The 123066-nt window shown below is 43.4% G+C and overlaps 2 protein-coding genes and 1 long non-coding RNA gene across 7 annotated transcripts; 2 read left to right on the plus strand and 1 right to left on the minus strand.

Annotated features, from left to right (window-relative positions):
* Positions 1-7429: 7429 nt before the first annotated feature.
* Tmem170a (transmembrane protein 170A) lies at positions 7430-22640 on the plus strand. Of its 3 annotated transcripts, XM_085681708.2 has the most exons (4): positions 7498-7626; positions 12269-12399; positions 16411-16512; positions 19326-22640. In XM_085681708.2, exons 3-4 carry the CDS (start codon positions 16413-16415, stop codon positions 19454-19456), a joined length of 231 nt encoding a protein of 76 aa, XP_085537834.1. In that variant the 5' UTR covers positions 7498-7626; positions 12269-12399; positions 16411-16412; the 3' UTR covers positions 19457-22640. The 3 variants fall into 3 exon arrangements, with proteins under 3 accessions (XP_048293167.2, XP_048293168.2, XP_085537834.1); XM_048437210.3 differs by lacking the exon at positions 12269-12399 and having other exon boundaries at positions 7430-7626; positions 16411-16581; XM_048437211.3 differs by lacking the exon at positions 12269-12399 and having other exon boundaries at positions 7430-7626.
* A 5949-nt stretch (positions 22641-28589) lies between these two features.
* Cfdp1 (chromatin remodeling protein CFDP1) lies at positions 28590-111915 on the plus strand. Its single transcript, XM_048437212.3, is given in 8 exon segments — positions 28590-28795; positions 36917-36996; positions 36998-37035; positions 40271-40481; positions 42435-42562; positions 50988-51107; positions 103961-104119; positions 111414-111915. Coding segments are annotated over 8 exon segments (891 nt in total). The 5' UTR covers positions 28590-28731; the 3' UTR covers positions 111505-111915.
* On the minus strand, positions 69572-109210 carry LOC125402444 (uncharacterized). Of its 3 annotated transcripts, XR_014999025.2 has the most exons (6): positions 106012-109210; positions 105074-105134; positions 100784-101040; positions 93390-93492; positions 72717-72898; positions 69572-70015 (listed from the first exon to the last, which is right to left on the minus strand). It is a non-coding gene; the product is annotated as an uncharacterized LOC125402444 (long non-coding RNA). The 3 variants fall into 3 exon arrangements; XR_014999023.2 differs by lacking the exons at positions 69572-70015; positions 72717-72898 and adding an exon at positions 91363-92097 and having other exon boundaries at positions 93386-93492; XR_014999024.2 differs by lacking the exons at positions 69572-70015; positions 72717-72898; positions 105074-105134 and adding an exon at positions 91363-92097 and having other exon boundaries at positions 93386-93492.
* Positions 111916-123066: the final 11151 nt, after the last annotated feature.

Here is a 123066-nt window from a genome sequence, read left to right on the forward strand (position 1 = left end):
TAGCCTGGTGGCCAGGATGAACAAGCAGCCTCTCCCTGTAACACCCAGCTAGTAAACCACACTAGGGATAAAAGTAGACCACAGCAAAGGACCACACCACAGACTCAGAAAGCGATATAATTTGACCTTGACTATGACATGGTCCCTTGAAGTTAGAAAGTTACCCAAGTATTTTTCTAAAAATATCTCATAAAAACCAAAACTACTGAGCAGTATGGTGGGCAATTGCTTGATCTCTTTCCAGCCTGCATATTCTTCCCCAACCTGCCTTCCAGCTTTATGCTGGTCTCTGCGGATGAAATAACCAGCTGCAAACTTTCCTAAAGAAGTCCACTGTCGGCTGGGCGGTGGTGGCGCATGCCTTTAATCCCAGCACTCAGAAGGCAGAGGCAGGTGTCTCTCTGTGAGTTCAGCCTGCTCTACAAGAGCTAGTTCCAGGACAGCTAGGACTGTTACACAGGGAAACCCTATCTTGAAAAAACAAAAGAAGAAGAAGAAGAAGAAGAAGAAGAAGAAGAAGAAGAAGAAGAAGAAGAAGAAGAAGTCCAAAGTCAAATGAGAGTCAGCCTAGGAATAGCCCAGCCCAGTTATTATGGCATGTGCAGGCATAGTAAGATGAAGCATCTGCTTAGGATGCCAGAGCTAAGAACTAAAAGATTCTGGTGTACGGGTTCAGCACTGAAGCGGCAATGCTATGCCTCAAGTCACAGGTTCTGGTGTTGGCATGATGAATAGCATCTACATTCCATGCTTTGCTTCTGGAGGTGTCGGGGCATCCTGCCACACATGCCCAACAATGGCTTAGCCTTCTGTACATAGAACACCACAGGAAGCCTTGGGGTGAATCCTAGACTTCTTGCACACTGGGCACTCAGAGGGAGTCTCTTGGCACAGCGGGTTCCAAACAAGCCTCAGAATCAACCCAGATGGGGTTCAGGACAAAAGCAGGAGGTGGCCTGGCAGACGGGGGACAGAAAAGACAAGTCTGGGGACCCAGAAGAGAGATTTGTGTTGCTGGGTACATATGTCTTGTCCCTCTGCCAAAGTACAGTCATCACTGAAGACTGCCCAGCCTTGATTGGCAGTGCCCTGTGGGATGGTTAAGGATACCACAAGCAAGAATTGTCATTGACTCTAGTCACACTGCAGCACAACTATAGCTCTTGCTACAAAGCAGACATGGCTTTCTCCCTCTACCCCACCCTGCCACTCACACCCCAAATCTGGGCTATTGCTTCAACTTGCTTTGGCTGATATAGTATAGCATAGCATAAGGGCAAGCACACCAGTTCCCAGGCTAGACCTTGTAGAGAAAGTATCCCCGGTTTTCAGTTGGGGACTCTGTAGTAAAAGGATAGATTAAGCTGAGTATGGTGACGCATGCTTGCAACACCAGCACTTGGGAGGCGAGATAAGAGGGTTGTCTCAAGTTTGATGCCAGTCTGGACTGATGCCAGGCTAGAGTTTAAATCTAGCCTGGGCTACATAGCAAGACCTGTCTAGCAAATAAACAAAAAGACAGATTAACCTGAAGGAAAACGTTTGTTAACAATTGCCCGGAAAAGCCACACAGGAGAAAAGGAGTAACCGCCTTACGACACTTAAGAACTTAGCCAGTTCGTTTAGAAAGAATAGCTAGGGGCCTGGAGAGACCACTCAGCGGTTAAGAGCTTTGCCTGCTCTTCCAAAGGTACTGAGTTCAATTCCCAGCAATCACATGGTGGCTCACAAACATCTGTAATGAGGTCTGGTGCCCTCTTCTGGCCTTCAGGCATACACACAGACAGAATATTGTATACATAATAAATAAATATTTTTTTAAAAAAGGGATATCTAGGGCTGGGCGGTGGCTTAGTGATGAAACACTTTCATAGTCTGCACAAAGCCCTAGGATCTCTGCCCAGCATCTCCTCCCCACTTCCCTACAAAAGAATACATTTATAGGGCCAGCAAGATGGGCTCAGCAGGTAAGAGGACGTGCCACCAAAGCCTGATGACCTAAGTCCCATCTCTGGATCCTACAGTGGAAGGTGAAAACCAACTCTGGAAGGTTGTCCTCTGACCTCCACATGCTCCCTGTGGAATGCGGACCCCTTCACGCATACACACTGCCACTAGTGATAAATCAAATAGAAATTAGAAACAACAAAGACATTTGAAGAGAAAGGACAGAACTAAGAAAAAACAGTTGCGGCTTACAAGGGTGAGGATCTGTGGAAGACAAATTTGAGAGGAAATTCATGGGGTAGGACTTGCCTGCAGAGTCCCATGGTTCCCCTGTGGCTTGTGCCTGTCATCCCAGGATGCTCAAAGCTGAGGTTGGAGGATTCCTACAAGTTCAAGACCTAATGAGGTGCAGGCCAGCCTGAGCTCTGGAGTGAGACCTTGTCTAGAGGCAGAAAAGGGAGAGGGTAAGGAAAGTTTTTCTGGCATTTACTAATTTGTTTTATTACCACATGTGTGTGTGTGTGTGTATACATATGTGTATATATGTATATATATGTGTGTGTATATATATGTATGTATATATGTGTGTGTGTGTGTGTGTGTATGTATTTCTGGGGCAGAGAGTGTTGAGTAGACAGTTCGTGAGGTCCGTTCTCTCCTTTCACGGTGCGGATCCCAGGCCCAGGATTGAACTCAGGTTGTCAGACTTGCACGAACGAGCATCTTTATCCACTGAACCATCTCACTGGCCCAGTGGTAATTACCATTTCTTTTCATTGTTGATTCATTTATTTGGTTGAAGCAGGGTCTTGCCATGTAGCCCTGGATATCCTGGAACTCCCTAAGCAGACCAAGGTGGCATTGAACCCACAGAGATTCATCTGCCTTTACCTCCCAAATACCAAATTAAAGACCTATGCCACACACCTGGTGGTATCAGCGATTTCTTATTTGCTTTCAGCTCAAACTTAATTTTTACATAAGAAATGTGTTTATTTTATTTTATGTGCATGTTTGTGTACCACCTGTGTGCCTGGTGTGGAAAATCCATTTATTCAAACCACACTTTACGGTAGACCAATTTGCAGATGGGTTACGATTGCTGATGTCCCCAAGTCAACAAGCGGCGCTCTGCTCCCAGAGTCCCATGTCCAAAGGTTGCCTTGCTTCAGCTGAGGCCATGCTAATCTGGTACTTATTCAGTAGCATGTGTCTAAGAGTTTGACCAGTGGAAGGCTTTAAATTACTGAATAGGAGGCTAGAGAGAGCACTGGTTGCTGTAGCCGAGGACCTGGGTTTTGTTCCCAGCACCCACACGGCAGCTCACAACCATCTGTCACTCCAGTTTCAGGGGATCCGATGCCCTCTGATCTCCACAGGGACTGCATACACACGGTACACACTTATGCAAGCAAAACACACACAGGTAGAGTAAAAATAAGCACATCTTCAGAAGAAAAAAAAAACACAGGTCAGATGGCTCAGTGAATAAAATTACTTGCTGTCAGGCTAGGTTACCTGAGTTTACTTTTCACCCCTCACCTTGTGGAAGGAGAAAATTATTCACTGAAAGTGGTCCTCTGACCTTCGCCCTAATGCTTGTAGCAGGTGCGTGTGCGTGAGTGTTTGTGTGTGTGGTGTGTGCATACATACATGCTACAAACAGTAAATAAGTAAATTGCCAGGAGCTGGTGATGGACACCTTTAATCCCAGCACTCTGGAGGAAGAGGCAGGTGGATCTCTGTGAGTTCGAGGCCAGCCTGGTTTATAGCGTGAGTTCCAGGACAGCCAGAGCTGTTACAAGTGAATTCGTTCCTTATGGTTTCTGGATTTTGTGTTTTTCTCTGAAATCTTTGTCCTGTTCAAGATTGCAAGCATGCCTTTATACTTTCTTCCAGTGGTTTTGAATTTAGCATTTTCCGTCAGCAGCAATCACAGTTATAAGGAATCATATTTCTGGCCAGAATGAAGCCTGAGGCAGGGTGATTTACATTAACTTTGTCACACTGCCCTCTACTGACCAATCTGTTCCTTACACTTGGCTTGAACTGGGATTCTCCTAGCGGGCACATTTACTCCATTGAAGTGGATTAACAGGACAAATTGAGGGCAAAAATAAATAAATAAATAAATAAAATAAATTAAAAAAATAAAAAATTAATACAGGGTCTCACCATATTATCACTGGCTATTCTGGAGCTCACCATGTAGACTAAGTTGATTTTGAACTTACAAAGATCTTCCTTCCTTGGCCTCCCAAGTGCTAGGATTAAAGGCAAGTGCTACCAAGCCCCACAAAATGTATAGCACAGGCTGGCATAGAACTTGTGGTCCTCCTGCTTCTGTTTCTTCAGCGTATCCTAAGAGTGTGTATCACCGCAACCGGCCTGGAGAGATGGCTCAGCAGTTAAGAGCATTTGTTGCTCTTCCAGAGGACCCCAGTTCAGTTCCCAGCACCCAAGCCAAGCAGCTCACAGTCACTTGTAACTCTAGTTCCAGGGGATTTGACATAGTGGTAGACACTTAGGCAAACAGATATATAGACATATGCATACACATACACACGTGTGTGTGTGTGTGTGTGTGTGTGTGTGTGTGTGTTAATCCTAAAAGTAAGTTTCCAGTCATAGTTTGGTGATAGGATTCTAAATTCAAAATAGCTTTTTCTGATTTGATTCAGTTGACTGTCATATAACCACAAAATAATGGGTTCTTCCACTTGAAATGGACTCTGGCAATCTTGACAGTGCACTGAAAAGACGACTCTAGTAAATATTTCATAATTTTTAGCACATTTAGTATTTTTGCTTTGGATAAGATTTTTGATAGACAAAAAGAAATCAATCCAGCGGCATTGTTATGGAGCAGGCATTAGAAGCATTCTAAAATTCAGCTTCAGGAGGATGCGAATCAGCCATCTTTACTAACATCCCTGGCAGGACAATGCTGTGCATTTTGTAAATGACACGTTCTGATTTAAAGTAAGTTTGTCTTTCACCGCCTACTTACTGATCTGGTATATGATTTTACTATGTCATGAGGAACCACATATTGTTTTATTCTGTTTGTAGCCCTGGCTGACCTTGAACTCACAGAGATCACTGCCTTCCCAGTGCTGTGATTAAAGGCATGAGCTACCATGCCCAGCTAGGAACCAAGTATTTTCTACAGTGTAACTTCTAAAGTAATTTTACCTATTTGTTTAGGGGGGTTGGGTTTGTTGGTTTGTTTGTTTGTTTGTTTTTTGAGTCAGGGTTTCTCTGTGTAACAGTCCTGGAACGCTCTGGTCTTGAACTCACAGAGATCCATCTGCCTCTGCCTCTTGATTGCTGGGATTAAAGGCATGCGCCACCACTACCGGCTCATCTATTTCTTTTTCTGTCTACACTAAGCTCTTGTTTCTTAACTTGATTCATAGTTGATGCATCATTTCAAAAAATCTATTTGTGTGTGTGGCACATGTGTACAGGTACTCTCCGCGGCCAGGAGAGGGCGCTGGGTCTGCTGGAACAGGAGTTACAGGCTATTGTAAACTCCATGGCAGGTCTGCTGGAACAGGAGTTACAGGCTATTGTAAACTCCATGGCAGGTCTGCTGGAAGAGCAGGAAGCAGTCTTAATTGCCAAGTCGTCTCTCCAGGCCCCTGCACACTTCCCACCTCTTGAGGCAGAGTCTATGGAGACCAGGCTGGCTTTGCACTTACAGTAATCTTCTCGTCTCTTCCAAGACCTGGAATTAAGGCATGTGCCACCATACCTGACTCTCTTATGCTTTCAGAGAGCAGTTTGTTTTCCTTTAAACTCTTTTTCATGCTTATAAAAATATGACCAGGCAGTGGTGGCACACACCTTTAATCCCAGTACTCGGGAGGCAGAGGCAGGCGGATCTCTGTGAGTTCAAGGCCAGACTGGTCTACAAAGGGAATTTCAGGACAGGCTAAAGCTACAGAGAAACCCTGTCTTGAAAACAAAACAAAACAAAACAAAAAACAAAAAAAAGGAATAGCTAAGCATATTCTATACAGTGAATGAGTTCCAAGCCATCCAAGACAACAGAGTAAGACTTTATCTCAAAAACAAACAAACAAACAAAGAAAAAATGGTAATGGAAATGGAGGCAATTTATTAAGAATGAGAAATGAGATAATCAGATGGCTGGGAAAAGGCATACACTCTGTGCGAAACACCATGACCAAAACGCAAGCTGGGGAGGAGGAAAGGGTTCATTTGGCTTACACTTACAGATCATAATCCATCATTGGAGGAAGTCAGAACCAGGAACTGAAGCAGGGCTGAAACCTGGAGGCAGGAACTGATGCAGAAGCCATGGAGGGGAGGTGCTTACTGGCTCACTTCCTCAGGCTTGCTCTGTTCACCTTTATATAGAATCCAGGACTACTAGCTCAGGGATGGTACCAACCACCATGGGCTGGGTCCTTCCCCATCGATCACTAATTGAGAAAATTCCTTACAGCTGGATTTCACAGAGGCATTTCCTCAAATGAGACTCCTTCCTTTCTGGTGACTCTAACTTGTGTTGAGTTGACGCTCAAAGCCAGTACACACTCAAAATCCAAAACACATTTCTCTTTATTGGTATGGGAACTTCAAGGCAACGTTTCTTGTGTATTCCTTTCTGTCCTGGAACTTGCTCTGTAAACCACAGAGCCTTGAACTCACAGATATCTGACTGCCTCTGTCTCCTGAGTGCTGGGATTAAGGGCACGTGCCACCACTGCCCTGCTAACACCTTATTTTCCTTTATTGGTTGTTTGGGAATTGAACCTACAGCCTTCTACATGCTAAGCAAATGGGGTTGGAATCCAGGGAACTGTGTAGCTAGGCTGGTTCTCGGCCAGTACAGACCCAGCCCTACACAGAAATCTGAGGACACTATCGGTCATTTCATTTATTTTTATCTATGTATTTATTTTTGGTTCTGTATTTTTAAAAATGATTTATTTATTTTTATTTTATGTGCAATGGTGTTCTGCCTGCAGGTATCTGTGTGAAGGTGTGGGATCCCCTGGAGGTAGTTAGTTACAGGCAGTTAATGGAGGCTGCCATGTGGGTGCTGGGAATTGAACCCAGGTCCTCTGAAAGAACTGCCAGGGCGCTTAACCACGAATCACCCCTCCAGCCCAACATGGGAGCTGGTTCTCACCTTCCACCGTGTGGGTCCTAGGGATGGAACTGAAATCCTTCACGCTTGGAGGTAAGAGCTTTTACAGGCTGAGCAATCTCAGGGACTTGTCTTAGAGATGACACAAAGCCAAGGGCAGAACCCAACGCACATAAACAGAGTAGAAGAGACTTGACCGCTAGAGGGCGCAGCACGCCGGGGAGTGTGTCTTCAATTGAACGCGGTGCCAGGGGGCGGGGACAACTATAGTCCCGCCCCTCCGCCTGCGGCGCCCTGTGATTGGATGAGGAGACGATTATTTAGTAGCGCCGTTGGGGTGGGCGGGAGAAGAGGGCCGGCCGAAGGTGACGCGGTGTTGGCGGAGTTGCGGGACTCCGCGGCACTCCGGGTGGTGGATGGCGGTGGGATGGAGCCCGAGGGGAGCGGCGGCGGCGGGTCGGCCGGGCTCATGCAGCAGATCCTCAGCCTGAAGCTCGTGCCGCGAGTGGGCAATGGGACCCTGTGCCCCAACTCCACTTCTCTCTGCTCCTTCCCAGGTACGACCCGCCCCGCGCCTGCGCATTGCGCACCTGTCGCCGGCCGCCCTCAGGGCGAGGCCGAGGCAGCCTCGGAACCGCCACCCGGGTCCCTTGGGGCGACGCCTCTCCTGTCCTAGGGACTACCCCTAAACTGCCTTCGCAAGCCTGTCTGCTGACCCTGTCCTCTGACTCTGTCCTACCCCCATCTCCACTCCTGCTCGTCTTTGCAGGAATCACTTGCTCAAACCTGTTGCGGGTTCTCCCACCCACACCTTGAAGAACTTAGACACAACTTCTGAATTGCTCTAACCTCCCACTTCGCCGCCTCCTGTCAGGAGAGCTGTCAAAGTTACATTTACACAGTGGAACTGCCAGAGTTCAGAAAGTTGTGGGGAGGAGAATCACCTCCCCGGGGATCAGTAATAAAGGCCTTCAGGGGACGGTATGATTATTTGCTTTGGATTTTTTTCGGGGGTACGACAGAGGGGGGATTTGGGCGCCCCAGCAAAGCTGAAACTTGGACTTTGTAAACCGTGAGGCTGGGCCAGAGACATCGTAAAGGAAGAGGGGCGGGATTGCATGGTAAGCCAGACAGGCACCTGTGATTCTCATCCACTGGGCAGCGACTGCCAGGCGCCTCTGAGAAGACACCTGGGACCTGCCTGTGTAGTAACTGACAGAGTGGTTATCTGTTTTCGCGGCAGTTGAAGATGTTAGCTTGTGATCCTGCCTAAAATGAGAGTTCGGAAGCTCAGATTGTTTCTACAAGTATTAGTGTCACACCTGACAGTGATTAAAAATAAACAAAAATACACACGAATCCCTTTCTGGAGATGGTTTCCAAAAGATGTAGAGTTCATACTCCCTGAGGATTGAATCAGTCTGTTTTTTATTCATTTTCTTATTTCTCTTCAACTGTTTGGGAATTTTCCAAACCGGAGAAATTGGAATACAGTATAACAAATACCCATATGTTTATGTGCATTGGTAAAAGTCACACATTGCTTAAAAACTGGGGCTCATTAGGCAGTTGTGAGACTCATGTAGTTGGGCAGACCTACGTGGCAGACTACTTTAGATTATGGGGCCACAGTTCAATAGTTGGCTTATGTTGATGAAAATTTCATTATGCAAAGCATGACTATTTTGGTTCTTCCTCTTTGTCATGCCTATGTCCATGTATATGCACATCACATTTCAACTTCCTGAACTGCAGAAGTCATGACACTTGATTCGTCAGCTCAGAACTTCCGAAGCAATGTGTTCTTTCATAGCCCCCAAATCACACCGCTTCTAAAATACTTACCACTGATAAAGGGATATTAAACAGGCCTTATTTAAATTTCTCTTTGGGTGTGTGGGCATGAGTGCAGGTGCACACCGAAGTGAGAGGCGGGGTTACAGGTGAGCTGGTTGTGAGCTGTCTGACATGGGTCCTGGGAATTGAACTTGGGTCCTCTGGAAGAACCGCGATAACTCTGAACCCCTGAGCCATCTTTTCTTTGTTGTTGTTGTTCATTTTGTTTCTGTTTTCATTTGGTGAGAGAAAGAGACAATCCATTCAGAAAGAAAAAGATAATGGCCTACCTAGTGGGCTGAGCAAAGAGCTGTTAAAAAAGCTTTGCTAAGCCCGGGAGCTAATCTCTGCTGAGTGTGGTGGTTCAGTACTCTAACCCCAGCACTCAAGTCAGGAGCATCAGATGTTTGTGAGTTCAAAGTTAGCCTGGTCTACATAGCATGTTCTAGGCCAGCCAGGGCTATGTAGACTTTGTCTCAAAAATAAATAAAAAAGAATCCCACATTGTATTTGATTGTTCCAACTCTTTAGTATCGTTTACACAAGTGTTTATTTCAGCTTTTCGTTTGTTTTTCATTTTGATACTAACCTGGAATTCCCTGGAAACTAAACTTGGGTCTTCAGGAAAAGCAGCAACTTGCTTTTTTTTCTTTTTTCTTTTCTGTTTTTTTCTCGAGACAGGGTTTCTTTGTGTTGCCCTGGCCATTCTAGAACTCGCTCTGTACTGCTGAGCCATCCCTCTAGACTCCCTTCTGAAAATGTTAATCTGCAGTATGTATTTGAATTTACTTCTGTTCTTCAGTGGATATGACACTTGAGAGTAAGTCCACCAAGACTCATCCCTGCATCAGGTATCCATCTGGCCCAGTGTGGGCTCAGGTTGGAGGCAGAAATATGTGTGAGGGTAAAGTCCTCAGTGATCACCATGTGCTAAACACATGGGCTAATGCAGTACCTGCAGCCCTTGGCCTCGGGTTGACCAGAGCTCAGCAGTAAACGTATCCGCTCCTTGCGGTGTTTCATTTTTATTTGAAATTCTGGTTATAATGGGCACTTGAAGCTGAACCCTAGTTTGAGACTCTACTGACCTCACTAGGAATCCTACTCAGGGTCCCGAGGCTGCTTTCCTCCATTTTGGTCACACAGAAGAAAAGATCTCTCGTCATTTATGCCAACTCATGGCGGATCATGCCCTAAAATATTCTGTGGTTTCCCTGTACTAAAAAGCTTTGAATTGATTTTTTTCTTTTTTAAAAACCAGGCCTTTGCAACTTAGCCATTTAGGATTCTGCCAAATTCTCATCCTAACTTGCTCAAATTTCTTTTGTTGTCTCTTTGTGCTTGTTTGAGACAAGGTCTCATCATGCAGCTGGGGTTGCCAGAGAACCTGAGCCTTCCTAGAGCTGAGGTGAAGGCCTGCACCACATGTCTGGCTTTTAGTTGTCATTTGTCCCAATCAGGAATGACATTGGTTCTCTGAAGACAGGGAATTCACTAAAGTGATGTCAAATGGAGCAACACTGTTGTCGCAGCCAGTTATTCATTCCCTGAACAAATATTTACTAATTGTTGTGGACCTGTTTATTATTTTTATTTTTTTGTTTTTATTTTTTTAAAGATTTATTTATTTATTATGTATACAACATTCTGCCTCCATGTATGCTCCCACACCAGAGGACACTGCCAGATCTCATTACAGATGGTTGTGAACCACCTTGTGGGTGCTGGGAATTGAACTCAGGACCTCTGGAAGAGCAGCCAGTGCTCTTAACGACTGAGCCATCTCTCCAGCCCCCTTATTTTTACTTTTACTTATGTGATTGAACATATATGTATGGATGTCTGTGGGGGCCAGAAGAGGGCACCGAATCTCTGGGAGCTGGAGTTTCAGGTGGTTGGTTGCCCAATATGGGTTTTGGAATGTGAACTCTGGTTCTCTGCAAGAGTAGCAAAAGCTCATAACTGCTGAGTCGTCTTCAGTCTTCCTGTTGCATTGGGGTATCTGTAAGCAAAGTTCTTGACAGACAATGGCCCTCCCATATGGGTCATTGGTTCCAGTGGAGAGACATAGAGAAAAGTAAGGACACCATACCCGGTGATGAGGATGAGGCAGGAGAAGGGGCAGAGTAAGTGGCTGAAGTGTGTCAAGGGATGGAGTGCTTTTTACATAAGGTGACCAGGGCCTGGTATGGTAGCACACACCTCTAAACAGCTCTTGGATGGCACAGGCAGGACTGTTGTGCATTTGAGGCCAACTGTCCTGAGCTACATCCTGAATTCAAGGCCAGCCTTGGCGATTGCGGTGGTTTGGATAAGAATGCCCACTGTGGGCTCACGTGTTTGAATGCTCCCAATCCCAGCTGGTGGAACAGTTTTGGGAAGGATTAGCGGTGTGGCCTTGTTGGAGGAGGCGTGTCACTGGGGGAGGGCTTTGAGGTTTCAAAAACCCACACTAGGCCCTGTCTCTCTGTACTTGCAGTCAGAATGTAAGCTCTTAGCTGCTGTCCCAGTGCCATGCCTGTCTAATTGCCGCCTGGTGGTAATGGTCTCGCCTTTTGGAACTATAAGCAAGCTCCCAATTAAATGCTTTCTTTTATAAGAGCTGCCTTGCTTCTGGTGTCTCTTCACAGCAATAGACCACTGACTAAGACAGGTAGTAGGTGGGAGAGAGGTGCCAGGCCATAGTTGGTTGTCCTCAGATGTGGAGAGAGATGCCAGGCTACAGTTGGTTGTCCTCAGATGTGGAGAGAGATGCCAGGCCATAGTTGGTTGTCCTCAGATGTGGAGAGAGATGCCAGGCTACAGTTGGTTGTCCTCAGAGCAAGTCTTTGTTGGAGGGGAGGGGAGGGAAGCTATGCATGGATCTTCTGGCAGATAGGAGATAGTTGGCGAGCAAGGAGTAAACAAATAATTGAGTGATACAGGCTGATGGGCCACGAGCATCCAGGCAGCCTAGTTTCAACAGGGAGTCACAGCACTGGACAAGACTGTAGTCCAATCAGATGTGGTCGGCTTGCAGCCCCGGCGCTACAAAGGTTCACCCGGGAACTGTCAGAGTTTATTTAGCTGTTTGACCTGGAGCATAAGGTCCTAGTAGAGCCAGCTGAAAGGATGGCTGCCTGCTTGCCTGGCACTCATGTTCTTGTTCTTTTAGACTGGAGTTGATCTTGGGGTCGAGATGACTCAGGCAGAAAGCTGTTCATCAGCAAACCCTTTTGTTAGTTCAGTATCATCTGGGCCAGCTCCTCATGAGACTTTACTCTTCCGTTGTCTGAAAGCGCTGTGTGTGTGTGTATGTATGTTATGTATATATGAATGTATGTATCTTGCTCAAGACTGAACCCAGGGCTTTGATACCACCAGGAGCAGAGTTTGGATCTCCAGTACCAGCATAAATGTGGTGTGGGCATGGTGACCTACTTGTAACCTTGGCATCTGGGAAGTGAAGAATTGGATTCTCCAGAACAAGTTGGCTAACTAGACTATCTGAATTGGTGAGCTTTGCATTCAAGTGAAAGACTCTGCCTCAAAGTATAAGGAAGAGAGCAATCAAAGAAGACATCCAAATGACAATCTCTGCCTTCACACATGTGCCTGTACACATGTACACACACAGAGAGACACACACATGCCCCCCACGTCCACACAGACTGAGGAACAAATAAGGAGAAGGCCCTCCCCAATGTGACCTCTCAGTCTTGGAGTCCCCAGCTTACAGAACCTTGAGCCAAACAGCTTGAGTTCCAGCAGCAGAAAGCCAACAATAGAGCTGCCAAGGAAAACACAGCTGATAATGCGCTGGCCTTGAGGCGGTGAAGATGTTCTAAGACAGGGGGTCATTTCACAGCGTGTTGAGCCAGGGAATGAGAAGAACTCTGCATCGATCAATAAGTAGCTATTAAACAGTTAGTAAATTGAGGTGCAGTAGATTAAAAAGAAATCACTTAGTTTTTTTTTAAAGTGTTTTATAGATCTAAGTTTTCTGTAGCCTTTAAAATAATGTAATCATCCCATCTGAGAGTGTTTTTATAAGTTGTTTTTATAATTTTTATAAATTTATGACATTAAGTGACTCATTTAATGTCATAAAGCCTTCCTTCCCCCTCAAAGTGTTTTAAGTGGTAGTATACGTGAGTCCTGCAGCAGCTAACACATATGGCTCAGGCTGTGACAGTTCCACAAGTTAGACATTTAAACAGCCAGTTGTTTACTTGGTTCTGGAGGCCACAGGTCAGATCTGGGTGCTAACCAGCGTCAGGTAAAGGTGAGAACTTCCTTCTTGCCTTTCAGAGAGCTGCCTTGTAACTGTGTCTTGGGGCTGGGGGCAGGGGAGCTAATCTCTCACAAGACAGTTAAAGGTAATGAACACCTTTAATCCCAGAACTCAGTAGCTGGCAGATCTGTGGCATTCCATGCCAGCTTGGGCTACATAGTGGGACCCTGTCTCAAACAACAAACCGTAGTGCTGTCAGAGTTTAGTGTGAATTTGGGGTATTCTCACCTTCCTGGTGTTGGACTATCCCCGGGGTTCCTGCTGTGCGTTCCTGGAGGCACATCCATGTCCTTCCGTTTGTCCACCGTGGGGCAGCAGCCATCCCACAGCCACCGCAGAGCTCTCCTGCAGGCCCCGTGTTTCAGTGGCTATAGTTCAGAGTGATGGGAGTCTAGCAGGAAAAAAAGAGCTCAAAAATGGTTTGACCTTTTTTTTGTTTTGTTTTATTTTTCTCTGCTTTGTTTTGGGACAGTATCTGTGGCCCAGGCTGACCTCAAACTCATAGTGTTCCTTCTGCCTCAGCTGCCCAAGTGCTGGGGACTACAGGATGAGTTACTACAAAAACTCTGACACCCTTTGTAGCTGCCAGATAGTCCCCAGACCAAACACTGTCAGTTCTTAGGTATCGTCAACAGGCTCTGAATCCTAGATGGGGCATTTGTGAGGTTTTCTGAAGAACTATCCAGGGGGCTGGAGAGATGGCGCAGCTGTTAAAAACATTGACTGCTTTTCCAGAGAACACAAGTTCAATTCCCAACACCCACACGGCAGCTCACAACCGTCTGTAATTCCTTTTCCAAGGACTCCTGGCCATCTTGGTTACCAGGCATGTCACACACATACATGTAGGCAAAGCACCCAGACACATTAAAGAAATATTTTAAAAAATCACCTAGCCCCCAAAGTTGCAGGTTCAAGGTTTCAGAGACCACAGTCTGTGGTATGCTGGATGCACTGTTTTGGGGCCTGTGGTGAGGCACCGTGTCCTGATGGAGCAGAGCTGCTCACCCAGTGACAGCCAGGAAGCAGGACGAGGAAGGAGTCAACACACAGGATAGTCAAGGACCCACCCCTGGTGACCTACTTCCTCTACCTAGGCCCCACCCCCTGCTTTCCACCGGCTCTGGAACATTACCACTGACCAAGCCCTCAGTGTGTGAGCCTGAGAGGGGCACTTCATATGCAGGCCTCAGTTCCTCATGAGATAATCCTGCCCACCTGTGTGCTCTCACAGGTGTTCTATGTCAGTCAGCCAGTGGTGTCTGATCTCTGTGGAAGACGTTTGGGCCTGGTCTGGGAACTGAGTGCTATGGGCCAGTGTGTACTAAGTGTGTGTGAAACTCTGGTTCAATCTCTAGCATCAGAAACAGGGGGAGGTTAATATCTGAATTGGAGTCATCTTTAGGATAGAGGTTCAGGTCTGGAGCGATCGTTGCTACTGCAGAGAACCCAAGTTTGGTTCCCAGCACTTCAGGTGGGTGACAATCACCTGTGACTCCAGCTTCGGGGGAATCTGACACCTCTGGCCTCTGTGGGCACTGAGACACAAGTGCACATTACAACACGCATACATGTAATTAAAAATAACCCTTAAAAGAGTAGTTGTTTGCCGGGTGTTGGTGCACACGCCTTTAATCCCAGCACTCAGGAGGCAGAGGCAGGCGGATTTCAGTCAATTGAAGGCCAGCCTGGTCTACAGAGCAAGTTCCAGGACATTCAGAGCTGATACACAGAGAAACCCTGCCTTGAAAAACAAATAAACCAACAAAAAGTAGTGATTCTCCATAGGAACCAGCTCTGTTTTGTTTTGTTTTCCTGAGATGGGCTCATGAATAAATTGAAATTTAGTAGATGACTTTAAATTTCTAAGCCTCATGCCTGCACTTCCTGGGATTGCAGGTCTGCTCACTCCCAGGTCTTTTAGCCATCTTTCTCACCTACCTGTTTGTTTTCATTTCTTCTTCCTCCTCTTCCTCTTCTTTTCTGAGACAAGGTCTTGCTATATATCTTAGGTATATATCTTAGGTTCATCTTGAATTCATGAGCCTTCTGCTTCTCCCTCCCTAGTGCCAACACTACAGGCCTGCCCTGCCAGGCAAGGCTTTTATTTCACATTTTAAAGAGTTTTTGATACCCTAGTTGATAGGAGATGGTAAAATTGCTATTTATTTATTTATTTATTTATTTTAAAGCAGTTTCAGTTTGTAGATATTTATTGACTTGTGCTGACATAGTCAAAATATCTTTTAGGACCTAATGGACCTGATTGCCTTGCTCTCCCCCCGCCCCCAGCTTGTAGCTTGTTGGGTTGGTCACCTTTTTCTGTAAAAGGCCTACAGACTTCTATCTTCTAAGCTCTGTAAACTATCAATGTCTGCCACTGATAACAGCCTTTTTCATGTTGTTGGAGAACTTTCCTCAACTGTTCTTAGTGAGCAAGCCTGGGTTCAAAGCGGTCTATGTCTATTAGTCCTACAGATGAGTTTAAATTAGCCCTCAGTAGGAACAGGAGATGCTGTGAGTGGTAGCTTGTGAACCCTTTAAATCCCATCCGTGAAGCCTGGCCTATACTACCTACGCAAGGGAGGCAGGAGCTGCAGAGTTCAAGGCCAGCCTCAAATACACAGGAGTACAAGGTATTCTCGACCGCATGATGAAATCCTGTCTCACTAAAACAAGGGACTGGAGAGATGGCTCAGAGGTTAAGAGCAATTGTTGCTCTTGCACCCACATGGTGGCTCACAACCACTCCAGTCCTAGGAGATACAATGCTCTCTTGTGACCTCCATGGACACAAGCATGTTCATAAAGCACATACATACATACATACATACATACATACACACACATACATACATACATATTTATATACAATAAAAAATACTTATACAGTAAAATGAATCAATCTAATAAAAGTTTTCTCCCCCTACTTTAAAAAACAATACAAAGCCAGGCAGTGGTGGCACACATCTCTAATCCCAGCACTCAGGGGGCAGAGGCAGGAGGATCTCTGTGAGTTTGAGGCTAGCCTGGTTTATAAGAGCTAGTTCCAGGACAGACTCCAAAGCTACAGAGAAACCCTGTCTCGAAAAACAAAAACAAACAAACAAACAGCAACAGCAAAACCACCGGAGAACAACTAAGTGCTGATGAGAATGGGAACAGGGCATGGGGCTTGGCAGGGCCTCACTGGGACAGTCGGTGACTCAGCTTCTCTTTTCTCTACCCTCAGAGATGTGGTATGGTGTGTTCCTGTGGGCACTTGTGTCTTCTGTCTTCTTTCATGTCCCTGCTGGATTACTGGCCCTCTTCACCCTCAGACATCACAAATATGGTAGGTTCATGTCTGTAAGCATCCTGTTGATGGGCATCGTGGGACCAATTACTGCTGGAATCTTGACAAGTATGTTAGACATTAAAATACCAGTCGAAAACTTGTAGTGTGTTTGGTCACCTCATTTTAGAAATATGGAAGGGTGTGGGGTGGTGGTGAGAATTTAACTCAGTGGTAGAATGCTTGCCTACTGAGCGCAAAGCCCTGGGTTTGGTCTTTAGCACTGGGAGGGGAAAAAGTGTGTTATGTGTGTGTTGCATGTGTGCACGCACAGTGAATTCTAGAATTATGTTAGCTTATTCTGTTAATTAATTCTTATTCTAGAGAGTTAGTACACGGTTCTTTTTTTTTAAATTTATTCCTTTTTGGGTTTTGCTTTTTTTTATTTTTTTTACTTTTTTTGACTCTCAAGCCCCTTACCTGGCTCTACCAGCAAAATAGAAATATTTGACTGCAGAAGCTTCAGCATCTTTTTGTTTCAATTTGACTTGACTCTTGCAGAATGGTTCCCTAATTGCTATACTCTTTTGGGTGTGGTTCCTTTAGGGATGGAGAATAAGTCTGTTGATGAGAATTCTTGTTTAGAAAGATAAATTGAGGGCTAGGGATGCAAAGCTGAATGGCAGAGATGACCTAGTGTCTGAGACCCTGGGTTTGAGCCCAGCACCACACATAAAGGATGGTCTGATTTGTGGTTTTCAATCCTCCATGCTCCCCCATGTGGCAAACTTTTCTTGTTGGACTATCTTTGGATTTCCAGCCCCCAAATATCGACACATAGGCTTATTATTAATTATGAAAGCTTGACCATTAGCTTAGGCTTGTCCCACTAGCTCTTATAACTTAAATTGACCTGCTTTTATTAATCTACCACATGGCTTGGTTACTTCTGCTCTGAACCAAATGTCTGACCTCTTCAGTGTCTTCCTAGGTTCCGCCTCCTCTCTTTCCCTGGAAATCCCATCTGTCCTCTCCTGCCTAACTATTGGCCATTTAGCTCTTTATTAAACCAATCAGAAAGCACCTTGACAAAGACATATCTTCACAGTGAACAGAAGGATTATCCCACAACTTCCCCGCCCCAGACTTCCTAATTAGAGACTGGAGTAACATGGAAATCACAATTATTTTTAAACCTTCTTTTTTTGTCTTTGTTTTGTCTCATGTCACTAACACAGTTAGAGGGACCAAAATGATAAGCTTAAATCATTTTTAAATTCATACTTTCGTAGAAACATATGTATTTTCTAGACATATAAATTAAACATCATGAAAATAAAAATTATGTATTCATAGCCACAAATACATAGATTTCTAATTTGTCACCTTATTTTATTTTCCCTGTGAATTTAAACCCTGAGCTTTGAGAAGAAATACTCATTGGTCTTTTTTACTTCTTTCTTTCTTCCTTCCTTCCTTTCTTCCTTCCATTCATTTATCCAATCATCCATTCTTCCTTTTCTTTCAGGTACCATAGCCGACTTTCTCTGTGTTCCAACTGTTCACTTAATGCTGCAGTATCCACACCAAATTTCTGGTCCCTAGACTAGTCTCCTATCAGTAAAGCAGGGATGGCTTCCCCAACCCACATCCTTGAATGCTGATTAGATGAGATATCTCCATGCAAAGTAGATAGAGTACCTGGTACGGTAGTTGGCACACAGTAGCTGAATATGTGCTGATTCCCCTTTTTAGGATTTGGGGTAGTTTTTTTGGTTTTCCTTCCTATTCTCTGTAGTCTTTTCCTTTCTTCCCTCATCATCCCTGTCTCCCGTGAAGACCCAGATCAGGTTTCTCAGGCTTCTCTGTTCCTCTTCAAGGAAGCTCAGTGACAGAGGCACCATGAAAGTTGCGCTCTGAGACATTAGTGGCATTGATTGCCACTGGAGACAGAGTCAAATATCTAGGCCTGTTTGCTTGTTAAAACACATTTATATCTCATGTCACAGCCTAAGAATGTATAGTCTTCCTTTCTTTTTGGGATGTTGAGAACAGAAGCCATGGCCGTGTGCATGCTAAGCACATGCTTTATCATTGACCCATGCCCCCATTCTACCTGTAGACACTTGATTGAGTCAGCTGTGTCTGTGAGCTCCTGTGAGTCTCAGGTGGATAGCTGGGTCAACACCCCTGCTTGTGCAGAATGTTAGATGGTGGGGGAGTGTCTCGGTCTCCACAGGTGTTTCTGTGCTGTGCTCTCACTCTCCAGGAAGTTGTAGTGACTGTAATAAGAAAGACAGAGACCTGTGAGACAGAAGGGACCCTGAGGTCTCTGCCCTGGTGCCCTTTGAATAGCTTTATGGCTCAGAGTCCTATTGCTTTCTCTCTTCTTTCTTTCTTCATTGAATGGTGGAACCCTCACTATAATAGCAAGTGGAGCTGGAATTCCCCGTGGCCTGGAAACATTTCTTGATCTGTCTCAGTAGATTGCTATTCATTGCCAAGAACATAGTTGGTGCCCATTCAGTGATAGGCATGGGGTTAATTGGCACAGGAGTGAAGAGAGATGTTGGCCCACAAGGGAATTGCTGCCTTGTCTTTCCCTCTTGACTGTCACTTCTGGTCATTCAGTAAATATGAGAAACTCAGTCTTAGGGAGTACAAGTCTAAATGCTGACAACAAACCACATAAAGAAAGCTAGTGTGCTCACCAGAAAGGACAGGGAACACAAACTTCTTCCATAATTAAATGTAAAAAGTTTGTCTCCCAATAGTGAAATTTTTAAGTGTTATATTTTTGTGATGTCATTAATCTCAGGTTTTGTTTTACTAATTCATTTTTTTCTCTTTTAACACAATTCCATTTGAATCAGGTGCAGCGATTGCTGGGGTTTACCGAGCTGCGGGAAAGGAGATGATCCCCTTTGAAGCCCTCACCCTGGGCACTGGACAGACATTCTGTGTAGTGGTGGTCTCTTTTTTACGGATTTTAGCCACTCTGTAGCATACGGCCTTTCCCTGTGATGGCACAGCTGCCTTTTATAAACTTCTTCAGAGGCAGAGACAGTGTCGTGGTCTCTTCATTCCTCAAGTGGAAGCAACTTGGAGGTGTGAGAACGTAAAGAACACCGCGGCTGTTTCCTCAGTGTGAAGCGCCAGCCACTGAAGACCCTTGTGGACGGACTCCTCTTTCTCAGCCAAACCAAGCTCCTTGGCTTTCTCTTCTTGTGGCTGTTTAAGTTTTACATGCACATCTTCACCTAAGCCAACAATGCCTCAAGTTTGCATCTTTCAAACAGGAATTTGCGTCATTATTTGCAAATATGTGACATTGCTGTTTTGTAGAAACAATGGACAGTGTTTAGTTTTAAGGGAGTAGGCTGCACTGTACTAAAAGCTTACCTACCAACATGACAGTGGGCCAAGTTTCCTGGGCTGAGTGTCGCTCTGGGAACTAACTGGCTGAATGTAACAGGAAGAAGACCTGAAGTCCAATTCAAAGTAATGGCTTTGCTTCCACTGTCAAAAGTAGGTGACCACTGAGAATGTGACATTTTATGGGTAACTATTTTTGACCTCTGGTTATTTAATATATTTTAAGAGATGTGAATTTATCATTTGATCAAAATAAGCTAGCTAATTGAGAGTTCTTATTTTTTTTAAAGATACAAGGTCTTGCTTTCTTACCCAGGCTGGCCCAAACTCCTGGGCTCAAGTGATCCTTCTGAGTAGCTGGGACAATAGCATCACGGTCACATCTAATTGAGGCTCTTTTTCCAAAAAAATTCCATGATGCCTTTACCTGTCACCTTTAATGCTATCCATTTTATTTGCTTTCTCTGGAAACAGATGTTCTTAAGTGGCTTGAGTTGAACTTCAGAACCAGATAGGTTAAGATACTCTTTGGACATTCAGGCAAAATAAGACACAGGATTCTGTTACAGTTTTCTTCCTGACTTTAGTTTACTTGATGACTCCAAAACTTGCAGCTGAAATGAGTTTGTGGCCATTGGTTCCTTTCGTGTTTACCTAGCAGTGGTCCCTCAGCCCACTTTTGCAGTATTGGAGTATCAACTCCCAGAAAGTGCCTAAAACTTCCTCTTCATATACATCCCATCTGGTCTTTTTATTTTTATTAAAGAGAATTTTTATCCTTAAAGAGACATAGTTTTAAACCTAATTTTAGCTGTTTCACTTTTAACTCTACTGCCTACCTTTGTTTTTCATTAAAAAGCCTGTAAACTGTGACCTTCAGAAGGGAAAGGGGTGTAAAATGTGTGCACCTTCCATCATTTTAACGGTTTTGTATAAAGTACAATGTTCTTGTTGTTACCCGTTTTCAAAGTAGCACCTGTAATTAACTCTGACATTTTTAAAGGCAAATTTTCATTGAGAGATTAAGGCTGACAACCTATGAGGGCATAAATTTATCTTAAAGCAATATGCTTTTGGCTTCTGGTTAAAAATAACCAGGAGGAGGCCAGCAAGATGGTTCAGCAGGTCAAGGTACTTACCTCTAACCTAAGTTTGATTCTCAGGACCACACAGTGGAAGGAGAGAACTGACTCCTGCAAGTGGTCCTCTGACCTCTGTATGCTGTTCACACACATACATAAATTGATAAATGTAATTAAAAAAAATTTTTTTAATAACTAAGAGGACCTCTGTGGGTACCTGCACTTATGTACACATACTCCCTGTCCCTCACATGCACAAAATTTTTAAAATAAGATAAAATAGCCAAGAGGGTCAATTTTCCCAGGAATGGCAAGGGGAAAGATGCAGGGATGGCTGCAAAAATAACCGGTTCTTTCCACTTGTTAAAACTGTAGTAACAGATCAGCTTTGGCAGGCAATTAAAGTGCAGATAAATGGCTCTTAATATTCCATAGAAATAAGAGCAAATTTCTTCCAACAAAAGCTTTTTATTTTTGGTCTCGGGCTGTGAATTTGGAAAGCATTCTTTCAGTTGGAGAAACTGGAACGTGGTACCCTGCATTCTGGGGAATGACAGCATCGTCTACGGAAGGATGCCTTAGAGTCCTCACTAAACATTCTTTAGGATATAATTTCACACCCTAAACACATAGATGAATCAGTGCTGAGCTGTTTCCCCTAAATAATAACTTCTGAACATATTCACCCATGATTAAAATGTTAGGTTATTTGCATTTACAACCAAGACACAAAAGTTAGGGGTGCTTGAAAGGTGTTTTTGATTCCATCTGTTTCTTGTGTATATTTTATCTGCTCTCTAAAAAAGAAAGCCAAAAACTTGAACTGTAAGATATATCTTCAAATTACTGAGTGTTTCCTCTATCCCAGTGTGTATGAGGCACTCTCTGTGAATAAATGTATGTAAACTATAGACTGAGCTTTGTGAAGGCTTGAAATGTTTTCAGGAAGAAAGCGTTTGAATGAGAAACAAAGAATGCTTTCCACTTTGATCCCTTTTTGTCTTCTTCCTCTTGTCTCAGATGCAGATTTATTTGCATGGTTGTGTTAAACACATCTCCTTCTACAGTTTCTTCAGGTGTTGTCTCCCGGTAAGGGCTTTCTTCAACCCTGATTCCTGCATTTACGTTTCCACTTCTCACCTTCTCCTTTTCAGTTCTGAGACAGCGAGGCAACCCCCAGCCAAAAAACTGAGCTTTTTGGGACTAAAAATTAAGTTCATTAACAAAAGCGTATTGATTGTTATGTGAGCAAGAAGTATCTCTAAGCTGTTAACTTCCTTTGGTGCAGGATGCTCCTCAGGAAATGCCGGGACTAGTGAAAAGCAGTTCGTGCAGATAAAGGCATCCTTCCTGTGTCCTTTAGGTTTTTAAATTGTATGTTGGCTTTTGATTCCAGTGTCCTTCTGACTGCCCTGATTTTCGTTAAGTTCTTGTGACACCGCAGGACACGCTAACCTTCCCTAAGGAACTGACTGTTTCCTGGAATGTGAAGCCCTGGTGCCATTAGTGGTCCATGTGCAGAAGGTTTCGTGACCTCATACTTCTTTCTTGTACACTATGTAAGGCTGGTTATGACCAAAATCAGCCTAACTTTTTTATTAGGTGATTGCACTTAACTGCTATAGTCCAAGTGATCAAATCTTTGTATATTAGAAACTTATTTAAATTTTATTTTTCTACTGACATTTCTAATGCTAGTATAAATGTTTATCAATAAAGAATTACTTTAAATTCTTTGAGTTGGGATTGTATTTTTTGTTTGTTTTTAGATTTTATCTGAGGCAATGTCTTCCCACATCCAACTCTTCACACTAGGCTAGGCTGGCCTTGAACTGTGAACAGCTGCAACCACCACCTGGAGTTGCTTTTTTCTTTTCTTTTAACTTCTTCCCCCACCCCACTTATTTATTTCTATTTGGGCAGGGTCTCACTATGCAGCCATGACTGACCTGAAACTTGTTTAAGGCTATCCTTAAACTCAGATCTGTTGGCCTCAGCCTCCCAAATTCTGGAATTAAAGGCATGTGCCATTGTGACTGGATTCCATCCCCACCCCACCTCCCATTTTAATTTATTTATTAGTGGGAGCAAGGGCAGATGCTTGTCATGGCGGTGTTATTGTCAGTAGAGGTTGAGGACAGTGCTCAGAAATCAGGTCTCTCCTTCAACCACGTGGGTCCTTGGGCACAAACTCCAGTCAGACTTGGTCACGGACCATTTTTGCTAGCTCCTGCAATTACATTTCTATTGTAATCTTTTATAATAAAATTATGTATGTTTTAACTGTATTTTTCTTATGTTCAACTTTTTTTTTTTTTGGTTTTGTTTGTTTGTTTTGAGACAGGGTTTCTCTATGTAGCCCTTGCTGTCCTGGAATTTACTTTATAGACCAGGCTTGTCTCAAACTCACAGAGATCTGCCTGCCTCTGCTTCTCAAGTGGTGGGATTAAAAGTATATGCCACCACACTCGGCTACGATTTTTAAAGCATACAGTAAGTACACAGATCTTGACTGTACAGTGCATATGTATGTATGTGTGTATGTGCATTTGTGTGTACTTAGGTGACCATTAGTCAGATCAAGAGATATGTTTCTGCCATCCTGGAAGGATACAGAGTATCAGGTATGGACAGTCAGGGTTCAACCGAAAGTCCCCATGACTGTATGGACCTGAGACATAATGAAAGGAACTTGCAGGGGATCTGGAGTGATGGCTTAGAGGTTAAAAGCACTGACTGCTCTTCCAGAGGTCCTGAATTCAGTTCTTGGAAACCACACAGTGTCTCTCAACCATATGTAATGAGATCTGGTGCCCTCTTCTGGCAGGCAGGGATACATGCAGACTGAACACTATACATAATAAATAAATAACTTTTTTTTTTTTTTTTAAAGGAACTTTCAGTTTCCATCAAAGTGACAACCAAGCTTGAATGTGGAGACTGGAAGATGAAGAGCAAAAGGTGCTGAAATTGGCAGGGATGATCCCTTAAATCATTGCCAGTCCATCAGTGAACCAAGCACCAAACACCTTACAAAGAGGTTTAGCACTGGACTGACTGTATTGCCCTGAGTGCCTGACTGGAGGGACCCTTGTTGTCTGGCTCTATTTTTGATGATGATTTAGTGTTGCCATATTTGGTCTTTTTTTTTTTTTAAGAAATTGAGATTCTAGACTGTTTAAAATTCATCTATTTTTAAGTGCTGACAATTTTTCTTTTCTTTCTTTTTTTTAAATCTTTTTTGGTGCTGGAGATCAAACCTAGAACCTTAGACTCATTCTATTGCCCCAAGCAACAATTGTAATGTAAAATGTTCCTAGATCCACCAGTACATGTTTTAGCGCTATAGCTGACCTTTTTAAAAAGCATCTCCAAGCTAGAGAGCTGGCTTAGTTGGTAAAATGCTTGCTCTGCAAGTATGAGAACCTGGGCTCAAGACTCCAGCACCCATCCACAAAAATGCTGGCCAGGGGTGGAGGCAGGGGATTCCCAGGATAAAGTGGCTAGCTCTGGGTTCAGGAGAGGGAGAGGAGAGAGAGAGAGAGAGAAAGAGAGAGAGAGAGAGAGAGAGAGAGAGAGAGGTGGGGGGTGGGGAACCCTGTCTAAAATAAGGCAGAGTGTGATTGAGGAAGCCATCCAGTACCAACCTATAGTTTTCACATATGCATGAGCACAGTCACACGCACACACAAACACACATGCACTTACGTGCACATGTGAATATGCATATACCACATACAGGTATATCTCCTCAGGTATGGTGACTCAGGCCAGTGATTTCAGTGCTCAGATGTAAATGGAGACTGCCTCTTCGTTTCCTGGCCGCTAAGAACACAATAATCACACAGAAACTATTAATTACAACATTGTTTGGCCTATTAGCTCAAGCTTCTTATTAACTAACGCTTACATCTTAAATTAACCAATTTCTATTAATCTGTGTATCACCACAAGGTTGTGGCCTACTGGTAGGTTCCGGTGTTTTTTTTCTTTCGACAGCTGCACGGTGTCTCTCTGACTCCGCCTACTCTCTCTGTCTCTGTTCTGATTTCCCACCTGGCTTTGCTCTGCTAAGCCATTGGTCAAAACAGCTTTATTCATCAATCAATAAAAGTTAACACATACACAGAAAGATACACATCACTCAGAGTCTGAGGCAAGTTTGAGGGTGAGTTTAGGCCATTTTGGGCTACAGAGGCCCTTTCTTAAAAGAATGGAAAATGAGACTCTCAAAACTACTTGACATGATGCAATAGTCTCATACTGGTTGGGAATTTTAGGTGGGAATCAGACCTTCATTCAGTGTTAGGAGAAATGAGGGAGGATTGCTGGTGAACTTTTTTGGAGCCTCCCCTCCATGATGGGCTACACTACTGGTCACGGGATGTTTATAATATCCAAGGATAACAAGGCCAAGAATAGTGAAATTCAAAAGACCATGTTTAAGGTTTTCTATTATCCTATTATTTTCAGATAAGTCTGTTTTAGGGCCAGCAAGATGTCTCAGTGGAAGCCAGGCGGTGGTGGTGCATGACTTTAATCCCAGCACTCAAGAAGGCAGAGACATCAAAAAAATCAAAAAAAAAAAAAAAAAAAAAGAAAGAAAGCCGGGCGGTGGTGGCGCACGCCTTTAATCCCAGGACTCGGGAGGCAGAGGCAGGCGGATCTCTGTGAGTTCGAGGCCAGCCTGGTCTACAAGAGCTAGTTCCAGGACAGGCACCAAAAACTACAGAGAAACCCTGTCTCAAAAAAATCAAAAAAAAAAAAAAGGCAGAGACAGGTGGATCTCTGTGAGTTCAAGGCCAGCCTGGTCTACAAGAGCTAGTTCCAGGATGGGCTCCAAAGTTACAGAGAAACCCTGTCTCAAAAAAAAAAAAAAAAAAAAAAAAAAGCTGTCTCAGTGCATAAGGACATTGCCACCAAGCCTGACGACTTGAGTTCAATCCCTGGGACCCACAAAGTGAAAGGAAAGCAGAGCCCTGCAGATTGTCCTCTGATTCCTGCATGTTCATGATGCAAGCGCATGCAAGAGGGCACACACACCAAACAGAAAGTTTTAAAACAGAAAAGCCTGTTTCAAGGAATCATAGTCCTAAATGTAAGAACTAAAACTCTCCAGCCTTAGAAGGACACCGATGTAAGAGCCATGATCTTGGCTTAGGCAGTTTTCTTAGATAGAATACTCAGAACGTTCAAGGAAGACACAATAATAGACTAGACTTCATCAAAACAAAAAATTCATGTTCAAAAGGAATTACCTGTGGGTTTTTTGCTCCCTCTCATGAGCGGCTGGGCGGGGGAGGGGAGGTGGGAGACAATCGTGATGAACTTCCCAGGAAGCAGACTCCAGAGACCAGGTGGAGCTGCAGATCTGGTTCAATGTGTATATTCACTGGTATATATGCAAACATTATCAATCAGTTCAGGTCATATAAAATCGCTGTTCAATCAGTCCAAACAACATGCAATCCGTGGTGTTGGAGGGGCAGTAAGACTAGGCAGTGTGTCTGCAGACAAAGGGCAGGAAGCAGGCAACGCCCTGAGTCTTGGCGCCAAATTAGAGGGTCTGCAGTTAGCTGGGACTCCATGATGAGTCATCTGGTGTTCCAGAGACTCAGGTCCAGCTCAAACAGCCGCAGGAGGTGTTGGCGCAGCTCACACCAGCTGTCCCTTAATGACACCACCTGAAAAGAGACCGACCCCTCAATTACCAAGAAGTGCAAAGAGGCCTCGGGAGATTGGAGGGACTGTTCTCTAACCAGAGATAAGGGAGACATACCCAGAATACTAAAAGTACTTACGCTGTCAGTCAAACCAGTTGTAAAATGGGTGAAGATTCTGAGAAGACTTTGTGTGTGAGAGAAAAAGAGGGTTTCACTGTGTATCCTTGACTGGCCTGGAACTCACTGTGAAAACCAGGCTGGCTTTCAACTCACAGAATCTGTCTACCTCTGCTGGGGTTAAAGACATGTACTTCCACACCTGACTGAAAAGGCATTTTTTTTTTCAGAGAACATACACAATAACCAATAAGGACATGATATTTAGCATCTTTTGTCCTCTTTTGTCCACCTTTTGAAATCCAAATCAAGACTTTAACAAGATGCCATTTTATAGTCTATAAAAAAGACGACATAGGGTGTTGGCAAGGACGTAGACAGAGAAATGAGTTCTCATATGCTGCTGTTGCTGCTGCTAAGACAGGGCATCCCCTTGGAAAACAGCCTGGTAGTTCCCCCAAAGTTAAAACATTACATGAGGGCGCAGGGCGCAATTCTATTGAAAACACCCTGCTAAGGCAACCACAGATCATACACTGTATATATTCTGTTTACGTGAAATGTCCAGACAGGCAAATCCACAGATACTGGGGATTGGCTGGAAAATGAGTGTAAGCACCTGAGTTCAAGGACAGTCAGAGCTACTTAGTGAGACCCTGTCTCAAAAACAAACAAACAACAACAAAAAAGCTCCCTTGAATAGTGTGCCTTGAAAGCTTTAATTATACCTTGGCCAAGGGGCTGGTTGAGAAAGGTTGTGTTTGAGGCATGAAAATGAAGATATCTGTGGCTTTCAGGTTCACATTCTGGTTTTCTTTCTTTTCTTTCTTCCTTCCTTTCTTTTTGAGACAGGGTTTCTCTGTGTAGTCCTTGTTGTCCTGGAACTCACTCTGGCCTCCTGGTCTCAGAGATCCGCTTGCTTTTGTTTCCTCCGGAGTACAACATTACCGGGTACATTACGGGTTTTCTCACAGGCATCTCATGAATCCACGAATCTTTCAAATTTTTATTCTTATGCGTACATACCTGCATGTGTGTATGTGTGTCTACCATGTGCCTGGTGTCCCCTGAGATCAGAATTCCAGGGTGGTTGCGAACCATCAGTGTAGTACTGAGAACCGAGCCCAGGTCCTCTGCAAAAGCAGCAAATACTCTTAACCTTTGGACCATCTCTCTAGTCCCCACAAATCCACACATTTAGTTGCTTTTCCAACTTTCTCATTGCTTCATCATGTACTATAGGTGTCAATTTAGCACTTTGTGCAGTGGCTTCACTCGCAGATAAGCAGATTTCTTTTCTCTTTAGTTATTATCCGATTGTTGACTCGCGGCCAACAACACTTATAACTCAGGCCAGAACGCAACTAACTTAACAGGCAGATTTCCTCAGTAAGACACATTGCAGCCTTCTTGCGCTTAGAAAACTAGACAGCGTTTCAGGAGTATTCTTGGGAGCCATTTTAGGCTGCAAGCGAAATCATCCAGAAAAACCCAAAACGTAGGGTAGGTTGAGACGGCATTAAAACTACTAAAAGACTCTCGCGGGAGAGTTGAACCAAGAAGGCGGAGCCTCAGTCTTGCTCAAAAGTCGCTGGGAACTTAGCACATTGTCGACTCTTAGTTTTTACTTGCTGTGCATGTACAGGAGTAACATTTTAATCACTGATTTGAGAGTTACAAAAAACATTTACCGAGTAAGTGAATTTGAAAATAAACAGACACGTATAAAGAGAGACAACTGTATTTCCGCAAATAGGCCATGCTCCAGCAAGGATGCACGGTAGAGCTGAAGACTACAAGCCCCAGCATGCATCGCTTCCGGGAGGGTCCGGAATCCCACAAGGGCCCGTAGAGTTTAGGCCGACCGACCGCACCAGCCGGAAGTGTCGTATTTGACCACGTGGCACTGTCTGCGCCTGTGCGCACGCCTTTAGGGCTGCCCTAGCTGCTGGTCCAACGCCTCTATGATCTCGCCCTAGAGCTTTGCTATTTGGGGGCAGTGGCCGCAGTCGTGTGGATAGCAGGCCCCAAGTGACAGCAGCATGGAGGAATTCGACTCCGAAGACTTCTCCACGTCGGACGAGGATGAGGACTACGTGCCGTCGGGTGAGCGATTCGGCTTGAAGCATGAGGAGGGTTGTTCCCACGCTTCACGCCTCACTCGAGGCTCTCCAGGTTCCCCAGGGCGTGGGCCTTGTGTCCTCGAGCTCCGTGGGGCGTGTGGGTCCGGCGTCCCAGTCTTCAGGACCCTGGCCCACAGGCGACCTGGAACGCGCGTTGGTCGGTTCTGCACAGCTGCTCTCCTGGGCCGCCGCCCCCTCGAAGCGCGGGAACTGGCGCGTGAAGCTGGCAGGCTGAGCGCGTCGTCGCTCTGAAGCGTTCTGGAAGCCGACCCGGACATTGGAGGCTGTTTTTAGGGGGTTGCCAGCTCCCTCCTCGTCCGAGGTTGAGCTGTCTGCTTCTGGGCTCCCACGGGATCGGCTTGTCAGAAACTTCATGTGATAATGGATCTTATCTCTTTGCAGTGGCTAATCATTGCTCTCTTTTAAGAACTTTTCAAAAGTTTTCTTTTTAAAGATGAATCGTATATCATGTATACCAGTGTTTTTCGTGCATGTATGTCTGTGTACCATGTACATGCCTAGGGCTTTTAAAGGTCAGAAGAGGGCGTCCAAATCCTCTGGAAAGGGTCTGGAGTTACAGGTGGTTGTGAGCTGCCATGTGTGTGCTGGCAGCCGTGTATCCTGGTCCCTCTTAACCGTTGAGCCTTCTCGCCAGCACCTTATTATTATTTATGTCAGTGTATTCAGACGCCAGAGAGGCCAGAAGGCGATGTTGGCTTCTCTGGGGCTGGAGTCACACTCAGTTGTAAGCCACTCAACATGGATGCTAGGAACCAAAGTCAGGTCCTCTGGAAACACTTTTAATGGTTTAGCTATCTTCTTTTTGGGGGGTGGGGGTGGGGCACGTTAAGAGTCTCAACTCGTGCGAGGTCAAGACAAATCTTTTTAATTTTTTTATTCATTTATTTATGTAGATGAGCGTTTTGCCTACATGGACATTTATCTGTGCTCTATGTGCATACCTGGTGTCTTCAGAGGCTAGAAAAGGACATTGGATCCCCTGGAAGTAGGGTTATGGATGATTGTGATCCATTGAATGGGTGATAGGACTCGAACTTAGGTTCTTTGGAAAAGCAGCCTGAAATTTTAACCACTAAACCATCCTTCCAGTCCAAGGTATCTTAATATGAAAACATACCCCTTACTTATCTTGCACCTTGTCCTGGCTTAACCATTTCCTTTAAGGTATTTCTTCCAATGTAGGTGAAAAGCAGCTATAGGGGTTGTGGATAAGGAAGGCTTGCTCTACAACACGAGGCCCTGAGTTCAGATGTCCAGCGCCCGTGTAAAAGCTGGAGGTAGCTTGTTGGTGCCTCTAACTGTGGCATTTTGAGTATTGACAGGCACAATACACACACACACACACACACACACACACACACAGACACACACCTCCTAGTCATTCTTTGTTGTTTTGTTTTTCAAGACAGGGTCTCTCTGTGTAGCTTTGGAGCCTGTCCTGAAACTTGTTCTGTAGACCAGGCTGGCCTTGAACTCACAGAGATCTGCTTGCCTCTGCCTCCCAAGTGCTGGGATTAAAGGCAAGCGCCACCATCTTCCAGCCCTCCTAGTCATTCTTATTTATCCATGCAGTCAAGTTGTGCCAGGTATGGTAGTATAAGCACATAATCCAGAAAGTTGAAGGGCTCTGAGGCAGGAGGATTGCTATAAGTTTGAAAATAGCCTGGCCAACATAGTGAATTCCTGGCCAACCAAGATAATATAATAAGACCTTGTCCTGCAAGGAGGGAGGGAGTCTGGAAAGATGCCCCAGCTGGTAAAATGCTTGCCTTGCAAACATAAAGACCTGAATTCAGTTTCCAGAATCCATGTGGTGAAAATGTCTGGTGTAAATGCCCAACGCTTATGATACCACCAGTGCTGGGAAGGACAGGGGATGCCCTTCTGCAAGCCAATTAACCTACTTTGTGAACTTCAAAAGAAGTGGACGGCTTTGTTAGCGTGATGCTGATGGTTGGCGTCTGGAAGGTATTTGCATGAGTACCACAGGGAATGGGAGTATGCAGTAAAAATTCTAAGATTTCATTTTTAAATTTCATGTATATGTCTGCATATATATGTATGTGTGTGGGTTCTTGGGGAAGCCAGAAGAGAATATCAGATCTCCTGGACTGGAGTTAGAGGTGACTGTTACGGTTACTGGAAATGGAACTCCAGTCCTCTCTGTGAGAGCGCCAAGGGCTCCTAACTGCTGAGCTGTCTCTTCAGCGCCCTCCCTCTAGACAGTTTTTCAATTCATTTTTTAAAATTGTTTTTAGATTTTTGTTTTGAGACAGGATTTCTCTGTGCAGTCCTGGCTGTCCTGGAACTCGCTCTGTAAACCATGCTGGCCTCAAACTCACAGATACCTGCCTGCCTCTGCCTACTCCCAGTGCTGGGATTAAAGGCATGTGCCACCATTGCCCGGCCCATTTTTAGGTATTTAGATTGTATTTTATAAATGTGAGTTTTATGCTTGCATGATTGCTTGTGTACTGGGAGCTCATAGGGGTCAGGAGGAACTGGAGTTACAGATGGCGGTGAGCCACCTCGTGAGTACAAGAGTAAGAAGTGCTTTTAAGGCTAAGCCATCTCTCCAGACCCCTCCCCCAACTTTAAAATATAAAGCTTCTGTTCCTGGCCAATTTCATGGCTGTCTTTTTATTCTAAACTACCATTTTCTTTCACTAGGATTCTCCTTAATTTTCTGGCTGTTTTCCTCGTTCCATCTACCAACATTTTCTCTTTCCACCCTCAGAAGCTGAGGAATAAAACCCAGGGTCTCCAACATGCTAGCCAAATGCTATACCTCTGCTGACAGCCAGAGTGGTCATTTTTGGAACTTGTTTTCATCATTTTAATGAAAGTTATCTATACACATACTCAAACATAGTTGGATATTTCGGTCCATTTAAGAAAACTGCTTTCCCCTTTTCTGGCTTGGCTTTGCTGCTTTCCTTTGAATCATACATAGACTCTTTTTGGCACCTGGATCTCATTCTTCTGTCTCCAACATGCATTCTTCAACCTCTCTAATTCCCCCACCTGCCACTGTACTTGTTTTGATTAGATAAGTATTCCAGGTTTACCTTTTTGCTGATTGTATGGACGTGATGTTCACAGATGAGCCCTGTGGTGTGCTGTGGTTGCTGCAACTAGACAACCATTCTCTGGTATTAATGATTATCTGTTTTGTTTTTACATGTATTTAGAGTGTGTGTGTGTGTGTGTGTGAGAGAGAGAGAGACAGACAGACAGACAGACAGACAGACTACAGTATGCATGCAGGCAGCAGAGGACAACATGGAGGAGATGGTGCTCTCCTTCTGCCATGTGGCTCCCAGGTTGTCAGGTTTGGTGGCAAGTGCTTTTATCCACTGAGCCATCTTGCTCTTCCTCAGTGTTAATTTAGCTGTCCATGTTCTTACCATTAATTTGACTACAAGCTTTCAGAATTGCCAAAATAATCTCCCAAAATAGTGCTTAGATTCCTTGGGTTTTTATCTTCATCTCTTGGAGGTTTGTCTTTGTCTTGGCCTTGCTTCATTTTGGTGTGGTTTCTCTCTCTCTGCCTTCTGGAATTTTAAACCTTCAGTCTTTCACCATTATTACCACAGGTCTCCTTTATTCCTTTCTGTATTCCCGTGTTCGGTCTCTCTGTCTGCCTGTTTGCCTGCCTGTCTCTTTCTGTCTCTCTTGACAGGGTATCTTGTATCCCAGGCTGGCCTTGAGGTCTGTATGTAACTGGTTTAACTTTGAATTCCTGGTCCTCCTCTCTCCACCTGTGCCAACCTCAGAGTCACTCTTTCTTGGTGCCTCTGGTCTTCTTTTTTGACATGTTCCACCAAAATGAGAAGAGAACATTTAATGGCTTCCTGAAGAAGGCTGCATGGCAGAAACATTCTTCTGGGACCTGGAATGTTACCTCAGGCCTGTCTGATGGTTGGGTGATAACAGAAGCCTAGGTTGGAAGTAGTTTTCCATCAGAATTGTGAAAGTGTTGCTTGGCTTGTGGGGTTCCAGTGTTGCCAGCAAGTCTGTCTTGTGGGCTGGAGATGCAGCTCAGAGATAGAGGGCTTGGCTGGCTTGTACAGTATCTTGGGTTGATCCCCAGTGCTGCAGGGTTTAAGAAGCAATTGATTTTCGGCTTCCCATGTAGGCTCTGTTTGCTTCAGGAGGACTTTTGTCTTTACTGCCGTTTTTCTGACGCTGGACTGTCATTATTGTCATCAGACACGTTGGCATGATTTTGTTTGCAGTCAGTGAGCCTTCTAGAAACTCCAGCCCGGAAGTTTTTTCTATTTTGTTGTTCTGGAATCGTCATTGTTATGTTGACCCTGTGTAAGGCCTTCTGCGCTGTTGTAGTTACAATGCCCCCCCTCCATCTGTTTGCCTCTACCAGACAGGTTCTCATGGCTCATGTGGCTTCAGTCTCCACAGATACTGTGCCTGAATTTTGTTTGGAATTGCACTGACTCTGTAGGGAGGAATTGATAACAGTCTTCTCTACCAGTCTGTGAACATGGTGTCATCTCCATATATTAGTTCTGGAGGTTCTGTAGATTCCATGGTATTTTTCAGGTAGATAATTATGTCAAGGCTGAATAGGAAGCTTTAGTCATATTCAGATACTCTTATATTTCCTTTGCTTGACATTCTGCACTCGATACTTCCCCTGTGATGCTGAGTAGGAAAAATTATAAGGGTCGTTCTATTCTAACTCAGCTATTAGTCTTTAAGGAGACTGAGAGGACATCATTGTTTCACTGTTCAGAAAGAGGTTAACTATTCCCTGTTTGAGAATGCCTTTTGTGTGCACATACCTCTAAAATACTTTAATTATAACTCACACTAACTCAATCACACAATGCTTCCAGGTGTGTGCTTTTGTACTGTCCATTTTACAGATGAAAAGGCTGAGGATCAGAAAGCTTAAACAAATAGTCACATCACTAATCTGGATAGTAGCTGAGTGCTGGGCATTGGTGGCACACACTTCTGATCCTAACACTTTAGAGGCAGAAGCAGGCAGCCAAGCAGGCTCAGATGAATTTGAGGATAGCCTGGTCTACATAGTGAGTTCTGTAACCAGCTAAAGGTACATAGCTAGCTGAGTGGGATGTGAACCTAGACAGCCTCCCTGTATTGCTCCTCACAGGCACCTTTCAAAGACTTGTTCTCTGGGAAGAGAGCAGCAACTGAAGAAGGCCACAGCGTGTGCCCCAAGGCTTCTTTCACGCTGGGTGGTGGTGGTGCACGCCTTTAATCCCAGGTCTCAGGAGGCAGAGACAGGCAGGTCTCTGTGAGTTCGAGGCCAGACAGATCTACAGAGCAAGTTCTAGGACAGGCTCCAAAGCAACAGAGAAACCCTGTCTCGAAAAGCAAAAAACAAACAAAAAAAGTTCCTTTTACTCTTTGCCTCCTATTCCATACATAGCCTTGGTGTGGGAGACCCGGTTTGCCTGTGAGCCTGGAGAACTTGGAGCCGTCAGCCACCCCCATAGCAGTGTGTCCCACAGCAACAAGATGGAACAGGTGTTGAGAAAGAGCGTTTGCCAAAGATGAGCACAGAGGATCACAGAGGAGAGATACGAAGAATATATATGGGCTGTGCTTCTCTGAACATCATTCTGTTGTGGAAGGAGGAGATGAGGGAGCTAACCCATGGGGGAGAGAACCTGAGGACCCTCACATTATGGAGTAAAAATCTGACATCAGTTTTAAGTCTGGCAATACCCATGGACTTCTTGAGAAGAGTCTGTGGTGAAGAAGTTGGGGTATGCTGTCCGATAACACACTTCCTTAATCTTAGCACCCGGGAGGTAGAACTGGGAAGATCATGGCTGTCTCAACTGCGTTGTGAGTTTGAGGCCAGCCTGAGGTACACATGACTGTCTCAGAACAGAACAAAAAACTCAAAACAGAAATACTGTTTGAAAGAAGGCAAATGGGAAAAAAATGTGTAGCTAGAAATGTGCATTTTATTGTCATGGGCTTTTTGTTTCTGCTGCATTCAGTCATCATCCGAGTATTCCCAGACATTCATTTGTTCTCTGAGTGACAGCAGGCCATCCCAGCTCATCAGTGCTGCTTTGCGGCTGGTTTTGTGCCACCATGACACAAGCTAGAGTCACCTGGGAAATGGGACCTCAATTAGGAAATGCCCCCGCCAGATTGATCTGTTGATAAGTCTGTGGTGCATTTTCAGGATTGATGGTTGATGTGGGTAGTGCTACCCCCAGACTGGTGGTCCTGGGTGCTCTAAGAAAGCAGGTCGAGCAGGCTATAGGGAGCAAGTCAGTAAAAACCACTTTTCCATGACCTCTGCTCAGTTCTTGCCTCCAGGTTCCTGCCCTGACTTCCTTCTTGATGGACTGTAAGCTGTAAGGTGAAATAAACCTTTTCCTCTTCGAGGTGCTTTTAGTCATGCTGTTTTTGTTTGTTTGTTTTTTTTTTTTTTTGTGTTTTCGAGACAGGGTTTCTCTCTGTAGTTGGTCATGGTGTTTTATCACAGCAATAAAAACCATAGCTAAGATAGCTTCCGAAACGAATCAAAACATGTCTGTCAGAGCCGAAGAAGCCTCCTCTAGGGTCTGGAGGGATGGATGGCTCAGTGATTAAGAAAATGAGGTGCTCTTGCAGTAGACCCAAGTTTGGTTCCCAGTATCCACAGTAGGCAACTAAAATCTCCAGCTGTCCTCTACAAGTACTGTGCACATATACCTCTGCTTACACATAACTTTTTAAATTATTTTTTAAAAAGCCCCCCCCCCCCCCGCCAAGACAGGGTTTCTCTGTAGCTTTGGAGCCTGTCCTGGAACTAGTTCTTGTAGACCAGGCTGGTCTCGAACTCACAAAGATCCGCCTGCCTCTGCCACCCAAGTGCTGGGATTAAAGGTGCGCGCCACCACTGCCCGGCTTCTTTTCTGTTATGTTTTGTTTTTTGAGATAGGGGTTCTTAGTGTAGCCCTGGCTATCCTAGAACTCACTCTGTAGACCAGGCTGTCCTCCAACTCACAGAGATCCTCCTGCCTCTGCCTCCCAAGTGCTGGAATTAGAGGCGTGCCCCACCATGCCCAGCTCCTTGTATTTTTATATTAAATACTCACAGCCAGAATGAAAGTCCTGTCTGATCTCCTTGAGCTCCAGATCAGCTTCTTGTGCTGGACTCACAGGTATTGCCACCATGCTTTGGAGGTTCTGGATCTTTGAGCAAAGTCTGTTGCTTTTAAGCTTTGCTGTCTGTAGGTCTAGTGTTTGCCTTCCTGCCACCTGCCTTTTTTAATGGGCAGGTGCTGTAGCATTGAGCTACCTACCTAGCTCAGTTCATTAATATGACCTGTTCTTGTTTTGTTTTGAAGCAGGGTCTTACTACAAAGCCCTGGCTGGCCTGCATGCTGTGTAGATTGGGCTGACCTCAATTCAAGTGCATCACCCACCCTACTCAGCCCTTAATATGACCTATCAGCTAATGTCCTGACGTTCTGGTACAGCTGGTGCCCTGATTCCACCTTTTGTTTTACTTGCTTGAAATAAGCTAGTTTTTTAACCCCTCCAGGAAACCCTTTATATTAGAGTTATATAAAAAATACTACCTGAATTTCAGTGATGTTCACTGCTACTGTAGTGACATAGATCCTGCGTCTTTCTTTCTTTCCTTCTTTCCTTTCTTTCTCTATTTTTGCCCTTCCCCCACAAGATAGGGTTTCTTTGTGTAGTCCTGGCTTACTGGAACTTGCTCTATAGTCCAGGCTGGCTTGGAGCTATCTGCCTGCCTCTGCCTCCAGAGTTCTGAGATTAAAAGGTATGTGCCACCGTGCCCAGCTCAGAAATATTTATCTTAAAGCAGGAGGGCTAAAGCTTTTGATTTGTTTTACTGTTGCTGCTGTTTTAGAGATTTTGTTGCTTGTTTGTTTGTTTTTGAGACAAGGACTCATGTAGCTCAGACTGACTTCAACCCCATTGTGTAACTGAGAAAAAGTTTGAACTTCTGAGTCTCTTGCCTCCACCTTCCATGCATGCCTGGCTCAGACTTCATTCCTAATGTTTTGTGAAATCTTCGTTCTCGTTCCAGCTGTCTGACCGCCCTGTTGTATGGTTCCAGGTGGAGAGTACAGTGAAGATGATGTCAACGAGTTAGTGAGGGAGGACGAAGTGGATGGTGACGAGCAGGCTGAGAAAACCCAAAGGGAAAAGAAGGAAGGCGCAGAGCATTCCAGCCAGGTGATGAGCTGCCCTCAAGGCCCTGACAATAAGAGCTATCGTTGTTGCTGCGATTGCTCCCATGATAGATGTCTGTCTGTTTTCTTTTCACGTTTATTGTTTGTGTGTGTGTGCTGTGGCACAGGCTGTCCTGGGACTCATTGTGCAGCCTAGGCTGGCCTCTAGCTTCAGCTTCCTAGATTGTAGGGATTGTAGGCATGACCACCACACCTAGCTTTATTGCCAGTGTGTGTGTGTGTGTGTGTGTGTGTGTGTGTGTGTGTGTTTGTGTGGGGGGGGGGTTGTTTTTTTTGTTTGTTTGATCTTTCGAGACAGGGTTTCTCTGTGTAATACTCTGACTGTCTGACTGTTTTGGAATTTGCTTTGTAGACCAGGCTGGCCTCGAGCTCACAGAGATCCTGCTTCTGCCTCCCGAGCACTGAGATTAAAGGCATGTGCCACTGCTACCCATCAGTTGCCAGTGTTTCTAACACCTTTCTTTATGAGAGAAATATTTACTGATAGTCTAAAATTAAAATCTTGGCCTTCATTTGGGAGGTGGTGATGCACTCTTTTAATTCCAGCCCTCGCAGGGAGAGGCAGGTAGATCTTTGTGAGTTCAAGGCCAGCCTGGTCTACAGACCGAGAGTTCCAGGATAACACCAATGCTACACAGGTAAAGCCTGTCAACAAAAACAAAATGGGCTGGAGAAATGGCTCAGCAGTTAAGAGTGCTGGTGCTCTACTAGAGTACTGGAATTCAGTTCCCAGCACCCATATGGCAGCTCACAGCTGTCTATAACTCCACTTCCAAGGGATCTGACACACAGACATACCAGACAAAACACCAATGCACATAAAATAAAAATAAATAAAATCGTTTAAAAAAAAATCCTGACCTTCAAGTAGTTTAAAAATAATTTTTTAAAAATAGTTTAAAAAATAGCTAGGTAAAATGTGCATATGGTTAAAACAATCCTGTGCTACAGGATGTACCATCTGTTTCTACCCCGAGAAACTGTTACCTTAGATACTGTCACACTTGGCATGGGTCTATATTTCCTGCTCTCTTTATTTAAAAATTAGAATAAAAAGGGTAGCATACTGCATACCACGCCACCTTTCACTCACTCTCTTAGACAGATCTCACTATGTCGCTCAGGCTGGGACATTCTTGAGTCTCTTGTCTCAGCCGTCTGAACAGGAGTGTAGTTCCAGGCAGGCACCGCTTTGACGATTCTCACTGAGTCTGTTATGGTAAAGGGCACCATGGCAGTCCTAGACGTATTTCCTTTGAGTGACTTTATTAGTTCATGCTTTATGAATAGTCCTGATGTGACTTGAGCTTCCCCTTATTGAAGAACAATGAGATTGCATGGCCTTTGCTATAGCAAAAGGCTGCAGAAAACATTGGTAGAACATGTTGTACCGGCTCAAGGATTTTTGTCTTGGGCCCAGTTCTCTTTTTCTGTATTTGAACTTGTGTTATTTTTGAGGGTGGCATGAAACTGCAATATTTTTTAGTGTTTGGGAAAAAAACGATGCAAGTAAATTTGAGAGTGAGTAGACTTTGTTCTCCAAGTGGAGTGGCTTTCAGAACTAAAAAATTACTTCACATATGTTTATAGAACTTTTTTCTGAACAGATTAATCTTATGAGGTGATCTTAGGTATTTTTCTTTTTATCTCTTTTTAGTTGTTGGGCTTTTTGTTTCATTTTTTTGTCTGCCTGTTTGTTTTGTTTTTGAGATAGGCTCTCACTGTGTAGCTTGGCTGGTCTGGAACTCACTATGTAGATCAACCTGGCCTCCCATGCATAGAAATATTCAAGCCTGTGTTTCTTTGAGTGTTCAGATTGAAGGTGTGCACCACCAACCCTGCTTCAGGTGTTTTCTTAGTGAAAATAACAGTCTTGACATACTAACCTTACCAAATTTAAGGTTCTAGTGAGCTCAACAGCCCCCTTTATTAATCTTTCATTCATTCATTATGTATACAGTGTTCTGTCTGCTTGTATGTCTACTCGCCAGAGGAGGAGGCCAAATCTCCAGTCAACACCCCCTTTTATTAGATAGAAATGGGGAGTAATAAAAAGACAGTACTTGAGGCTGGAGAGATGGCTCAGTGGTTAAGAGCATTGCCTACTCTTCCAAAGGTCCTGAGTTCAATTCCCGGCAACCACATGGTGGCTCACAACCATCTGTAATGAGGTCTGGTGCCCTCTTCTGGCCTGCAGACATACACAAAACAGAATATTGTATACATAATAAATAAATAAATAAATATTTTTAAAAAATAAATAAAAAGACAGTACTTACTAAAGAGTTCTCACATACTGTATGCTTACAGTGTATGTCATGTAAATCCTTCAGGTACAACACATTTGCAGTGCAAATAAGTCCTTACATGGCAGTATCCACGTGCGATCCCATATTACTGGGAGGCCTGAATTTTAAATTTTCATTAACTATTCCTGCAGGATGAGGTTAAACTTTGTAAGCAATACTAGACTCAATGTATTTTATTCTTTAAATAAGAATTCCAGCTATTCAAATTATAGATTGTGAAGATAAATATGTTTAAAATATGATTTAAAAACCCTGAGAATACTGGGATATTGATTTATTGTTTCTGAATCTCAAAGAGTAACATGCCAAGAATTTGAAAGCATGGAGAAACTTGTGGGTATCTTTTCACTGTATGGTATAATTCTTAATTGTACTATTGTTGATGAATAAATATACTTAAAAAAAATTAGCCCTGCTGTGGTGGCACATGCCACTCCAGAGGCAGGTGGATCTCTATGAGTTTGAGGCCAGCCTAATCTACAGAGCAAGTTCCAGGACAGCCAGGGCTACACAGAGAAACCCTGTTTGGAAAACGAACAATGAAAAAAAAACTAAGTCAGAGCTGGAGAGTTGGTTCAGAGGAACTGGGTTCAGTTCTCAGCATCTACATGGAGGCTTGCAACTGCCGAAGTGATTTAACATCTTCTTTTGGCCTCCACAGGCTCTTGTGTGCATTTGGTGCACATACATACACTCAGGAACACACACATAAACATTAAGTAACTGAATAAATATTTTTAAATAAATAGTTTTAAATCTCTGTTTACCCACTCTGTCTTCTATTATGTTATTAGAAATTGCAGATTTAAACTCTCAAGTGTGTAAGGTGGTCTAAGGATTGAGGAAAGAGAATGAATAATGTTGCATTCTGTTTTGTCTTCCTTTTTCTGGGTGGCTACTGGTGATTAGAAAGAGAAAACAAAGTGGCCTCTTGTTAGAAGACGAAGAGGAGGACGGCAAGGAAGAATCTGGAGGTAGCAGCAGTGAAGAAGATGAAGAGGACCAAGAAGGAGGCCTTGGGTCTGAGAATGCAAGGAAGAAGAAGGAAGATGAATTATGGGCCAGCTTCCTTAATGATGTGGGACCAAAATCAAAAGCAGCTCCAAGTCCTCAAGTTAAGGTAAGTTGAGAGACTGACAGAATAAATACCTCTCTAGAAACACCCTCAGTTCCACAGTAGCTTCCTTTTTGTTTTTCGAGACAGCGTTTCTGTGTAGTCCTAGCTGTCCTGGAACTTTCTCTGTAGACCAGGGTGGTCTCAAACTCACAGAGATCCACCTGCCTCTGACTCCCGAGTGCGGGGATTAAAGGCATGTGTCACCAACACCCGACCTCCTATTTTTTTTCTTTAATTTACAAACTGACAGATTTGAATCTCAAACAAAAAGCCAGCTAGATGCCTTTTGATAGTGACCTTACTAAGTGAAAAAGCACTCCTTAACAATAGGAGAAATGAGCTGTTCTAATGAGATACATTTCTAGCAAACTTTTTTAAAGATTCATTTATTGGGCTGAAGAGATGGCTCAGTGGTTCAGAGCGCTTAATGCTCCTCCAGAGGCCCTTAGTTTAGTTCTCAGCACCCATATCAGGTAATTGACATGCTCTAGGGAATTTAATGCCCTCCTCTGGCCTCCAAAAGCATCTGTGTACATGTGGCTTATACATGTGTATATATACCTGAATACGTGTATATACCTAAATAGAAATAATATTTTAAAAAGATTTATTTGTTGTTGTTTTTAATTGTGAGTTTATGTTTGTGCCTATGTATGGGTATGTACATGTAAGTTCAGGTGCCCATGTTAGCCAAAGGCTGGAGCTGGGGTTATAGGTTATGTTGGACTCTGGTGTCCAAACCGAGAAGGAGTCGCCCCCAGAGACCACCTCATATACCACAGCCGATGCAAAAGCATGAGGATTTTATTAATTCTGTCATGACAGGGTCCCTCAGCATTCGGGAAGCCGAGAGACCTCAAATAACTGGTACATTCTGCTTTTAAAGGAGAAGGCCCCATAGAAACAAGAGGGGTTGTTCCTTGACCATTATGATTGGCTTATTCGAAAAGGACTAATACCAATAATTGACTGGAAAACTATTGTCAGATCAGATGAGGTAAGAGGTCATTTTGACCCCGTTTCCCAGGGGACTGAGTCAAAACATACGTGTATGGGTAATTGTTCAGGAACTGAGTACGTGTAGGTGTAGCTGTTAGGTCCTTAGTTCCCAGGGGAGGAGGGGAAGCACTGAGGCACAGAGCCTGAGAAGGTTTGGAATTGTCAGAAATGGTTTCAGAATTGTCTTAAAGTTATAGTTGCCTGACTTGGGTGCTAAGAACTGAGCTGGGGTCCTCTGCAAAAAGTTTTTTTTTTTTGAGACAGGGTTTCTGTGTAGCCCTGGTTGTTCTGGTACTCTTTACACCAGGCTGGCCTTGAACTCACAGATTCTACTGCCTCTTCCTCAAGAGTGCTGGGATTAAAGGTGTGCGCCACCACCACCCTACCTTTGCAAAAACTCTTAATTGCTGAGTCATCTTCCCAACCTCTTCAATAAGTCTATGTTATTTTATGTGTATAGGTGATTTACTTGCATGTATGTTTACGCGCTACATGCATGTAGTACCCATAGTTGCCAGAAGAGGGCATCGGGTGTTTTGTTGTTTTTTTTTTTTGGTTTTTTTTTTTTTTTTTGGAACTGGAGTTACAGGTGGTTGTGAGTTACCTTATGGCTTCTGAAAATCTAACCTGGTCCTTTGGAAGAGCAGTCAGTGCTCTCAACCACAGAGCCATCCCGCCAGACTCTCCAGTTATTTTTAACTGATTGAAAATTAAACAGGAGAATAACCCTAAACAGCATGTTCAGACAGTTCTTTTAGTCTTAAATCTTGGTAAACCTGATTTGCTTGTTTATTTTTGAGACAGGGTCTCACTGTGTAGCCCTAACTGACCTGGAGCTCACTATGTATTGAAGGATGGCTTCAAACTAGTAGTGATCTGAAGTCTCTGCCTCCTGCGTGCTAGGTTTAAAGGCATGCATCACCACAGGCCTGATTCCGTTTCTTACTCTTTATTTAGGCAGCAGAGGAGACTGGAGAGACTGGTTCAAATAAATTGTTGGTCAGAGCAGATGAGCTGGAGAAACCTAAAGAGTCAGAAAAAGTGAAGATCACCAAAGTGTTTGACTTTGCTGGTGAAGAAGTGAGGTAAGAGGCTTTCCACGGCTTTGAAACTGTGCGTTTTACAAGGGGGCATTTTTTTTTCTTTTCCTTTTTTTTCCTTCTTTTTGGTTTTTTGAGAGAGAGTTTCTCCGTATAGCCCTGGATGTCCTAGAACTCATTCTGTAGACCAGGCTAGCCTCATACTCTCAGAGATCCATTTGCTTTTGCTTCTCAAGTGCTGAGGTTAAAGGTGTGCGCCACCACCTGGCGACTCCTTAGATTCTTAAGTCCCATGTATTAAATTACATAGTGTCAGCTTATAACCTATGTGCAGCATTAAATATCTGCTATACATTAAAAATCTGATTTGTAATACTTGATACAATGTAAATGCCATGGAAATAGCGTAGGCACTAGAGACAGGAACAATATGTTTACATGTTCTTTACGGATGAATTTTTCCCCTAAATATTTTTTGTTCATATTTGGTTGGTCCATGGTATATAACCCACTAACACACAGCATTGCCTGTATTTATCCAGTGAAAATTACATTTTGAAAAATGAAGTTTTATATTTATAGGGTTTTTTTTCTTTTTGAGACAGGGTGTCTCTGTAGCTTTGGAGCCTGTCTGGAGCTAGCTCTTATAGACCAGGCTGGTCTTGATCTGGCCTAGAGATCTACCTGCCTCTGCCTCCCGAGTGCTGGGATTAAAGGCGTGTGCCAACACTGGTGTGGCCTGTATTTTCAGTTTTATAAATAGTACAGAGCATAACTTTTAAAATTTCTTTAGACTGGGTCTCACTGTAGTCCAGACTGCCCTGGAAGTCACTGTAGTCCAAGATGGCTGAAGTTACAATATTTCATCTTCCTCAGCCTTCTGAGTGCTGACACATAGCATAAGCTACTGTGCCCAGCAAAACTTACTTTATCTATTCCTTTTTAATGATTTTGTGTGTATGGGGGGGTCTTTTCCCTGTATGTGTGTCTGTGTACCATGTGCATGTACCATGTACCTGGTGCCTGCAGAGGTCAGAAGAGGGAGTCAGTTCCCTTAGAACTGAACTACAGATGGTTGTGAACCACCATGTAGGTGCTGGGAATAGAGCCCAGGTGCTCTGGAAGAGCAGTCAATGCTTTTAACTTCTGAGCCTTCTTTGCAGTACCAAGTTCACTCATTTAAAAACCTGTCTTGAAAACATTTTCTTTTGTGAAATGTACTTAGGGCAGTGTTGCGAGAATAGTGTTGCAGTGAGCACCACATAGTCACCTTCTGTCACTCAGATTCTCCACTTCAGTGTTCTGTCTGTCTCTGTGTGTGGGTGTGGGCCCTCATGTCACAGCATGCGTGTGGAAGCCAGAGGACACTTGTGGCAGCTGGTTTTCTTCCCACTGTGGGGTCCTGGGAATTGAACTCAGTTTGCCAGGCTTGGCTGACTTTGGCACAAGTGACTCAGTTTACTTCTAACTGGTCTCTGGTCTTCATAATGGATGATTCTACTGGCTAGGTATGAATAATGTGATACGTGCAACAGGCATCTCCGTGCTCACAGTGGCTTTTGGTTTTTAAGATTTTCTCATTTTTCACCAATAACAGGTAGTTTTGCAGTCCATATTTTGAGTAGATATGTGTATGGTGCTGTTAGGCTCCATTTATTCCATTGATACTCTTCCTAGTTGTTCTTACACAGACAAGGTTAAATAGTAGGTTTAGTCTTTTAGGAGTCTGGATGTAAGCCAGGTGATTGTGTCTTACACCCTTAATCCTACCACTTTTGAGGCAGAGGCAGGCGGATCTCTCTGAGTTTGAGGCCAGCCTGGTCTACAGAGTAAGTTCCAAGACAGAGAAACTCTGTCTTGAAAATTTAAAAAAAAAATGCAAACTATTTTTATTGGAGAATTTGGAATTTTGCTTTGCCTTATATGCTCAGTGGTTCTCAACCTTCCTCTGCTGTCACTTTAATACAGTTCTTCATGTTGTAGTAACCCCAATTATAAAATTATTTCCATTGCTACTTTATAACTAATTTTGCTACATAATGTAAATTCTGTGTAATATCTGTGTTTTTCAATGATCTTAAGTCATCTCCCCCCTTGTAAAAGGGTCATTTGACCCCCTACAGGGTGAGGACCCACAGGTTGAGAACTGCTCCTTTAGCCAGAACTCTGCTGCACTGGCAATACTGGCTGTCCTTCAGGAACCTCGTATTTTGGTGAGGTAAAGGACGTGGTCAGCGTCTGTCAGCATGCTCCATTGTAAGACACCTTTAATTAGTAATTAGTCACTTTGGGTCTGTCACATAACTACAGATGATGTAAATTTGTATGTATTTTGCTTTCAGAAATCATACTGCAGCTATCCAATAGGGAGTAGTAGAACACTGACAGTAAGCCGTCAGCATTTAGAAATCTGTAAAAATAAATAGAAACAAAGCTTTTTTGAACATAGCTGGGGCATTGCACATAAGAACTCACAGCAGTTGTGACAGCATGCCCATGACCTGTGTAAGACCAGACAAAATTCCAGCGTGTGGGGGCAGATCACAGAGTTGAACTAGCTCAGAAGCTGTTGCTGGCAGTTGATGCTGCTGAGAGAGGGAGTCAGTTTTCTTTAAGGATGTGGCCCCTCAGTGTGGAATACTATCTGTGTTCTCAGTGGGTTTTAAAAAAAGAAAAAATAACCACAGGAAGTTGGTACTAGACAATGGTAGGAGGGTAAGAAATGCATTAGAAGAGGGGAAATGGGGGATGAACTTAATCAGAACACATTAAACGCCTGTATGAAATTCTCAAACAATAAGAAGTTAGAGAGTGTATTAACAAACAAAACATTTAGAGGCAGAGTTGAGGGCCAGTCAGGTCTACAGAACAAGTTTCAGCTAAGACAACACAGTAAGAGTATGTTTTGGGGGCTGGAGAGATGGCTCAGAGGTTAAGAGCATTGCCAGCTCTTCCAAAGGTCCTGAGTTCAATTCCCAGCAACCATATGGTGGCTCACAACCATGAAATGAGATCTGGTGCCCTCTTCTGGTCTGCAGCACACAGACATAATTGTATACATAATAAATAAATAAATAAATAATTTAAAAAAAAAAAAAAAGAGTATGTTTTGGCCGGGCAGTGGTGGTGCACGCCTTCAATCCCAGCACTCGGGAGGCAGAGGCAGGCGGATCTCTGTGAGTTTGAGGCCAGCCTGGTCTACAAGAGCTAGTTCCAGGACAGGCTCCAAAGCAACAGAGAAACCCTGTCTCGAAAAAAACTTTAAAAAAAAAAAAGTGTGTCCCAAAGCCCGTGTTGTCTTGGAGCACTTCCCCCATGTAGTGTGGAATATCTACAGAAGGTCTGCATAGAGAACAAAACCAGCCGAATAACCGTTGCTTTGAGAAATCAGTACATTTCTGATCAAATTATGAATTTCATAAATTTGTTTATAAACGTTGTGTCACAGATTTTTCCCCCTTTTTTGAGATGTGAATCTAATTTAGCCCAGGCTGACCTTGAACTCCTGATTCTCCTCTGTTGCTTCCCAAGTGCTGGGAGTCCATGTGTGGGCCACTACTCTTTACTTTTCTTGTTTGTTGTTTTTGAGACAGGGTTCTCTGTGCAGCCCTGGCTGTCCTGGAACTCACTCTGTAGACCAGGCTGGCCTTGAACTCAGAGACCCCACTGTTTGCCTCCCAATGAAAGCACATCGATGGCAGTTGTAACTATTGGTGAGTACTCAGGGAGCCTGCCATTTGTACTCTTTGTCAGAAGAGGGCAGCACTATGTCTCTTGTCCAAAAACAGGATAAGTGCATGTTTTTTTATTAATTACACACACTCTCACATATAGGCATTTTATTTACACTTCACAGTAATAAATGCTAATTTTTTAAAAATCATATGTTATAGAAATATATAACGAAGCAAGTGAGTGTCCTCTCAAACTCCGTTCCCATAAGGATACAGAAGCCTGTTCGAGCCTGCTGTGGTGGTACACTCCTGTAATCCCAGCACTTGGGAACAGAAGCAGGAGGATCAGGGCCAGCATGGAATATGTATATATTGTTGTTTATATACAGATGTAATATGTATACATCATATATATTTATATGTTACATAACGTATTTATTTAAATCTGTTAATAGTTGCCATGTTGGCAAGACTTTGCCTGTTTGTTTTGGCTTTATTTTTTCAAAACAGTTTCTTTGTGTAGCCCTTGATGTCCTGGAATTCACTTTGTAGACCAGAGTGGTCTTGAACTCAGTGATCTGCCTGCCTCTACCTCCCGAGTGCTGTATTTAAAGGTGTACACCACCACTGCCAGGTGATTGGCAAGCCTGTTAAGAAAAATTATTTATTTATTATGTATACAGTGTTCTGTCTGCATATATGTCTGCAGACCAGAAGAAGGTACCAGATCTCATATATGTCTGCAGGCCAGAAGAAGGTACCAGATCTCATTATAGATGGTGGTTGTGAGCTACCATGTGGTTGCTAGGAATTGAACTCAGGACCTCTGGAAGAGTAGCCAATGCTCTTAACTGCTGAGCCATCTCTCCAGCCCCAGCCATACTTTTTTTAAAAAGACATACTGTTTATGGTACTTTAAGGAAGTCTCTTGAAGGATCTTAAGAGATTTGAGCACTAACTGACAACTCAGACACAAGCTTGGTGTTTGGGTTTAAGTACATCTTTTAATCTCTTGAAATTATTTTTTTTTCCTTATCTGTCTTTGTGTCAAATTGAAGGCATCACTGCATCTTTAAGATATGTGAAAGAGTAGCTGGACGGTGGTGGTGCACACCTTTAGTTTCAGCACTCAGGAGGCAGAAGCAGGCAGATCTGAGTTCGAGGCCAACCTGGTCTACAAAGTGAGTTCTAAGACAGCAAAGGCTACAGAGAAAAACCCTGTCTCAAAACACCCCCCTCCCCGCCAAAAAAGGAAGAAGAAAAGTAAGAAGCATGAAAGAGCTAGTGCAAGAATTCCTAAGTGTAAGAATGAGGTAGCGTTAGCATGTAGTCTTCTAGTTGGCTGTTCTGCTTGTTTTTCCTCCATGAAAACTGTGTAGTTTTTTAACCCTTGGGGAAGGAAGATGATCATCCTTGCCCTCCTCTGTGGCATAGCCAGCTGCCCTGTGAGCTCAGACTTTCCTAATGATTCACCTTTTGGAAAAGACCAGTCATGGAAAAATTATGTCCAAATAAAGACGTTTCAGGAAGATGAGTGAGTGAAAATGAAGTTAAAATGGAATTTCTGCTAAAAACAAATAAATTAATTATTGCTAATAATAGACCTTTTCCTGTCAGGAGTCCCTCTCATGTATGAGATGATTGCAAGTTAACCATTCTCCTACCTAAAAGTGATATGGTAGCTAAAGCCTTCACTGCTCTTAACAGTGAAGTGACTTCCTGGCACCTCCAGAGGCTGGGCACAAGTAGAGAGCCAACTTGGACCATATATGGAGACACTGCCTTGTAAGAGACAATGGCAGAGACAGTGGTGTTGCTTAGGATTGCTTTCAGGAGAGAGCAATCTGCTGTCACTTTGTGTCAGCTATCAAATTCCTTAGAAATACCTCAGTCTATATAATGTGTTTTCTGGTGGGTATGGGTATACTTTGGCACAAGAGATGAACACGGGCATTCCTGAGGGCTCTGTCTTCTCCACGCCTCCTCTGTGACTCTTGTTATATGGCAGGAGCTGTCATGTCACTTTTGTAGTTGGTTGGCTTGCGGACTGTGAGTTTTTGATGGAAGAAGCCATATTATATTTCTTAATGTGTCTAGTATTTAACAGTATCAGCATTTGGGTTGCTTTCCAGAAAATGTTTACTTAAGCGTGTACTAGAGTCTTGCTGTAGTGAAACAAGAACAACAAAACTAAACATAAGTCACGTGATTGCCGCTTTCCTCTCCTCGTTACTTGGGCTGCTTCACATCATAGCATTGTGAAGTTTTAGCTCTGTGCTTTGATGTTGATCCTTTAAAGTTTGCTTTGGCAATCCAGTATTCTGTGGCTCTTTGTTGAAACCCATCCTTCATTTCTAGACTTTGTTTTGTTGTATTTTCCCCTCTTTCTGAAATGTGATTGTTTGAATTCAGACAAGGCTCTATTAGGGTTGGGCAACAAGCTGTACTTCAGTAGCACAGCACAGTAAAGTGTCTATTTCTTAGTAGGACCACGAACGTTATGGTTTGCTTAGCACTTTGCTCTGTCACTCAGCCCTCTGTAATGTACAGCCTTTAAGGGTGACTTTTCATTCAGTTCCTCTAACTTCAGTATGGGGCTTCATTTCATTCCTGACCTTCTGTTGTTTTCATTTTCTCTAAGTCTTGTGAATCCTTCTGAATTATCAGTGGTGGGGACATAGCCTGTGTGTTGAAGTAAAACTAGTTGTTCCTAATGCAAGCTATCAGCTGGTTGTAGCAGTCCTTGCCTCTCTTCCACCTTTGAAGGTTCCTGATAGTTAAATGTAACAAGCCTTTCTAGGGTTCTGTAATACAGAGTGGCTTTCTTGTCATTGGTTCCACATAGCTATCATGTGATAAGATCAGAGAAAACCAAAGCCAGTTGCTACTTAGATATTTGCTCCCCCCCCCCTTTTTTTTTTAGCCAAAATCTCATGTAGCTGAGGATTACTCTGAACTCCTGATATCCTGCTCAACTGTCCCAGTACGAAGATACTATAGGCATGTACACCATGGCCAGCTTGTTTGTTACTTTCTGAAAGTTTGATTAATTTTTTTTCTGTTGTATCTCTTCTGCTAATGTTGTATAGTTTTAGTTACATTTATTTGCAGTATTAGTAGACTTTGGTAGGAAGTAGACAATAAAGAATACATTAGTTCTTCATTAATCACGTTAATCTTCTGTAGATTTATTTAAGACAAGGGACTATTTTGAATCCAGTATTTTTGTATCTCCATTAAGTCCAGTATTTTGATGCAGGATTATTTCGGGTATTGATTTAGCAGTATGACAAATCATCCTAAAATTTATTAACTTGCATTAAACAGCTAACTGTTTTGTTACAATTTCTCATAGTTCCAGAGGCCACAAGGTCCAAGTAGGCAGGCTGTCTTGTGCACTTGTAATCACACAGTGGTTGGTACCATCTTAAAGATGTTTGCTTCCAGTTCTGATACTTAAGGACTCATATATCTTGGGGCTAGGAATGACTCCTCAGACATCTGTGTTGCAAGAAGGGGGCCTGCTTGTTTGTCCCGGCGGCCCAGCTAGCTTAGCCCCGAAATAACCACACAGAAACTGTATTAATTAAATCACTACTTGGCCCATTAACTCTAGTTTCTTATTGGCTAATCCTTACATCTTAATTTAACCCATTTCTATTAATCTGTGTATCGCCACGTGGCAGTGGCTTACCAGGTAAAATTCCCAGTGTCTGGCTCTGACTCTGCTTTCTTCCTCCAAGAATTCAGTTCCATCTTCCCTGCCTACCTAAGTTCTGCCCTATCAGGCCGAGGCAGTTTCTTTATTCATTAACCAATACAAGCAACACATAGAAAGGACCTCCTACACCACATCCATAGCACACAGTATTAAATGCAGCAGTGAGGGAGCCTTTCATTAGAAAATGTATGCTGGACGATGGTAGAGACTTGTATGCTCTCACAGATGAAACTTGCAGGGTTTATTCTCTCATTTGTGGGCAGTCTTTGTTTGAATATTTATTATGTACTGTCTGACTGTAATTTTGGACCTGCTTACTGGTAGATTGGAATTTAAACAAAATTCCCCAAATGTTTTATTGCCTGGCATGTCAAAGCATGCATTACATACTTCTCTTTCTCTCTTTACCTGGAATATGAGGCATCTTAAGTATTCTTATTTGATCTTTTAGAACTCAGTTTTATCTGATGCAGTTTTTCCAGATTTGAAATTGGATAGGATTGTGTTACATTCTGTTCCTCCCTGAGTAGTTCGGATTTATTCGGTTTTAGGAAATTGTGTTTTGTCTTTGGGTTTTTCGGTGCAGAGAAGAAAGAAGCCTTCTGTGGAGTATTTTCTAGTTATTTGCTTTTCTTTTTGAAATGAAGACAATGGTTTTGTCTCTGTCTCCCATCTCTCCATCTCACATTTCACTTGCCCTTTGAGTCTTTTTTTTTTTTTTTAAAGATTTATTTATTTATTATGTACACTGTGTTCAGCCTCCATGTATGCCTGCAGGCCAGAAGAGGGCCAAGTGAGCTGAGATCCAGGAGTGGTTGCTGGAGTCTTCACGCTGACAGATGTAATGGAGGAGACTTGGATAAAATTTCATGCATTGTTGTTTTACTTGTTAATATCAGTCTGGGAAAGCGCCTATTTGTACAACTCTTAGAGTGAACTTAAATCATGAGACTCAGCGGCCAGAACTTATTTAAAACTCAGTAATGAGTATGTCCCTAGTTTTCATTTATTTCCTTTGCTACAATATTTGCTTCTTATCCCACTTGTAAATTTGTTGTCTCTTTTCTTGAAATAGGGTGACTAAGGAAGTAGATGCTGCATCTAAGGAAGCCAAATCTTTCCTCAAGCAAAACGAGAAAGAAAAACCTCAGGCTGTTGTCCCTTCAGCAGCACCAGCGCTCCCTGCTGGATCGGGGTGAGTATTTGCATCAGTCCAGAGTGGACTTGGCACACTGGGGACTTCTCTGTGCAAGAGCCTGTTTCCAACTGCAGCTGTCACCGCTCCTTTTCTGAGATAGGGAATGAAACTTCTGCTCTGCCTTGTTGGAAGTTTTTACCCAGATAGAGTTTGCTAGGAAAAATTAGCTACAGGTTGCTTATTTAATAATTCCAGCTTGGAAAAAGGTAACCACAAAGCTGAACATGTAAATTGTATACCTAAAAAAAATGATAATTTTTGCATGGCAATATTAGCAGTTCATCAGCACTTTGAATGTTTGAGTTGAGTATAGCAGAGGGACATAAGAAAGTCGAGTGGGCACAGGGATGTACTCTGTAGTCCAGCTACTTGGGAGACTAAGATAGGTGGAGGTGGATCACTTGAGCCCAGAAGTTCAAGGCCAGCCTAGGTCTCAGAGTGAGCCCCTGTCTCAAAGAAAGCAGTCAAACATGATTAAAAGAAAGAAACTCTGATAGTTTACTCCCTTCGCACTTTCCATATTTTAGTTATTTTTAGCTGAAGTTTTTCTCTTTGAAAAAGCAAGAGTTCCTGTCTTCTTAGCATATGTAAGAAACAAATAAGAGAAACCCAGGGCTGTAGGCCCTAGGGACGTGACCATAGACCACATCACATGGTTAGCCCTAACTAGCCAACTAGCACTTGCAATAGGGAGTTCTAGGTAGGGGAGCTCCACAGCTGCTCTTCTGACCTTCAGGTGGCGGGGTCGGGTGGGCTGTCACCTCATTAACATACTCACCTTTGCTGTGAACAGGAAGGTGGTTTTTGAGACAGAGTCTTACTGTATAGGCCTGGCTTTGCCTGAAGCTAACTCTGTAGACCAGGCTGATCTCAAATTCTCCAAGATCCCTGCCTCTGCCTCCTGAATGCTGGGATTAAAGGTGTGTGTCACCTCATCTGGCAAACAGGAACATTTTATTTTATGTTTTTTTCTCTCCCATTAAAATCCCACTCTATTTTCCTATCAAACTCTGCAGGCAAACCTTCATCTTTTTCGCCCTGACTTCGAATAATACTATGACAGTGGTATGTCCCATAGGGCGCACTTACCAAGAGCAAAATCTGAGACCTAGGTTTACGTGCAAGTCAGTTATGTGAGAAGTGATTCTTGAGAGACCCAGAAAGGGAGGTAAAAGGAAGAAGGACCCCTCTCAGATACTACTACCCACCTTTTCTATTATACATTAATAGTATTGTTGCTATGGAAGATTCGGCTAATCAGACTCTTATTAAAGGCAGCTGGGGCTATTGGGTATCAGCATAGGACAGTCTCTTTAAATTGACTGAGTGGGATTCTTCCTAAACCTGATCTATACAGTCCTAGCATAGTCAAGGGTCAATGTCAAGGCTTAGTTGAGAAAAGGTTGAGAGGGGTCTGACTAAAGTTCATTAAGGAGGAAGTCGTCCTGAAGCTGTGTACAGAGCTCCGGGGTAGAGGGCAGCTGAGAAAAGGAGTTGTGGCTGGCGGCTGTTTTTCAGGAGATTAATGACCTACTGACTCCCTTACAAAAGGGGTAAAATAAAGTCTGTTCAAATCAGTTTCTTTGAAAGCTATAATGGAATATACCAGAGTATAAGAATATGTTCTAAATATCTGAGTAAAAGTGCATGAATATGGGACTTTTAATTACGTATAGTGCAGTATTATTTATGCCTTGATTTTCTGATAAATCACGTGGCCTTCAAGGGTGATCTGCTTATGTTTCTGACCTTGTCTCAGAAAACTTTTACAGTTATAACTGCTTGGAATGCCAAAGGAAGTCATCTGCTTAGGAATTCAGACTCATTTTATCTGTGAGAACATTAGAATCTGCAAAGATACCACATACTTAAGTATGGAAGGTCTTTACAAGGGAGGAGTTTGTAGAGGTTATCTAATATATATAAAAGAAAAGTAATGCAGTAAAATGTTTTCCATGGCTTTTTTTTCTTTCAACTTTGAGAGCTGCTTCAGTTTATAGAAATTGTGTGTTTTCCTTTCCTCTAAACAGATTTAAGCAATACAGGAAAACCAGTGCAGAAGACTAAAACATCCTGCCCCACATCTCTCAGTAACAAATAAGGACAGATGCAGAGGAGCCAGTGTTTGTAACTGAAAATGTATTTCCTCCACATGTTTAAAATAGCACGCCATTTAGGCTATAAAAAGCCAGAGTTTGTGTGTTGGGGTTGGAGTAAACCATCTTTCAATTAGAGGCCAGAATCATGCTGTCACATTTGGTAGAGGAAAGTACAATGCTTACTTAGTGTGTCCAAATTCCCATGGCTTCACATCACCCAGGCCTCTTGATCTCTCTTCCTCCGCATGAATTCCTGCTGCATCTAGCTCTACCAGCTGGTAGCTAGCCAGGCTTCAGGCCCACGTTTGCTCTTTTCTTCCACTCTCACATTTACTACTCCATGAGTCTCATCAAAACTTAACAATCCTTGCTGTAAGCACAGAATTCTTACTGAGTTACTGTGTTAAGCTGTAGCCTTACAGATTGAGAACAAACTAAGACAATAAAATATAAGGTGGGAAGATAATATTTTTCCCATGTGGTTTTGTCTTGTTCTTGATGTTTGGACATAGAAAAAGACTATTTTTGAACCCTCCTGGAATGTCAGTTTAAGTAGTGTTTGTCCCAAAGACAGAAAAGATAGGATTTGTCCTAGAGCCATATAAAGATTAAGACTTAAATTGATAGATGGGCATGGTGACTGTAATCCTAGCATCCAGCAGTGAAGGCATAGGATCCAGGAGTTAAAGGCCAGCCTTGAGTACATAGTGAATCTGCGGTCCACATGGACAGTATGAGACTTGGTCTCTGAAAACTAACAGAAACACCTGATCTAGTGGTTTGTCAGTTGTTGATGTCTTTGACTGTCCCAGGAACCTAACTTTGTCAATAGTTTTCTGTCTCAACAGTTGATAGGTGATCTTTCCCAGAGTCCTCAGCAGTTAGTAATTATGAACTGAGCTTATTTAGTTTTTAAGCAAGCATAATCATTAACTTTTGATGGATTAATTAGCATTTCACTTAAATTAACAGAAATCAGATATAGCTGCAGTATTGAGAGGAGATGTTTCTAGCATTTGACTAGACTCTCTACGTGCCTTGTTTTGTTGTTTGAATACCTTGATATTTTCTTTGTCCAGTGGTAAGTTTACAGTTGAATGTATATTAAAAGCCTGCATACACACCAAGGTCAAGACCTTTGAATGGTTCAGTCAAAGAATGAGACCTCCAGTTGGGTTCCTACAGAAATATGTACGATGTCATGAGTAAAAAGCCTATTGGCAAATATTATAAGTAAAAATAGAGGAAAACATGACCTCTGACAGTATGGGAAATCTAGAAGTGATATTCTATGATGAATAGTCTGTTTAGTAATGTATAATTGGATGATGTTTTTGGTTGTTTTGTGGGTGTTTTTTGTTTGTTTGTTTGTTTGTTTTAAGAAAGGGTTTCTCTGTATAACAGTCCTGGCTGTCCTAGAACACTCTGTAGATCAGGCTGGCCTCCTTACAAAGATCTTCCTGCCTCTGCCTTGCTGCGATTAAAGGCATGAGCCTCCGCTGACTTTTTGGTTTTTGGTTTTTTTTTTTTGAGACAGGGTTTCTCTGTGTATCTTTGGCTGTCCTGGAACTTACTCTGTAGACCATGCTTGCCTCAAACTGTTTGTTTATGAAACAGGATCTTAAGACTATGTAAGCTACAATGGCTTCCAGCCTGTGATCCTCTTGCCTCAACGTTTTGAGTGCAGGGATTATAGATGTGTGCTACCAAATCTGGTCAAAAACAAAGCAAAAGCAACTAATAATAATAATAATAACAACAACAACAGCAACACTTTAATGACACAAAATGTGACACTTGTAAGTAATTATCACTTTGAAATATACCAGTCATTGGTTTCTGGCAAACTCATGGGGTATATTCATAGTAATAGGCAGAAACACTGAATCTGTTACTAGTCACTCCCATCTTCACCCTCAACTCACAGACTTTCTGGGTCTGTATTTGCTTATTTTGGGCATTCCATGTATGGAATTCCAATATTTGCTCTTTTTCCTTGAGATTTATTTAGGTAATTTCTGTGTATAAGTGTTTGTCTGTATATCTGTCTGTACCACGTGTGTGCTTATGGCAGTGAGTGTCGGATCCCGTGGGACTGGAGTTACAGGTGGTGGTGAGCTGCCATTGTGGGTCTTCTCTAAGAGCACTAAGTCCTCTTAAACACTGAGCTACCTCCCCAGCCCTCTGTCTGGCTTTTTTGACTTAACATAATATCTTCAGGGTTCATCCATGTTGTAGCATTTATCTATACTTTACTTTTCTTTTTATACCCTTTGTGGAATAATATAATTGTAAGACTATAGTACATTTTGTTTATGTGTGTGCTAATTAATGAATTTTACATTTGACTACTATAAATGCTTCTGTGGACATTCATGTGTAGACTTTTGTATTATTGGTTGTTTTCATTGCTCTGGAGTATATTCATACAAGGATTTGTGGATTAGACAGTATCTAGAATAAGATCTTTAAATTTTTAAAAAAATTTACTATATGAGTGGGCAGTGGTGGCACACACCTTTAATCCCAGCACTCGGGAGGCAGAGGCAGGCGGATCTCTGTGAGTTTGAGACCAGCCTGGTATACAAGAGTTCCAGAACTGGTTGCAAAGCTACAGGGAAACACTGTCTCGAAAAAAAAAAATTTTTTTTTTTACTATGTGTATATGGGTGTTTCACCTGCATGTGTGTCTGTGCACCATGTGTGTGCCTGATGTTCACAGAGTCCAAAAGATGTCAGATCCCTTAGAGCTGGAGTTAGAAGTGACTGAACTACCATGTAAGTTCTGGGAACTGAACCTCGGTCCCCTGCAAGAGTGGCCCATGCTTTCAACCAGTGAGTCATCTCCAGCCTCTTTAAGGTTCTTTTAAGCTGTTCTAAAAATAAACCTCTAGCTAGGTAGGTATGGTGACTTGGGAGGCAGAGGCAAGAAGATTGATGCCGGCCTGATCCACGTAACAAGTTCCAGGCAAGCCAGGGATATTAGCAAATGCTGTCTCAAAGATTAACGTAACAACAAAAGGTCTGTAGGAGAAGTCATCAAAAATTTAAATTAGCGTGCTGAAGAATCTATATTATAAGCCATTTTTGTTATATTCTTGCAGTCTCAATTGTGCCACACTTTTGTTGTGAAAAATAGTGAAGTACTTTAGGTCCTTTTGCATGCATAGAACAGGCACTTGAATTTATTATACTAGCAGAGTTAATTACAGTAATGGTCTTCTGAAGACGGAGATGACGACCTTTATTTAGAGGGAGCATTGTGATGTTCGGGGATGAGTATAGTATTCTGGTTAGTAACAGCAGCCATTACTGAGCATGCACTAGAGGGCAGATTCGTCCTAGGAAAGCAAGCTCTCAGGTGCTTAAAGCACTCCTAAGACCATGGTGCTGTACATTTTCTTTTGTCTAATTAGATTAGTCTTTAATCTGAGATTTCTTTGTTCTGTGCAGTTTCTAGCTATATTAAATTGCAGTTGGTTTTGTTTTCAACTCTACTTTGTTTGGAAAGTGATTTTCCCCTCATTTTTATGATGCACAGTTTTTTTTATGGAAGTTTTTTGTTGTTAAATACAAATATTTGCTGACAGATGGTACAACCACTAAAGGCACTGTTGCCAAACCTGGTGAGAAAACTGACTCCACAGGCTGTTCAATCGCATCTACACAAGGTGTGGTACTCGTGACCTCCTCCCTTTCCCCAGACAAAAATAAATAGACAGGCCAGGCGTGGTGACCCCAGCACTCGGGAGACTGAGGCAGAGGCAGGTGGATCTCTGTGAGTTCAAGGCCAGCCTCGTCTACAAGAGCTAGTTCCAGGACGGGATCCAAAGCTACAGAGAAAGCCCTGCCTTGAAAAACCAAAAAAAAAAAAAAAGAAAGAAAAAGGTTAAATTTCAGGTTAAAAACTGAATTTTATAAAGACAGAAATTTAGGAGCTGCATTATTAATAGTGATCCTTTTAAAATTCTGTATGCTACAAGTCTTAGGCACTTTTGTGTGAAACTTATCTGTTCTGATGTCGGGAAAGAATGCCATTCATTGGAACATGACTATCAGTGAGTCCTATGTTCTGACCAAGGTTCTGATAAAAGAATCCTAGTACTGTTTTGTGGATGGTTGTAATTATATTGCAAGATTCACATATATTAAATTTTTAATTTTAACTAGGGATTTTTCTTCCATAAGAGGCTGAGAAGTAATGTTCTAATTGTTTTAGTTGGGCATTGAAAATCAGGCTGTCCTGAAGTCTGCATTTGCTGTATCCAGTTACATGGTCTTTGGTTCTTGCCGAAGCCCTATTATTCAAGCAAATCTATTGTAAATGTAAAATGAAATAATTTGAAACTTTGGAAATAGATGTGCTAGAAAAACAGAGGCGAGAAAATGACAGATTCTAAGCAAATATCTATCTTTTGACCTAGTAAACATGACCATAAAAGCACAATTTGATTATTAGCTGTGCTTGAACATGACTTGAGGATGGATGGGAAACCTTGCCTTACGTTCTGTTTTAAATTGAGAGCCCTTCCTCACTCCAGCTGTTTGGAGAGTGTGGGAGAAAAAGGGCTTTCCCCACAGCCAGGGTTTCGAGGAAAGTCTCTGTAGTGTGGTAATTGTTGGGCACAGTGGAGTACACCTGTCATCCCCAAGACGACCCCTCCCTTCCTTCTCCTGGACACTTGGTAGGTTAAGAAGCTTCTCTCCAATCCAGCAACCCCACCTGCATAGCCCTGATATGTTTCAGGGGCAGGAGTGTACTGCACTCTGTGCTCTTACTTGGGCCCAAACCTCAGAGTTCTAAATCATCTCTGCTCCCCACCCTGTACCAAATCCAATAAGTTCTTTTAATTGTATCTTTGATGAGTGGCTAAATATTCTTAGCCCCTATACTTTTCCACCCACTCTCTCCTGCCACATAGTGGCCCATTAAATTTCCACTTCTATAACGTTTTTTCCTGTCCCTTTCTTTTTGAAACATCTGTCTTTAGGATATTCTAAAATCTTTCCAAAGCCTTGAACTGTTGTAATCGTTTCCTAAGTTTACTTAAAACCCACAGTTTCTCTTCCTGCATCCACCCAACATGTCACTACGGGATAATTGGGCAGCGGTTCACTTCAAATCATATTACTTCCCCCAAATGTACCCTCATTGCTTCCTGTTAAATTTTAGAGTCTTCAGCTTGATGTTAAGGAATTCCATCCTTTATCTCCAGCCAGTTCTTTTCTTCTAAGTTATTTTATGTGGTAGCCACAGGACTCATTCCCTTTAGCTTACATTATTCTCCTTCAGCTTTGGTGTAGGTATAAATATTTTGTTTTGTTTCCTTTTTTTTCTTTTTGGTTTTTTTTCAAGGTAGGGTTTCTCTGTGAGACAGTCCTGACTGTGCTGGAACTTGCTTTGTAGACCAGGCTAGCTTCAAACTCACAGAGGTCCACCTGGCTCTGCCTCCCAAGTACTGGTATTAAAGGCGTACGCCACCACTGCCCAGCTTGATGGTGTTCTTTTAAGGCTAGGAGTTAGCCTGTATTTTTCAAAACTGGGCTTGATTTTATATTTCTTTAATGCCCTGGTTTGAGCTTGGGCTTAGGCTAATTTTGAATGTAAATGTGTGGCTTGGAATTCCTGGAACACTGAGGTACTATAGTTAGGATTATAGTCTTGAATCCCAAATCCATATGAGTTTTCTCAGAAGAGACATGTCTTCCTATCTGCGTCTAACCTGAATAGTGATGGGCTCTTGGTGCTCCCTGCAACATCGAGTGTTCCCCTAGTCCTTCTGTCCGCTCTAGTCAGAGTCTTAGATTCTGGCTCTCTGGCTCTGGAACGCCAAGACAAGGTCTGCTTTGATTTGGTTTATAAAACCCAGGCCCGGAAGTTATTAAAACCGTCTCCTAGCCCTCTCAGTCATTCTGTCAGGTCATGTGCACTGTTGCGGTTTTTCACTTCCTCTTTTAAGTCTAGCCGTCTGGAGGTTCCCTTTCTTTTCTGTGCTATACTTTTGTCTAGTATTTCTAGGTCGTGGTGTGGCAAACGTTTAGTTTATCTTAAACACTTACATATTCCATGTTGCTTTTTTCATGTTTCTGAACATCTTTGTTGCGTTTCTGTTGCTGGGATGAACCAACATCATGACCAAGAACACCTTGGGGTGAAAGGGTTTATTTTGCTTAGACTTCACAGAACTGTCCGTCCTGGAAGGCAGTCGGGCAGAAGCTCAAGGCAGGAACCTGGAGCAGGAGCTGAAGCAGAGGTCACGGAGAAGCACTGCAAACTGGCTGGTCCTCCACGGCTTGCCCAGCCTGCTGTCTTGTATACCCAGAGCCACCTACCCTGGGTGGCTCCACCCTCAGTGGTGCAGACCCTCTCACTTCAGTAATGCCCTCAGGCTTGCCTACAGCACGATTTTAGGCATTTTCTCAGTTGAAGTTTCTTTCTCTCAGATGACTTTAGCTTGTGTCAAGTTGACATAAAATTAGCCAGCACACTGAGCAACTAGTACAGAGCTCTGGATTGCATTTGGTGAATTTGAAGTGAATATAAAACTGTGTGTGTACGTGTGCATGCATGCGAGTTAGTGTTACAGAAAAGCAGCAAGTAAACTTTGGTCTCAGGAGACTTGTTTTCCTTTCTGAGTGTGTATTCTCCTCTCAGTGTTAGTTGTGACAGCAGGTTGGTTTCGGTTCCATAGCTTGTGTCCAGCACGTCCTAAGTGTGGAGCAGTTGCGATGTCTCCAGTGGGATGGGCTGGCACTGGAGCTTCCTCGCACTGGGGCTCATGCACAGACACGTAGGGAGTTCCTTACTCATCGCACAGTCCTAGTTTGCAGTTCCCGCTGTTTTCCTTTGCAGTCAGCTTGTCTCCTGTGTTTCCACAGTGACATTTCACAATGCAGATCCTTGTTGGAATGCCAGAAACCCTGCCATGTGCTTGGTTGCTTTGTTTCCTACCCAGGAAACACATGGTTTTCCGTCAGCCTTCCTGCACTTAGGTTGTGCTGTCGTGTGGACAACAGGAAAAGTCCTTAAGTTGTTTTCTCCCCTGTAGCACAGGGGCCAGATTAAAGTGTGCTGAAGGGATTTTGATATACAGTGCCCCCCTTGCCAAAATATTCAAGCTGTGACTGTGGCAATAGAAGTTGCTGGGTGGTATAAGGAACATGAGCCACTTGGCCTGATACTCTTTCAAGGCTCCTGTTTGTAGCTTTGCAGAATTTTATCACTGCTTCTGGAAACTGTGGGGAGGAGGCTAAAAGTGGGGGCATAACTTCTTTTTGTTTGCTTTGGGGAACAGGGTCTCACTATGTAACTCTGGCTGTTCTGGAACTTGCTATGTAGCCCAGGCTGGTCCCCAACAGAGATTCACCTGCCTCTGTCTCCTGAGCACTGGGATTAAAGGCATGTGCCTGCATACCCAGGGAGGCATAGCTTCTCCGCCTGTGTTTTCCTTCTCACTTCAAGCATGCTGAATAGCTTCATGCTTGGTCTCCTTCCACACTTGACTGACTAGACACTGCGAACATCTTCTGTCTTCTCTTATACTTCGTTTCTTCTTGGTTTTCTTTCTTCTGTTACCTTTGCCAGCATCCTTCTCTGGACATTGACCGGAAATAGGATCTCAGAGACAGGCATGTTATCTTAGTTGTGGTTGGCGTGCCCTCATCTCATTTGTGAGTCACTCACTAGCAAGACTGAAGGATTGTGTGGGCTCCTGTGGCTGTGATGAGAACCATTAGCATCTGAGTGAGTCTCCTCCAGGCTTCATCTGTAAGGTTGCTCACTGGGGACTTAGCGTCTGCTGAGTGTTGCTTCTTTTGGCCCCATAGCCTGTAACTTACAAGGCAGGAAGTAGGTTAGCTATCACAGGACCCTTAACTGTTCAGCTCAGTGAGTTCGACAGTTGTGTATATCAGTTTATCCCAAGCCTCAAATAGAATGTTTTATGCCATCATTCCAGAAAGTTCCTTCATACCCTTTCCCATTTGTTTCTGCCTACACCTCTGTCGCTGCTAACTCTTGGTTTTATTTTGCTAGGTTAGTTCTCCCTATTTCAGAATTTCATATAAATAAGCTACACATTATTTTGTTTTTTGTTCTTGGCTTCTTTGACTTGGTGTTTTTGAGATTTGTCCTTGGTGTGTGTATTAGAAGTTCATTTCTGTCTTATCTCCATTGTATACATGTAACAGACTGTGTCCATCCTTTTCTACTGGTTTGATGGCTTATGGTTTTTTGTTTTTGTTTTTTAATGTTTTAAAATTCTCCTTTGTGTGTACTTGTGGAAATCAGAAGAAAACTTTAGGGATTTGTTTCTGCCCTTGTACCGTGTGGGTTCCAGGGGTGACTCTCACTCAGGTTGTCAGGCTTACTGGAAAGTGTTTTCACCCATTCAACTGTCTCATCAGCCCATGGTTATTTTTAAATCTCTTTTAGGGTAAGGGGTGTGGAGGCATGATGGGAGCTTGTCTTGTTTAAACCTGACTGGCCTTGACTTGCTAAATAGCTGGTGTTGCCCTTAAGCTTCTACTCTTCCTGCCTCCACCTGGGGTTACAGGGATGCATCACCACGCTCAGTCTTCATAGTCAAACATTCCTACTTCCTTTGGATGAGTGCTTAGGAATGGGCGTGCCAGACCAATGTAGAAGTAGTTTATGTTACAACAAACTGAAAGCAACTCTCCAAGATAGTTGTCCCATTTTACCTTCCTGTCATTGGTCCATGGGAGCTCTAACTGGCCCGTGTCCTGTCTACATTTGCTGTGGTCAATACTTTATTTCAGTAAGTATGAAATGGTATTTCCTGTAATTTTAGCTTGCATTGCCTTAAACTTGTACTGATGATAATGTACTTTCCACATGATTATTTGGCTTGTGTACATATTTGTAAAGGGTGTCTTCTAGTCTTACTCAGCCTTTTATTTATTTTAAAAACATTAAATTTTAATGTTATTTTAATTTCTGTGTATGAGTGTTTTCCTCTATGTACATATGTGCATCATGTGCATGTCTGGTATCCCCAGAGGTCAGAAGAGGGGGTCAAGTCCCTTGGAACTGCAGTTATGGGTAGTTGTGAGCCACCATATGTCAGACTTTGTTGTCTGTTGTAGTGGTCTCTACACCACTTATGGCTTTGGAGCATTGGGAAGTGGTTAGTCTAAAAGAGATGCTAGAAGCATAACATACTGAAGTTTGAAGAATTAGTAACGAAGAAAATAAACAAGTCAATTTTTATAGAAATGATATTGTTGATACAACATTTTAGATATATTTGGTTAAATAAATGATTAGAAATAAGGTCACTTTAACATGACTACTGTAGAATTTTAAGTTATATTTCTGTTAGATCTGTTCTAGAACTTCAGTAATAAAGATATATCTTTATGAGTTATTTTTATTCTGCATATTAAAGAAATTATTTTATGTAGAGAAAGACCCATAGGAGAATTAGTATGTAAGGATTAGCAAGAATGGATGAGGTGAGGGCAGGCAAGGTGGCATTGTGGGTAAAGATGCTTGCCACTAAGCCTGACCACCTGAGTTTTCTGTCTGGGGTCTGCATGGTGGAAGGAGAAAACTGACTCCTGTAGACTGTCATCTGGCTTTCACATTTGCATCATAGCTTGAGCTCAGACAGACAGACAGACAGACAGACACACACACACACACACACACACATGTACATACAAAGAATGAATGAAATGAGATCCCTTAAGTATCCCTTGGCCAGTTGAGCATCTGTTTGTGAAGGTATTAAAGGTCCTTGTGTTATTTTTGTGAATGTGGCCCTGGAAATGTGCTTGCTTTTTCTCTAAGCCAGTGTAGCTGAGTAAACCCAGGTCAGAAGGGGCTTTCAGAGCAAGCAGTGTAATGGGATGGTGTGGCTGTATAGAGGTGCATCACTGCTTTACCTCTAAGCCAGAACTGTCTGCTCCTGGACGGGGAACTAGCCTGTGATCTGATTTAAAACCATGATGTCATGAGCTGTTTTGTTTCTCCTAAGTTGATAAAGTTAATTTTCCTCTTTAGTGAGCAGTTTGCATGTGGAACTTTGGAAATAAATGTTACTGAGGCTTTTATTCTTTCTAACATGTGTGTTCTTGTTTATTTAGAATACAACCAGGTATGTAAAAGGTATGTTTACATGTCTGGGGTCAGGGCTTGATTGAGTCTAAATTTGTGAGTGACAAAGATTTCTTCCATGGAACAAAATGTAAAAGGAGAAATTGAGTATCGTTTGCTGGGAGTTCAGAAAATGGGCTGGCATGCAGATTCTGAGGCAGGAGCAGAGTACCTTATTTAGATTCTTTCGTGAAAAGATAAATGGTGCCTGGATCTTGATCTGCTTTTGTTGTGAGTTTTTGTTTCTGGTTGGATCCTGAGTCTGTCAGTGGGCAGTTGTGCAGTGCTTCCTTAGAGAGCTGGAAAGCTTCACTGACCTGATCTATATCTTGAGAATCCAGTTGATCATTTACCAAGGCTGAGCAGCAGCCATCTTGTAAACATGGGTGTGTTCCCAGCACTCAGTGCTGAGTTACTCATGAGCAGATAAGAAGGCCACAGCATGCAGCTTGTGCTGTCCCTAGATTGAGTTTCTACCGACTGAGTTCTTAGCTCCTTGTCACTCTTTAGACTGAACTCTTAGAGCTTTTATTTTGGGGCCTTTGAATTTACAGTAGAGGAAACAGAGCGGTGTTGTGATAGTCCTGCTTCCTTTGGAAGCAGGAGTATAATTTTTATGCTTTGGACTTGGATAGACTTGCCTGGTTCAACTCTTGTTTCTTTTAGATAAAAAGATGAAATCATAATTTCTAACTTCATAGAGCTGTTTTAAGAATGAAATGAGATAGGATATCTTAATATACATTCTGGTCCAGAAGAGCTCAATAGAAATTATTTTTCTGGACCAGCAAAATGGCTCACTGGGTAAAGGGGTTTGCTGCCAAGCCTGACAACCTGAGTTCAGTGCCCAGGACACACGTGGTGAAAGGCAATGACTGAGTCCTGCCAGTGATCCTCTAACCTCTACACGTGTGCTCTGGCACACTTGTACACATACACAAATAAATGTAACTAAAATTTTTAAAAGAATTATTCTTCTTGCTGGACATGGTTATATACCCAGCACTCGAGAGGTCCAGGTAATTCTTGATACATACAACTTCTAGCCTCGACTAAAATAAAATGGGCTGGGGAGGTGGCTCGGTGGGTAAGAACACTTCTTACATAGCATGAGGACCTGGGTTTGAATCCCTAGCTCCCGTATGAAAGCAGGCGATGACCTTGTATTCCTGCAGTCTAAATTTGGGCAGAGACAAGAGATCATGGAAGCGCTACTGAAATGGCAACCTTCAGGGTCAGGGAGATAAGATGGAGAGCAATAGAGCAGGATGCTGGACTCCTTCATGGCACCCGCACACATATCACATACCACACGTAACATAATTTTTAAAAAGAAAAGAAAATTTTCTTTTGTTTCTTTTTATTTTTTCCCTTTAAAATAACAGGGTTGACTTCTTTCCTGGTTAACATTAGATCACAAAACTAGGGAGTAGAGTTAACATGTATGTGAAACTTACACTAAAACCCATGTACTCTTCCTGCTGGATTAAGCCTTGTGGTAGAGAACACTGAAGCTCTCTGAGGAACTGGCACTGCTTTTCCTTCCTCTTCATGCTCATTTGGAGCCTGTTTGGATTGCCTTCTGTTCCTTCAAGTGTCCATTAGCTAGCATTTATAATTGTTATCTGAGAGAGGGTTAGTCCAGACAAGTCAGAAATCACCATGCTCTCTTTCTTCTTCCCTCATAGAAATGCGTTTGATCTCGCTGTTCAGTCATGTAAGTTACTGCCTTATGACTTATAAACTTCTTCCGGGGTTAGAGTCACTCCACACACCAGTTCTCAAACTGGTCTTAGGTCTCCTTGGTATTCATATGAATTGTTAAGACTTCCTATTGACATTTATGATATTAAATTAAAACAGGAAAATTTAAAACATTAATTTATTTTGAAAAATAAATACCCATCTCCTATCAATGTGACTAGCATAATTTTGTGTATATTTTGTAGAGCTTCTAGACTGCAGTATGAAATGTGGCATTTTATATTTTTATGAATCTCCTTCATATCTGTTTGCATATCTGATTGCCAACTCACAGCTGCTTAGCATCTCTACTGGCTGTCAGAGTTATAACACATGCCCTGTGGGAAATGCCACCATAGCTTGTAAGAGAAAAGGGGAGACTGTCCTAGTATCACGAAAGTGAGGTCTCTGGGTCCCTGTGACACTTTGGGAACTGCAGCTTTAGTGTCAGCTCTTGGAGGCCCGTCTCAGACAAAGGGCACTTTGTTGGTGGAGAGGCAGCAGAGAGTGGAATGTAGGCTACATTTCTAATGCCTTTTGATTATTTTGCTGTGTATATTACCATTTTCAGGTAAATTATTAAATGAAACCTTTAATCTTCCTTCTGGCAAAAAGATGTTTAAAGTAATAGATTGATGCTTATGGGGGGTGGTTTTGTTTTGTTTTGTTTTGTAGACAGCATCTCTTTAGCCCAAGCTGACCTAGAACTCACTACGTAGTTCAGGCTAGCCTCAAACATGTGGTAATCCTCCTGCCTCAGTCTGTCGAATGATGAGATTGCAACATAATGCCACCAAGTTGAGCTCCAACCCTTTGTGTGGGTCACATGTTCCCAGCCTTTTGTTGTCATTTCTGCATAGGCCCCAGAGGAGCAGTTAGTAGTGTCTTCTCTGTTCACACTTCCTGGTGTGAAAAGTCTTGTCTCTTTTAAAGATTGTGTGTTCATGGGGTGTAGGGCAAGGATTGGCTAATGTGCTTTTTCGTAGATGAACAGTGTGAGCATTTCCTTCCCTCCCTCCCTCCCTCCCGCCCTCCCTCCCTACCTCCCTCCCTCCCTTCCTCCCTCCCTCTTTTCTTTCTCCACAGACTTGACATTGTCAAAACTGGCTTCAGGGCCAGAATGCAGAGTATTTGTAAGCGGAGACTGCTTTTTGTTTCCCAGCCACCCAGACCCGAATAATCATACAGAAATTATATTAATTACAACATTGTTTGGCCTATTAGCTCAGGCTATTTATTAACTAAGTCTTACATCTTAAATTATCCCATTTCTAAGACAAATATCGTATGTACTCACTCATAAATGGTTTTTAAATATAAAGCAAAAGAAAAACCAGCCTACAGTTCATAATCCCAGAGAACATAGACAACAATGATGACCCTAAGAAAGACATACATGGATCAAATCTATATGGGAAGTACAAAAAAAAAGACAAGATCTCCTGAGTAAATTGGGAGCATGGGAACCATGGGAGAGGGTAGAGGAACGGAGGGGAGCAGAGAAAAAAATATATAGCCCAATAAAATCAATAAAAATTTTTTAAAGAATTAGCGCATTTCTGTTAATCTATGTGTTGCCATGAGGCTGTTGCTTACTTAAGGTTCCGACATCTGTCACCTTTGACAACTACATGTCATCTCCTTGACACCACCTTCTTTGTCCCTGGATTCAGTTTAGTTTTCCCACCTAGCTCTATTCTGCCCTGCCATAGGCCAAAGCAGCTTCTTTATTAACCAATGGTAATAAAACATATTCACAGCATACAGAGGGAAATCCCACATCAAGTATCTTATCAGGTTCTTTCTTAATGCCTGAATGAGGGTGGTTTGATGCTCTCTGTCTCCTTGTAGCAATTCTTGAATATTCCTAGCTGACATGCCCCTGGATTGCAGAAGGCAGGTGGCTGGATTTCAGAGCCAACAGTTTGTTCTTAAACAACAAGACTGTCTATTGCCACCAGATCTGCAGCTACCGTAGTAGATACTGGTTCCAGGCAGTATCATTTAAAAGAGAAATTGGTGCTGGTATATAAAACAGCTCTGTGGGACAGAAGTTTGCTGTCAAAAGTGAGAATTGTCCATAGTAACTCAACACCTGCAATCCCAGCACTCAGGAGGCATCTCAGTGGAGAACTGTCCTGAGTTTGAGGACAGCCTGGGCTATAGTAAGACCTGAACTGAAAAAACCATATACACACAAAAAAAGTGTAAAGGTCCACAGCAAACTACAATTTAGTCGTAGCGATTCTTTTCCCTTGACAAAACAGCACTCATAGAGGTTTGCTTGTAAGCGAAAAAGAGTACCTGGTAGTCTTACGGAAGGTCCTTCAGCCCACAGGCTCCTGGCTTGTGTTGTGGCTGAGGACTTCTTACTGTGCTGCACATTTTATTGAAATATAGTAAATGTATTTTCTAAACCAAAAGCCACACCTGCTTTAACAGTGTCCCTCCAACATGCTAGGATCGAACCCAGGCCTGACGTGTGTTAGGCATACACTCCACTGCTCAGCTACCTTCACAACTTTCTTCCTTTTTATTTTGGAATATAGTCTCACTACACTGAGCCAGGCTGACCTCACACTCAAGGTGCACCTGCCTTAGCTCTCAAGTAGCTGAGATTACAGGTGTGCAAAATGACACCTGGCTCAACTGTTTGTTAACTTACTTCTCATGCATTTTAACAATACAAAAACAAGTCATCTGAGTGGCTGGGATAGTGTACACTTGTACTCCTAACACTCAGGGTGAGGCAAGAGAACCATAAATTTTAGGCCAGTCTGGGCTACTTCATGAGATCCTGTCTCAAAAACTTTTTTCCCCTTCCTAAAACAGGGTTTCTCTGTGTATCCCTGGCTGTCCTAAAACTTGCTGGCCTCCAACTCAGAGATTGCCTGCCTCTGCCCCTCCCAAATGCTGAGATTAAAGGCATATGCCACCACGCCCTGCACTTCTTATGGTTTTATACTTTGCATTCATAACAAAAGGACACTAGGGAGGCTGAGGCAGGAGTATTTCTGTGAGTTCCAGGCCAGAGTAGGTTACAGATGTGAGTTCAAGTCCAGCTCAGGCTATATAGCAAGATTTGATCTCCAAAATAAACAACCCCAAGAAGAAGAAAGAATCTTCAGGGCAGTGGTGGTGCACGCTTTCACTCTTTTGGAGGCAGAGACAGGCAGATCTTTGTGAGTTCAAGGCCAGCCTGGTCTACAGAGCTAATTCCAGGACAATTAGAGCTACACAGAGAAACCCTGTCTTAAAAAACAAAAACAACAACAAAAAAGTCTTAAGAAGAAGAGCCGAAAGGTTGGTATGGTAATGGTGGTTAACTCATAAACCAGACGGGCATTACTCTTGGGACACGAAGGGCAAATGAATTAGAAGGACAGCTTTGCCTGCATAGTGAATGTGGGTTAGAGTGAGACCCTATCTCAGAACCCCCAAAACAAACTAATTCGTTTTTTAATTCTTATTTTATGTTTATTTTGCCTTGCCTACATATATGGCTGTGGAAGTCAGAAGAAAGTGTAGGATCCCTTAGAACTGGAATTAACAGATAACCCTGTGGCTGATAAGAATTGAATGCTGGTCCTCTGGAAGAACAGCCAGTGCTCTTAATCACTGTGCCATCTTTCCAGCCCTGCAAAACATCTTTTTTAATGATCCTAAATGTCTATATTTGCTGGCTGTTGACACCCTTGTAGGAGAGTCTGATGGAAGGTAAGCACCAGTGCTTGGTAGAGTGACTACTTACAGGGCGTAACTGCATCGCCATTTCAGGGGAGACTGTTTGAATGATTTGCAAAATGGCCATTTTATCCTTTCCCTTGCCTCCCCTCGGTCTTTTTTTTTTTCCCCTCTGGCAGGTGGGGAGCAATGCCCAGACTAGAATCTAGCACTCAATCAGCAGTATAGTTGCCTCCTCAGAGCTTTGCTATTTTAGAGCTGTTGGTGTGAATTATTCCTTGTTAATAGGAGCCTGGCTTCCCCTGCTGGCGAGAAGCTAATGCACACATTGCTTAAATCAGCAGTTCTTATCTTTTTGTTCTCGGGGCCTCTTTCTGCTCTTGAGAATTATTGAGCAGGTTTTATCAATTTTTATTTTATTATTTCAGATTATGTATATGTATTTGGGTGTGTGCAGGTAGGTTTGTGGAGGACCTCAGATCTCTCAGAGCAGAAGTTTCAGACGGAGTGAGCAGCCTGGGTAATAGGAACCAAACTCGTGTTTTTTGGAAGAGCCATATGTGCTTTTGACCACTGAACCATCTCCAGCCCTTAACTGAGTTTTAACTGTTGCTATTTATTGTAGGGAAATTAAAATATTTTAAAATTCTTTTTTTGTTTGCTCAATGACAAGATCTCACTGTGCAGCCCTCGCTGTTCTGAAATTTGTTACATAAATCAGGCTGCACTTGAATTTGCAACAACCTCCCCTCCCCCCCCTCCCCCCCCCCCCCGCGTCTCTACCTTTCAAGTGCTGGGATTATAAGGATGTGCTATCATGCTCAGCTTGCAATTTATTTTTTAATAACAATAATGATAAGGCCTATGTTAACATATTTTTTTTTAATTACAAAACCCAGCATTTTTGTTTTGTGAATCTAGTGTCTGGCTAGCATAGCTAGCCTTACATCTGTGTGAGCATGTGATCTGCTGTGACAGATTGCTTTATGCAAATGGATAGTTGAGAAAGGAACATTTTAGCAGTTTGGATGGTGTTGACTGCCCTGTGCTGCTGCGCGAACATGGAAAGAGTGCTGGTTTCCTCTGGTTTAGTGGTGCAGTCTGGGCGCCATCCGCGCTCTCTGTGCAGTTGCATTGCAGCCTGAAGAACCAGCCATCATCACGACACGATCTGTAGCACCGCATGGCGCTTGCTGGAACATACTTACTTGCTGGATTATGCTGCTCTTCTTGTGTTGGCTGACCTCACTGGGTAGTTTCTGTAAATAACGTTGATTACTATTACTGCCAATTTCATCAGAAAACTGTTTAAAGTACTGGGAGGTCATCCAGCTCGTGGTGGTATGTACAAATTTTCCAAAATTCTAAAACTCAGAATTTATCATTGGCAACCAGTGCTGCCAGTTGTTCTCCTTGTGACAGACTTACTTCGTTCATTCTTGAGAAATGAGAAGATGCCTGTCAAGTCCCCAAGCATGAACGAGTACAGTTTATCTGCCAGACACTTTAAAATGAAATGGTGCTCTATCACCCAAGCAGGTAATTCAGCTTGCAGATCAGTTGCATAAATGCTGTCTTTTGGAGACCTTTGTTCCCAGGAGAAATGCTTTTTGGTTACTTTCCATTCAAGTTGTTAAAAAAGACAATCTACTTAAGAACCAAGGTTCTGGGCCTAGAGAGATGGCTCAGTGTTTGAATGTTGCTGTTCTTTCAGTGAACCCAAGTTTGGTTCCCAGCACTGATGTCAGGGAGATCAAAACCACCTGTAATCAGTCTGGCTTCAGATGATTCAGGACCCTGCTTCTGGCGTCAACAGACCCTCCCTTACACGTGCATGTAAGCATGGACACATAAATGAGACTAAAACAAACCTTCAAGAAAAGAACCTTGGTGGAGGTGGGTGGATCTTTGTGAATTCGAGGCCAGACAGGGCTAAGTGATGAGACCCTCTTTCAAAAACAAACAAAAATAAACTAAAGAAATGAATCAAAGTTTGAGATCTCTTTGAGTTTGAGGTCAGCTTGATTTATATTGTAACTTCCAAGCCAGCCAAGACCTTGACTCAAAACAAAAAGAGCCATGGTTTGACTACGTGTTATTAAATTTAGGTTCATTTTTATTATAAATGTATAGTTTGTTTTATTTAAACTATTTTATTTCTTATAAAAACAAAATTTCTATATAAGTTTCAGAATACTTTTATTTTGAGTAATCATCATCAGACAACTTATAAAATGATGCATTCACTTAGTTTCCCCATATAATCACCTAATATGACCATGGCACTAGATATGTCTAAATTAAGATTATTTAGTAATAATCAAGCTGTATACTTCATTTGTTTTTCAAAACACAAGTGTCCTGTTGCTGTTCTAGCAAAGGATACTCTGTTGCTGTGGGAAGCTTCTTTAGTTTGTTTGGTTTTGTTTTTTCTTGACAGGGTTTCTCTGTGTAATAAATAGCCTTTGCCATCCCGGAACTCCATCTATAGACCAGGCTGGTCTCAAACTGACAAAGGTCTGCCTGCCTTGTCTTCCCAGTGCAGAGATTAAAGGCGTGTGCCACCATCACCATACCTAGGTTACTTTAGTGGTTTTTTTTAATTGATATTTATTTACTCATTTACTTTGTGTGTGCATGTGTATATATGTGGACACAATTGTGTCATGACACCCATGTGGAAGTCAGAAGGTAACTTGTGAGAGTCAGTTTCTCTCCTTCCACTATTTGGGTCTTAAAGCTCAAACTCACTCAGGTCACTAGGTTTGCAGAGCAAACATCTTTATTTACTAATCCATCTTCCTGGCCCCAAAACAGCAATATTTATGTTTAAAACAATACTTGCTGAGTGATTAGTGGTGGTTGGTGCCTTTATCCTCTGGAGGCAGAGGTAGGTGTCTGTGAGTTCAAGGCCAGCCTCATCTACAGAGTGAGTTCTAGGACAGTTAGGGCTACACAGAGAAATCCTGTCTCAATCCCTCCCCAAACCCCCCAAAACCAACCAAACAAACAAACAAACAAACAAAAAACACCCAATACCTTTCCCATTACATTAAGAAAATTAATGAAGTCAGGCAGTGGTGGTGCATGCCTTTAATCTCAGCACTTGGGAGGCAAAAGCAGCCACTCTCTGCGAGTTCTGGGCCAGCCTGGTCTGCAGAGCAAGTTCTAGACAGAGCTACACAAAGAAACCCTGTCTCAAAAAAATAAAAAAGAAAAAGAAAAAACCGCAAAGCTAACTAGAGTGTGCTCTGTGTATACCTTACCCAACATCTTGTAGAACTAAAATGCACTTGTCACAATTGAGGCTGTGGTGCTCCCATCTGTATACATGCGACTCCTCTAACCCTACCCATCTCTTGCTCATGTGACTCTAAGCCTGACATCAGGCATTAGGACCTCTTTCCCGCCATAATGTCCTGTGTGGGGCAAGTGACAGGCACTCCACAAACTGTTACTTCATTCTTAAGTGAGATTGGCTTCCTTTGGTCTCGGTCTGTCTTTCTGTCTCTCTCTCTCTCTCTTCCCTACTTCCCTTTCTTTCTTACTTTGTTTAGCTGCTTAGAATTAAAAAATACTTTTGACAAAGTTTTTTTTTTTTTTTTTTTTTTTTTTTTTGCTAGGGATGTAGAGAAGAATGAAACAGTTTCTGTCTTCCAGGACTAGAATCCCAGTGATGAAGGAAAACAATTCTGTGATCAAATGGACACAAATTCTTTTTCAATTGAATTTAATTATGTATTTATTTATTTATTTTGTGTGTGGGTATGAGTAGTGGTGTGTGAAGGTCAGAGGACAGTTTTGGGGTATCAACTCTCTCCTACCCGCTGTGGGATTGAACTCGGTTTACCAGGCCTGTGTGTAAAGAGCCTCTACCCACTGAGCCACCTTTCTGGCCCAACAAAAATGTCTGAAGCCATCAGTGCTGTCCTACTTCAGGATCATCTGACTTCTACATACCTGTTTTCTGTCTCTGTATCACCACAATTCTCCATGTTACCCTTCACACAGGAGGAAGTCTTAAAGGCAAGTAATTCAACATCCCTTTGTGGGCCATTCCTTCCTTTCCTCAGCTCCCTAGACATGGTGTCACCCTTCAGACGGTGGCAGTAGTGACTTGGCACTCTGTTCTTTCAGCAGCACTGGATACAAAAGAGAATGGTGGGAATGGTTACTTAATGAGCTTCTACCTTGGCTTTTTAAAAATATTTATTATTTTTAATTTACATGCATTGGTGTTTTACCTACATGTATGTCTGTATGACAATGTTGGATCCCCTGGAATTTAGTGTTCAGACAGTTGTGAGCTGCCATGTGGGTGCTGGGAATTGAACCCGGGTCTTCTGGAAGAACAACCAGTGCTCTTGACACTGAGCCATCTCTCCAGCCCCTTTAATATTTAGTTTTATTATTTTTAAATTATGTGTATATATTTGTGTGAGAAGGGGTTATATACACATGAGTGCTGGTACCTAATTAATCCAGAAGAGGGTGTTGGAGCCTACGAAGCTGAAGTTAAAAGTAATTGTGAGCCACTCTACAGGGATGCTGGTAACTGAACTTGGGTCCTCTGTAAGAGCAGCAAGCACTCAACTCCTGCGCTCTCTCTCCAGCCCTTACTGTGGTTTTTTAATGTGTATGATCTCTAAGACTAAAGGGAACAGCTTTAGCCCCTTAAAAAAAAAAAAAGAACAGCTTTATAAAGTCCTATTAGTTTGCCTAGTGTACTAGGAGGTAGAGATTGTCCGACTTCAAAACTAGGGCTCCTCCCACTGTATAACAATGCTTTTCCAAGGACCTGGGAGCCAGGAAGCAAAGGCAGAGAGAGTGTGGCAGATACTATCCTGGCCCCTTATAACTGATCATGGCTGTCACGCTGGGAGAGGAAGAACCGTCACACGGAGGTATTGGGCACCCTGATGGGAGTGATGCTTTTGTTCGTTTTCTAAATGAAGGGTTTTCTTCCTTTGTGGACTTCATTTATTTAGAGAACTAGAAATTATGTGAAGATTGTGTCCCCATTTCCCTTTTCTCGCAGATTAAAATACTCCCCCGGTGAAAAGCTTGGTTCATCCAAGCAATCCAGCTTAATTTTCTGTTTAATATTGATGTGAGCAGTGCACCTGCTTCATTAGAGGCATGGTTGATATAATTAAGATTCGTTAGGATGAATTTTTATGATCTCTGTGGAAATTCTTTTAAACATAAAGATAATGACAGTGGAGTGTAGAAGCATCTGTTTTAGCTACAGTTAGTCTTTTCTGGTCCCCAAAAGAGGCACAGAGCAGAGATTCAGTAAAATGATACAAAGCTCTCAGAGAAAAAAAGAAAAATAAAAGATTTCCTAAGGATCTTTAAAAATCATTATGTCATAGGGCCCATTTGTTTGTTTTTACCCAGCTTCAGTAATTAAAAATTAAGTTGGTGCTATGCCACACTCCTGTAATTCCAGCACTTGGCAAGTATAGTCAGGAGATTCTTAAGGTCAGCTAGACCGCTGGGCCAGCCTGGGCCACAGGGCTTTATACTGCTGCATTCATCCCACCCTGCTCAGCCAGCCAGCTTTGCTCAGGTGTTTACTGGCTCTGTAGTCATTTGTATCCAATTAGGTCCGCTAAGGGCAGTTGTTGATATCTCTGCCTTTTGAGCCTTGGTGTACATTTGTTTATTCATACATGAACTGTGTATGTTGAAGAAACTAGGTTGTGTTTATCCCGTGGAGTTTTCCACATCCTGGATTTTGCTTGACATGTTCTCATAGAAAGGCTATTTTTCTGTTGTGTTTTTGACAGGATCTCGTATAGCCCAGGCTGCCCTTGAACCTCTGATCTTCCTGTCTTCTCCAAGTATCAGTATTGTAGGCATGTGCCACCCACCTGACTTGGCCATAGTGTTATATAATGTATTCCTCTATTCTTTGTGTTTCTTACAAACTGGTATTAGATCTAAAGACTTGATTAGATTTCACTCATGTATAGTTGAGCAGTTTTTGTTTGTTTGGGGAATAGGGTCTCACTGCATAGCCCTGGCTGGCCTGGACTGACTATGTAGACCGAGATGGCTTTGAATTCATAGATATCTAACTACCGCTGCTTCCCAAATGCTGGAAATAAAGATGTGTGCCACCATACCCAGCTTTGTTTGTTTTTTATTACGGATCATATCATGTATAGTATTGAAAATGTTGAGTAGCATTTTTTATTTCAAATTTTAAAAAATTGTGATAGTAGTAGCTAGTGATGGCTGTAAATCTGGTAATGTTTGCAAAATTGTGACAGGAGGAGGAGAAATTTATGTCTTTATAAGTGTTGTAAAGAATCTTTCTTCCTCTTAGGAAAAAGAGATTGTTTTCACTTATTTACCTGTCTGCACACTGATTCAGTCACTGACGTCCTCCAATAGTGACTACTTAATGTTTGTATATGAGGCCATGAACTTATTTTTCAGTTTTTGTTTTTCATTTTTTGAATCCATAAATATAAATACTTGGTATTATTTCAGTTTACAATAGTTACCATCCAGACTGATTCTCAAGTTGTTTCTTCTTTGGCCATTACTACTTCAAGTAAGTTCGCATGTCCTTTGACACTTCTCCCTGTTGTCTTTGATAGCTGACATGTGATCTGGTGTGACCAAATAATCCAGTCTAATTTTGTGCATTTCCTGCCTATGGCCAGTTAGTGTTTGCTATATTCATTTTTGCAACTCTGATTGTCCTTGGAATGTATTTCACTAGAGATGCATCAGTGGCTATGAAAGGACTTTTTTCCTTCTTATCTCTATAAATTAGACTCCTTTACTGTAATTTTACGGTAGAGATGGCTGTGTTTCCACATAAGCTTGGCAGTGTTTGCTTCGTGTGTCTCAGAGCTCTTTTTGTTTTGTTTTCACTTACTGTACCCTGGAGTCTGCTTACAGAGTTTTCTTACCCATTGTTTTGCAAACAAGGTAACTGTGATATCCAGCTAATTTTCTTTGTTAAAATTGTGTCCGTTTCTCATCTCTATTATGACAAAGGAAAAGTCCTGCAGTGAGTAGGCTTATGCTGTCTGTTCATGTGGTTTCTGGCAAGGATTTTAGTGTGGTTTAAGGTTATCTGTTAACTTTAATCATGGCCAATTACATGTCTATAATAGATTTATGATAGTAATATTTACTTAAAGAGTTTGGTGTATATAATTAATTGGGAAAATGCAGATCAAACCACAATTCCAATTTACTCCTACTGGGGTGACTATAATAATAATTTGGGGGGCTAGCGAGTCTTCCAGAGGGCCTGCGTGGATCCCAGCACCCACGGTCGCTCACATCTGTAGCCCTAGTTTCAACAATCTGACACCCTCTTCTGGTCTCATCAGGCACCGGTCACTCATGTGTTGCACAGATGTGCATGCTGGCAAAACACCCATACATGTAAAATAAAAGTTAAAAGTTAAATAATTTTTTAAAAAGATGAGCACCAGGAGTGGAGGTTCAACATGTGTAATTCCAGTATTCAGTAGCCTGAGGCAGAAGGATTGTGAGTTTCAAGCCAGTGTGCACTACAAAGAGAGACTGTTTCTCTTTTTTAAAAAAAAAAAAAGAAGAAGAAGAAAGAAAGAAAAAGAAAGGTTGAACATAGCAGGTGTAGCCATACTGAGACCATTCTGTATTGCTGATTAGATATAAATGCTTCACAGGAAAGAAATCGGCATTTCCTCAAAAATGCATACATACATACATGCATACATACATACATACATGCATACATACATACATGCATAAACAGAGTCACTACCCTAGTTAGGGTTGTTACTGCTGTGATGGAACACTATGACCAAAACAACTTGGGGAGGAAAGGATTTGTTCAGCTTACACTTCCAGGTAACATTCCATTACTGATGGAAGTCAGGGCAGGAACTCTAATGGTCGGAACCTGGAGACAGGAGCTGATACAGTAGCCATGGAGGGGTGCTGCTTACTAGCTTGCTCCTCATGGCTTTGCTCAGCTACTTTCTTATAGAACCCTGGACCACCAGCCCAGAGATGGCATCACCCACAGTAGTCTGGGCCTTCCCGCATTGAGCTCTAATTAAGAAAATCTACAGGTTTCTTTACCTATGGCCCAATCTTATGGAGGCATTTTCTCAGCTGGGGTTCCCTCCTCTCAGACTGTTCTAGCCTGGGTCAAGCTGACATAAAATTAGCCAACACAGATAGCTTGTGGCCCAACAGTTCCACTTACTATACCTGTGAGAAATTAAAACAGCCACACAGAAAGTTGATGCACAAATGTGCTGGGAAGTAGAAACAGCCTAGTAACAACCAAGTGATAAACGGATAAACAAAATATTGTGTATCTATGAGTGGAATGTTATTCAGCCATAAGAAGGATGAAGTAACTCTCAGCAATCTAGACAGAAGGAAGCTTCTTCAACCCGAGGCCTGTGTAGGAAAATCCCATAACCAAGCATCCATATAAGAATTTAGGTACTTTCCCAGTGAGATAAGAACATGACTAGGTTATCCACTCATGCCCTTCCTATTCTACTTTATTCAGGAGGCCCTAGCCAAGACATTCCCACTAAAATCATTCTGTGTTCCAGGATCCACATGTGTATTTTCTCCTGTAGTAAGTTGTCAGATCTCCCGAGTCTTCACCAATCTGTGACAGGTTCTTGATTAAGCAGCCTTTTTTTTAAAAAAATTAATTTTCTGTTAATAAAGAGGTATTGCTTTGTGTGGTTGTTCATGTTTGTAATCACAATACTTATTTTGTCAATATGCTTGAGCTCTCAGACTTCACTCTGCCTTTAACAACTTGCCGCCAGATGAAAGGATAGAGGAGACCATGTGCATTTTCTAAGAGAAGCTTAGTTTTTGTTTTGTTTTTTCGAGACAGGGTTTCTCTGTAGCTTTGGAGCCTGTCCTGGAACTAGCTGTGAAGATCAGGCTGGCCTTGAACTCACAGAGATCTGCCTGCCGAGTGCTGGGATTAAAGATGTGAGCCACCACCGCCCCGTCTGAAGCTGTCATTTTTCAGGGTGGGAAATCCTATTGGCTGACAAGACTTATAATTCTTTTTTAAGCAGTGTAACAGAGCAAGGAATTGGGGTGATTTGTTTCTACAGTTGGAATGAGGTGGCAAAGACTCTCTTGCAAGCATGTTGACTCTTTTGAGTGGAAGTTTTTAGAGCTATTTTGGAAAATTAAAGTATGACCGTTGGAGATGATGTAGTTTTTGTTGCTTCCTGCCTCCTATCTGTCATCTGGTATGATGCGCAGTTGAGATTTCCCTTAGAGAGGTTTGGCAAGTTTTCTGGTCCTGAGGCTATTTAGTTTGCATTTTGTGTTTGTGTTCACCTGCTTCTTCCCTGTCAAGATCCAGAACACAGTCTCATGACCTTTCAGCACTGACACCAGTCTGTACTAGCAAACCTTGAATATTCAACATACTTTAAGCAAGGGAGCATCCTCTCAGGAGATTATTATGAAGGCCACACGTCCTCACTGGAGCCATTGTTTCAAGTTCCTTGAATTCCACTCCTTGTCATCCATATGTTGCTTTACTTTAAACCGCTCACAATAGGAAAACAAGTGATCTTGTTCTCCTGTTACCATATTGTTATGGTTGGGGCTTCTGTGCAAACAAATTTAAAGTCTTGAAAGTTCAGGAAAGCAGTCAAAACATTATCAACAAGATAGATGACATCACAATATGCAATCTATTTTGCCCTAGGATGCACAAAGGCTCCTGACTCTCTACCCAGCCACCTAGCCTCTATAGTTTCCCTTCTTCCCTCGAGAGCTTAGGGAGAGGAGGTTGTGCTTTGGTGGAGCAGGGTTATGTGGTATACAGGAATCAGGCATAATTCTTGATCCTGTTCTTGGCTTTAGCTACCAGCATGCATGGAAAGTGATGACAGCAGTGAGTTCCTTGCTGCCTGCTCTCCTCTTTCTGATCAAGCAAACTCTTGTAGTCTTCCTGCTAATCAGCTGTAGTGAGAACAAACTGCCTCTGCTAAAGCTGTCAGGAGCTGTGTTAGTCTCAACACAGCAGCTTGTGCACCAAAGTTCCAGCTGTTCTTCTTGGAGGAAGGAGTAGGAAGAGGTATCAGTGAGAAGAAGTGTCAGCAAGGATGGTCACCCCCACGAACAGCAGTTTCTCAAAACGTCCTAGCATTTTCCAGTGATAATAATTAAGAAAATACTATTTTTCTCTATGTCTTTTTTAAAATTAAGCATCTGCTCGTGTGTGCATTTGTATGTGTGCTTGTGTGTATGTGTACATAGGCATGTGTGTATATGGAGATAGATACAAAGTTGACATCAGGTAGTCTCTCTCCACTTTACTTAATGAGGGGAGATCTGTTGTTGAACCTGGAGCTTGTTAATTCTATCTAGTCTAGCTAAGCAGCTTCCTCTGGCTGCCACACATACCAGGCTTTTACATGGGCCCTGAGGCTTCGAACCTTAGTCCTCACACTTGCACAGCAAACGCTTGATTTAATGAGCCGTCTTCCAAGCCTCGAATCTCAACATCTTACAGTGAAAAATAAGTTACAGAATTAGCAATGGGTTCTAAAACCTCTGGCACACGGGTATATAGGAAGGGTCCCAGCAGTAGATTTTGCAACGTGCTGAGTGGAACCATCACTTATGGCCTGGGACATTCAGGCGTGAGGCCACCGTGAAGCACAAAGCTGGAATGTGTATCAGTTAAATGCCACTTTACGTGTGAGACAGACCGTGGGAAATGAACCTTAGCAAGGCTAAGGACCAAAGCAGAGTTGAAAGATTGAAACCTTTGTTTGTTCTAGTGAGAGCTGTTTTTATGGATCCATGCTGCCTTTTTATTTGGCTACTTGAGGAAAACATAAACCAAGCGTGCAAAGACAATCTTAGAAATGAGGGTAAATAAAAAGCAGAGGAGGAAAAGAACTCTTCAACTCCTTCAGAAATGCTGAGGCCAAAGCTGTGAAAAGTGTCAGCTTTCCCACAAACCACCCTGTCCCTCATTTCCTACTGAAACCTGCTATGTATCTAAAGGTCAAAGGAGCCTTCCTGCCTATGACTGTCAGCACGACGCAGAATACACTCTGTGTGCTGCCCAGCACCAAGATGTTTGTCTCAGAGTTGTGTTTTGGAGCCCTCTGCCAACTCAACCAGTGTCTTATTTCAGAGAGAAGCACCTGTTTTCTCTTGACAGCATGCTAATTGTGCGGTCTTACATGGGTTTCCTCAGCCAGATTCCAAGCTCAACATTATGAAACAAAGCATTTGTGTATGCTATAACAAAATCACTTGGGTTTCCATTAGTGGCTTTGAATCTCACTTTGGAGTACGGTTAGTAGGATCAAGAATGGCAGCCAGGGCCAGGCGGTGGTGGCGCATGCCTTCAATCCCAGCACTCGGGAGGCACAGGCAGGTGAATCCCTGTGAGTTCGAAGGTAGCCTGGTCTACAAGAGCTAGTTCCAGGACAGCTAGGACTGTTACACAGGGAAACCCTGTTTCAGGGAAAGAAAAAAAGGATGGCAGCCAGAGAAGTATGGCTAATGCTGTGCTATACAGGTGGCCTGGCAGGCAGTTCCTGCAGAAGCTTTCTAGTTACGGCTGTCGGCATGTACACACAACTCATTATAAACTCTCCTTGTCAGTGAGCCCTGCTGAAGAAAGCAGCAGCATCAGAACATAGCGACTGGAAAGGGGGCAGTAAGAAGTGCCCTGGGAGGACTGGAGAGATGGCTCAGCGGTTAAGAGCATTGCCTGCTCTTCCAAAGGTCCTGAGTTCAATTCCCAGCAACCATATGGTGGCTCACAACCATCTGTAACGAGGTCTGGTGCCCTCTTATGGCCTGCAGGCATACACGCAGACAGAATGTTGTATACATAATAAATAAATAAATAAATAAATAAATAAGAAGTGCCCTGGGAGTGGGAGCCCACAGTGCCTTTGAGCCAAATGTACACCAGCCTAAGAAAAGAGTGGTCATCGTAAAAATATTTTTTCCCAGTCCGGAAGCAGAGTCACAATGGAGACCACTGCTCTGCTGTGCATTTTGAGTGTGCAGGAAACAACCAGCCATTACCAGCAGAGCTTTTCCTGCTGATGAATGAACCCTGAGGCCAAGGTGACCCGTCTTGTTAATGAATTCATGAGGAATCTGGTCCTTGCACTGACCCTGTTCTTAAAAGCTTTCTGTCAAGCTGAAACAACATTCCTCTGCTTTATGAGTTGACTCCCACTGAGCAAATGAGAGCCAGAAGTGAGAAGAACCTGTGTGGCAGAGAAGCGAGGTCTGCTGAGGGGCTTCTATGTCTTGTCTTGGGCTTTCTATTCTGACTCCATTTGCGGGGAGGTTTTTCATTCCACCTTTTCTCTTACTGCAGAAACATAATAAAACTGAGGGTTTTTTGTTTGTTTGTTTTTTGTTTTTTTACTGTGAGGTGTGTGACTTGAGAATGCCAGGACAAGCACTGACACCGAGCTTTGCCTCAGTCTAAGCCACCTTCTAATTTTACCCTTTTACCAAAGGGCAACAATTTTTTTAAATTATTAATTTTTAAGAGTCTGATGCCCTATACTTTTATCATATTCACCTTCTCTCTCCCAAGTCTTCCTAGATCTACCCCCCCTTACATATCCACCCAACATCTCACCTTTTTCTTAAACCTATCAAGACTGATTTGTGTCACTCAAATATTCTTGGATGTCATCTACTGGAGTGTGGTTGACTTACTGGTGACTGCACTGAGAGAAAACTGCCTCTCTCCCAGCAGCTAGCGCTTGTCAACAACTCCATGGCTAGGGGTGGTATTTTGTGCCCAGCTCCCCACTCCATGCTGGGATTCGGTTTGTCATGGGCTTGCACGAGTCTGTGTGTGCTGTCACAACTACTGTGAGTTCATACGTGCAACTGCCCGGCTGTGTCCGGAAGACACTGTTTGCTGGTAGTCATCTACTGCCTCTGCTTCTTATACTCTTTCATCCCTTCTTCTGTCAATAACTGGGTTTTGGGGGGGGGGGGGGAGCAGGGGGAAAGTGCAGTATTTGTTCCGTTTAGGACTGGACATCATTCAGTTTGTTAATCTCTGCACCATGGCCAGCTTTGGGTCTCTGTGTTAATCACCATCTACTGCCAATAGAAGCTTCTCTGATGAGCACTGAGTGATGTGTTGACCTGTGGATACTGATGTTTAATTGAAGGATTTTCCTGCCCATCATTCAGAAAAGAAACTTTTTAATAGAGCAATATAAGTGTTGAACTTTGTGTGAATATCTCAGAGTGATAGAGGAGAAGAAGAAAACATTATTAACCAGGCATCTTACTAAAGCAGGCTGATACCATCCTTACCCCACCACACAACAGCGGTCTGCTTTAAATAGGTTATATTTGAGTAACCAGAAATTATTTCTTCCCCAAGATAATTTTTCTCATAGTGATTGATTGCTGATAGTGTCTTATGATTTAAAAGAGGCCCTAGGAGTTATTGTCACTATCTTGGTTACAATCCTAATCCTCCAGATCTAGAAATATGATTTTAAAACAAAGTCATTTAGATTCTGATAAGCTGATTGTGATACCTATAAAGCTGCTGCTTCATTTCTTTAGAAACTCAAGTAGAGTTGGAGATGACTCTGTGAGTTAATGTATTTGCGTTCACATCTGACAACCTGAGTTCAGGTCCCAAAACCCATATGGTAGAGAGAGAAACCTACTCCCACAGCTTGTCTTCTGACCTCCATGTGTGTATATACACCCATGTGCACACACACAGTCAACAACAAAAGAGAAATCGGAGTGTTTGGGCTGTGGATAGGCTTTAGCTTGTAGAGTATTTCTTTAGTATATACAGTGCCCTGGGTTCAATCACCAGCATTAAATAAGTCACCTGTAGTATCACGTTTATAATCCTGGCGCTGAGGAGGTAGAAGCAGAAGAGTCAGATCAAATTTGAAGCCAATCTGGAATACATGAGACCTTGTCTAAAACAATACACACACACACACGAAATAAAGAAATAAGAGTGACCAGAAAAGAAACAGTAAGGAGTATGAGTATCATTTCAGAAGTCCCAGCAGCCAGCCTGAACTGTAAGAGTGAGTAGGAGAGTGGAGAGGAGCAAGAACTCCACAAGAACGTTTCCCAGAAGAGAATGAAAAAGCCAGGCAAGGTGGCAGGCATTTGTCGCTTGTCGTCTTAGCACTTGGAAGGTGGGTTAGGACTGCAAGATTATCACTGGCTGCAAAGGAAGTTCTAGCTGGGTGGGAGGTACCAGATTTCTCATAGGAAGATGGATATGTTCTTAAGTGTTAGTGATGAGTAATGCAACGCTGAGACTTTGCTAACAAACCACTGAGCTGTACGCTTTCAGGTGGTAAGAATCGGGCTGGGGTGGGGCTGGAAAGATGACTCAGCGGTTAAGAGCACTGGCTGTTCTTCCAGAGGACCTGAATTCAGTTCCCAGCACCTACATGGCAGCTCACAACTGTCTGTAACTCCAAGATCTGACACCCTCACACAGTCATACATATAGACAAAACACCAATGCACATTAAAAAAAGAATCGTGCTAGGGAAATGGCTTGGCAGGTACTTGCTTGTTTTGTGATTTTTGGCCATTTGTCATTTTCTGAGAATTGTTCATTTTCCTGTTTAATTGATTGGATCTTTTTATTCCTTGTTATTTAGTTGTTTTTTTTTTAAGTTCTTTGTATTTTCTATATATTAACCCTCTGTCTGATGCATAACTAGCGAAGATTTTGGTCCATTCTGTAGGCTCTCTCTTTACTTGATTGCTCTCCTTGCTGTGTAGAAATTTCAACTGAGTAATAGTGCCACACACCATTAATCCCAGTCCTTGGGAAGCAGAAGCAGGTGGATCTCTGAGTTCGAGATCAGCCTGGTCTACAAAGTGAGTTCCAGGACATCTAGGGCTACACAGAGAAACCCTGTCTCGAAAAACCAAAAGGAGGAGGGGAAAGTGTTTAAATTTTATGGGATCTTGTCAGCTATTGTCATTGTTTCCTGAGTGACTGAAGTCCTATTCAGAAAATCCTTCGCCTGTTTTTTCTCTTAACAGTTTAAGAGTTTCAGATCCTACACGAAGGTAGGATTTTTGGTCTATGTAGAATTGCTTGCTTTTTGTACAGTGAAAGATAAAAATTTAGTTCCTTCTACATGTTGATGTCAAGTTTTCCCTCACTGTTTGTTAAGACTGCCCTTTCTCTAACACACAATATTGGCATCTTTGTCATCCCTCCGCCCAGATGGCTTTGTGTGTATATATCTGGGTCTTCTATTCATTGATCTATGTGTCTGGTTTCATGCTGTTTTTGTCCTATGACTCTGAGGTATAACTTGGAATTAGATATACCTCCAGTGTTGTTCTTATTGCTCAGGATTACTTTGGCTGTCTGAGGTTTTTTTGTGTGTGCTTTTATGTAAATTTTAAGGGTTTTTTTTTTTCTGTAGGTGAAAAGAATCACGTTGAAATTCTATTTTATTTGCTTATGTTTTGAAGTGAGACTTGGTATATAGCCAGGACTGGCCTGGAACTTGCTGTGTAGGTATAGCTGGCCTGAACATGAAGTGTTCTTGCATTTTGATGAGGCTTGAATTGAAGTTTCTTTTGGTGACATAGCCATTTTCACATTAGCTCTTCATCCATGAGATGGGAGGTCTTTCCATCCTTTAGTGTCTTTAGTTTTTTTCTTCAGTTTCAAAAGTCTTCACTGTCTAGGTTTATTGCGGGACAAGCTGTGTTGTGTGGTTCTGTTGTGCTCTTCTTGAAGTGGTAGTTGCAAATGGTGTTGTTTCCCTGCTCTCTTTGTTGGCATGTTATATGCATACAGTAACCTGCTGGGGTCTGTGTGTTAGTTTATATCCTGTCTCAGATCTAAGAGTCTCCTAGTGGGCTCTTCAGGGCACCTTATGTATAGAATCACACCACCTGGAAATAATGATCCTTTGATGTCTTCCTTTCTTTCCCTGTCCTCTCATTTCCTTCTTGTCCTGCTGCTCTAAGCCTTCAAGTTATTTGAATTTTATTTTCCCTGTCTATTGAGTGGGTTATTTGATATCTTATTTGGTTTTTGAGATCTTTGAAAAGTATTGTACTAATCTTAATTCTATGTATTTAATAAGATTGGAGAAAATGGATCTTATTTTTTATTTTAGTGGGAATGATTTAATTCCCTCCCCCCATTTAGTGTTATGTTGTGTTATGTAGTGTTTAGTGTTGTGTATACATGTATTATGTTCTTTATATTCCTAGTTTCTTCAAGACCTTACATTATTGAATGCTAGATTTTATCCAAAGACTTTTCTACATCTATTAAGAGATCATGTGATTTCTGCCCTTGAATCCATTTATACTCTGTTACATTTATTGTTTTGCATATGTTGAACCATCCCTAAATCTGTGGAATAAAATCAACTTAGGTTTTGTTTGGTTTTGTTCTTAATTAACTATTTTTTTCTTTTTTAAAATTTATTTATTCATTATGTATACAGTATTGTCTGCATGCCAGAAGAGGGAACCTGATTAAATTGCAGATGGTTGAGAGCCACCATGTGATTTCTTGAGAATTGAACCCAGGACCTCTGGAAGAGCAGCCAGTGCTCTTAACCTCTGAACCATCTCTCCAGCCCCTCTTTTTCTTTTCTTTTTAAAGATAGAATCTCACTATGTAGCTTTGGCTTGCCTGAAGCTCCCCATGTAAACCAAGTTGGCCTCAGACTCATAGAGATCCACCTGAGTGTTGGGATCAAAAGATGTGCCACCACACCCAGCCTCACTCAAGTTCTTAAAGAACACTGGACTGAGAGGTCACAAAAAGTAAATGCAGATGACTCTTACACTTTAGAAAAGATGCTACACTTTGCTCATTGGGGAAAAAAAAGTCATAAATTTATTTGTTTGTTTTATTTTTTATGTGTATGGGGATTTTGCCTATACGTACCATGTGCATGCAGTGTCTGTAGAACCCAGAAGAGGGCGTCAGATCCTCTGGAACTGGAGTTATATGGGTGCTAAGAATCAAACCCAAGTCCCCTGGAAGAGCAGCGAGTGCACGTATCCACTGAGCCATCTCTCCAGCTCTGCACCCACAGATTGAAGTCATAAGGTGATGCTATTTTTCACCAGATTTGCAGAAATCACATAGTTCAGTAACACTGCTTTTTCAAAGCCTATTTTTATTATAAGCCACTTGCACATTGGAACTTCTCTACCCTGTGTGCTGTGGTACAATGGTCTGTACCCTGCCAATTGTATTTTAATAAAATGCTGACTGGTCAGTAGCCAGGCAGGGCAATGAGAACATGAGAATTCTGGGAAGAGAAAGAGTCAGTCTGCAGTCGTCAACCAGACCCAGAGCAAGCAAGATGTGACTGCCTCGCTGAAAAAGGTACCAAGCCACGTGGCTAACACAGACAAGAATTATGGGCTAATATAAATTATAAGAGTTAATAAGCCGGGCGGTGGTGACGCATGCCTTTAATCCCAGTACCCAGGAGGCAGAGGCAGGCAGATCTCTGTGAGTTCAAGGCCAGCCTGGTCTACAAGAGTTAGTTCCAGGACAGGCTCCAAAGCTACAGAGAAACCCTGTCTCGAAAAACAAAACAAAACCAAAAAAAGAGTTAATAAGAGGCCTGAGCTAGTAGGCCAATCAGTTTATAATTAATGTAGACCTCCGTGTATTTCTTTGGGACTGAATAACTGTGGGACCTGGAGGGACAGAAACCTCAGTAAACACAAGTGTCTTTGCTCTCCCATGCCATCACTTTCTTCTCATCTGTGGTAACCACTTGGTAAATTTTTGTCCTTCTGTACCATAGAGTGGCATTCGGCTTTAAAGTAGTGGGGATATCCTTTATGTATTGATGGAAAATGAAGTGTAAATGCTTGTGGATGTTTAGAGTCTCTGAGGTGATATAGTCAAAATTCTGGGGCTGGCAAGATGGCTGAGCTGGTAAATGAACCTGCCGCCAAGTCTTATGTCTAAAGTTTGATCTCTCAGGGCTGCATGGTAAAAGAAAGAACTGACTGAAAATTGACTGACTGAAAATTGAACTGACTCTGGCCTCCACACAGAAGGCTGATACATGTAGACATACTCACACACTGGTGCAAAATAAATAAGTAAATATAATAAAACATTGAATCTCTTAAAAAAAGAAATGAGGAAAATTGAGTGAACAGGGTGTGTTAGGAACAGGTAGATTATTTTTTACTGGGTCATCTTTTTGCTCATTTTAAGTTATGTCTCTTGATTTCAGTTTGTTAAACTGAGATTGTGTTTCTCTATTTTTCAAAGATTTCTTCTATCTATGTGTGTGTGCGTTTGTGTATATGTCTAAGCACATGTATGTGTGGGTACCTGCCAAAGCCAGAAGAGAACATTAGATCCTTTGGAGCTGGAGTTACAGATGTGTGCTATGATCTGAACTCTGGTTCTCATGATCGAGTGGTGAGGACTCATAACCTGTGAGACGTCTCTCTAGCCCGTGTTGAACATAAGTGGTAGGAAAGGGTAAGGGGTTTACTGTGCCTTTGCATGGCCCTTCCTTTCTTATTTTGCTAAACATATCTCCCCAGCCGCCAGCTTTGGCTTCTGCTAGTTACCCCAGTCATCTCCACAGACCACGTCTGGGGCTCCTGACTCAGGGGTGTGCAGGTATTAGAGAAACAAATGGATTGGGGGGGGGGGTTGCTTGACAGCGCTGTCCTTGGTGTCATCCTCTTCTGGCCCTTGTCCTCGTTGTACTCTTTAATTCGAGGTTGATTATAAGAGGGGCAAGGCAGGGAGACATTTGTAAGTCTTCCGTGGGTGAGATGCTACAGAGCGGCGACAGGTGCTAGGCACGTGAAGATGGGCCAGCATTTCTGGGCTTTGCCGGAGGACCAGCACTTCTGTTCCACTCAGGCTCTTGTAGGCCTTAATAATTAATAAGGCTCTCTGTCTCTCCGGAATTAGATTGATCCTCAGCCACTGAAGGGAAACAAATGGGAGTACTTTGTGCAGGTTGGGGGGTGCACACAGCAGATGAATTAGCAGCGCAGCCCAGAGCCTTGGCAATGCTCACGCCCTGCTCTAACCACCGTAACTTCCTTCTTTCTGCATAATCAGCTTGTGGAAAGTGAAGATGCCAATGTGCTTTGTTAATAACTAGAGTGTGGCATGAAGGGTTTTAAATATTTCCTTCCTTGCCTCTTTTGGTTTTCTTCTCTACTAAAAAAAAAAAGTCCCACAACTTTTGTTTGATGGCGGTCTCAACATCATTTCAGGATTTCAGGGTTTATCTGACAGAGGCCTGTTTCCATGTAGCCATATCTTGCGATTTTTCTTCATCCTGATTTATCTTTTTAGAATTAGCTTGTGATTAGGCAGCAGGATGAGTATAATGGTGTTAATTTTGCTGAGACACAATTTTCATTTTAGGGGCTGGGTCATGGAGACAGTCTTTACTATATAGTGCAGGCTAGCCTGTATCCTCCAGTCCCTCCTGAGTGCTGGGATTTCAGATGGACACCATCGCAGCCAATCTTAGAATTTACTTCTAAATATAAACAGGTTGAAAAAATACTATTTTTTTCTTTTACTGTATATGTATGTGTGTGTACACGCACATGTGCACATGCACATGTGCCTCAGTGTGTGTAGAGATCAGGACACAGTGTGGTAGCATTAGTTCTCTCCTTCGACCTTCGTGTAGGTTCTAGGAATAAAATTAGGGTTGTCAGTTTTGCACAGCGAGCTCCTTTACCCACTGAGCCATCTCATTGGCCCCAGTTTGCTCTTTAGGTCTGTAATGTTGTCACTGATTTCCTTTTATGTTGATCCAGTAGCCATGTAGATACCTCACCTGCTCATAAAGAAAGGTTACTAAGAACATGAGTAGAGTAGACACAGAAAGACAAGAAGTGTTTATTATAGATGTCTTGGTATATGCATACATATCTGTATATCTATCTTAAAACTTGAGTGCATAAAACAACCAAATGTTTTAAGTAAAAGTAAACAGGCTTCATAAAGGAAGATAAATAAGTACATGGAAGTTTGTTCATCATTCAGAGACTTCTAGGAAGTGAAAGTCATTCCACGTTAGTTGAAGTGAGATGAGGAACATGAAATGTTGGCAAGGATATAAGCAGCCAACTCCTAGGAGAGTCTCCAACTTGAAGAACTGTTGGGCATTGTTATTAAGTTTAATATGCACCTACTCCATAGTCAGCAATTCTGCTCTGTTTCCATTAGAAAGAAGTGAAAGCGTGTGAATTGTAAAAACTTCATGCAGCTGTATTTTATTACTAATAGTGTAAAACTGCAAATAGCCCTGATGTCCAGGGATAGGAGGATGGATTAGCAAAGTGTGGCAGTAATGAGGACCCACCCACTGGTACATGTAACACTGGTGAGTCTGAAGGACATTATGCCACATAAAAGCCACCAACCACACACGAGTAAATCCAGACTGTCCTATCTGTGTATAGTTCAGAATGAGGCAAGCCTGGTGAAAGTAATCAGAAGGGTGTTTGCTGGGGACAGGAAATTATGAGAGAATTTTCCAGAATGTAAATGTTCTGTGGTGGACTGAGGGCCACAGGGCTGTGCATTTGCTCAAACTCATGGAAGACAAATAGCACTCTGTATTTTACAGTGTTTAAGTCTGGGTGGGGGGGGGGGGGGCGGTGAGAAAGAACTCAAGTGATTTCACCCTCCTGTCCACTCTCAGTTCATGACTCCTAGAATGGCTCAAACTGCTTAGCCTTCACTGGAACAGAGACACACAGTTCTGCTTCGCTTCTTTTCTTTTCTTTTCTTTTTCCTTTCCTTTCCTTTCTTTCTTTCTTTCTTTCTTTCTTTCTTTCTTTCTTTCTTTCTTTCTTTCTTTCTTCCTTGTTTTGTTTTGTTTTGTTTTGTTTTGTTTTGATTTTGTTTTTTCAAGATAGGGTTTCTCTGTAGCTTTGGAGACTGTCCTGGAACTAGCTGTTGTAGACCAGGCTGGTCTCGAACTCAGAGATCTGCCTGCCTCTGCCTCCCGAGTGCTGGAATAAAAGTCATGTGCCACCACTGCCCAGCTAAGGTAGTGTTTCATTATGGAGCTGAGACTGGCCTCCTAAACACTGGTACTCCAGGAGTGACCCGTCACGTCAGTGTGACTTTTCTTTTCCACCCCGTTTCCACACAGCGGGTTGAGCAGCCGGTAGCAGTTCTATAGCTGCAGAATGAAGCCCCATATTGCTCAGTGATGTAGCCCTGGTGAATAAGGCCCACTTTGTGTTTTAAGAGCTATAATTTACTTCATTTTTTCCTAGAGACTGGATGGCCTGCCTGAGAAGCAGCCTTCAAAATAACAGCAAAAGCTGCTTGGATACGTTGTGCTTGGGGGTGGACCTGATTGTAGGGTGAGGGTCGTTCTCAAGAGATGTGTAACACTTGAAGCTCTAGTTCTCAGACTGTGAATCTTCTAAGGAGTAGGGTTCTGTAAAACCTCTTCTGTTGGGCACTATTCTAACTTCTTACCTTTCTTCACTCCAGCAGTGCACTCAATGAAAGGTTTCTCGTCTGTTTATCCAGTGGAGAAAGAGCAATAAATTGATGGCTACCCCATCCTGGCCTCTCCTGGATCTTAAGTCTATATATTCATTGTTTTTTAGATCTGCCTCTTGCTGGCTTAATACCTACACCCAATTAGGACCAGTTCAACTCATGTCCAAGCTTTAATGTTGAGGTGACTTCTTGTGCTTCAGCTAAAGAAATCGAGAGCTTGCTTAGATGTTGGTCCCCAATCCTTCCTTGGCGGATTCCTAGCAATGTACGGATGCTGGGCCTTGCTCCAAAGTTCTTGGGGAACAAGAAAGGGACCCTAGAATTTGCATTTTGTGTGCTTCTGCTTGCACGCACACTTACGAAGGTCAGAGGACAGCTTGTGGGATCGGTCCTCTTCTAGTGTGTGTGGGTCCAGGAATCAGAACACAGGTGATCGAGTTTGGCAGCCTTCCCCCACACAACGTCTTGTGGAGCCCAGGTTTGTATTCTTAGTAATTTCAGGGATTCCGGAGCCGATGGTTTTTTGACTTCTGAGGAACACTAAACAATATGTGGCGAGTGTTGGCGGGAGAAGCAGGCAGTAGATGTTCTTGGTATTCTTTTTATCGTGCACTGTCAGGAACCAGAGCTCCCAGGAACAGGAACCCTGGGTACGCTGTGTCCCTGGCTTCAGCATGGCTGCTGGCACAGAGCAGGGAGGAATACAGGACGTTGTGAATGAGCAGATGAACTAATTAGAGCAAATGGCATGTGCCCAGAGTGCTATCAAAAACATCTCCATTCAGGGACTTCGGTGTTGTGGAGAGGATTGCAGATCCTTAAGCACAGTATTTATTAATAATAAGTAGGGCACTAAAATACTGCAGCAGTAGAGGTGAAACAGGACAGCTTCCAAATTAGGGCGATGAAGACACTAACGGAAAGACTGAAGGTTCTCCAGGATTTTCCCCTTTAGGTGGATGCTAGATTAAACTCACATATACCAGGCACATACTATACTATTGAGTTATACCACATCCCCGTCCCTGCCCCCCGCCAAGAGAGGCATTAAGATTAACCCAAATTGACTACCAGTGATTATTTATTTATTTATTTTTGGTTTTTCAAGACAGGGTTTCTCTCTGTAACAGCTCTAGCTGTCCTGGAACTTACTTTATAGACCAGTCTAGCCTCAAACACAGAGTTCTGCCTACCTCTGCCTCCCAATTGCTGGGATTAAAGGCATGTGCCACCACTGCCTAGCTAAAATTTTTATAAATATTAATTATATATATTATATATATATTACTAGACAAGCATTCTAGCATCAAACCATAATCCCAGCCCTGGCATTCTGCAGTCTGCCCACCTTCCTCTGTTTCCTTCTAGAGCCTGTCCTTCTCTTGCTCAATTCTTTGGTCTTCATTCTGTCAGCTTTGTTCTGGGACTTCCTTCTGTCGTTTTGTGGACCTCTGGAACTTCCTTTTTCTAGATTTATTTTTAGATTGTGATAGAACTCATCTTCTAGTGCCTTCCGAAGGAGCAGATCTGTGAGATGTAAAGTGTGTGACAAAGTCTGTTCTGCCTGCACTTCACAACACAGCACTGCAGGTGAGAAGAGCCTTCTCTTTAGAGGGGTGAGAGGATTGCTCTGCTGTCAGTCTTCCAGCTTCCAGGGCTGCTCTGGAGAAGTCCTTTGTATTTGACCTCATTTCGACCCCACCCCTTGAAAACTTTTTGTTTGTTTGGTTGGTTGGTTGGTTGAGACAGGGTTTTGCTCTGTAGCTTGCCTCCAAGTCCTCATGATAATTCTCCAAGTTCAGTCTACCTAGGATTAGAATCACAGGTCTGAGCCACCATGCATGGGTCTTTGGAAGTTTTTCAGTCTTCTTTTTATTCCTGAGATCCTTACTGGGCACCAAGAACCCCACCAGTAGTGAGAAGCGCCAGTTCCTTTTTGCACCTCCTCCTAGCTAGTGTCACTGCCTTTCTGGTTCTGCTCTGCACACTGCTCAAGTCTGCCCAGAATGGAAAGCTAGTGTCGGCACAAGTCTCTCACTTTGATATGGCTGGGCACAGCTGAAGGGAATGCTCGCTTTTCTCCAGCTATCCTGTGCCTGTAGCAAATCTGTAAGTCTCAGTCAGTCTTTCTGGCAGATTCTGACAAGAAATTATACAGATGGCTAAGTATTGAGTTAGTTAATTGCTTTAATTACATTCATCAAGTTTTATATAACTTTGAAATTAGCCTTCCTTTTGTCCCCCAGGCTGGAGGATACAGCTTCGGGGGCAGAGGGCTTATCTAGTGTGTGTTAGGTCCTGTGTCATATTGCTAGCAACACATATTTGCACACATACCCACATACAACACTAACCACCAACATGTGTACACAAGCACTAGTGACCCCCACAACACACCCACACACACCCCAAAGTAGTAGCCCATCTGTATTGTATCCAGTAAAAATGGAAAAGAACTGCTACAGTAAAGAAGTCTTTGGTTGATTTCATGACCTAGTTATTACAGAGTTCCAGTTTTGCACAAAATGAATCTACATTTCTTTCCCTTTCTGCAAATTCTATCCTAGAGGAGGGGAAACACTTGTCAGCATTCCTTTCCATCCTTTCTCTTTAGTTATTGTTACTTAAGAGATTGTAACCAAGTATCTGCATCAGAGTTTGTGACATGAGGTGGAACATTCTCCAGATCCTCAGGTGTGCAGACCAGCCTAGGGTGAATTCCAAGCAAGTGCTTTGCCGTTACTGACTTGAAGTTCACAGCTGCCTGGAAATTGCTAAGGATGGATGGCCACAAAGGCCTTAATCAATGCAGAGTTTTACTTAAATGTATTTCACTTATGAGAATTTGTGCATGATATACAAAATTAATATAATTTTCCAAGATTCATACTTTTTTTTCTTTTTTTTTTCCCCTCGAGACAGGGTTTCTCTGTCGCTCTGAAGCCTGTCCTGAAACTAGCTGTTATAGACCAGGCTGGCCTCGAACTCACAGAGATCCACCTGCCTCTGCCTCCCAAGTGCTGGGAATAAAGGCATGCGCCACCACCACTCAGCCCTTCATACATTCTTTTAACAAATATTTATTGAATACCTACCAGGGCCAGGCAGTGTGCCAAGTGATGTCATCTAGAGAGTGAGTGTCAGGGAAAAATGTCCAAAAGTTGACCATTAGAAGGCTCCCAGATACCTTCAAAGAAACTGAAATTAACAATCAGACCAAGTTAAAAAAGAAAACTATTCTCAGGGTTGGGGGCTGTTACATAATAGATTAGCTTTTCTTAGTTTGAAATTCAAGGGGCTTATTTGGAGGTGGGAGGTCAAATATATTTTGCTGCCAGAGATGACTTACCTTCAGAAAAAAGCAGAACAGGCAACTTCTGGATTCCAAGCCCACTAATTTTCCTACCAGTAACAGTTTAAATTTGGGGTCTGGAGAGGTATCTCATTGGTTGAGTATACCTGCTGTTCTTGCAGAGAACCAGAGTTCCTAGCATCCACATCATGTTCACAACCACCTATAACTCCAGTTCCATGGGGACAAATATACATATACACGCAAAATAAAATATTTAAGGAATTTTAAATTTGTATGTGTGTGAATTTTAGAGTGCATCATTTGGTTTGGTTTGATTTGGTTTTTCAAGATGGTTTCTCTGTGTTCTTTGCCGTTTTGGAACCTACTTTGTAGATTAGTCTGGCTTTGAACTCACAGTTCTATGTGCCTCTGCCTTCTAAGTGCTGAAATTAAAGGTGTTCACCACCACATCCAGCATAGAGTGCATCTTTTTGAGGCACATGAAGACCAGAATAGAGACTGCCTGAAAACTTTAGTGTGATGGGTGCATTCATAGCCATCAGATGCTTCGACTTCCTGGGTCCCTCTGTCCTGGCTGTTCTTACATAGTTCTTCTTTAGTGTGATGGGTGCATTCATAGCCATCAGATGCTTCGACCTCCTGGGTCCCTCTGTCCTGGCTGTTCTTACATAGTTCCTCTTGCCCTTTTAATGAGACTCCACCTCTCATCCTACCTCTCATCGCCTCCCCCATCTCTGCTCCCTGTACTGCTCAGCTACACTTCTTGGGCACAACTGGGGGGGGGGTTGGTTTTGTTTTTTCGAGACAGGGTTTCATTGTATAGCCCTGACTGTTCTGGAACACACTCTGTAGACCCTGAACTCAGAGATCCACCTGACTCTGCCTCCGGAGTTCTGGGATCAAAAGCGTGCGCTACCATACATGGTTCTGTGTGCAGTTTTTTAAGAAAGTAACTGCTGCTTCTCATATTTGTCTCTTGTGAGTGAATTAAAGGAGAAGAAATCTGTGTCTTTGTCTCTAGTAGCATCAGGGGCTTGGCTCACTGAAGGCATTGTATAGATAAGGGTTTAGCGGTGTCTTATCTCTGGTTTAATTATCACTCTTCAAGGTGCTTACTGTTACCCTTGTTTTACTAATTGGTTACTAAGTTTCAAAGAAGTTAACTTGTACAAAGTACAAATAAATATATAGTAATTAGGTGGTGGAATAAATGAGTCACTTCTTTGGGAGCAAAGCCATGCTTTAAAAGTATAGATCCAAGGTAGTGTTGGCAACAGCCAGAACTTTGCTGCACAGTAGTTCTCGGGCATCCTGCCATCCTGTCCACACTCGCTACGACTGTTTTTGTGGTGATGACAAAGTGTTCTAAAATTAGATTATGATAATATATCCAAAAAAACCATTGTGCCGCTGTGATGGCACACTCCTTTAGTTCTAGAACTTGGGAAGCAGAGGCAGGTGGATCTGTGAGTTGAAGGCCAGCTCACTATAGAATAAATTTCAGGACAGCCAATGGCTACACAGAGAAACCCTGTCTTGAACACCCCCTCGAAAAATTTTTTTGGTTATATGCCTTATATAGGTAGGCTTTTTATTGTGTGAATTATGTCTCAATAAATTTATTTCAGAAGTATTCTCTTGAGAATAAGAATTAGCTAGACAGGAGAGATGGCTTAGAAGTTAAAGAACACTCACTGCTCTTCCAGAGGGCCCAGGTTTAATTCCAGGCACCCACACAGCAGCTCACAACTGTCTGTAACCCCAGTTCCAGGGGATCTGCTACCCCCACATCAATGCAAAAATTAAATAATTTTTTTAAAAAAAAAAAGAAAATGAGTTGACTGCTGGGCAGTGGTGGCGCACGCCTTTAATCCCAGCACTCGGGAGGCAGAAACAGGCGGATCTCTGTGAGTTCGAGGCCAGCCTGGTCTACAAGAGATAGTTCCAGGACAGGCTCCATAGCTACAGAGAAACCTTGTCTTGAAAAAACCAAAAAAAAAGTGAAAAAAAAAATGAATTGGCTGGTCATCAGATTTCCCAGCATGCTTTCATAGCATATATTTAGTAGCTTATATTTGGGTGGTTTCCATTATCTTCATTCCCATGAGAACATCCTTCAAAGTGATTGAGGTTGTGGTTTGGGTTTGGTTCTGATTTTCGCATTCGTGCTCCACTTTGACCTGTAGCATTCAGGTCATTCAGTGCCTGTGCTCAGTCTCCTTCCTGAGTCTGGACTGTGAGAACATTGATTGCTCATTCAATCCTTGCTTGACTAGCCCAGCCCCATGGTGACAGGAAGGGCAGGCAACATAAAGCCACTGGTCCCCCAGGAGGGAATAGCAGCCATAGCCTCCTTTAAGCTGCACTGAAGCTTTGGGGTGAGAAGCCATGAGAGCCTCACTCAGCAGGGGTGTGATGCCCATTTCCCAGAGTATGGCCGCCTGTGTTTGTAACAGCTTCGGTAGTGACCTGAACTCTCACTCTTTTCTCTGTGACCTACTGTGGCCATGAGTACAAACACAGATGCACTGAGGAGCCTAGGTACAAATGAAAGCATCACTCAGCAAATAAGGATTCTAACAACCTTGGAGAACTGTCCGTCTTTCTGTATGAAAAGGCTGCTCTAACAGCCACCAACTGGTAGCTTCAGGAAGGTAGCTGTGCCTAACCATTCCTCTTGCTCTAGAGATGGGAATTCTTTCATTGGTGGTCAGTGATTCAATGAGTAAAAACCGTCTATCCATTCAAGAAGCAATGTTGTGGTTTACACATGGCCTGGCTGTGGCCACCATCTATGAAAACCATTTCCTGCCTCCAAGAAAGAGGCGGGTGGAGGGAGAGAGGAGTAAGGGGGAGAAAGAACTTTCTGCTCTCGGTCCCATGCTACATGAGAGCAAGTTTTTCTTTGTTGGAACGCATTGCATTTCCTTAGCAGAGTGATGTTTTGGGATTCCAGCTGCCTTCCTGAAACCACTTGCATACAGATCTGTGCTTCCCGTGGGTCCCTTAAATTCTAGACTAGTAGGGGTGGCATGACAAGGGAAAGGCTGCCGATGGAACATCTGCCTTCCGAGGAGAAATGGGGGCTGCCCGGGAGGTAGAAGGATAGATTGAGGTGAGCATCATTAAATTTTTCAGTCAGGTTTTAATAGGATTCAGTTTCCATGAGACCAGAGTCATTACTCTGGCAGTTGAACAAGCAAGCCATGTTGTTGATGCTGACCAGAAAGGGATTCAGGAATTGGGCTCCCACAGGAGGGCCCACTCCAGCCTCATCTAAAAGGACCATATCTCTCTCCCCTCCAGACAGGATACTGGGTATCAGTAGCCCCGTTGTCCAGCACCCATCTTCGTGTTTGGGGTTTCACATGATGTTTAGTAGCGGTGAAAGGGTCAGAAGGGTTGGGGAAATGTCTGCAAACGTGTATAGGAGCCAGCTCATATAAGAGGCATGTAGAGCCACGTGATTAGTGTACCTACCTGTTCCTAAAAAGGGCCAGGCGTGACCCATTTTAAATGAGGTGTCTGTGATGTAAAACTGAAGGAATTGTTTCTATGTTCTGAAATTTAAACATGGCCTCAACCTTGGAGAAGCCTATGAATTTAAATTTTGTTTTTATTGACACCTGGATTTTTTTGTTGTTTCAGTTTTTGAGAAGGGTCACATGTAGTTCAGGTTTTCCTCAAACCCCCTGTACAGATGAATTTGATCTTGAACTTCTGCTTCTTCCTTGCCCCAGCCTTCCAAGTTCTGGAATTTTAAGAATACGCCACTAAAGCTAACTTATTAAAATATTAGCATCTCAAGGATTGGTTGTTTAATGTTTTGTTTTGAGACAGGATTTCATATATTCTATGCTGACCTCAAATTCATAATATAGCTGAAGATGACCTTGAACTTCTAATCTTCCTGCTTCCAGTTCCTGATTGCTAAGATTATTAGCATGCACCATCATGCTTGGTTTACTTGATGCTGGTTGTTAAACCTAGGGCTTCCTGCATTCTAGGCAAGCACTGTACCAATTGAGCTATATCTTTAGCCTCTTCAGAGTTGGTTTGTTGTAAGGTAACAGAGAATGGGGGAGTGAGGGATGCTGAAAGTTACAGAAAAATCAGAACACCAGGGTTTAAGAAACCAAGTACTTGTGGAACATCTAGCCAAACAGCCCATTACTGAGACACATTAGTCTTCTGTTTTCCTTCTCTCCCTGGCTAATTTAGAAAGATTTGTCCAGCCATGTTGTCCTAACAGGAGTAATAATTGTGTGAGTATGTGGCTCTCTCTGTCCCTCAAACCAACACATGCCTGACCTTCATGGGCTTAGCAGGGTCATAGCAGAAAGCTAGGCAATGTTCTCCTTGAGAGAAATCATGGCCTTGGGTCTGCCTGGACTCCTCTTAGCTTTGTGGTTCGGATTGGTTGGGAGCCCATATGGAATTAGTATCTGGAAAATGAGCTGTGTTTTCCTCCACTGAGCTCCCGGGTCTATGTACAAAGCAAAATGTCATCATAGTCTTTATTAGAAGCTGTGCTTAATAATTTTTTAAAAATTCCATCTCAAAAGTATAAATGGTCTGTGTATTTGGTTCAATAAATCATTGTCCCCGGCTGAATCTGATGATACAAATAAAAGCAACAGCAGTCTGTACCTCAGGGACAAAACATCCCCTCTCCATGCATGGTCCTCTTCCCATTAAACTGAATATTTCCTCTCAAAGAGCTTGCCACTGCCTTCCTTTCTTACTGCCAGGAAACAGTGGCATGCCCTTCCCTGTTTGCCATGAGGTCCCCACCCCCCACCTTGGGAATGGCTCCAGGAAGGAAACTGCTGGAGCAGAGTCAGGAAGGGCTGTGGATTATCTCTTTCCCTGAGAATAAGTGAGACTGGGCAGGGGAAGTTCAGGGGTCGATTTTCTACATGTCTGAGAGTCAGAGGCTCTGCTTGCCACCAGCTCCACTCATTTGCCCCTCATGGTGTACACGTCTAGGGGCATCCCGTTCTTATGCTGGACTGTTCAGACTAGGGCTCTGCTAGTGATCCCATAGTCCTTCACCGTTTATTTAGTACTGTTCTCTTGAGTCACAGCTTATTATCCTCTGGGGATCTTCTGTGTGTTTGTCCTTCTAGTGGGATCCTTTACTATTCATTGACGCGAGTGTGTATTTAGTCATGGCTGACATTACAAAATGAGGTACTAGAAATAAGCAACCAAAATTTCCTGAACTTCTAAGAACATTATCCTCCATAGTATAAGTTAATTAGAGGGAGGAAGTGTACCTACAGTCATCCCCTTCCCATAGGGACAATATTTAATGTCTTCATTGTGAGGGTTAAAAAAAAAAGTGAAGTGGGTACCTTTTGGTGGGCCCTGACAAGGTATACCACTAACCAAACATGCCACACACAGCAGAGTTAGTACAGGAGATTTATGGGGGAGGGAAAAGGAAGAGAGGGAAAGAATGAAAGGCTGTCTAGGAGTGGGGACATTGAGAGAGACAGACAGACAAGACAGACAGTACAGGGAAGAGGAGCAAGAGAAGGAGCTTTTAGAGGGTGCACGTGTCACATAGCTGGCAGTGGCCAGGTACTTGGCAACAGGTGATGGTGTAGCTGCCTCGGTGGCCGAGGTAGGGTGCTGCCACCAGTGACATTCAGTATGTGCTGGTCTCACACTGTGCCGCTGAGAGTGCAGCAAACACATTAAAGCCTTGTCAAGGTAGCATGCTCAGCAATATTGTTTAACCTGCATCTGTCCACAAGAAACAGATAAACCCAGTGAATAACAACCTATGAGCCAGTCAGAATATCCTTTCCAAGGTTATTATGACACCAAGGCCAGAAGGCAGAAGACAGATTAAAGTTTCAAAGGAGACCAAGACACTTCCAGATGTGCTGTGCTGAGGAGCGTGTGAAGAATAACTGTCAAGACCATTTTGAACTGTTATTGATAAAATTCAAAGATAGCCTTATTAGAGGTTATTATCAGCATATTAAGTTTTATTAAGTTTCTTGAGTATAATATGAGGTGTTAAGATTATGTAGGAGAGGGCTGGAGAGATGTCTCAGAGGTTAAGAGCACTGACTGCTCTTCCAGAGGCCCTGAGTTCAATTCCCAGCAACCACATGGTGGCTCACAGCCATCTATAATGAGATCTGGTACCCTCTTCTGGCATGCAAGCATACATGGAAGGAATGTTGTGTACATAATAAATAAATAAATCTTTTTTTTTAAAAAAAAAGATTATGTAGGAGAGTGTCTTAGGAGACGCAAGCTGAAATATTGAGGTGCTGTGGTATGTCCACAAATTATTTAAAACTAGCTCCATACTCTCTCCAAAAGCAAATGTACATGGGGGGGGAGCATATGTGGCAAAGGGTAATTGACGAATAAGTGAGACTTATCCAGATAATGTCAGTACTGTGTCTCTCCTTTTGACATTTCCAAACTGGAAAGTTGAAATCTCAAATTGATTTCCCGTGACCTTTCCAAATTGTCTTCTTATTGTTACAAAACAAACAGTGGGGTGGGGACAGAGGGCAGCAACCAAAAACCACAGACTAACCTTCCTTCCCATTTCTTCCTTCCAAGAACTAACCAAGCCCAACCCTGCTTAGCTTCTAAGATCCACGGAGCTCAGGGAAGTGTGACTGTAGACTGGTTCCCATTTCTGCCATTATTATAAATGGTGTGTCAAAAGGCCTTTTGTTTGTTTGGTTGGTTGATCTGCTAGTTGATTTTTTGAGACAGGATCTCACTATGTAGCCTTAGCTGAACCAGAACTCACTGTGTAGACCAGGCTAGCCTTGAATTCATTGGAGACCTGCCTGTCTCTGCCTCCTGATTACTGAGGTTAAAGGCATATGCCGCTGTGCCTAACCTGACAGCTTTCTGATCAACCCCATGGTAGCTCAGTTTTAAAGTGCTTTTGTGAATCCAAGTAACATTTTTTCTTTAAAGATAGTTTCCTTGGGCTGGGCAATGGTGGTGCAAGCCTTTAATCCCAGCACTCTGGAGGCAGAGTAAGGCGGATCTCTGTGAGTTTAAAGAGCCAGTTTGAGGACAGCCAGGGCTACAAAGAGGGCTACACTGTCTCTAAATAAATAAATAAATAATAAAAAAGAATTAGTTTCTTTGAACAATAAAAGATGAATTGATAAGTTCAGCACTTACAGAAAAGGTGACATTTTCCAAAATAGCTGTATTGAGGTAGAGTTTCTCCATTGAGAGTGGACTTAGCTGGCTTCTAGCATCTTCTCAGGCTGTGCATCTGTCCACATAGTTTGAGAACCAGAATCTGGAAAATGAGTCCTGTCTTCCAGCGGCTCTCACGGAGCACTCCAGGGGAGCTTCTGTTAACCCTAAAAACAACCCTGCAGTCTCCGCTGCTTAGTCTGCTTTCATTGCTGTGGCATACCTGAGAAAAAGAACTTCAAGAAGGGAAGGGATTTGGATTGCACTGTTCGTTCTTACAGATTTCGGCTAATCTAGGGAAAACCCAAAAGAACAGTGGCTCCAAGCCCACAACAGGGAATTCTCAGGTTGATCTTTCCTCACGTTCACACAGGTGCTAGACCTACACCTGGCCCTGGAAAGTAGTTCATGTGTGTGTCCCTCCCCTGTAAACAGATGACAGACACTAAGGAAAGCGCAAGTCTCTGCCAAAGAATGTTGTTGCAAATGATTTGCATGTTTCCAGTTTTGATGTGAGAAGTGTAGACTTGAGGCCAGGTCTGTCTATTGACAGATACTAATGCCCCGATATGCCCTGTGCTTGCTGATCCACTTTTGAAACTGATTTTCCTCTCTGTCAGTTCAAGCAGTGTTGAGTCTTCTTGTTACAAGAGGGACTTTTTTTTTTATAGTAGTTCTGCTATCAAATTAAGGACTTGGTCAGTTAAAAGTTTTAAAATTTTATGTCGTGAGTAAGCTTTTGGCTTCACTATGGATGAGACAGAGTGAGTAAGACAGTAGTATGTGGCTCACGCCTTTAATCCTAGCACAGGCATGTAGATCTCTTGAGTTCTAGGTCAGCTGTCTGTACATAGCAAGTTCCAGGCCACCTGGGGTACGTGGTGAGACCGTGTCTCAACAAGGAAAAAGGAATGAGTAACGCATGGATCCTACACAGTGAGCTCCAGGACAGTAGGGAAAGTGGATGTTTCTTCCTCTCCCCAACTGAGCAGTAGAAATTGGAATGTGCAAGCAGCCATGGGATTTGTGTCCCAGGACTGTGGGGCAAGCACAGGAAGAAGATACCAGCTGTAAGGAGCACTGACTTCCTCTCTGGAGTCTTTTAGTAAGTGGTCACAGTTTGCCTATTTGTTACCTTTTAACTAGGTTTTGTTTCTCCTTAGGATCAGACCTTGTAGCTTTTTTTGTGTTCTTAATTCCAAGCACAGTGAAACTTCAGTCTCTGTTGAATGACTATAATTGATGGATGGCGAGATGACTTTAAATCCCTTTGCAAAGCAAAAATTCTCTTCTGTGGGTGCCTGATTATTGGAATTGGTGTTAAAGATCACAGGGAATGAATGTATTATACCTCCTCAAATCCCATGAACACATTTGCCAGCCTCCTCATTAGGGTCCTCTTCCTACTGCGAGCAATGAATCAAAGTCCCTGCTAAGGAAGGGCACAGAGTAAAGTAGACACGTATAATATCTGTTTCCTTAACATGATGCTGTACCTTTCAGTTGCAGTGAACTTTCTCATGATCACATCAGTACTACCACACAGAAAGGGCCAGGGTTCTTTCATATATGTATACAGTACATTTGGATTCCATTTAGAATCATCTTAAGCAAAATAAAATAGCTCTCAGAAAACTCTCAAGCAGCTTCTCATCCTGGAGACACTATCTGCATTTTATGAATAAGTCCAGTATGTAGGGGAATGAACTAGGTAGAGAAGCTGACATCCTGTGGACCAGTGTTTATAGAAAAGAGTGTTTGTACCACTCCCAAGTCTTGTTTTTGGTGTAGGCACTAACCTGTTGGCCTATCCTAGGGTACAGATAGCCCACGGTCCATGGTTTCTTACTGGATTTGAATGATGATAGTTTGGCTCAGAAATGATTCCCTTCAGCAGTAAACCTGAGGTTATCTACCGTAGGCCACATGCAAGTCAGATGGGAAGGAAGCTGAGAAAGCACTGGGAGAGTAAGCACTGCAGTGCCTGCGTGCACCGCTTGTGCATTTCAACTCTTACCTATCTCGGTGAAGCAGAAAATAACCTCCAGTTTCTTCCAGCAGAAAATTCATTTTAGTTTCATAAAACCAAAAGCAGATTGGCAAGTTGACTTAGTAGGTAAAGGCCATTGGCACCTGACAATCCAAATCTACAAGCCTGGCCTTGATGCCCAGATAAGGTGGAGGGAGAGAACCAACGCCACAAAATTGACCTTTGATCTGTGCATCCCTGCCCCCCACCCACAAAATAATAATGTTTTTAAAACCCATGTTTTTTCTATAGTTTCTTCCCCTTATATCACCTTCTCATGAACTCTAGCTGCCTTCTGTTTGCCTTATCTCATTCATGTAACATTGACTGGAAACATTCGACCTGCCGAGACTTGAATTTGGCATTTGGGGTTTCTCCCATAGCCCGTGGTAGATAGCATCGCCAGCAAGTAGAGCACAGGCTGTACATTCTCTGCTTTGGGATGTTCTCCACCTCCGGGGAGAACCAGGCCCAGTTACAGGAGTTGAAAGGCAATGCCTTTAAAGGTCCTTTTACAATGCTGTGACTTCTTGCTTGTACATGTTGGGAACCTGTTCTTATCCTGTGGAATAGTCCCCTGGGGCTTCAGAACACAAACAGGACAGTGATTGACAGTGGCCAACAGTTAACTGCACCTGACCCCTATGCTGGATGCTGTTTTGACCCTTCACATGGACAATTTCCCACCACCCATGATTAAGCATTCAGTGTAGATTGGGAAACCAGGACACAGGTACTTGAAGAACTAGCTTTGAGTCATTGGGACAGAGCTGGACTTGGACCTATGCATGTGACTCCAATATCTGAACCCCACCATTCTCCTCCCTCCCTGCAAGCAGAGACCTGCCATGCCTGAAAGAGGTCTGAAAGGCTGCGGGCTTCCTGTCAGCTGTGCAGCTAAGCAGTTGTATGTGTTAGGCGGGAAAGGCGGATTAAGATTCTGCCTGCCTACAATTTCCACATAGAAAAGAAAATGCCCTATGTACAAGCATGGCTTCCACTGAACAGCTCCAATCCAGGGAACTTTATGTGAAAAAAACATACAGATACAAACTGTTAATTAAGACGTCAGAGTTCTTATGTTAATCTAGAGGTCAGAGTTATTATATTCATTTTTCTTTCCTTAGGATAAAAAGACCAAGTGGCATGAGCAGCCTTTTGGGGAAAATTGGAGCCAAAAAGCAGAAAATGAGCACCCTTGAGAAGTCCAAATTGGACTGGGAGAACTTCAAGGAGGAAGAAGGGATTGGTGAAGAACTGGCTATCCATAACCGAGGGAAAGAAGGGTAAGGTTCTGTTCGTCTGTAGCCTCGGAACTCTGCAGTGATCTGTTTCACACCGCCCTGCTTAGCCAGGAGGAGCTTTTCACTGTGAAAGGGAAATGGAGTGCTTTGGTTATTGGTGAAGCTCTAAAATGAGGCCAATCCCATCTGTGAGAAGCCACTGGGTGAAGATGGGGGGCGGGGCTGAAATGCAGTGTTCCCTGGACAGTTTGCTGGCTTACAGCTCAGTGAACTGTAAATCGCCTGATTTATTCACAAGGCAGGGTCTGGCTCACAGCAGCTGGCTTGTCCTAATCTGAATCATTTGACCTTCTGAGAATCTGGGTTAGTTCAAGTGCTTCAAAAGCAAAGAAAGCCAACCCAGTGATAGGATACAGTCATATTATCCATGAATGATTTGGTATTATTTTTTTCAACCATGTTACTGTGGTCAAGGGCATGGTGTGACCATTTGCTTCAGCTATATGATACATGGCTAGGCCATTGCTGTACCATTTCATGGTCACTCTGGAATATGAAGAGAATATCCATAAATCAAAAGTGACCTATTCCTTGTTAGTGTTTTTGTTTTGTTTTCCCTGTGGAAGTGCTGAGAAAGGATCTCACTCTGTAACCTAGTCTGTCCTCAATCATGACAATCCTGCCTCAGTCCTCCATGTTTGGGATCACAGGTAAGAGCCACCATGCCCACACAGCTTTCATGTATGTTTTTGGTAAGGAAAAAGAAATGGGGCTCATTTAGTGGTTAGGGAGTACAAGAGAAACTTAAGGAGCAGAGGCCCATGACTTCAGGTCAGCATTCCTCACTCCTCAAGTATTTGATGGCCGTTTATACAGCCCTGCCCCTCACTAGTAAGACCTTCTCTATATACAGCCCTGCCCCTCGCCCGGAAGACCTTCGCTATATACAGCCCTGCCCCTCACCAGTAAGACCTTCTCTTTCAGCATAGCAGTTACCTCAGCTCCTCTGCCAGTAAAATCGGGATGCTCTTACACCTTCATTCTGGTTGTGCAGATCCTGAGATAAAGCAGAATGTATGTAATATGTGCAGAGATGTAATATGTATAAAGCACTTTGATGACTACTGATGGAAGGGCCAGCTTTCAGCAGCTCAGGAATTGATGGGGAGCCATGGAGTCGGCAGACTAATCTATCTGAGGCAGTGAGGAGAACAAAACATATCTATCTAGGGCTGGCCCAAGAAGGAAGCACACACACCTTCAGGATCTTTCTTCGTCTCTCTGTCTCTCTCTCATTATTTCTTTTCTTACCCCTATCCAGATGTGTCCCTTCTGTGTTTTTATTTTTTCCCTTACAGCTTATTTACCTCAGCAGAATCTTTCAAGCAATATAAAAGTTACAGTGTGATTACATTCTATTTTTTAAGCAAATGATTAGAATGAATACAAGTAAAAAACATGTTTTCCATGTCCCTTACATGATTAACATTTTTCATATTACAAATGAAAAACAAATAATCCCAAGAACCCACATACATTCATGTCTAAGCAGCTTGTTACAGATTAACAGAGTGCAAGCAAAGCAAGCTATTTTTCCCAGCCAGTTCTTTTACTGGCAGGCTGCATTTTGTGACCACAAAGAAAGGTAGCCCTTACTTTATCTGAGACAGGGGCAATACTTTAAACAGTTTAAACAACTTCAGAGGAAATCTTTATAATAATCCACAGGTAAAAATGCCTAGTAGAACAGGGTATGTCCCTGAGATCATACTACGTTAAAGACAGTGGGGATCCCTCACACCCATTCACACCATACCAGATACCAGAGAAAAATGGCAGTGGCAAACATGTAAAGACTCAGCAATAGCAATAGACATTCCAGAGCAGAAGCCTCCGGGCCTTGCCTATCCGAGATTCACCCATCAGTGACTTACTTGCATTCTGGGGGAGAAATCTCCTGAAGTCAGTTGCCACCTGCTGCTCCTCTGACATGGCCACTTACCACATGAAGGCCTACGTAAGTACATGTCATTCAGGTTATTAGTTAACCTAGATTAGCCTTTAATCCCAGTTCTTGGGAGGCAGGGTGTCTTAGGGTTTTTATTGCTATGAAGGGACACTGTAACCACAGCACTACTTATAAAGGAAAACATTAATTGGGGCCAGACAGCCTGCTCTTCTCCACGCTGGTTCTGGCTGGGGTTTGCTCACAGCAGCAGAGAGCTGATGGGGACGAGCGCTGGCCCAGCTCAGGCTTCTGTTTACATTTCTTTTCTCCTATTTGCCATTAACTGACCACCCTTAGACTCAGACCTTACTGGAAAGCTAGATACTTTATCCATTTAAGTCCTAGCCAACAGTTTAGAAATATTTTCCATGGCGATGGGGTAGAGTTTGGAGGCATTCCCCAAGTCTCCCAGGCTGGCTGTTCTTCCCCAGCCCTTCAGCCTGGGAGTGTGGGCCCTGGGCAATTGTTTTCTTCTTCCTCCCCAAGCAAACACTAGTTCTAAGACTTAGCCACCATTTTGGGCCTTTGCTGCCACCCCTGTCCACTTCTCCAGCTGCTTGCTGCAACCCAGCCTCAGTGCCCTTCCCTTTGGAGTTTACCTCCCCTGCAAGTCTTTGCTTTGTCAGCTCGGATGCCACTGTAGAACAGCCCCACCACCTCGGTCACATCACCATTTCTCTGCTGTACTGACTGGTGTTGTCATGTTTTGTTAGTGTCCAGTAAGCACCCTAGAGCACATACCACACCACTCCAGTATCTAAATGCCTGGTGCACTGGCTAGCAGATGCCCCTGGCTTTGTCTGTGGCCCAGTAGGATCAGAACTAACCATCCAGAAAAGTCTGGCATAATACATCAGAATAGGTTTTCATGCGACAACATTTTCAGTCAGCAGAGCGCTTGAAGTGCTAGGCCAGAGACAGTCTGGGTGTGAGCGGACGTCGTTCAGGTGTTGAGCATGACTTCTTCTAGATCTGCTAACTAATCACAGATTTCCTGACGGTGGGTATCATCAACACAGCTTTCCAAATAATAACCCTATGGCAGGAGCCCTGGGTGTATGGGGAGAGAATCTGTGTATAAAATGCACAGTGAAGAGAAACACGGGCTTGGGCTTGGCTGCTGCTCTCTGTCCAGTTAAGCTGAAGGTACAGAGCATAGTGATTAGAAACCAGCTATTTGGCGATTTAAAGAACATGATGGAGGGGCTGCTAAATACTTTGCATTTCCCGAAGCATCTGTCTCCAGGATTTCCAGGAGTTTGTCCCCCAGGACCATTGCAGCCATGAGGAAAGGATTATTGTTGCTGCCCTTGTGACCATGCCTGGGCTGGCACTTTACATCTTTAGTTGCATTCCCAGAGCAGAGAAATACTGCCCTATTAGGACTACCCCAGAGACATGCTGCGTCTGAGTGCTTCCGCTGCCCATCAAGAGCTGAAGTTTATCATTGCTGTGCCGTTTGACTGCACCAAATGTACGCAGGAGCCAACACTGCAACACTAGTAACAGAGTGCCAGCCCCAGAACGTCCTCTTACCTTGTGTCTCCTGTGCATGCCCTTTTCCTTAGCAGTGTGCAAGAAGCCTCTCCTGCGATTTTAGCCGCAGGATGACCACATGACAGAGCTTTTGCAAGCCAGCTTCCTCTGACCTCCAGGCTGGGTTCTCTGACAGGTACTGGCTTCTTCTCTGATAGTGCTCCCTACTCCTCCCTACCCGGTGTCCTGAATTTCACGAAATTGAAGCAGAAAAATAATTTGAGTTGAAAGATCTCAAAGATATCAGAGTCTATTGTGTATAGCTTAAGTTCTGGAGGAGAAACTAGAGAGCCACCTAGGTTCTTGATGCTCTTAGCATGTTTTGTTAATGATGATAAAGATCTGCTACTTTGCCATGCATAGTGGTCCACACCTTTAACCCCAGCACTAGGGAAGCAGAGGCAGGCTGATCTCCATGAGTTCGAGGCCAGCTTGGTCTTCAGAGTGAGTTCCAGGACAACTAGAGCTACACAGAGTGAATGAATGAATAGAGTGAATGAGTAAGTAAGTAAATAAATACAATAAAATATGCTGCTTAGGTGGGTCATAAAAGAGCATAGTAGCAGAAGAGGATGACACACTCCGTCAGCTTTAGGCTTCCCAGTGTGCCAGGCTCCTTCTGACCTGAAAAGCAACAAGTCCAAAGACGAGTAAAAGCCATAATTCCCATTGCATTTGGCAGCCAGCAGATCTGTTCGGAGCTGTGGCCCAATTAAAATGCCTGGAAACCCCTACAACCCTTTGCACCTGAAGTAGGTGAACCCTCAGTTGGCCCTCTGAGGCAACCTTTCCTCGGGTCTCCTTCCTTTTGGTCTCCATTCCAAATGTCCTGATCTGAGGCCTTGCAGGTCATGACTGTGGTTCAATTGACGAGAAGCAAGAACCAGTGCTTCTCGAGTATCATTGTATCCACAGAGGGGCATTACATTTTTATTCCTGTTTCATCGAGAAGGAAAAAACAAACACAAAAAGTCAAAAATTAAATGCCAATATATTTCCCAAATGTACGGATAGCAGATATCAAAGTCATTCTCATCCCCAGCAGCATGTTGGCACAGTCAGCTCGTGGATGTAAACCAAGCTGTCACAAGGATCCTCTTACAGCTGCCAGTGGCTGTGACGGGGAATAAAATAGCCAGACCTGCCTTGCTGGCCTTTGTCTGGGCTGCATCTGTGTGTGTGCCCTTGTTGCTGTCTGAGACTTCCCTTTAGCATCTGTGTTGTCTGGACACAGACAGCTTCCGTGACCCTGCAAGCCCTTATCCGTGCTCAGTGAGCATCCCAGTGTTGGAGTTGCTTCCTTTTCCTTCCTGAAACACCGCGTGATTCTTGCACAGCACATCTCTTGCCTGTGTTCACTCTTTTTGCTGGCTCTTCCAAGGCACAGTTAGCATGCCTGTCACCAAGTCTCCAATTCACATGTGTCTGCTTCTCCAGATCCAGGATAGGCAGGGGCTGGGAACGGCTCATTGCAGTGGGTGAGGCCCTCAGCTGCTGCAGGGAGTTGATTGTGTCCATACCTCCTCCCTCAAGCCCCCATTCTTTGCCTTTATCTGAAGGAGCATACGGTATCTGCCACTGCTCTCTCTGCCAGGGAATCTGAATTTCAGATTTAACTGGGTCTCTTTTATTTTCACCTACTAAATCTGACAACTCTGACCCAAGGGACTGTGTCAAACCTAAGCACAGCCTTTCCATGTGTTCCAGTTATTCTGGCCTCATTGATAGATTTGACACTGCAGCCTAATTGCTGATCCAGACAAGGTGATAGTTACTAGTTTTAGACAGCACACATCCCAACGTGGCCATCTGCTATCCTCGGGACCCTGATGGAAGTTGGCTACCTAAAATCACAGTGACAGTTTTAGCTACCACTTTGTTGAATTCTTGCTCCATGCTAAGCATTATTGATATACTATTTATATTTGTACTTATATAAATATACATTTACCCTTCACAGCAGCCCATCTGAGTAAGGAGGGTTGCTCTCTCTTTAACTTTTTTTGGTGGGGCTGGTGGGGGGGTGTAAGCTTTTTTGGTTTGGGATTTTTTTTTTTATTGTTTTTGTTTGTTTCTTATTTTCTGGTTAAGACAATATTCAGGATTCAGGGATATGGTTCAGTTGCTATAGTGTTTGCCTATTGTGTGCAAAGCCCTACATCACATAGGATAGGCCTAGTGGTTCATACCTGTAATCTTAGCCACTAGGAAGGTAAAGGTGGAAGCCTACAGTCATCTGGGCTATATATAGCAAGCCATCCTGAAATGCATGAGAGCCTGTCTCCAAAAAAAAAATAAAACTGCAGGAGTGGTCTCTGGCCTAGGCTGCTAGTACAGAACTCACATCAGTCTTCTTACCTCAGCCACAGCAGTACTAGACAGACAGACAGATCGATAGATAGATATTTTTGTTATTGCCCCTCCTTTTAATATATTAAGAAACAGATTTGCTAAGTTTATATGACTTGTCCAGAGTCACACAGTCAGTAAGTGACAGGATTCGAATTCAGCTCCCTCTGGCCTCAGAACCTGTGTTTTCTGACTAGTCCTTGGTAGTATGTGGAGGATTAATAGCCACAGGCTCATCTGGCAAGCAAGTGAATGGGCCTTGCTTCAGGATGCTGAAGGGCAGAAAAACAAGACCTGAATTCAGTGAAGAACACAGGTTCCTGGACCTGGTTATGTTCTCGCCATGAATGTAATAACCTTGTAGTGACAGATGCACATTTTCCATGGTGCAACAAAGAAAAATTAGTGCAGAGATGCAATTATGTTTCCCATTTTTAATGGCAGTTTTGCTCTCTCAATAGATTAATTAGCTACAAAGAGTTCCTCCCCTCAAGCAAATCACCGCATACTTTACGGCAAGAAAAGGTAGATTAAAATGCAGCTGTGTGTCATTAAGCAGCCAGGCTCCCTCCTGACCAGCGTGCATGCCAGTGTAGGCTGGCCTCCCTCCCACCCTGTCTGGGAAGACTGCAGGAGACCTCGAGGGAGCTCTCTGACCTTGGCTTGAGAGCAGGAGCAGAGCTCCAGGCTTCCAGGGAAACCCTGTGTGTGACAGCGGGTGCAGAGGTGTTTGGTGTCATTGCTAGAGGAATTCTTCCTTTGTGCCGCAGAAGTGGCCTGGCCCCCGAGCTAAGGAGAAAATACCAAGGGAAACAGAGAAAAGAAAATTAGGCGACTTTGCAAGCCTTGCTAAGGGTTCCCTCAACAGCAGTCCTTGGTGGTCGGTATTCTAGCCCTTTTCTTCCATTTTCAGGTATATTCTTTATGTTTTGAGATACACAAAAACATAGCTTTGGTCCCGTGAGATGGCTCAGTGGATCGATGCACTTGTGCCGAGCTTGCCAACTCTTGTGCAGTCCCCAGGACCCATATGGAAGGAGAGACGCAACCCCTACACGTCAGCTGTCCTCTGTGCCACACAAACACATACCCGTACACAAGCACAAAGTAAACGTCATCTTAAGATAATATATCTCGGCCTGGCGGTGGTGGCACATACCTTTAATCCCAGGACTTGGGAGCCAGAGGCAAGTGGATCTCAGCCTAGTCTACGTAGTGAGATCCTGTCTCAAAACAAACAAAAAAGGGGTTAGGCATCCTTTTCTGTTTTTTCTGAACAGAATTGTCCTGTGTAGATGAAGTGGGGGTGGTCAGGTGGTCATCCGACCAGCCTGGCTAGCCTGCTGGTTACTGCAGCCTGATTTGCCCCTGGGCTTGGGACAGTGCAAGGGAAGGGAACCCTTTCTGCCAGACTTTACTGACACTGTTTTTGTCTTCTTCCAGGTACATTGAACGGAAAGCTTTTCTGGATCGAGTGGACCACAGGCAGTTTGAAATTGAACGAGACCTCAGGCTGAGCAAAATGAAACCTTGACATTCTGGGTAGAATTTGTAGCAGTTTATTCCTATTGACAATGTGAGCTCTTCTGTGTGTCTGTGAACTGTCTCCAGTGTTCATCATGTTCCCAGCAAGGCCCTTTTCTACGTGGCAGTTTGGTTTATGTATCTTAATCTTAGCTGGTTTCATTCATTTTACTTTTTAAAATTTGTCTTTAAATAAACAAATAGAAGTCCTCTGTGAGGTTGGTAAAGGTGAAGATGCCACCCCCTCCCTCTGCTCTTCCAGCCCAGGCCCAGCTCGCACTGCTCTGACCCATCCAAGGTGGTGGGAGTTTTGTGAGGCCGCGGTCCTCTCTCTAAGATCAACCTTTCCCGGAAACCCCTGAGCATTTGTTCTCAATTGTGTGACATTCTCATGGTAAGGTGGAACATTGATATAAATTAATACTGAGTGGTCTTTTTGTTTTTTCCTACTTCCCTTTTTCTCTTAAAAAAGTCTACTTCAGATATATTTTCTACCTCAACAGTTCTTTAGTTGTTTTTTTTTTTTATGTCAAGGGATATTCTTGCTAATAGTGCTGGCACACACCTATAATCCTAGCACTTGGGAGTCTGAGAAAAAATTACTACAAATTTGAGGCCAACCTGGGCTATATATGGTTCCAAATCAGCCTAGGCTATAGAGTGTATCTTGTCTCAAAATTGGGGATGGGGAGTATTCTAAAGAACAGTTGTTCTTTATATTCCTTTGGGAAATTCCAAACCCAAATTTCCTTCTTAGGAAACATGGAAGAAGAGAATAAATAATAAACCATCCATGCTAATACAGCATTAAATCCCTAAAGTTGCTCCTAGGGCATGGGAATGGGGAGAAAGCGGGCTTTAAAGACAACGCTGTTTTCTGGCCTGTGAGTGGTTGAGTCACATCAGGATCTCAGAGAGCTGAAGTGAACTACTGCCATCCTAAGGACAAGGAACACCACTAGGTCACAGTGGACTTCCCCATCCAGACCTTGGATGTGTTTGTAGCAACCAAACTGAATTGGTGGCACCAGATGGCTAGCATCTCATTACCCAGAAAGGGAGTTTACAAGCTACATTTGAACTCAGGGTCTGTTGTATCCATCTGCAAAAGACTGTGCAGGTGGCAAGAGAGCATTTGAAGCTGGCATCAGAACAGATGGTTTCTACTGGGACGTGGGATGATAGGAAGTCTTTAACCTGAACCAGCCAGCACACCATTAGGACAGGACCCCCAGACCTGCAAGAATGGAGGCTCACCTATGGTGCTGTCCGGCATGTCACCCACTACACTGGGGTGACTACATCTCTTGGCTGTTGTTGCAATTCTGTGTACCCCCAACACCCCGCCTCACACAGTTTAAAAGCTTTTTCTACTGATACATATGGCATGTTGATGAAGCGCCTCCTCGCCTGACTCTGGCACATGTGCCCAACAAGTGTACGAGTGTGTGTCGGCATCAGTAAGACCTCAAAGCAGACCTGGGCCATCGTACCACTCTGGCTGCAGGGCAGGCTGCCAATGTGTATGTGGAGCCCTTCCAGCCTCTGTGGCAAAGATAGACTGAGAGGGAGGGCTGAGGCTAGCTGACCAGTGTGCCCAGCACAACCGGCCTTCGTCATGAGCAGCCTTTCTGTTTATTTTCTCCAGCTGCTCCTGGAGAGTGGGGAGGTAGAGATGAAAACAGAAGGCCATGTGTTGGTAGCTGCTGAGCTGTTCTGAACTTGGATATGGATTTCAGTTTTTCATAATAAAACTATTTATTTCTGGGCGGTGGTGGTGCACACCTTTTATTCCAGCACTCAGGGGGAGGCAGAGGTAGGCGGATCTCTGAGAGTTCAAGGCCAGCTTGATCTACAGAGTGAGTTCTAGGACAGGCTTCAAAGCTACACAGAGAAACCCTGTCTCGAAAAACAAACAAACAGAAAACATATTTTTAGCATTACCCAAGAGACACAGGATTGTGTTCTGTATAAGGAAGGATTTTGAAGTGTATCAGGCTGATCCAGAAGAGGGTGACCTGCCTCGCAACAGCCAACTCTCAGGCCTACAAAAGTGTAAGGGAAGGCTGCGTGTTGGGAAGGAGGTCCTCTCTGCTCACCAAGATCTGCATCTATTAACAGCTCAGGAAACACACTCTGTGAAGTCAGAGTCGAAGGACAGAAACCTCCAGCAAGCCAGGCCGCCTGAGCTGGACACGGCTGTTCTCTACACAAGTGGCTGTTTAACATAGGCGTAATAAACCAGACAGAAGTGCCAGGAGTCTTCTTGGCCCTGCCTGGCCATGCCCTGTGGGCGGAATGCAATGGCTGCAGCATGGAGGCAGGGGACCACATAGGAAAGTACACATGGGCCACCCGGGAGCTTTTCCTCCTGGTCAGTATGGACTCTTGTGTGAGCCCACCAGAGTTCTTAGTGGAACTGCTTTCTCAGCCACATTGTTGGTTGTCCTGATACCCTGTCTCACTTTCAAAGGAGTAAGCCACCTTGACAAATGCCTGGCCTTCCTGAGTGGATGACCCTTGGTTCAGTCTCCAGCACTGCCCCCCCCCAAAAAAAAACAAAAATACCCTCTTTTCTGACAGTTTGTTTGAGCCATGGCAGACACTGTCTAGCCAAGTTTATAAAAATGTGTGGAAAAGGTATTTTCTCCACATTTAGTGTAGCTTAGCTCCACAAGAGATGGCGCCCTTTATTCGGGAGTTCGGGATTGTTAAAGAAGTGTTTGTGAAGAATGAGCCAGTGCTTGGGGACAGCTTGGCACTGTCTGTGGGCCTGGTAGTCCAGTGCTCTGCTGGCCCTCACCATGGCCCTACTGCCTAAGGAAGTACCTAAGGGCACTCACTCATTGGCTGGTCCTGTGGAGCAGAGACTGTCTTAGGAGCTGAGTTCTCTGTCCCTGTCCCGACCTATCAGTCCTTTGTCTTCTCTGTGTTCCAGATCTTCTCTGTGTTCCAGATGGCTGCGTCAGAATTCAAGGGTGTCTGGTACCTTTTAATTATGGGTGGGGCGTGTGCCCTAAAGCAGTATGAGGCCAAATAAAGCAAGCCTCTTTCTGTACTTCGCTCACCTATTTCTTGAGGAACACAGTGCTCTGATTAAAAATTGTGCATAAGGCCTCTAGGGGCTCACAGGGAAATGTTAAGAAGTCACCTTGGAGCTAAGGAGGAAGAAGTACACCGAGGCCCTGGCCAGCATTTAGCCAGGGTCTGTCTGGCATGAGGACCAGGGACATCTTTGGAGAGAAGTGGAGCCAGGGTGCATTTGCACCTGCTCAGGACTGGGAAGACGACCTCCAGATACTGTACTACCTTGAGGTCAGCGTGGCAAGGTGTCTGTGTGTATGTAGCTCGATTGGTATGGTCTGGCAAGGCAGAGCATAGCAGAAGGGCTTAGCACACTCCAGAGGCTACAATATCCTGCCTTTTGGTGCCAGCTCCTCATGAGAGCTAGAAGTACGTAGGTATGTCAGTAAGACATGGCTGATATAGTTGGCAGCACACAGAACTGGACAGGCAGCTCCCTCAGACATCTTCAGCCTGATCTGAAAGGGCAGTGACCCAGTGTCACTCGCACCAAGCTCCGCTACGCTAAGGTAGGAAGCAGAGCTTCTCGATGTTGCCTGGCTCTGAGCAGTCGGGGAGGATGAGGCTGAGAAATTAAGGAGAGCATCCTCCAGTCAGACACTGCAGTTGCCTCCCTGCTTCCGACATTCTGGCTAAGAGTATCGACTCTGCTCTGCCCCCTCACGATGTTGTGCTGAGTGAGATAAAGCATCCAAGCTCTAAGTTCCAGCAGTCCAATTAACTTGAGCACTTCCATCTTGTACTGTCACATGGCAATGAGCTTTCTCTATGTCCATTGGGGCTGGCAGGCATTCTGACGGATCCCTTGCCTCAATGGTTCCAGGAACAATTCTCAAAACTGGTTCAACAATGACCAGTCTAAAAAACAAAACAAAAAACCTCCCAGGTGGGAGATGGCCATGCATGCCTATAATCCCAACACTTAGGAGGCAGGGACAGGCAGAACTCTTGAGTTCAAGGCCAGCTTACCCTACAAAGGACTACACAGAGAAACCCTGTTTTGAAAAAAACGGAAGAAAAGTGACCTGTCAGGTTGTTCCCCATTCTACTTTCCTGTTCCCCACCCCCCAGACAGGGTTTCTCTGTAGCTTTGGAGCCTGTCCTGGAACTAGCTCTTGTAGACCAGGCTGATCTCAAACTCACAGAGATCCACCTGTCTCTGCCTCCCGAGTGCTGGGATTAAAGATGTGCACCACCCCTGCCCAGCTCCTATTCTACTTTAAAAAGCAGGTTTGAGGGGCTAGAGAGATGGCTTCTCAGCACTTGCTACTCTTCAGTAAACCCAGATTCAATTTTCAGCACCCACCTAAAAGCTAACAGCTGTCCGCAACTCCAGTTCCTGATGATCCTGTGCCCATCCTGGGCTCTGCAGCACCAGCTGTGTATGTAGTGACCACACATATGCACACAAGACACCCATACACACAAAAATAAATGTAAAAAGCGGGTCTGGAAGCCAGGCAGTGATGGTGCACGCCTTTAATCCCAGCACTCGGTCTGGAGGCAGAGGCAGGCAGATCTCTGTGATTTCGAGGCCAGCCTGGTCTCCAAGAGCTTGTTCCAGGATAGGCTCCAAAGATACAGAGAAACCCTTTCTCGAAAAAAAGAAAAAGAAAAAAGCAAGTCTGAGGGACTGGGGAGATGGTTCAATGGATAAGCACAAGAACCTGAGTTTGACTCCCCAGCACTAATGTAAAAACCAGGTAAAACAGCTCATCTGTGATCCCAAGCTTGGCAGGACACAGTCTCTGGGGCACTACCAGTTTAACCAAATTGACAAAGTCCAAGTTTAGTGAGACTGTTTCAAAAAAATAAGGTGGAAACTGAGGGAGACTCCTGATGTCAACCTCTGGCCTCACACAGTGTGAGCACGTGTGCATGCATACACACACACAAAGCAGGTTTTGAGTTGGCTGGGGGAGCTGAGGAGACTGGGCCAGGCCATGTGCCCCTTCCCAGAACAGCTGTGTGTTAGGACTTGTGCTGGTCGATGGTGAAGCCAGTTGATGTGGACCTGGCCTCCCCTTGCTGACAGCCCTGACAGATGCACAAAGATGGGCCGGGAGTACCCATCTGTTAGATAGTGTAGCAGGCCCCGACTTGTTAGGTGCAAAATAAATGGTTCCTGACTTGGATGAATGAGTTTTCAATTTGCAGCTACCAGCATGAATCACACAGTCTGTATGGAATCACAGGTTATGCATGGAATGCTCTATATTCAAACTGCCCAGTCTCGTCAGCTGTCCCCAGGCCCTTAGGCCGCCGGAAGGACTTGAGGCCTCAGTGGGAAGTGTGGCTGAGACGATGGAGGGCATGAAGGAATGTCGCTGTCCTTTACCCTAGTCCTATGTAGGAGGGCGAAGCTGTCCTCTCACCAGGGCCCCCTCCTTCGCTGAACACGTTTGCCCTGTGGAACACAGACCAATCGGTGGAAAACACTTTTGTTCTCTTGTGCTTTTGTTTGTTTGGGGTTTGCCATAATTTTGCTTGAAACGGGGTCTTCTGTAGCCTAGGGTGACCTTGAATTTGCTCTGTAGTTGAGGATGAGCTGGAACTAGCAATCCCCTGCCTCCACCTCTCAAATGCTAGAATTACAGTTCTGTGCCACCATGCCCAATATGTGGTACTGAGGACCAAACCCAGGACTATGCGCTAGGCTAGCAGTCCGCCAACTGAGCTGCAGTTCCTGCTTCTGTTTCCTGAGGTACAATTCCCTATAATTCCTGCTCCATTGGTATCCACCTACCAAATGTATGTCATCAGGCTTAATCAGAAGACGTTTTTAAACTCTGTTTGCCTGAAGATAACATGTCAGGCTACCCCATTTTACTGTGTTTGATAGGTCTCCGTTCTCTTACCTCCATCGTGGGAGTTTTGAATGTGAAATTCAAGCAAGGGAACTTCCCTTATTTCTTTTTTGTTTTTTTGGGTTTTTTTTGTTGTTTGTTTTTTGTTTGTTTGTTTGTTTGTTTTTCTAGACAGGTTTTCACTGTGTAACAGCCTTGGTTGTCCTGGAACTCGCTCTGTAGACCAGGCTGACCTCAAACTCACAGAGATCCACCTGCTGTCATTGAAGTGTGATGCCACCACCACCCACGTCAGCATGGTCTTCTCTGCCAGAGCCAGCTGCAAGCGACTGGCCATTGGATGGGCTTGTTTAGTATTTTCAGTGCAGTAGTGTTTACATACAGACACAGAGAGAGAGAGAGAGAGAGAGAGAGAGGGAGAGAGAGAGAGAGAGAGAGAGAGAGAGGCGCAAAGAATATTCCCCCCAGGTGCTATAAATAACAGAAACCAGACCAGTATTTGCCTAGTATGTTCCTGTAAAAAAGAATTAAAAGAATTTCTGGTGCCAGGCACACCTTTAATCCCAACACTCAGGAAGCAGAGGCAGTCAAATCTCTGTGAGTTCAAGGCCAGCCTGTTCTATAGAGTGAGTTCCAGGACAGCCAGGACTGTTACACAGAGAAACCCTATCTCAGGGGGGAGGGGGGATAAAATAAAAAAGTCACTGAAAACCTTAGAATTTGCCCGTGTGATTGGATGGTTAGAACTTTCAGCCCTTCCTTGATCTCCAGGGAAGAGAAAGAACCTCCCTTTAGATCGGGTTCAGACACTGGTGGCCAGTGATCCAATCAGCCATAACAGAGTACTGAAATCAACATTACAGACTATGAGCAAGGTTCTGGAGATTGGTGGCAATCCACACACCAAGAGGATGTTGTACTCCTACGTGTTTGGGGACAGCTCGTGTGCTCAGGGCCTGCCAACCCCTTACCCACTTCTTGTTTGGCTGTTCATTTGTATTCTGTGTAATAACCTCTTGTATGTAGGGAAGTTTCCCGAGTTTATGAGTTCTAGAAAATTATCAAACATTGGGGAAAGTGGTCATGGGAGCCCCCAGATTTGTAGTCAGCTGGGTAGAAGGGTGCCTTTTTTGTGCTTGGCATTTGGGACAGGGCTTGTAGGACCAAGCCCTTATCATGTGGGTTGTTACGTCAGACTTGAGTCGGATTGTTGGATACCCAATTGATGTTGAGAGAACTGGTTAATCTGGAGAAAACCCACACATATCTCACTTTTGTCTAACTCCCCCCCTAAATACTACATCATATTGAACGAGTTTGTGATGTGTAAAGACACCTAGATTCATACTTAGCTCTACTGACAGCCGTCTGCCTTTCCTGACCCCATTTCTACGTCTACCAAATGAAGGGGTGCATTGAATAATCTAGATGGGGTTTTGTTTTGGGGTTTAGGTTTTGTGTTAAGAGATGGGCTCTTACTGTGCTGTTTATGCTAACCCTGGGTTATTGGGCTCCAATCATCCTTCCTTATCCACTCAGGAGAAACTACATGTGTGTTTCTGTCATTCAGCCCATCTTGGAAATGAATGTATGAGCAGCCACGTGATTTTTTAGGCACACCAGTGTTTAGTTCTTATTGACTTCCTACCTGTATAAAACAATTCAAAGTCTTCAGCTATGTATGTGAGAAAATTACATATCCCTTTGTCATGCCATTTTAAATAATCCACATTCTTAAATTCCTGCTACATCAGCAAAACCACAGTGAGTTGAACCAGCTGGCCCTGGGCCCTCCTATGTCAGCTAAGACTCACCCGCAAGGTTCATCCATCTTCCCCAAATCTTTAGAGTCCCAGCAAAGAGCTAAACTGAAGCCTCCTTAGGTCTCAGGAACTTGAAGAAGCAGCTAAAGTCAGGCTTGGGAAGCGGGTAAGAAATACAAGCAACAGAACGGAAATTCCCATCAAATGGCAGAGGATGCAGCACTTTGCTGCCAGATCGGCAACAGATGGTAAACCCAAGTGTGCGCACCAGCTAAACCAAGTGAGTGTGTGGTGTGTCCTGTAGGTTGTCCTGCCACCAGATGTCTGCCACCCCTGTCAAACCGATGAAGTGCATGGGTTCTGCTCCTGGCCAGGGCAGGGCCTAACCTGAGCTTGGCTGCCTTCTCTCCTCTCGCTGCCCATGCTGGCTTTCCTCTTACTGCTGTGCTATTTTGATTATAGAAGGAATTGGTTCAGTGAAAATCTGAAAGCAAGGGCCTGGCGCGTAGCTCTTGTAAGTCACATGCTTAGCACTCATGAGGTTCTAGATTCAATCTCCTCCTCTGCCCAAGAAAAACTGAAAACAAAAGTTAAACAGTCTGTAAATCTCACATTGTCTTTTAACAACCAAAAAATCTATATAGACTTTAGGATATTTTCCCTGTGTTTTTTATACCCTTTGATATAATTGGGATTACACTGAATTTATGTGACAGGATATAGACAGCATCAATCACGTGTGGGTATTTAAATGTTTAATACATTAGGGCCTACGAGATGGCGCAAGAGGTGAAGAACTTGCCGTACAAGCTGATGACCTAAGTTCAAATCTCAGAGCCCATGGCAGAAGGAGAGAGTGAGTCCTGGAAGTTGTCCTCTAACTTCTCCACGCACACCACCACCAGCACGTGGGTGCACAAACACACAGTCACGATAATAACAATACATTAAGATTATGGGGGCTGGAGAGATGGCTCAGAGGTTAAGAGCACTGGCTGCTCTTCCAAAGGTCCTGAGTTCAATTCCCAGCAACCACATAGTGGTTCACAACCATCTGTAATGGGGTCTGGTGCCCTCTTCTGGCCTGCAGACAAACATGCAGACAGAATACTGTATACATAATGAATGAATAAATAAACATTTAAAAAAAAGATTATGGGCTGGAGAGATGGATCAGTGGTTAAGAGCACTGGCTGCTCTTCCAGAAGACCCAGGTTCAATTCCCAGTATCCATATGGCAGCTCCAAGCTGTCTGTAACTCCAGTTCTAGGGCCTCTGATTTCCATATACAGACATACCTATAGGCAAAACACCAATGTATATAAAATAAAAATAATTTTTTTAAAAAATTGACACATTAAAATTATGGGCTGGTGGGCAAAGACTTTCCAAGATGGAAGAACCAAGTAGATCTCTGGAACCTGTAGTGATATTCTGTTTTAACAAATAAAGCTTGCTTGAAGATCAGACTACAAAGCTAAGCCACTAGTTAGCCATAGAGGCCAGGCAGCAGTGGCACAAACCTTTAATCCCAGCGCTCGGAGATAGAGGCAGAGGGAGCTCTGTGAGTTCAAAGCTATCCTGGGCTACACAAGATTCAGTCTGTCTAAAAGAGAAACAGAGCTCACACAAAGGTGATCCCAGCACTTGGGATCATACGCCTTTAATCCCAGCACTAGGGAGGTGGAGACAGGAGTGATATGGCTGGGTGGAGAGAGGAATGTAAGGCAGAAAGAGGCAGTAACTCGGGAAGTCTGAGGTTTGGTGGAGACAAATGGAGTCTGGAGACAAATGAGATCTAAGGACAGGAACGTCCCTTCAGTCTGAGCATTGGTAGAGGTAAAAGAACTCTAGTGGTGTGACTGGAGATGGCTCAGTGGTTAAGAACACTGACTCCTCTTCTTAGAGGAGGTTCGATTCCCAGCACCCACATGGTTGCTCACAACTGTCTGTAATTCTAAGATCTGACATGCACAGACATATATGCAGGCAAAACACCAGTACACATAAATCATTAAAAAAGAAAGAACTCTAGTGGCTAGCCTCCCTGTGTCTCTGCTTCAGCATTAGCCCCTATATTTGACTCTGGATTTTATTATTAATACCAGAATTTGTGCTATCAGAGCCAAGGTTTTTTTGAACTTAATACATTAAAATGCTGGGAGCCAGGCATGGTAGCATATGTCAGTTTTTTTGTTTTGGTTTGTTTTGTTTTCTGTATCTCTGGCTGCCCTGGCTGGTCTTGAACTCACAGAGATCCTCCTGCCTCTGCCTCCCAAGTGCTGAGATTAAAGGCATTTGCCACCAAAACTGGCTGAGTGCATGTTTTTAATTCCAGCACTCGGAAGGCAGATACAGGCTAATCTCTATGAGTTTCAGGCCAGCCTGATCTACACAAGTTCCAGGCAAGCCACGGCTACATAGTGAGACCCCATTTTGAAATAAAAGTTTGGGCCAGGCGGTAGTGGCACACATCTTTAATCCCAGCACTTGGGAGGCAGAGACGGGCAAATCTCTGTGAGTCCGAGGCCAATCTGGTCTACAGAGTGAGTTCTAGGATAGGCTCCAACGCCACACAAAGAAATCCTGTCTCATAAAACAAACAGGAAGGAAGGGAGGGAGGAAAAAGAAGAAGAAATAAAATTCTGACAGGAATGGAGCTCAGTTGGGTTGGTGCCTGCACAGAGCCCTAGTTAGGTCCTCAGCATCACATAAAGTCAGGTATGGTGGTGCATGCCTGTGATCCCAGTACTCAGGGGCAGGGAATGGGGAAAGCAGTTAGATAAAAAAAAAAAAAAATTAAGGCTGCATAGTGAGTTTAAAGCTGGCATGGGACACTTGAGGCTGTGTAAACAAAACAAGCCCCATCCCTCCAGCCTGTAGTTTTAATGTATTACATTTTTAAAATAAAAACAATGTATCATTGGGGGCAGTACCTTAGTGGCATGGCACTGGCCTAACACTTATTAGTAAGGAAGCTGTGGGTTCAGTCCTCAACACACACACACACACACACGTGGAAATTTAAAATATAGTTCCTCAAAAGCACTTGAAGTCAGAGACTAAAAGTGCTCAGTGGTTGCATGTGCTCAGTGACTGGTGGTGGGTGGAGCATTGGAGCATTGCAGCCACTGCAACATTCTATCAGACTGCACCTCTGTATGCCCTTTGGATGGTCTTGCTTTGTTGTGATGCTGGGGATCCATCGCAGCTTCTCCAGCATGCTAAGCAAGTGTTCTGCCTCTGTGCTACATCTCCAACTCTGTGGGTTTGGTTTTTTGTTTTGTTTTGTTTTTGTTTTCCCAGACAGGGTTAGCCCTGGCTGTCCTGGAACTCACTCTGTAGACCAGGCTGGCCTCGAACTCACAGAGATCCACCTGCTTCTGCCTCTTGAGTACTGGGATTAAAGGCATGTGCCACCACTACCCAGTGAAAGTGTGTATTTTCAAGACTTTGAAATAGAATGTCATGCTACCCTGAATGTCCCCAATCTCATCTGAAATAGAATGCTTAGTTCTTTCTGAGAAGGACCCCTTCCCTGAGCATACATGGCCCTCAGTGCTTATATCAACCCCTGATACACACACAAAAAAAACCCTTGTCTGTCTGTCTCTGAGTGCACATCCCATAATTTGGGTAAGACCTACAATGATTTAGGAAGATAAAGCCCATCCCATGATCATACCAGACTGTACAGTTTTGAGTTCCAGAAATTTCTGCTGCATAAGGCCCAGGTCTGTGTCTTTACAGAAGGTATCTGAACAAGGTAGGGACCCCTCACCAGCTTGATTGTGTGGCCTATTGCCCATATCATACCCCAGATGTGAGTCCATTCCACCTTGACTGGAGGTCAGAGAGTTTGAGTTTGTTTTGCTCTTTCAAAGATGGTGACAAGTGGCTACAAAGCAAGAGGTCCTG

This window comes from Myodes glareolus, chromosome 22 (genome assembly GCF_982192425.1).
Source record: "Myodes glareolus chromosome 22, mMyoGla1.1, whole genome shotgun sequence".
Classification (NCBI taxonomy): Eukaryota; Metazoa; Chordata; class Mammalia; order Rodentia; family Cricetidae; genus Myodes; species Myodes glareolus.

Coding starts and splice junctions, on each gene's coding strand:
- Tmem170a (XM_048437210.3), top strand. CDS start 7,497: ATGGAGCCCGAGGGGAGCGGCGGCGGCGGGTCGGCCGGGCTCATGCAG. Junction 7,627..16,410: donor TTCTCTCTGCTCCTTCCCAG/GTACGACCCGCC, acceptor CTCTACCCTCAG/AGATGTGGTATGGTGTGTTC. Junction 16,582..19,325: donor TACTGCTGGAATCTTGACAA/GTATGTTAGACA, acceptor CATTTGAATCAG/GTGCAGCGATTGCTGGGGTT.